This window comes from Sardina pilchardus, chromosome 1 (genome assembly GCF_963854185.1).
Source record: "Sardina pilchardus chromosome 1, fSarPil1.1, whole genome shotgun sequence".
In the NCBI taxonomy this organism is placed as follows: domain Eukaryota; kingdom Metazoa; phylum Chordata; class Actinopteri; order Clupeiformes; family Clupeidae; genus Sardina; species Sardina pilchardus.
In genome coordinates this window covers 50,387,227-50,526,330 of record NC_084994.1, presented here as the reverse complement: position 1 = coordinate 50,526,330, position 139,104 = coordinate 50,387,227, and the positions used below count along the sequence as shown (strand labels likewise).

At 41.6% G+C, this 139,104-nt stretch overlaps 15 protein-coding genes and 5 long non-coding RNA genes across 29 annotated transcripts in view; 12 read left to right on the top strand and 8 right to left on the bottom strand.

Annotated features, from left to right (window-relative positions):
- LOC134095273 (LITAF domain-containing protein-like) overlaps window positions 1-1,565 on the top strand; it is a 23,563-nt gene extending 21,998 nt beyond the window's left edge. Inside the window, exon 5 of the mRNA XM_062548727.1 lies at window positions 1-1,565. This exon is cut by the window's left edge and continues 273 nt beyond it. The gene's annotated coding sequence lies outside the window, so the exon portion shown is untranslated.
- A 1,000-nt stretch (window positions 1,566-2,565) lies between these two features.
- On the bottom strand, window positions 2,566-3,202 carry LOC134080187 (uncharacterized). Its single transcript, XR_009939172.1, has 3 exons — window positions 3,128-3,202; window positions 2,983-3,040; window positions 2,566-2,882 (listed from the first exon to the last, which is right to left on the bottom strand). It is a non-coding gene; the product is annotated as an uncharacterized LOC134080187 (long non-coding RNA).
- Window positions 3,203-3,340: 138 nt separating this feature from the next.
- Window positions 3,341-10,652, bottom strand: LOC134079664 (butyrophilin subfamily 1 member A1-like). The gene is made up of 4 exons (XM_062535759.1): window positions 10,523-10,652; window positions 4,502-4,876; window positions 4,348-4,423; window positions 3,341-3,589 (listed from the first exon to the last, which is right to left on the bottom strand). The coding sequence occupies exons 1-4, from the start codon at window positions 10,650-10,652 to the stop codon at window positions 3,565-3,567; spliced, it is 606 nt and encodes a 201-aa protein (XP_062391743.1). The 3' UTR covers window positions 3,341-3,564.
- A 2,875-nt stretch (window positions 10,653-13,527) lies between these two features.
- On the top strand, window positions 13,528-15,978 carry LOC134080183 (probable G-protein coupled receptor 139). Its single transcript, XM_062536481.1, has 2 exons — window positions 13,528-13,675; window positions 14,933-15,978. Exons 1-2 carry the CDS (start codon window positions 13,528-13,530, stop codon window positions 15,976-15,978), a joined length of 1,194 nt encoding a protein of 397 aa, XP_062392465.1.
- A 20,985-nt stretch (window positions 15,979-36,963) lies between these two features.
- Window positions 36,964-40,440, top strand: gprc5bb (G protein-coupled receptor, class C, group 5, member Bb). Its single transcript, XM_062536467.1, has 4 exons — window positions 36,964-37,235; window positions 38,087-39,175; window positions 39,280-39,392; window positions 40,046-40,440. Exons 2-4 carry the CDS (start codon window positions 38,089-38,091, stop codon window positions 40,088-40,090), a joined length of 1,245 nt encoding a protein of 414 aa, XP_062392451.1. The 5' UTR covers window positions 36,964-37,235; window positions 38,087-38,088; the 3' UTR covers window positions 40,091-40,440.
- A 2,950-nt stretch (window positions 40,441-43,390) lies between these two features.
- knop1 (lysine-rich nucleolar protein 1) lies at window positions 43,391-47,592 on the top strand. Of its 3 annotated transcripts, none has more exons than XM_062548676.1 (5): window positions 43,391-43,600; window positions 44,119-45,546; window positions 46,194-46,256; window positions 46,789-46,842; window positions 46,930-47,592. In XM_062548676.1, the coding sequence occupies exons 2-5, from the start codon at window positions 44,119-44,121 to the stop codon at window positions 47,233-47,235; spliced, it is 1,851 nt and encodes a 616-aa protein (XP_062404660.1). In that variant the 5' UTR covers window positions 43,391-43,600; the 3' UTR covers window positions 47,236-47,592. The 3 variants fall into 3 exon arrangements, with proteins under 3 accessions (XP_062404660.1, XP_062404651.1, XP_062404669.1); XM_062548667.1 differs by having other exon boundaries at window positions 46,194-46,277; XM_062548685.1 differs by lacking the exon at window positions 46,194-46,256.
- A 107-nt stretch (window positions 47,593-47,699) lies between these two features.
- Window positions 47,700-50,567, bottom strand: exosc1 (exosome component 1). 2 transcript variants are annotated; one of them, XM_062548695.1, is made up of 8 exons: window positions 50,450-50,567; window positions 49,677-49,792; window positions 49,395-49,469; window positions 49,179-49,267; window positions 49,018-49,051; window positions 48,846-48,896; window positions 48,575-48,659; window positions 47,700-48,264 (listed from the first exon to the last, which is right to left on the bottom strand). In XM_062548695.1, the coding sequence occupies exons 1-8, from the start codon at window positions 50,475-50,477 to the stop codon at window positions 48,143-48,145; spliced, it is 600 nt and encodes a 199-aa protein (XP_062404679.1). In that variant the 5' UTR covers window positions 50,478-50,567; the 3' UTR covers window positions 47,700-48,142. The 2 variants fall into 2 exon arrangements, with proteins under 2 accessions (XP_062404679.1, XP_062404688.1); XM_062548704.1 differs by having other exon boundaries at window positions 47,700-48,249.
- Window positions 50,568-50,800: 233 nt separating this feature from the next.
- On the bottom strand, window positions 50,801-53,279 carry pgam1b (phosphoglycerate mutase 1b). Its single transcript, XM_062548654.1, has 4 exons — window positions 52,952-53,279; window positions 52,285-52,559; window positions 51,913-52,093; window positions 50,801-51,620 (listed from the first exon to the last, which is right to left on the bottom strand). Exons 1-4 carry the CDS (start codon window positions 53,088-53,090, stop codon window positions 51,451-51,453), a joined length of 765 nt encoding a protein of 254 aa, XP_062404638.1. The 5' UTR covers window positions 53,091-53,279; the 3' UTR covers window positions 50,801-51,450.
- Window positions 53,280-53,452: 173 nt separating this feature from the next.
- cdc25d (cell division cycle 25 homolog d) lies at window positions 53,453-58,273 on the bottom strand. 2 transcript variants are annotated; one of them, XM_062548635.1, is made up of 11 exons: window positions 58,004-58,273; window positions 57,370-57,458; window positions 56,219-56,255; window positions 56,096-56,126; window positions 55,812-55,967; window positions 55,596-55,697; window positions 55,390-55,449; window positions 54,625-54,723; window positions 54,207-54,412; window positions 53,973-54,090; window positions 53,453-53,845 (listed from the first exon to the last, which is right to left on the bottom strand). In XM_062548635.1, exons 1-11 carry the CDS (start codon window positions 58,129-58,131, stop codon window positions 53,711-53,713), a joined length of 1,161 nt encoding a protein of 386 aa, XP_062404619.1. In that variant the 5' UTR covers window positions 58,132-58,273; the 3' UTR covers window positions 53,453-53,710. The 2 variants fall into 2 exon arrangements, with proteins under 2 accessions (XP_062404619.1, XP_062404627.1); XM_062548643.1 differs by having other exon boundaries at window positions 55,818-55,967.
- Window positions 58,274-60,113: 1,840 nt separating this feature from the next.
- pi4k2a (phosphatidylinositol 4-kinase type 2 alpha) lies at window positions 60,114-70,208 on the top strand. The gene is made up of 9 exons (XM_062548602.1): window positions 60,114-60,576; window positions 62,000-62,200; window positions 62,900-63,031; window positions 67,182-67,335; window positions 67,418-67,479; window positions 67,617-67,716; window positions 67,844-67,977; window positions 68,977-69,036; window positions 69,132-70,208. The coding sequence occupies exons 1-9, from the start codon at window positions 60,238-60,240 to the stop codon at window positions 69,291-69,293; spliced, it is 1,344 nt and encodes a 447-aa protein (XP_062404586.1). The 5' UTR covers window positions 60,114-60,237; the 3' UTR covers window positions 69,294-70,208.
- Window positions 70,209-70,223: 15 nt separating this feature from the next.
- avpi1 (arginine vasopressin induced 1) lies at window positions 70,224-72,843 on the bottom strand. Of its 2 annotated transcripts, none has more exons than XM_062548615.1 (3): window positions 72,698-72,843; window positions 71,411-71,858; window positions 70,224-71,195 (listed from the first exon to the last, which is right to left on the bottom strand). In XM_062548615.1, the coding sequence occupies exons 2-3, from the start codon at window positions 71,776-71,778 to the stop codon at window positions 70,994-70,996; spliced, it is 570 nt and encodes a 189-aa protein (XP_062404599.1). In that variant the 5' UTR covers window positions 71,779-71,858; window positions 72,698-72,843; the 3' UTR covers window positions 70,224-70,993. The 2 variants fall into 2 exon arrangements, with proteins under 2 accessions (XP_062404599.1, XP_062404608.1); XM_062548624.1 differs by having other exon boundaries at window positions 71,411-71,855.
- Window positions 72,844-74,817: 1,974 nt separating this feature from the next.
- Window positions 74,818-82,507, top strand: zfyve27 (zinc finger, FYVE domain containing 27). 4 transcript variants are annotated; one of them, XM_062548564.1, is made up of 14 exons: window positions 74,818-74,937; window positions 75,313-75,570; window positions 75,716-75,786; window positions 75,937-76,123; window positions 76,423-76,518; window positions 77,412-77,524; window positions 77,618-77,742; window positions 78,796-78,867; window positions 79,041-79,094; window positions 79,732-79,752; window positions 80,673-80,814; window positions 80,964-81,010; window positions 81,116-81,197; window positions 81,322-82,507. In XM_062548564.1, exons 2-14 carry the CDS (start codon window positions 75,341-75,343, stop codon window positions 81,390-81,392), a joined length of 1,311 nt encoding a protein of 436 aa, XP_062404548.1. In that variant the 5' UTR covers window positions 74,818-74,937; window positions 75,313-75,340; the 3' UTR covers window positions 81,393-82,507. The 4 variants fall into 4 exon arrangements, with proteins under 4 accessions (XP_062404548.1, XP_062404556.1, XP_062404564.1 ...); XM_062548572.1 differs by lacking the exon at window positions 79,732-79,752 and having other exon boundaries at window positions 74,833-74,937; window positions 75,329-75,570; XM_062548580.1 differs by lacking the exons at window positions 79,041-79,094; window positions 79,732-79,752 and having other exon boundaries at window positions 74,833-74,937; window positions 75,329-75,570.
- A 346-nt stretch (window positions 82,508-82,853) lies between these two features.
- Window positions 82,854-89,016, top strand: golga7ba (golgin A7 family, member Ba). 2 transcript variants are annotated; one of them, XM_062536454.1, is made up of 6 exons: window positions 82,854-82,892; window positions 84,894-85,019; window positions 85,216-85,368; window positions 85,840-85,941; window positions 86,669-86,766; window positions 87,966-89,016. In XM_062536454.1, the coding sequence occupies exons 1-5, from the start codon at window positions 82,881-82,883 to the stop codon at window positions 86,750-86,752; spliced, it is 477 nt and encodes a 158-aa protein (XP_062392438.1). In that variant the 5' UTR covers window positions 82,854-82,880; the 3' UTR covers window positions 86,753-86,766; window positions 87,966-89,016. The 2 variants fall into 2 exon arrangements, with proteins under 2 accessions (XP_062392438.1, XP_062392429.1); XM_062536445.1 differs by lacking the exon at window positions 82,854-82,892 and adding an exon at window positions 83,680-83,815.
- Window positions 89,017-89,961: 945 nt separating this feature from the next.
- Window positions 89,962-90,727, top strand: LOC134080158 (uncharacterized). The gene is made up of 4 exons (XR_009939171.1): window positions 89,962-89,983; window positions 90,143-90,200; window positions 90,412-90,465; window positions 90,610-90,727. It is a non-coding gene; the product is annotated as an uncharacterized LOC134080158 (long non-coding RNA).
- Window positions 90,728-90,769: 42 nt separating this feature from the next.
- On the top strand, window positions 90,770-94,138 carry LOC134080149 (B-cell receptor CD22-like). The gene is made up of 8 exons (XM_062536425.1): window positions 90,770-90,956; window positions 91,178-91,423; window positions 91,510-91,782; window positions 91,941-92,210; window positions 92,445-92,684; window positions 92,843-92,921; window positions 93,021-93,075; window positions 93,170-94,138. The coding sequence occupies exons 3-8, from the start codon at window positions 91,650-91,652 to the stop codon at window positions 93,410-93,412; spliced, it is 1,020 nt and encodes a 339-aa protein (XP_062392409.1). The 5' UTR covers window positions 90,770-90,956; window positions 91,178-91,423; window positions 91,510-91,649; the 3' UTR covers window positions 93,413-94,138.
- Window positions 94,139-94,776: 638 nt separating this feature from the next.
- Window positions 94,777-96,125, bottom strand: LOC134080144 (uncharacterized). The gene is made up of 4 exons (XR_009939169.1): window positions 96,023-96,125; window positions 95,708-95,882; window positions 95,409-95,491; window positions 94,777-95,240 (listed from the first exon to the last, which is right to left on the bottom strand). It is a non-coding gene; the product is annotated as an uncharacterized LOC134080144 (long non-coding RNA).
- A 6,495-nt stretch (window positions 96,126-102,620) lies between these two features.
- Window positions 102,621-105,516, top strand: LOC134080136 (sialic acid-binding Ig-like lectin 14). The gene is made up of 7 exons (XM_062536405.1): window positions 102,621-102,725; window positions 102,838-102,911; window positions 103,041-103,421; window positions 104,312-104,566; window positions 104,875-104,977; window positions 105,065-105,122; window positions 105,223-105,516. The coding sequence occupies exons 2-7, from the start codon at window positions 102,857-102,859 to the stop codon at window positions 105,250-105,252; spliced, it is 882 nt and encodes a 293-aa protein (XP_062392389.1). The 5' UTR covers window positions 102,621-102,725; window positions 102,838-102,856; the 3' UTR covers window positions 105,253-105,516.
- Window positions 105,517-113,574: 8,058 nt separating this feature from the next.
- Window positions 113,575-120,969, top strand: LOC134079655 (sialoadhesin-like). The gene is made up of 5 exons (XM_062535749.1): window positions 113,575-113,697; window positions 113,846-114,220; window positions 115,124-115,378; window positions 120,433-120,512; window positions 120,781-120,969. Exons 1-5 carry the CDS (start codon window positions 113,643-113,645, stop codon window positions 120,967-120,969), a joined length of 954 nt encoding a protein of 317 aa, XP_062391733.1. The 5' UTR covers window positions 113,575-113,642.
- Window positions 120,970-130,489: 9,520 nt separating this feature from the next.
- On the bottom strand, window positions 130,490-132,167 carry LOC134080130 (uncharacterized). Its single transcript, XR_009939168.1, has 3 exons — window positions 131,958-132,167; window positions 131,283-131,358; window positions 130,490-130,935 (listed from the first exon to the last, which is right to left on the bottom strand). It is a non-coding gene; the product is annotated as an uncharacterized LOC134080130 (long non-coding RNA).
- Window positions 132,168-136,330: 4,163 nt separating this feature from the next.
- LOC134095164 (uncharacterized) overlaps window positions 136,331-139,104 on the top strand; it is a 3,399-nt gene continuing 625 nt past the window's right edge. Inside the window, exons 1-3 of the long non-coding RNA XR_009940550.1 lie at window positions 136,331-136,553; window positions 137,695-137,764; window positions 137,973-138,011. This is a non-coding gene — a long non-coding RNA (uncharacterized LOC134095164). The remainder of the gene's footprint in view (window positions 136,554-137,694; window positions 137,765-137,972; window positions 138,012-139,104) is intronic.

Here is a 139,104-nt window from a genome sequence, read left to right as displayed (position 1 = left end):
AATTGCAATCAATTCTGACCTGTGGGTTGTGTGCATGTGTGTCAAGCAATCTTTGTAACATGTCTGAGTCTCTGTCTGAACTAGTGGCATAGTCCAAAATTCTGCCATTTGTGGTATAAGATCCTCATTACTCAGTTCACAGAGCACTCTTCAGGGTGAGTGCTTTTGTTCCTTGCTGTCCCAATAAAAAAAAGAAGTAGTTGCCCTGTCATTCTAAACATAATAGACAGAACAGGTATAGCCTGAGAGTGTAATGGCTCCTTCTTTATGGCTCAGGCGTTACAGCTCGGTGTCTCTGAGACTACTGATCGGGCATTTTTGACCCTGAAATAAATGTGTGCACACGCAGTTTGGGGCTACTTCCATATAGAGCGCTGCTATTCTGGGTGTTTGATAAGGATCACTATCACTGAGTTAAGTTGTTGGCTGACTAAGACACTAAAGCACACAGGTTAAGTTGTTGGCGGTGTTCCAGTAATTTGTTGTTTTGCACTCTGTTTTAATCATTCTGTGTTATTTTTATGTATCTTAATTATTACTTTTAACATTAACATTATAACATTATAACATAGTTTTAACATTTGACATTATAACATGTTTAAACAAATACTTACTGTAGACGCATACAGTGCCCTCCAAAAGTATTGGAACACATGCTTTGGGTTAAATATAAAATCATCTTTTGGAAATTGATCTTAATACCTTACATGAAACAATGAGGAAATATTCAACCTTTAAGGACAACAATTTTTTTGTGAATGAACAATGTATTGTAAATAAATAAATGTTTTCCTTAAAATACAGGGGTCATAATTTGGAACGCCCATGTTAAATTCCCAATTCCCATAGAGGATTTTTATTTTCATTTTTAAAGGCCAGTTATTTCATGGATTCAGGACACTATGCACCCTGATAAAGTCCCCTTGGCCTTTGGAATTAAAATAACCCCACATCAACACTATACTCTTAACCGAGTTCGGCATGCTTTATGTTATTAGCTGTTAGCTAATTAGCTGGTTTGAATTGCATTGAGCTCAATGAAATAACTTGGATATACACATACAACTTACAGTAGATCATTTGTTCATTCAACAACAATCACCTGTTCAATATACAACTCAACATCAAAGTACTACTATTTCAAAAGGCAATTCACACACATTTCAAATGAGTGTCTTTTCAATTTCTTATAACTATCAATTGACACAACTGCTCAAAATAATAAGTAACGGTTGCATTACTCTTAATGCATAGTTGTATGTAAACAGACAAACAATCTTCCATGATTACTGCAAATCATGAAAGTTGCAAGATTGTAAAGAGATTCACTGCCACCAATTAGCGTGGAGCATGAACCAATTAGACTACAATATCCATGGATGTAGCCTACTGTAATATTTTACAATGCTTCACCAGGCTGTCTTTTCTTTTCTATTCCATAGCTAATTATATTTACTTTAATACTGTAAACCTATGTTGTGATTACAGTGTTTTGCACCAATACATTACAAACGTTGTTACTGTAAATGATTCCACTGTGTCTGTAGTATGCTCTCTACTACTGCAGTACTTTTACAGAGATGTATTTATTGTACTGTACATGTAGTACCATAATGAAACCTGTATCACTTATTTTGTTCTACAATATTCAATGACACAATGAAACTATCGGTTGCTTGTGCGGGTTACACTGATTTTAGAACAGCTTAGGTGCGTTGTCTTTTTCAGAATTATTCACTTATTAATTTCCCCTGACCTAGTCATACGCCTATTCTCAAAGCTTTGGGATATATTTTAGGAACATATTGGATGTACTGTAACGTACTACTGCATATTCATAAATCTGCTGTGATTATTGCAAGGCCAGTGTTGCCTTAAGCTGCAGTGGTTAACTGAAGCCTGTAGAGGGCGTGCACAGCATTGATAATCAACATCGCCACACTGGCTTCTGAAAGAGCACAACATTGCTGTAACGTTCAATCTCAGAGCAAAGGCAGATTCTGGTTTAGTAGAGAGTGGCTGACAAGGTAGAGGAGCGAAGAAAGACTTGGAGTGACAGATTGAGAGGATTGGGGGCACGTCAGACAGTATTTTAGAGAAAAACAGTGGAATGGTGTTAGCCATGTTGCCAAAGAGAACGATGCTTGAGAATATAGGTTCTACAAAAGTGTAAAAAGCAAATTGTATGACTAACATTGTGAGACCGAATTCTATGGTGTCTATGAAGAGTGATGATTTAACAAATTAATCAGCAATCAAAAGCAATCAAAAGCATCCTTCACAGATGAAGGCCCAATGACTATGAAAAGCCATCATTAATGAAGCCCAGAAATAATCAGTCACCGTGCCAATTGGGTAGAAAACTCCATTTCTTATAGTGTCACTCCATTATAGAAGTTATGAACAAGTCCAGTGCACACATTTTCTAAAATGCAGAATAGTTGCAGAATTAAGTGAAACTGGTGTCATTAGTAATTTTTTTTTTCTATTTTAGTTATTTGACTTAAAAGTAACTTACAGTAAAACCCAAACGGGTCAAATGATTATCATTCTGACAGAGCCATGACAGGATAAAACCGAAGACGGGTTCCACAACTTTGAAGCAAGAAAGTCACATAGACCCATTCTATAAAGTACAAAGTGGGTGTTTGTGAAATGTAAGAATAGCAAAAAGCAGTTGCACTGTAACTAGTTCAGACCAGTTCAGTAGAAGGGACTCTCACAGAGGCATACAGCACCCCTGAGTCGTCTCTCTGAGCTGGCTGGAGGTTGCTGTTGGGCTTGTTGGGATGACGGAACTGAATGCTGGAGTACTGAATATTGTTCTCATCCTCCGAATCTTCTGCTTTTGTTGAAGCACTGCTGCACACAGTAGGGTTTGTCTGGGTGGGAGAGAGAAAAGATGGAGGAAGAGTACAGGATTCATCACAATGAAGGAGAGGCTCAGATGGACACCCTGGGTTCACATTTTCAAGTGATTACCTGGCCATTTCCTCCAGTGGTTTGTGTTTCCTGTGATGAGCTGCAACTTCTCTTCCTCCTTTGTACAAAAGCATGGGACACACTGGTTATGCAACAAAGTGAAAAGGCTCCTGTTATGTGTGCTGGTAAACTAGACATTTCTCACCTAATCCACAGAATACCACAGACCAGTGACACGGCTAGGAGGAGTAAGAGGATTCCAATAGTTGTGTAAACAGCTAGGTGATTCTCTGATTCACTGTGTGCTAAAACACAATTCCAAACATGCCAGCATTATGTTGTTTTTCAGGTAAATGAGCATGACTCTTTTTCTCGGTTTTAGACTGAAGTTACAGTAATGAAAAGAACTTACAGATGCTGAGAGTGACTGCAGAAGAGTTGAGGTGATCATGTCCTTTAACAGCACAGGAGTAATTGCCTCCATCCTCACGGCTGACTGACATCAGGTCCAGCCTGTTGCTCCTGCTTGTGTGTGTGTGAGATACGGGGTTGCCGTTCTTGTACCAGATGTAAGTTGGGTTGTTGCTCAGAGTGCAGGTGGTGCTGCAGGTCAGTGTCACCTTCTGTCCCTCACTCACGTTGTCAGCACTCATCCGCACCTGCAGGCCTGGAACCAAACAAACAAACAGGACGCAGCCATGATGGTGGATTGCAAATATGGAGCATAATGTCACCATCTCACAAGAAGTATTGTCAAATCTCAAGTAATGGCCTACCTGTAACATTGAGGATTACTCCTGGATTACCAGAATAGTTGTATTTGTTTTGAGTTGTAAACCTAAAATGATATTGTCCAGCATCTCTCTCTCTCACATCTTGAATTGTCATGTTGGAATGATCCTGCTTATGGTAGGTTAAAGGATCTTTAAAATCCTCCATTCTGCGCAAATCTATTGGGTCTTCTCCTTTTTCCCATTTGTTATACCAGAGTGCAGATTTGAATGAGTGATCTGTGGGATACGAGTAAGAGCTGAACAGCTGTACAGAGGAGCCTTTTAGAGCACAGATCCTCCTGTCTGAATAGGAAACACCCCAGCATCTATCAGACAGTACACCTGAAAAACATTACAAATAACTGTGTTTGAATAGAAAAGGCAGCATACCCTTAAGCTGATATTAATAAATATAATCGTATAAATCACATAGAAATCTCTTGGGTTTTAATGAAGGCAGATCTAAAAGTGAGCTAACTTACATACTGCAGGTGAAAGGAGATGACTAAGGCCTCTAACAGCACAGGAGTAACTTCCCCCGTCACCTGTACTCAGATGGAGTGTTGGTTTGCTGGGGTCAGTGCAGTTGTTATATTGTCCATTCTTGAATATGTTAAAGTGTAAAACTGTTATGTCTGAGGGAACGTCCAACCTTTTAAACTCCAAACTACACAATGTAGTACAAGAAAGGTCCACTGATTCAGAGCCCACCATTTTCATCTGCAGGTCTGTAGAGAAATTAAATGGCTTTAATTCAATAATATTTCATAAAAGCATAACATGGTCATTTCATTTGGACAAATTACCTGTGACTGTAACATTGACTCCGGTTGAGTCAGAATGTGTCCCTTGATCAGATATGAACAGACAGCGATACACTCCTGAATCACTCAGTCTCAGGTCAGTGATGGTGAGAGTGGAGCTTCTGTCTCCTGTCCTGCTGTACGCCACACGGCCTGCAAACTCTGGCTCTAAGAGAAGGTCCTCAGGCTGCTCCACACTCCACCAGTTCCCACTTAGTTTGGGACTGAACCAGAATGTGGACCAGACTGCCTGGTTCCTGGGTGCTGTGTAGGAGCACGTCAGGACCACAGAGGTCCCCTGCAGCACACACACACTTGGGCTGGAATAAGTCACCTCACCAGGCAGTGGCCGAGCCACCTGAAGACCATCACTATAACCTACAGAGATGATTCATGTAACATTGTACAGATTCCAAATCAGAGTGAATTTAAAAATGGGAATGAGTAAGAAATGAAGCAGACTTAAATAACATGTGTACATTTGAGTATTAACATTTATTGTATGCCATCATACCTGGGATTGTAAGCACCAGTCCTCCAAGTAGTATCCAAAGGATTTTAGGGGACATTTTTAGCATGAGGAGTCAACTGGAAATAAAACCCAAGTTTAATTTAGTTGAAATAAGTTTCATTATTTTGGGCGTTCACAATGCTGTAAAAACATTTTCAAAACATTAAAGAGGATGTAGAGTGTACTTACTGAAAAGATGTCTTGAGTAATCCTCAAAAGTAGGTATACTCTTTTTGTTTCCTGCTGGTGCTCATGCCCAGATATGATGAAGTAAGTTATTTGCAGATGACTTCCTTCCCCATTTGGTTGAACCTGTTGCAGAGCACTTCCTTTCCAAGTAATTACTTAGATAGCACGTCTGTTGTAAGATCATGAGGAGGAGGGGATGTAAAAACATGCAAGAAACGTTTCTTTTGTAGACCTTTGGGGAGGACTGCTGTGATATTTCTCAGAATTCTCTATCTGATTTTCTATATTCATACGGTCACTCAAATTCTTTAAACGACTAATTTAATTGGATTTTCCCTACAGAATCCACATATTTTGTTGTTCTGGTTAATTAGCTTTATCCAATTGCATGCAGAGGTTTCCCCCTGTGTTGTTTGAAATATGGTACATAATCACATCCCAGAGCGTTAACCAACTCAAATTCTGGGTAGAACTGAGTCTGGTTACGTCAGGATGGGTCTTTGGATCTTATAATGGTTTCACTGTCATATAAAAACCTGATAGATTTTGATATGACAGTGAAACCATCCTTGCTAAATCTGTGTAACCTGAAACATATAAAACATTGTAACCGTAAGGTAAGTACAAAATGGGTGTTTGTGAAATGTAAGAATAGCAGAAAGCAGTTGCACTGTAACTAGTTCAGACCAGTTCAGTTGAAGGGACTCTCACAGAGGCATACAGCACCCCTGAGTCAGCTCTCTGAGCTGGCTGGAGGTTGCTGTTGGGCTTGTTTGGATGACGTACAGTAGCTGAATGCTGGAGTCTGGAATAGAGCTTGTCCTCCATATCAACTAATCAGTGCTGCACAGTAGAGTTTGTCTGGGTGGGATTTGTGTGTGTTTTAATGAAGGCAGATCTAAAAGTGAGCTAACTTACATACTGCATGTGAAAGGAGATGCTTAAGGCCTCCAACAGCTAACTTCCCCCCTCACCTCAATGAAGTGTTGGGGTCAGTGTCCTCACATTGTTGTCCATCCTTGTATATCTTAGATTTTAGTGAAGGTGAGGGAACATCCAACCTTTTAAACTCCAAACTACACACTGTAGTACAAGAAAGGTCCAGTGATTCAGAGCCCACCACTTTCATCTGCAGGTCTGTAGAGAAATCAAATGGCTTTAATTCAATAATATTTCATAAAAGCATAACATGGTCATTTCATTTGGACAAATTACCTGTGACTGTAACATTGACTCCGGTTGAGTCAGAATGTGTCCCTTGATCAGATATGAACAGACAGCGATACACTCCTGAATCACTGCTGCACAGTAGAGTTTGTCTGGGTGGGATTTGTTTGTTTTTTAATATGATGCCCTTTATGGGGCAAATAACCATATGTAGTCACTTCCGCACACACTGAAAATTCCCTCCTCCTGCCTCCATTTGGAGTTGTAGAGTCATGTGGTTTTCTCTCAGCCAATTAGGGAAGATCAAGCTATCGCATTTATTTTAATGACTCAATACTGGTTAGTGATAAAACACAATTATGAGCAAATATAAGTGGTAATTTAGCAATTATAGTTGTATTTCGGTTTTTATACACTGGTACATAGGAGTATAGCATTCATTGTACTAGGCACCTGTGTATGCCATTCATGCCATTTACAGTAATTATATTACAAAGATACATGGTACATGATTCCATGTACCAAGTTTGGTTTTGATACATGCAGGGGTTGCTGATTGGTAAAAATGGGCAAAATTGGCTGTTACGGGCGAACGGTCAAAGTTCAGAAGAAAAAACTGAAATGAGTTGGTGAGGCATCAGCTGAGGATGCTCTGTGTCAAGTATGTGTGTTGATCAGAGATTTTTTTTTCAAATTCACCCTCTGTTTTTTTTCCCCCCAGACGGGCAAGGACATATATATGGTAACTTCATTGACCATGATTTGCTATGCCAAGATGAAAAATAATGTTTATTATTTTTTTTTTTAATGTCCTGAAACATCCCCCATTAACTTTCTGAAGTTAAAATTGAGAATTTCCAAAGATTTCAATGAGTGCCCTATAAAGGGTTAATATGATGGACAGAAAGTTATCTGCAGAGCATTTCCTTTACATGTAACACTTCTGTTTTGACATCATCAGGAGGAGGGGGTGTCAAAACATACCAACCTACAGAAACATTTTTAACCTCACAGGTTCTCTTCTAGAACTTTGTGGGGGAGTGCTGTGCTATTTCTCAGAATTCTCTAAAATAGACAAAACATTGACGTTGGATATACGTTTGAGTGTTTGTGTGTGTGTGTGTGTGTGTGTGTGTGTGTGTGTGTGTGTGTGTGTGTGTGTGTGCTTGTAGAATGTAGAAATGTAGTCATCCTCTACCAGCAACCAGGTGAACCAGGTGAAAAGACTTGATGTGGTGTGTTCGTATAAAAACAAACTGTCAATCTATCCAGGTAGCCTTAATGCCAGCTAGTGGCAAATAAAAAAGTTAAATGTGTACACGACAAAGCACAAATGACATGACAAAACAACATTATTCAGTGAGTCTGATACATATTTAGGGCCCGAGCAACGAGGTGCTGCCACTGAAGTGGCTGCACCGTAGGTGCAAGCTATTGTTTTTGCTCAGATTAAATTTCTTCTGGGCCATGTTTTGCCTTTTTGGCAGCTATGTGTGGAATCGGTAACGCTACTCAGCGATAGAGCTCTGGCCTAGGGCGTGGCTCAGGGACTCTAAAGCGCCACCTAGCGCGTTGTCTCTTGTGGTTGACACATACATACATGCATGGAAATGAACCAAATTTGGTAGGCATGCATGTTGTATTAATCTAAACAAGTTTTACATTTAAACTGCATAGTGAATCGTGAATTTGAGTTATGATTATGATTATGAATTTTGTACATCATGTATTTTGAAACACTTCTCCTAGACGGTTTATCAAAATCATTTCATATTAGCAGTAAAATGATCTTGAGGGGTTGCCCAAGAGGAATTGCGAACAGATTTTTGAATTTTCGAAGTATATTGAAATGGCGAAGGTTTGAATTATGGCGTCTTATTAAAGAAACAGGAAGTTGGTGTTATAGGCAGAAAAAAAGTTATCATTTGGATGTAATTTGGAAGCTACATGTGGAATTGGTGCCGCTAGTCAGAGACAGAGCTCCGGCCTAGGGTGTGGCTTAGGGACTCTAAAGCCACTTAGCGTGTTGTCTGTTGTGGTTGACATATACATTCACAACAATTAACCACACTTGATGGGCATGTGTGTTGCTCATGCACATGCCCACCAACACAAAGATGTTGCTTTGTTAGATTCCGAAATGTCACAGGTCCGCACCGCAGGTGCTCGGGCCCGCCATCGCCGCTTGCGGCTATATTTAATGAATGTGTTTTCTTCTCTTGATCTCTTATCAATATCCACAATAGATGACACACCACTCAGTTATAGCACATTTTATTACTATAGAACTAACTTTTGTATATGGTCATTATAAAGTATAGCAAATCAGTATTGAACCCATTCATTGGCCGTCTCTGACATCACTGTATGATAAGGCATCACTAAGAAAAGCCAACTCCATCTTAGAAGACTCTACCTATGTATTATACAGAGTTTTTGAATGGCTGCCCTCTGGCAGGTGTCTGCTCTGTCCTCTTGCTAGGACCAACAGGAGGAAGGCTACTTTTACTTTAGAGGCTATTCGCCTTCTGAACTTAAATATGCTTCCAATTGAATTTAGCAATCAGTGTTATGAAGCAAACTGTTGAAATTACCATTTTTATGTCTTGAAAATACCATTGCTCAAAAATAAATAGTCCAGACATCTTTTTTTCAATATGTCAATATAGTTATCCATTTAATGGAAATAATTGTATTTTTTAGTATAGTGAGAAGCATAAATGATTTTTATAATTTTATGCAACCTTTCAGCACATTTAGATGCTATGATGAGAATATAGGAGGGATGGACAATGGGGATGGAACAATGCAGAGTGAATTGACTAAAAAAAGAGATTACAACCGGTTGAGATAAAAAAAAAAAAAAAAAGAATTGCAATGCCATTTTTGAACAGAACATAGGGCGTAAACTGCCTGGCGTAACCATACTCAGTTCTATTTAGAATGGAATGTGAGTCTGACACTGCTGCATTTGGATGTGATTATGGAGCATGTTTCTACTGACACAGGGGAAATACAGTTTTGGTTTTGTCAAATTTTAATTGGAAAATCATAAGACAGCAGTTTACATTACAGGATATGTTTATTGCTCTCCAGGTTTTTATCATGTAAAAAAACGACACACAAACAAGTGGATAAGAGAAAAAAGGCACCCATGGAGGCCAAAGAAAAGAAAAAAAACAGACAATAACATCAGTACATTCTAATCTACTGACACCATTCTAATCTACTGACATCGCACTCGTGGTCGTGGTGTTGTTGGCCAATATCGCCACGGCTGTAGTTACCTACGCACTCAGCCTTCGGCTTCGTGCCTGCGGCGAACCACAGCTGTGGCGATATTGGCCAACAACACCACTCCCACTCGTGCGATAATGCTTAAAAAAACATGATATCATATTTAATTGTGTATTTCAAGTAACATCAATAAAATTGCAGTTTTGCTGTTTTGATTGAGTAAGGATACTGTAAATCAAATGTAAAAAATGAGGGTATGAGTATTCCCAGGCTAGATTTTGATATGACAGTGAAACCATTGTAAGATCCTTGCTAAAACTGTGTAACCTGAAACATATAAAACATTGTAACCGTAAGGGCTATAAATGACGTATGAGTTTTGTATATAAAACACATGCTGGCAGTATAAGTTTTTTCTATATATTTTCCATATGGGCTACCTTAATACTATCTTTTCCATTCTTGTTTATTTATGGAGTTGTCAGGACTATTCTTTGTCATTGTGGTGGGGAGGGGGTGAAGGGGCTGATAGGTTGTTGCGTGTGTGTTTATTTCCTGCTGTGCAGTGCTAGGTAGTTGGACTGTGCCAAAGGATTTGAAGGCAGCCGTGGTGAGCTGTGGTAGGCTATGCAGTGTTTCAGCCCACAGGATATGAATATGACTTGGCATGTGACAGCCCGTCTGATGAATTTCTGGTTAAGGATCCTCAGAGCCTCTAATAGTTTAAATGTTCTCTGTCTCTCTCTGTGTGTCTGTATGTCTCTCTCTCTCTCTCAGGTCAAATCAGCCATCAAACTGCTCTGCTCCTCAATGAGGGCTTCATCTTGACAATGGCAAAATGTCCTCCTGTAACACTGCGGGTTACAATCTGTCTTCTAAATGCTCAGTGCTAAATTGCTCTTGAAATGCGTTTCTCACACGTTTCTGTGACGTCTTGGCTCTGACCAGGTTTGCCAGGGAGGTGCTGGCTGGCGTGTTGCTGAGTCGACTTGTTGGTGTTTTTTTCTCCCCCTGACTAAACTCAAGCTGCTCTTGGTCCTGCTCCTGCATGCTGATGGGACACACAGAGTGGCATCCTAGCAGAACAACCTCAGTTGCAATCAGCACAAAAGACAAACATTTGATTTTGTTAATCTCCTTGTTCATTTTGCATTATCCTCAAACGAAATTACAACTATCTCTCTCTCTTTTCTCTCTCCCTCTCTTTCTCTCTCACTCTCTCTCTTTCTCAGTCCCCCCTCTCTCTCTCTCTCTGTTCCCCCTCTCCTTCTTTCTCTCTGACACATGCACTCTGTTCATTCGTCAATGTCTTAAATCTCATTTCTGCCCTAATATCCCTTGGTTGGCAGCCTTGGTGAATTATGCATGGCCTTGATAAATTCGTCTGTCACAGCGTGCAGTAAGGCACAAAAAAGAGAAGATGGAAAGGAGAGGCTGGAGGGAGGGAAAGAGAGACAGAGGGAGAAAGAGAGATGGAGAGAGAGAGAACGAGAGAGAGGGAGGGAGAGAGAGAGGGAGAGAGTGAACAATAGCACAGAGTTAGACAGGAGCAGCAATACATCAGGAAGCCCTAAAGAGCAGTTTAGACAGATAGAGAGCCCTCAAGGTGTAAACCCTGGGCCCTCACAGTGGCTTTCCATCACAACTAGCCCATCAAGGCTGCCCATGACAGCCTGCCACGTGTATTTGGAGATCAAATTCTGTTTAGATAATAAAATACAAACAGTTATATCTCCAGAAAAAAATCTGATAGGTGTTAGAAGGCTGAGGATGAGAAATGGCTCCTACGATTGGCTTTATATGAGGTGGCATAGACAGCCTTATATGGATGTGTGGTCATGGGTCCCCTACATATAGCCTAATACTTTATATTGTCCTCGCTGGTACATTGTGTTGCTCACCAGGGAACTAAATGTTCTGAGTTTGCTTGTACCTGCAAAATAGCTGACCAGTATCAACATGATATGACATAATATCAACATGATATGACAAAGCCATTTGACTATCTTGTTCATAAACGATGGTATCAAGACTTCTCCTTTTGATAACACTGCCGTTTCATTGACATGTGGCTTTTGAGGAATGGACTGTCCATTTTGAGCAAGTGACATGCTTTAGCAGGTTATCCACTAGGTTTTGCAGTTTGCACTAATTGCTTCGAGAAATGCACTAACTGCTGTCCAAATATTACTAGTGGTGTGAGAAAAGCACCTACAGTAAGCCTACTGTAAGCAACTGAGAAAAAACTGTATTAGTAGTAGATTATAGAGGGGGGCATTCTAAGACAGTATGTTAACAGCTGAGACTTTTTTGTTGGAATTAATGAATATCCCTTTTGGATATTTTGAACAATATTTTGATAATAGAATAAGTTCTTTAATTGAGCTAAATCAGTAGCCCTATAGTGGTGGAGCCCGTCTGCTGTGTTGTGTAATGTGGAGGTGACGGCGATGAGGAGGAGCGTCAGCTCTGAGTGTGGAGCGTGTCGGCGCTGACTGACTGAGGGTCAGCTGGAGTCCTGCGGGGGAGAGCACTCTGGCTGACATTTGCTCACCAACGTCTGACCCCCAATCATAAATATTTGATTTGACATTTTGAAATATTAATCTAATTGCTGATCTCACTGTCTGCAGGACACAGAGACAGTGCATACTGTATCTCTCTTTTGTGTGCGCTCTCTCTCTCTCTCTCTCTCTCTCTCTCTCTCTCTCTCCATCACGCGCTAGCTCCTTCTGAAGCATGCACGTGCACATGATCATTTTCTCTCTTTTCCTTTGGTGCTCATGCCATCCCAGCTGTGCTGCTTAATTAAGGGAGGAGGAGAGGCGTGGGGTGTGACTGAGGGGAAGGGGAAGGACATGTCTAGACATCTCCTCTTCCTCTTCCTCTCTCCTCTGCTTCCAACTCGTGATGATGTGACCGCTCATGGAGACTTCAGAGCACACAAAACACCTGTCTGGGGGAGGGGCTGAACGTCCATCTATGCTGCAGGGAGCAACAAGTTGACTCATGTCATTGTTGGATTTGTGATTTCAGATATATGAATATGCTTGTTTGTTTGTATGTGTGTGTGTGTGTGTGTGTGTGTGTGTGTTTGTGTATGTGTTGGGGGGTGGGGGGTCGTGCAGACGTAACTCAGAGAGTTCAGTGGGTTCACAATGTATTTGTCTGAACACTCTCAGTGGGAAATGAACCAAGGTGACGATAGTGTGTGTGGACACACACACACGTGGACACACACACACGTACACACACACACACACACACACACACACACGTACTAAGTGACTTTGTCCTCTCCTTCCTTGATGGTTGCCCTCCCTTTTTCATTTCCCTGCAGCCTCCTCTCAGGACCCCCTCCCTCCCTCCCTCCCTCTCTCTATCCCTCCCTCCCTCCCTCTTTTCACTCTGTCTCCCCCTGCCACTCCCCCACCCCTTATTCTCACCCTCCTCTCTCCCTCCCTCCCTCTCTCCCTCCCTCCTTCCCTCCCTCTCCCTGCCCTCCCTCTCTTCCTCCTCTCTCTGTTGCTCATTTCTGTCTCCTCTCAGTGTTTCTCTCCTCGGCTGCAGAGCTGTTGCCTTCACCTCCTCTCTCCCTCTTCACTGCCACTCTCACTCTTCTCTTGTCAGTGTCATTCTGTCTCTCTCACTCTTCGGCTCTTTCATTCTGTCTCTCCCTCTCCCTCTCTTCAGCTCTTTCTTCCTTCATTCCCCCTCTCTCTCTCTCTATCTCTTCATATTGTCTCTCGCCCCATCTCTATCTGCACTATCTACCTCCTCCTCCTCCTCCCCCTGGTTTGTTTCCCTCATTCACATTCTCCCGTGTTCACCTCCTGCAGTAGCCTGAGCTGATGCAGTGAGCAGTGGGAGCAGCGCGGCGTGGACGAGGAAGAGGAAGAGGACGAGGAAGAGGACGAGGAGGACCATGGAGCCCAGTCACATTTTCCCGGCTCTGTCCCCCAACCAGAGCGCGGAGGAGGACGGGGGGGACTGGAGCACGGCGCCCCAGGCGTGCCCCCTCAGACCACTGCCCGTCATCTACTACAGCACCCTGCTCTGCCTCGGCCTGCCAGGTACCAATATGCATCTTTGATTGTGTGTGTGTGTGTGTGTGTGTGTGTGTGCGTGTGTGTGTGTGTGTGTGTGTGTGTGTGTGTGTGTGGGTTTGTGTGTACGCACATGCATGAGAGAGGAAGACGAATTCACAGAGAGAGAGAGAGAGAGAGAGAGAGAGAGAGAGAGAGAGAGAGAATATGCATGCATGGAATTTAAATACACAAGTTGTAATAGTACAGGTTATACAGTAATTGTATGTCAAGTTGCCACCATCACTCTAGATGCTTATTTGTCTGTCTGGCTTGCCTGTTGTCTGAAGTGGCTGACAAGTGTCTGTTGTCTGAATGCCATTCAGTGTGATTAATATGAGTAGTGAAGCATGTGTAAGTGTGTGTGTGTGCGTGCGTGTGTGAGTGCACGCTTCGCCCTTCAAACTGAAAGAGACTGATGGATTATTAATGGTGATCTCTTAGCCCAGATGTGTTACTGTCTGTCTTACTGACACACATTCTCCTGGAGGAAATTCCTCTCTCTCTCTCTCTCTCTCTCTCTTTCTTTCTCTCTCTCTCTCTCTCTCTCTCTCTCTCTCTCTCTCTCTCTCTCTCTCTCTCTCTCTTTAGCACAAACACACACCATGAGTTCAATGTTTAATTCATTGTGAGGGAAAGGTCTTAGATACTGTCTTTCCCTCCGCTCTGTGTCTCTATTGTCTGTGGTCATGGAGAAGATAGATATCTCTCTAAGAATCCTCTCCCCACTCTCTTCTCACTCTGTCTCACCTCTAAGCCATTAACCCCATGAACATGATGCATCAGGTCGTATACAGTACAGTAAAAAGTGCTTTAAGACACCAGCCTCTGTTTAAAGGATGTGGGCACATATTTTAACCTGGTGGGTGATGACTGATAAATATTTAGAAGTAAGTACAAGCACAGAATAAATGTTCTGTAGGTGCGGTAGGCTACCACCATGAAAATGTTATTTGTTCAGTTAGTTTTCATATTACATATTGATGCAATATAGGGCCTACTCCATACTTTACACACCGTAAGCTACTTGAATATACTGTAGTTCCACCTCAATTGGAATAATAGTTTTGCAATGGGCCAAGTACAGATTTTAGATTTTTTTTAACTCAAATCAATATTTGAAAATCAATCAATAATCAATAATCAAAACAATATTTGCATGGTTTCACGTAAAAGTCTGTTGCTTGATTTGTTTTTACTGCAGTGATGATATGTTGACTGTGACCCTGTGCTGTGGTCCCCTAGCTAATCTCCTGACGGTGCTGGTGCTGTCCCAGCTGATGTCGCGGCGTCAGAAGTCCTCCTACATCTACCTGCTGGCGCTGGCGGCGGCCGACATGCTGGTGCTGCTGCTGGTGGTGTTTGTGGACTTCCTGCTGGAGGACTTCCTGCTGCGGGCGCCGTTGCCGTGGGCGCTGCGCGACGTGGTGCAGGTGCTGGAGTTCTGGGCGCTGCACACCTCCGTGTGGGTGGCCGTGCCGCTCACCGTGGACCGCTACGTGGCCGTGTGCCACCCGCTGCGCTACCCGTCCATCTCCTACCCCGCGCGCACACGCCGCGTCATCGCCGCCGTCTACCTGGGCTGCCTGCTCGCCGCCACGCCCTACCTGTGGTGGCCCGACCTGTGGCACGGCCTGTCCGCCGTGGGGCGAGGCAGAGGCGGGGGGACGGCGGGGGCCGGGAACGCGAGCGCGTCGGTGCCGGACGGCGCGCGGGCCCAGTGGACGGTCGGTCAGCACGCGCTGGTGTGGACCCACTGCCTGACGGTGTACGCCGCGCCGTGCTCCGTCTTCTTCGCGCTCAACGCCGCCATCGTGCGGCGCCTGCGCGGACGCGCTCACACCCACGGGCACGGCCACGGGCGCCTGCGTCTGAGGGGCCTGGCCACCGGCCGCACCACCGCCATCCTGCTGGCCGTCACCTCCATGTTCGCCACCCTGTGGGCGCCGCGCACCGCCCTGCTGCTGTACCGGCTGCACGCGCCCGCGCCCCAGAGCCCGCGCGCCGCCCGCCTGCTCCACCTGCTGGCCGACGTGGCCAACATGCTGGCGCTGCTCAACACGGGCGTCAACTTCTTCCTGTACTGCTTCATCAGCAAGCGCTTCCGCGCCGTGGCCGCCAGCGCTCTGAGGGCCCTGCCCCGGTGCCGCCCGCCGCCGCCGCCCTTCTACGCCGGACACGCCATCTCGGCCTCCAGCAGCCCCTGGATCTCCCCCGCCAACTCTCAGCGGGTGCGCATGTTCGTCTACCAGTACGACAAACACGGGCGCCCCGTGTGCATCTCCTCTTGAGCTGAAGCGTAGGATCGGGGACTGGAAACGGGTCCCGGCGCTCTCACTGTAAGAACCTCACTGGTGCTGCTGACTCTTTGTCACATTACACTCTATTCAGTGATACTGAAGAGAACAGAAAAGAAAGCTAATGTGCTAGACATGCCTTAGCATATCTTCCAGGAAATAATCACTGATAGGTCTGCATACTGCTATGGAAGCGGCAATAATATTCAAAATATTTGTTTCAGCACTTTTCCTGCTTAGAGTGAAGCTGAAAGCGGTGGCTATGAACATTACAAAGGTGCTGACTGCTGACTGCACTTGTGACAGCTTTGTCTTAGCAGGTGTTTCCCTCTGAAGTGAAGACCACATTGATGTTCAGGGCTTTCATGTGTTGGCTCATCTTGACCTCATACACTGGAAGTTAAACATGCTCTCTCATGTAGGTGTTACGGATGCATGGGTGACCTTTTAGTGGTTCAGAGAGGCCTTCCTCCTCTGTGAAGAGCAGATTTAGTCAACTTACCTCCAAGAGATCAACTGGTCCCTCAACCCTCTGTAGAGCTCAATGGGGCAAAAAAATCAATTGGCTTCAAAAGACAGCTCTCCAATGGCCAAATGGTGTGTATGAAGGTCAGAGAATGTCATTATCTGTCACCAACAATCCTCTTTTCACCTTTAAGTACAGACATCCCCTCCCGTTTCTCTTAAAAGCATGCTGAGTCACAGTGGCCTATCAGATTGTCACTTGCTCCAGCCCACTGCAAACCAGTCTCCTAAGCAATCTCACCATGGCAACAAAAGAGCTCTCAGGCTGGGATTGTCCATGGTATATATGGAGAGGGGCAAAGGTCAGCTAATTCATTGAAGAAAAATGAAAGAGGGCTTGAACACAGGAGATGAGATCATGTAGTTGAGGCTTTGAAGTAAAGTATTACCGTTACTTAAGGACCTATTTGTGTCAGTATTTATTTATTTATTTGATTGTTTGTTTGTTGCTCATTTAATGATATACTTTTCATTTATTTGTATTTATGTGAGTTTCAAAGCCAAGATTTGTGTGCATTTCTGAAAGTGTTGTGAAGTAAATGCCAGTGCAGTTTGTTGTGTTTACTGATGACATTTGATGTCTCTGCAGTATGTAGGGCTTGTACGAGCTTATCTATAATGTAGGATACTACGTCAGCTGCTAAATATGGATTGGCTCCTCTGATTGACTTTTGTTTTAAATGGCAAAGAAAACTGAGATGAATTTGTGTTGTTTATTTTCAGTATTTGTATCTGATATTTCCATGTTTACTTGTGTTTAGATGTGTATGCCTCAACTCTGGCGCTGTTTCCATGTCTAGCAATAAGGATACTAGAATAATAGAAACATACAGAAAAGCTGTTACAAAGGGGAAACTAGCACTGATTTAAATGTACAACCCCAAATCAGAAAAAATCTGAAAAATGCAAATAAAAGCAGAATGTGAGAATCTGCAAATCTTGTAATCCCATATCTAAATCCAAAAGGACAGAGAGAACATTGTTGAGACAAATTTGATTTCATGGTTATGTGCTTTTTTAATTTGATGGCAGCAACATGTTTCAAAAATGTTTGGAATGGGGCAACAAAATGCTTGAAAAGGTTGTGTAATGATTAAGACAAAACAAAAGGATCAATATTCATCACAGTGAGGCAGAGTCTCTCAGAAGTTGAGATGTAGGGGTATTTATCACTCCATGTAAACCTGTGTGAAATAATGAAACAATATATACTGTATTTTAAAAAGAATAATGCTTCTTGACATGAAGTTCCATGTGTAACATCATTCAAATACTGAGAGAATTCCGAGAAATCGGTGCAAACAAGGGACAGAACTGAAAAACAATATTGGGTGGCCTTGGTCTTTTGGACCTCAGATAAGCAGACCTGTGTCTGTAAAGAATATCACCGTAAGGGTTCAGGAAAACTTTAGATACCCATTGTCTATGAGCACAGCTTGATACTCAATTCACAAAGGCTAGTGTAAACTTTACCATGCAAAATGATAAATTGCATTTAGACATGATACAGAAATGCCATAGTCTTATCAGGGCCTGAGATCATTTAAAATGGATTGAGGTCAACTGGAAAACAGCTCTGTGGTTAGACAACAAAATGTGTAATTATTTTTGGAAATCATGGACTCCTCTGGGCTAAGGACTATCCTATCCAACTTGTTATAGTTCAGAACCCAGCATCTGTGCTGGTGTAGAGGTGCATAAGTGCCTATAGCATGGATCCGGCACAATCAATTCTAAATGATGTACACAGGTTTTGAGCAACATACTGTTATGGCTTGTTTGTAGTCCAGACCTGTGCATCAGGAGGAGTTAGGTGCATCAAGAAATGAAAAGCATGATTAAGAAAAACCTCAGACGGTTGAAATATATCGGAAAAAGACTCATTCTCAAAACTCTAGCAACTCTTTAAAACATATTGCTGACATCAAATTCAAAATTAACATACTGTATATTCCATGAAATAGTCAAATTTATCATTTTAAAAAGATGATATACTGTCTATATCCTTTTTGCAGGAAAAATATGGGTGTATGGAATTTGTAGACTACCACATTCTGCTTTTATTTGCACTTTATACAGCCAAACTTTTTCTGATTTGGAATGGTACACATACTCTGGTGACAATTCCGATAACATTGCACAGGTTACACTAACTCCACCACCCAGGCTGCTTTAATATCTGCAATGTATGATAAACCGCAGGGTTTAATCTCAAAAGAAAAAAACACTGTTGATGAAAATGGCAAAAGTGCCAATATCAGAACTATAGCTTGCTTCAGTATAAATATGGTGGTGGGGTTAATGGGAAAGCAATGCTGTTACAATTGTTGAATGTGGTATAGATCTATACAATGGCACACACGTGTGATTTTGGTATAGAACTGTCTTGATGTCATAATAAAAATACAACAAAAAACATGTTTGTGACTTCATTATGAAGAGCCTCTGTATTCATAATAATAATAATAATAATAATAATAATACATTCTATATAAATTGCCTTTCGTGACACCCAAGGTTACTTTACAAGGTTGTAAAATCATCACATAAAAATAAAAATTCATTCATGGTTGTCTTTGTTCGTGTGGAAACAAGACTAGACAAAATAGACAAAACTTAGACAAAGATTATTTACGAAATAGTTTATATTACAGTATTTTATTTTTGCAAAAATGGATCTGAGCTCTTGCCTTATCAAACCACTAGATGGAGCTCGGTGTGTAAATTACATACCATGTTGATATAGGTCTACTTTCTGTTGCAGTTAGAAGGCCTATGATATTTCATCATCCATTTTATATAAACATGGACAGTAGCCTACATTTGATGCACAGAAAGGAGGAACACATGAGTTTAACATTTAAAAATGTTAGCAGCTAACCCACCTAGGGAATTTACCTGTGCCATTGCTGTTGCTATTTACATCCCACCATCAGCTGATGCCAATGCTGCGTTTGACGTCATCAATACAGTCAAGTTACTCACACAACATCCAAATGCCTTCATGGCGATTTCAGGGGACTTGCTTCTCTCTCTGCAATACTTCCAACATTCCAGCAATAAGTTAACTGTTCTACCAGAGACAAAAAAACATTGGACTTATTGTATGCAAATGTACATGACTCTTATAATGCCACAGCTGCCACAGTCCTCACACCCACTTTACACACCCAGCAGCAGCCAGTGACTACAGGGACAGTAAGGAGGTGGTCACATGAAGCTAATGAGCTACTGCAGGAGTGCTTTAAGGTCACAGACTGGGATGTGCTCTGTGAACCCCATGGAAAAGACATTAACTCAATGACGGATTGTATAACTGAATATATTACCTTCTGCGTTGACAATGTCATACCTACAAGGAAAGTGAGATGCTTTGCAAATAACAAGCCCTGGATCACCAATGATCTAAAGGAGTTATTGAACAAGAAAAAATAGCCTTTAGGGATGGTGACAGAGAGATGCAGAGGAGCGTGCAGAGGGAGCTGAAAGTGAGACTGAGAGAAAACAAGGAGAAATATAGGAGGAAGCTGGAGAACAAGCTCCAGAATATCAATGTAAGAGATGCGTGGATGGGTATGAAAACCATCTCAGGGTTTAAGGTGAAGGAGAATCAGGCTGAGGGGAGTCTGAATAGGGCCAACGAACTGAACACATTTTTCAACAGGTTTAGTACAGGACCCTCCGCTACCTCACCCAGCCACTTAGACCTCTCATCCCCCCTCATGCTAGGGCAGCCTGTGCAAGCCTCCTCAGTGATCATGGCTATGGATCAATGACCTCAGCCTTCAACTTCCACCATGGACACCACCTGGTCTGAAAATTCTGAACCTGCACCATACCCCTCCCCCTCAATCCCTCCCACTTGTTTGTCTATAGGCGCGTTTCCACTATCGGAACTATTGGGACGTTTTTCAGAGACTTTGCCGTGTGCGCGTGTCTCCACTGACCGGGCCGTTCCGACGGGGCCGTTTTCAGGGCCATTTACAGGAACCAACGGAGTACCTGGTGGAGGGTAGGTACTGAAAACGGCCCGGTAGAGTCGCTGGAAGGTACTAGTGGTTACTTTGCGCAGATTGGTTGTCGCAGTGACATCAGCAGATCGCGACAAAAACAACCTCCAAATTTAAAATGAGGACTGGAGTTGCTGAAAGATTTTTTCACAACATGAGAAGCAGAAGACGACACTTGACTCTACTCGACAAAATAACTCTCCTAGTCCTTCAGGTCTCCTAGTCAAAACAGAACTTTTCGCTATTGTCGTTGCTTGTGTGATGCAAATAAAACTCACTTTCGGACACGTAATACATTGTTTCAATTTGCCTGTAAACCGAGCTAGCTAGCACAGTACATAGAGTTAATGGCAAGGGCTAGTAAGGTTTGCTAGCTAGGTAGCCAAGTATGTTGTTACAAACTAACCTCATTGCTTGTGTGTGATACCAATAAAACACACTTTCGGACACAATAAACCCTTTCATTTAGCCTGTTATTACCTTTTGCTGGAATGCTTATGTGCCTCGGTCCTAGTCATTTCCCCCTAATTCCTCCTGTTGCAACTCTCACTGGTAACTTCATTAACTTATCCAACGTAGTTCACGACTGTAAACAAATCAGTCATCCAAACGGCAACTCTCGCTGCAGCCTAGCCAAGTTAACTTCCCACTTCTCAAACTTACTATTATTCAAACTTCATGACTACAGTCGTTTTAAAAATGAATGGGCTTATTTACAAGATGTTGGATAGGCTATATGATAATGCCTGAATGTGCTTTATGTGGTTGATGACTGTAGAAGGACACTGGCTCCGTGAGCTTGGCTTCAATCTCTTCCTAGTTGTCGTGCGAGGTTGGCGCGCGCCCAGTAGTCGAGTTGTTAAAAAATGGCAGGGGGGATGGTGGATTTTAAAATGCACATCTGGGTATTAGTCTTGCGGGGGGTATGGGGGTCCTCCCCCAGAAAATGTTTAATTTTTAAGATGCAATTTCCTGTATTCTAGTCCATTTATAGTGTGACCTGCTGGACATTGGCAAATTCTAAATTTCCTCCAATTCATGTACATTTTATGTGTCACTAACATTTCAGATCATGTCTACATTGAGTTGCTAAAATTTATCCTAGTTCAGAGTAACATTATCACTTAAATATACTAAATATCTATCAGATCTGAATTAGTGAACCAGACATCAATTGTAATCAGTAGTCGAGTTGTTAAAAAATGGCAGGGGGGATGGTGGATTTTAAAATGCACATCTGGGTATTAGTCTTGCGGGGGGTATGGGGGTCCTCCCCCAGAAAATGTTTAATTTTTAAGATGCAATTTCCTGTATTCTAGTCCATTTATAGTGTGACCTGCTGGACATTGGCAAATTCTAAATTTCTTCCAATTCATGTACATTTTATGTGTCACTAACATTTTAGATCATGTCTACATTGAGTTGCTAAAATTTATCCTAGTTCAGAGTAACATTATCACTTAAATATACTAAATATCTATCAGATCTGAATTAGTGAACCAGACATCAATTGTAATGCATTCAACGATGACTTGTTATAATTACCAATCTAGCCAAGTTAAATGGAACCAACGAAAAAAGTTGCTTTTACTCTGGAATTCTACCACCATAGGCTACAGTAGCCTAGCCTAGAACAGAAACTTTAATTGCCACACAACAATGTTGGTGGGATACTTTGTAGCTCAGTCTCAGTCTTTAAAAATGCAAAACAAAAGCGTATTCTTTGTGCCTAGGCTACCTGCACAGCGGAATAATAATTCTAAAGATGAACAGATGCTCAGACGTTTGTCTCTTCAGCCACCTCGTGACATTGTCTATTTGCAGAACCGCACACTACAAAACTTTTCTTTCGTGTGAGTGAGGATGCATTCATACATCACTCTCAATAAGATGACCTAAAAAGTTGGACGTTCGCCATGAGCTGCTACGGTAGCCTATCCTTTCCAATTACATTATGGCAAGTTTGTTCAGAAACAGCTGGAGTGAACACCTAGCTCTCGCTAGCGGGCTAGGAACCTTCACTTTACCAAACAAGGGAGACTGGGCGTTTCAGGTTTGAGTATAAATGTACTCTTTCTAATTCATCAACGTTTTGTCCTCTTAATAAAGCCGACGTCCCTTAGATCAAACTTTGCTTGTCGCTTGGCCATGATGCTGCTGAATGAAATCACCTGTCGTGCGCATAGACAGTAAAAGAAGGCTGCATGCTTCGTTGATTGCCGTGACAATAGGAGGAGCATGCCCCTCGTCCACAGTATTTTAGCCTCGATGTGCGCAAAAGCTAAATGTTGAAAATGAAATAGTGGTGATATTTCCACACTCATTGAAAAATTACAGGGGATGGGGAGGGGGATGGCCGTTTCAGAGGGGGGATGATTTTGACCATATCAATTCCAAAGGGGGATGCCATCCCTCCTCATCCCCCCTCAACTCGACTACTGCGCGCGCCCCTGATATCAAATGTTCGGTGTGCGACACGTCGGCGCGCGGCTGAAATGTGGCTTGCGACACAGGAAATTACGACATTTTGACGTCACATTGTCGCGCGACAGGTCGGGCGCGTCGAGTATACTTCTAGCGTTAGCCTACAAGCTGTTTACAGCTCCTCGAGTCACGGTAAAATGTCATGTTTGGTATTTAGCTAATTTAGATACACTTATGATGTGGGTGCTTGCGTTTCTTTACAAATCTGCAGTCTTAGTTGGAAATTACTATTAAGTAACAGCTGTAGCCTATCGAACCGAGTAAACGGATGCGATTTGATGACGTCGTCGCGAGGTCCATACAGGGCCATTATGTAATGGAGACACAACGCCTGAGAGGACCAGGCCAGTCGCGGCCCGGTCAAAAGTACCTTCCCCCAAAAAAGTCCCAGAACCAGGGTAATGGAAACGCGCCTTATGTCCAGCAGCCAGGTGAAAATGCAGCTGAGGAGACTTCCCATAGTTTCCCCCCTGCCCTCTGGACGTAGATTCAGAATGCCCCTGACAAAAAAAAAACCAAATGTGCCATTAAATCATTTGTGCCGAGGAGCATTCAGTTACTGAACAGATTAGACACAGGCACATAGACATTTCAAATGTGCACTAGTGATTATTTATTTAATTGTATTTATGCATCTTAGTGCATATCACTATTGTTGTTGTTAATGTTCTGTATCCTCTACGTCCTCAATGCTGTTAGATGTTTGGCGTGTCTTTTTTATTATAATTTATTGTTATTAGGGCCCGAGCACCAAGGTGCGGCCGCTGTAGCAGCGCTATTGTTTTTGCTCAGATTATTAGGGCCCGAGCACCGAGGTGCGGCCGCAAGGCCCTATTGTTTTTGCTCAGATTAAGTTTCTTCTGGGCCACGTTTTGCCTTTTTTCACCAACTTGGCATGCTCTAAAACTCTTGAAATGTGGCAGCTATGTGTGGAAATGGTAACGCTACTCAGCAACAGAGCTGGCCTAGGGTGTGGCTCAGGGACTCTATAGCGCCACCTAGTGCGTTGTCTGTTGTGGTTGACACATACATTCACGGAAATGGCCCAGATTTGGTGGACATGTGTGTTCTATTAATCTAAACAATTTTACATTTAAATTATATAGTGAATCTTTGAAGGATTTGAATTATGATTATGATTATGAATTTTGCACATCACGTATTTTGAAACACTTCTCTTAGATGGTTAATCGAAATCATGTCATATAAGCACTAAAATGATCTTGAGGGGTTGCTCAAGAGGAATTACGAACAGATTTTTGAACTTTCGAAGTACATTGAAATGGCGAAGGTTTGAACTATGGCGTCTTATTAAGAAACAGGAAGTTGGTGTTATAGGCAGAAAAAAGGTTATAAATTGGATGTAATTTGGCAGCTATATGTGGAGTTGCTTCTGCTAGTCAGAGACTAGGGTTGGGCATCGAAAACCGGTTCCGTCTTGGAACCGGGTTTAACTTATCAATTCCCATCGACATGGTACGTCTTTTTTGTTATCGATTCCCTTAACGATTCCCTCAGCCTGCATGACGTCGGACTTTTTCCGGTTTTCCTGAAATTTTGTGTTACTTTGCCAAATTGTATAGAAGTAACCCCCTTGGCCCGCTCTCTCTCCCTCTCCCTCTCTCGTGTGCGCTCAATGGACACCCGCCCCTCGACATGCACATTTACAATCGTGAAAGCAATGACGCATAGAAGACAACTAGCAGGCAGGCTAGCGACATTATAATTAATTTCGGTTAGCATCATAGCGTAGGCTACTGCACAAATTTGATTCAAACTCTTGCATTCAAGTTGACTGATCATCTCAATGTTTTCCCACTCTAAGACTCAAAAGGGCCTGTCCCAAGGAGAAAAAGTATTAGCCTACCTTGCACTTAAACACATGTGGGGAAACTGAATAGTCCAACCAGTAGACTATAATAAGCTAGCCAACTATGCTACTTTGTTTACAATTTGAGGCTTCAAGCCGACAGCTGAATTAAAGAGGCAGAGTTGTAATATGAATAGTCAAAAATGTCATGAATATCAGAAATGTCAGTAGTATAGCTTAGAATATATAAAGAATTATATTATATTATATATATATACTGTAGGCTATATATACATCTTTATAATTCTTTATAAAGAATATGTATATTCCTTATGTGTTTTAAATAAAGACAAGCTTTTTCTACGCCTTATTGTTAAAAAATCATTCACATTATATGAAAGGAGAGCGATAAAAGGTGACCTTTTGGCGTTAAAGGCGATGCAATGAAAAATGTGGGTGCACCTACATTTTTTGGGAATCGATAAGAGAATTGATAAGGAATTGGATTGATAGGCAGAATCGATAATGCCATCGATATTGATAAAAACTTATCAATACCCATCCCTATCAGAGACAGAGCTCTGGCCTAAGGTGTGGCTTCGGGACTCTATAGTGCCACCTAGCGCATTGTCTGTTGTGGTTGACACGTACAGTACATTCACGAAAATGAACCAAATTTGGTGGGCATGTGTGTTATTGCTATAGCTATTCAGAGACAGCGCTCTGGCCAAGGGTGTCTTAGGGACTGTATAGCGCCACCTAGCGCATTGTCTGTTGTGGTTGACACACACATTCATGAAAATGAACCAAATTTGGTGGGCTTGTGCATTATTGCTATCAATAGTCAAAGACAGTCAGAGATAGAGCTCTGGCCTAGGGTGTGGCTTAGGGACTCTATAGCGCCACCTAGCGTGTTGTCTGTTGTGGTTGACACATATATTCAGGAAAATTGACCAAATTTGATGGGCATGTGTGTTGCTCATGCACATGCCCACCAACACGCACATGTTGCTTAGTTAGATTCCAAATTGTCACAGGTCTCCGCACCAAAGGTGCTCGGGCCCGCCATCGCCGCTTGCGGCTATATTTATTCATTGTTGTCTGTCCTTAAATGTTCAATGTGGCTCCATTGAGTGCAAGACAAATTCCCCTTAGGCAATAAAGATTTCATTTATTCATTTGCCTAGAGGCATACAGTGGACTTCTGATAAAAGAAACCGTTTGTGAAAGGCCAGATAGAATGCCTTAGAGTTGAATGCCTTTTATTTTCAACTGTTCGCTGGGGGCATAGACATACTGTACTGTGTGAAATAAAAACAAAACACATCTGAATTGAATCACAATTGTTTTCCAATTGCTAACACACTAAAATGATACTCATAACACAATTATTTAAACTGACACACAGAGGGCAAAACATCCTCTCAGGACTCCAAAAGTCTAAACACATTTTCTGCTTTACACACATTTTGCAATTCAAAATGGCACTTTTTGAATGCACTGAACACGGTTCTCTGCATAAGATGCAAAAATCTGACATAAAGCAACATGTTTGCAGTTTAAAAACAATGCAATTCAAAATTACACACATGAGCTCAATGCTTAATTTATACCACTTCAATCAGGAAGTAAGCACTATGGAAATACCACAGGTAAGGCAAGGCAAGACAACTGTATTTACTGTATATAGCACATTTTGTCCAGCAGGGCAACCCAATGTGCTTCACAAAGATAACAAAACGAGCACCAATGGAAGACATGCAGAGAGAAGAAGAGGAAGAGGGCGGGTGAGAATGAGAGGGGAAGGGAGAGTCCAATGTAAATATACTTGTTGTGCATACAGTATGTTGCACTGACTTGTTTGACGAGAAACAAAAGTTTCAACAACATACATCTGTATCTGCAAATATGTACTGTATGTGCAGGTAAAGAACTGGTGAATGAATGAAGTGTGCCATGTGGTGCAAAAGTTTGATTTTGATGATGCTATGTAGTTTTGGTTGCAGTGCTTCATTTTGCTATATATATTGAGATATTTTGTAGTTTGGGTGTGTGGTTTTGTGAATTGTGTGTGAATTTTGAGGAAACCACTTTAGTTTTCAAAATTGTGTTTTAGCAATCTGAAAAAAACTGTAATGTTGCCTTTAAATGGTTCACAGAAAGCTGCTTGTGTTAATATTTCAGATACAGGAGGCGTGTTAAATTCCTTGTTCTGTAGGTAAAGGATTTTATACTTACATTATACATATACTTTGTCATGTTGTCAATATGACAGTTTACTCTGTAAGTAACTCCGTAAGAAACAATGCACAAGGTAGCACTATTTCCTTTGTGGCATAGTCATTTCAAAGCTAGAAAATAGTTGTCAAATAGCTATACATAAGTTATTATTATTGTTATTGTTTTATTATTATTATTTTAATTTCTGTACAAGTTTAAATGTTAATTGGGGCAATAGAGGCACCAAGGTGAACACTGTGAATTTACATCTTAATGATAATAAAATAGCTTTAGACAAATGCAATGCAAAGTAGCTGCAAACAGTCTGAAGAGGATTCATCTAACAATATTGCTCAGTGAATGATTTGACACTATTTGCATAGAGGTGTACAGTGGACTTCTGATATAAGAAACCGTTATTGTAAGGCCAGATAAAATGCTTTAGGGTTGAACGCTTTTGACTTTACACGTTAAACTGTTGGGCATAGGCTACACATACTGTAGGCCTACTGTGTGTGAAATTAATCTATCACATCTCTATGTACAACCCAGTGAAGATAGGGGGGTTTGGGGGCATGCTTCCTATACACACACACACACACACACACACACACACACACACACACACACACACACACACACATATATAGGAACAATATGATTAATACTCAGGATTTTTACTCTCCGGAACCAGGAATGTCCGGTTCTGGTTAAAGGTGCGGCTTATAAGAACCATTCTGAGAGCTGTGAACGCAAATAAAGATGTTTCCATTGCTTATAAAAAGGGTATGAACAATTTTGGACATGACATTTTTCATTTTTAAAAAAAAATTAAAAAGAGATTGTCTTACAACATTTTAGCATGTGTCATTTTCAGCCAAGTGTGTTTGTTTTTTCACCTTCCCTCCGAGATGGGTGAAGCAGTAATGTGAGAGCAGCCTGCAAGAACAGCCCATTGATGCCAAATCAGCCCAACAGGACACACCTCTCATCAAAGAACAGTATAAGATTATGGTGTCCACTATTGGTATTGGCACAGCACTGCAGAACTGTACAACATTCAAAAGTTGTATCACTTATGGTAAGAAACTTTTCTCTTATAGCCTTTGTATGCTAGATGTACACCCACATTACATTCATGTATGACATTTTGTATGCTAGTGTACACCTACTGTACATTATATTAGTTTCTATTCATAGTATAACTTATCAAAATATAAATTCTATGTGAAATTACAACAGTATGAATGATTTTTACTCGATTCATTTCTTACATTTTTTTACAAAATGTGTTCTACCACGATTTCATTACTTTTCTGCATAATGAAGTAAAGTGCATCATTACAGTTCAAAGTTAAGTATATGGACAGGACTGCTGAAACACCCTTTCCTGCCCATGAGTTGAACATCATTTTTTTCAAATGCTGTTGAATATTAAAATTTGACATTTAAAAGAGATGTTCAGGTTCTGGGCAAAGTTTGCATGTTACAGTTTGGTCACCAGTCAGAAATAGCCTAATGAAAGGACTGTATTTCTATTAGACATATGGTATATGTTTATATTTGTTATATTTATATGTGGTACATTTGGGGATTTGTAGATAAAGGGCTCTATTTTGGCCATCGGAAACACGGCGCAAAGTGTTTTTAAGAATTATTAAGGGTCCAAGCACAAGCAGAGAAGCAGAGTGTCTCATTTCGCAAATATCACACATTAAATGTCAATAGGCATACTTTGTCTCTAAAGAATCCATGGTATCTATAATCACAACCATTCAGCTGCCACAGACTTCACTAGCTCACCTGGTCAGTCATGTCTCTTGATGCAGAAGACATGGTTCAGATGGATTCAAGGCTTGCCACGGCCATTTTGATATTTGATTCTTAAACAGAATTCCTTGTGTTTTGCCATTGCTTGGACCCCAATCATTTCTGCTGGCAGCTGTATTTTAATTTAACATCCCTACATTGACCAAGCCATTTATCACAGACTTCTTTGTGAATTTAGCAAAGCCAAGACATGAAGAACAGCTTCATCCGGACAGCCCTTTTTGTTTTACTGCTCGTGTAAGTATGGCAAACGAGGTGCAACGCATATGCATTTACATTCTAGAATAGAATTGTTTGGTTTTTTTGGAAATGTACCTACTGATTAACATTATTAACTTGAGAACACAGTGCATATGAATTTATGTGAAAACGCTTTTTTCTTCATATTGCTGTGCCCCTTTTAGTTGTTTATTGAATGTTTAGAAACTACACCTATGTATAACATCAATTGTTTAATCCTACAGAGCATTTCAGGACTTGAGCTACAGTGACGATGACAGTGACTGTGAATTCATCAAATCATCTAATGATGCAGCGGATCTCCAGCTTCCACCACAATATCTTAACTGGATGGGATCCATTGACGACCGGAAGAAAATCTCTCAAATCACCATCCCTGGCACCCATGACACCATGGCCCTTCACGGTGCCTGGCTGGGTGCAAAATGCCAGGCCTGGTCACTGGAAGATCAGCTCAAAGCAGGCATACGCTATCTAGATCTTAGGGTCAAGCTTAGTAAGCGTAACAAATCGCTCAAACTTGTGCATGGACCGGTTTCACAGAAAGCAAAATTACCTGAAGTACTTCACATTATCAAGACATTTCTGAAGAATCATAACACTGAGACAGTTCTTGTTAGGGTAAAACCGGAAAATGTCTTGAAGAGCGATAAATCAAATGTTAAATTAGGTGTTCAAAAACTCCTTGACGAGGATCCTGAGATCCATGCATGGGTTGAGTCAAGCATACCAACATTGAAAGACGTTAGAGGCAAGGTTGTTTTCATACAGAAAAAGGAGTTTGACCTTGGTATTGAGATTACTGGTACTGATAAGAGCGGTGATTATAAGGTGACTAATTTACAGAGGAAATGTCAGCTAATACAGGAACATTTGGAAGAGGCTAAGGAGAAATGTCGAGATGAAGATCATGAAGAGATAATACTGACTTACTCAAGTGGCACAGGCTGTCCTTGCGGTAGGCCTGATTATAAACCAAGAGTAGTAGCCGAATTTGTGAACCCTTGTTTAAATGATTATCTGACAGATAATTCGAAAGACACATGTTTTGGAGTCATCGCTATGGATTTTCCTAGCTTTGACCTCATACAAAAAGTGATTGATGTCAACAAAGCACCTACAGTAACTGCACTGTAGGAAACCACCAAATCTTCATGCCATCTACAAAACCTCTGCTGTGTTACATTTTGATAATTGTTTTATTGAACAATTAAGCCATTGTCAGACATCCTCTGCTAGGCGAAATGAAGTGTAATCCTGAGTTGAGGGCATTGGTGGAATGGAATAAAAATCTGCATACTTGACTTTGTGTACAGCCTGGATTACATGGCCTTCATTTTCATGTAGGGGACCAATCGAAGAACTGGGGGACAGTAAGACGATGACATCTAAACAACACAGCTATTTTGGTTAAGAAACAAACTAGCTTTTGTTCAAATCTACACACATACCACTACTGAAAAATGTAAGCTTCATTCATCAAATGTTATTTTGAAGTATTAAAATGCTCTATACAGTATGTCTTCTGGTAGGCTATAGACTAATTGATACGACTGGCTAGACATTTGATAGATTTCTGTAGCGCCCAATAAAGGGCTCTGGGCATTCGTAAACCCTGCCTCAAATATGAGAAAAAGAATATTTGGTTCCCAGATCACATCTCATTGAGATTGAGATGTGGCGTTAGCCAGGCTAACTCCATCCCCTACGCTTGCAACTTTTGTGTATGCTTGTATGTGTGTGTGCGCACGTGTGTGTGTGTGTGTGTGTTTTTGTTTTGTTTTGGGGTTTTTTCAAACAAAGATAACCAACATATCCGCCGATAGTCATTTTTATTTTCAGTAACAATGTCAAATATTCTTCCATAGCAAGGTTCTAATCAAAGTTGGGCATTTCGTTTTTGAATAGGCCTAATTATCTACATTCCTAAGGCTCCTCATAATACATATTTGAGTGTATAAAATAGAAAGGTAAAAAATAAAATAGGTCATTGTGCTGTGTGATAACCACATTACCACAAACTACATTGTGAGCAGTTACACTTGAAGACCCTTTATGCAAGCAAAACATTTCACAAGTGTGACGGTTGGGAGTGACGAGAGAATGAACTGAAATGTATTCTCTCTGTATCTGTGCAGTTAGAGGGCAATTGGGGGTTATTACAGTAGTCAGCCTCCTGCTGGTCATATACTGTACTCTAATTGGTTTACAGTTTTTCTTGATTATTCTGATGCAGCAGTCAACTCAAACTCCATATTTTTCAAAACAGTTAACACACAGGCCGAAACACATAAGCTCTTCCAATCAACCATTACACAGCGGAAAACAAAATACAGAATACAGCACTCAGTGTGAATCAGTGCACCATTGCTTGTCATTACTGTATAGCTTTCATACCAGTGGCATTTCAAACTGTAGCTGAAAACTAAAATAGGCTACTGTAAATATTACACAAAATACATGTAAACCAAAATAAAATCTATTAGAGTATGAGAAATGAAAATAAAATCTATCACACTGAAGTATAACAACAGACGCTACACCTTTTAAGGCCTGCTGACTGATTGCTAATTGAAGATTTGTGTGAAGGGGTGTCAAACAGGTGCTTCAGTGAATTCATACTGATGTACTGTAGGTAGTTTCTAATAGTTGGGTAACAGATGGTTTCTGTTTGGTTACCATAGCTATAATAATGGAATTTGGACTGCTTGAATGACATCCGTGTTAACTGTTCTGTAAAAGGGTGGGGAAATGTGTTAATCCAATGAGAAAGGGTCAACACATTTGCAAAAGGTGTCTTCTGCTCTGCTGAGACAGTGATGAGGAAAACCGAGTGAATCCCAGTTTGTTTAAGCAGGTCAAAGCAATCATGAAAAACTGTAATGGCAACATCATGTTTCCAGAAACATTGCTCAAGGGTTCAGGGCAGGTTGTTCAGTGTACAGAACATCAAAGCATATTATAGAAAGTTGACTGGAAGAGGAAAGTGTGGTAGGAAAAGCAACAAGGATGACCGTAGCCTTGAGAGATTTGTCCAGCAAAGCCAAGTTCGGAACTTCATTAGTTGACTGAGGCTGGACTAGGCATCAAGAACCACTACGCACAGATGTCGGAAATAAACTGACATATTCCTAGTATCAAGCTACTCCTGAATCAGAGACAAGGTTAGTGTGTCTTACCTGAGCTAAGGAGAGACAAAACTGGGCCATTGGTCAGTGGTCCTCAACTCCTATTTTCACATGAAAACATTCTCCATTTCATTTGGATATCGGGGTTTAATCAAGGTCCCAAGAATCTGGAAGAACAGTGAAGAGGCAATCCAAGTTTCCACAGTCAGTGATGATTTGGGGTTTCATGTCATCTGCTGGTGTTGATCCATTGTGTTATCAAGTCTAGAGCCAAAGCACCCTCCTGGCAGGACATTTTAGAGCACTTCATGCTTCCATAAAAACAGCCCAACCAAGAGTGTATAAATGAACTATTTCAGCTTAGTCAGAGTAGTTGATTTCATTTAAAAATTTTGACATTTCCTCTTTATTTTAATATTTTGATATACTGATTTTTGGGTTTCATGAGCTGCACGATGCAATCATTAAAACAAAATATTTCACTTTATATCTAATGAATCTAGAGTATATGAAAGATTCACTTTTTGAAGTGAGGGTGCCACAATGGGGTCCCAACTAATGTATCTGTCCTCGATGGTATTTTTTTTATGTCAAAAGTAAAGTTACCTGAGAAGATCTGCCTCAGTTTTCTTTTTTCTTTTTCTTTTTAATGTCAATGTTGTTACTGAGATTCCAAAAGCCCAACATTGAGGAGGTGTAAAAGGGTGATCAAGAATTTACAAACACACTAAGAAGAAGGAGAAGATAAATCCATATAATTTCTCATTTCATTGGTCAACTGAGTTTATTATTGGCCACTGCTGTTTCTAAATAGGCCTAACCTTCAATCTATTTCTAGATAACACTGCATCACCACCTCCACATTGAGGAGGTCAATGTGGAGGTGGTGAACACATACAAGTACCTGGGCGTACATCTGGACGATAAACTGGACTGGTCAGTCAACACTGAAGCAATATACAAGAAAGGGCAGAGCAGGCTGTACTTCCTGAGGAGGCTGCGCTCCTTCAATGTCTGCAGCAAGCTCCTCTGGATGTTTTACCAGTCTGTTGTTGCCAGCGTCCTCTTCTATGCTGTGGCATGCTGGGGAGGAAGCACTAGGAAGAGGGATGCTGGGCGACTAGACAGGCTGGTAAGGAAGGCTGGCTCTGTTGTGGGAGCTGATCTGGAGTGCATCACTTCAGTATCAGACAAAAAGACCCTGAACAAGCTACACAGCATCCTGGACAATGACTGTCATCCACTCTACAGCACTATCATACAGCAGAAGAGCTTGATCAGCTGGAGACTACGCTCCATGACATGCACAACAGACAGACTGAGAATGTCATTTGTACCCAGGGCCATACAACTGTACAATGCTTCACTGAAGGGAAAAGGAGAGTTGGACTTCTATGCATAGTATATCTGCACCTCCACCCTCTTATACACTTACATGGCATGGCTTACATGTCTACCCTCATGTCTAACTCTTATATTATTACTATGTTAAGTTTATTTTAATTGTCCATATATTTATATTAGTACTGTTACTATTATTACTATGCTTACATTTTGTACTGTACATATTTATTACTGGTCACTAGAATTTAATCTTGCACTGTTGCACTGTTGGACTTATTTGCACTACCAACTTGACACACACCTCAGACTGGATCACAGCACCAATCCTCAGTACATTCATGCATACCTTATCTATAGTATTCTACTGCTCCTTTAGTCATGTTGATTGTTGATTTGCTTTTTAATTTTCCTGTTTACATGGTTTACATTGTACTGTATGTTGTGTGTGGTGTCTTAAGCTGCTGGGACCTTGAATTTCCCCTTGGGGATCAATAAAGTATCTATCTATCTATCTATCTATCTATCTATCTATTTAAAACCAGACCTGTTTCTGTAAAGAATGTCATTGGGTTCAGGAAAACTTAAGATACCCATTGTCTATGAGCACAGCTTTATACTCAATTCACAAAAAGCTAGTGAACTTTTTCATGCAAACTTAGAAATTGTATTCAGACATGATACAGAAATGCCATTATCTGGGCCTGAGATCGTTTAAAACGGAGGAGGTAAAGTGGAAAACAGTCATGTGGTAATACCAATTAAAAATGTCAATTATTTTTTTAAATCTCTGGGCTATAGAAGGAAAGAGATTATCCAACTATCCAACTTGTATATTTCAAAACCCAGTATCTGTGATGGTGTGGAGGTGCATACAGCATGGACCTTGCACAATCAATTCTAAATGATGTACACAGGTTTTGAGCAACATATACTGCCATCCAGTCAATGCATTTTTTTCAGGGAAGATGTTATCAGGAAAACAATGGCAAAATTAATTCTGCACATGCATATTTAAACAGTATGGCTCCATATCTCCTGTCCTTGCTAATGTGCTAAAATGGCTTGTCTGCAGTCCAGACCTGTCAAATTGGGTGAATCAAGGAATGAAAAACATGAAAAACCCCAGACGGTTGAGCAGCTGAAAGGACCTGTCCCTAAGTTTTTATAAACGGATTGCTGATATCAAATTCAAAAATAACATATATTTTCCATGAGATAGAATTTAAAATATGATATACTGTGTCCTTTTGCAGTTAAATATGATTTTACGAAATGTGTAGATTATCACATTATGAGTTTATTTGCATTTTACACAAACAAGACTATAGACACAATAGACAAATTCACATTATTTCCGAAATAGTTTATACACTTTGTATAACAGTATTTTATGTTTGCAAAAGTAGATCTCAGCTGTTGTCTTATCAAACCACTAGGTGGAGCTTGGTGTGTAATTTACACACCATGTACTGTAGGTCTACTTTCTGTCGCAGTTAGCTATTATCATATTTCATTATCAATTTTATACAGCCTATGGATCTGATGCACACAAAGAAGGAGCACATGACTTAACCAGTTTAAAAATGTTAAAGATGGTGAGTGAGTGAAGAGGCTGTGCAGGTAACCAATGTTTCTGCTGAAGGCTGAATTTTTCCAGCAGTGTCCAGCTAAACCAATAAGACAGACAGCTAGACCAATCACCCTAAAACTGAAGTGAAGGGTCTTCCTCCTCTCTTCTCCTCTCCACGAAAGTCTTAATGAGTTGATAGGATTGATGTGGATGAACCTCGACTCTGTCAGTTCAGTTTCCGCTTGTTGCATGGTAAGAGCAACAAGTGGCATCAGCTTCAGGTGTGTGTTTCACTCTTATTTAAACAGCTAAGAACTCATTGAGAGGGCTTGGCCTCTCACCTTATGTTGGGATGAGAATTTATTTTGCTGCAAGTTTTGTGTATTGATCTGTGATTGCACATAAAAATGTTTCAGTATGATTTCCTTTCCCAGTTACTGATATAGCTTGTCACCATCACTTTCCTCTATACTATAAAACAGATTATCTGAAGGATTTTGTGATGTCCATAAAGCACTGTTGTTTATGATATCAGTGGGTCATGCTGATGCCAGATGAGGTCAGTTCTAGTCCTCTCTGAGTCCCCTTGAGAGTGGAAGGACAGTTGAAGTGCGGATTATCTGCTCTGGTACTTAACCTCAGAGTATAATCACTGAAGTGAGCAACTCAGCACTTCTTTGGTCTCACTCCCCCCTTCACTCCTGTCTTCTATTTTGTCACTTTCAATCTCTGTCTTTTTAAGGGTTGCTATATTTGTCTAGGCTGTCACCATCATTGCTTGATTGTGTGATAGAGGTAAAAATGTCTGACTTTTCCCACTGCACAGTTTAATCTGAATTATTTTGTGGACAAAAACGACGGTCTTTTAACATAGCATTCAGTTTTGAAGTGCATGGCATAGGCCTGATATATGCATGGATGCCCTCACTAGTTTATGCTATTGCCTATGCAGTTGGGTGAAATGAATTTACCTTTAATTTCAATTTCATCTGTGACAGAATGACTGAATGCTTGTAGGCTTCTGTGCAATTGATTACACTTTGTGTTATCCTGTGTGGAGCTGTTACTATTAGGGTGGCATGGCTAGAACCTAATCTGAGTATTAACTGACACAGGATTAGTCGAGAGAGTCATTATCCACAAAAACTGGTCTGAAGTCAGCCTGAGACATTTCGTACAAGCAAAGTTGAAAGGCATAAGAACACTGTCTACTTCTACAGATTTAGACAGCCTGTGTCTATGTGCGCGCAGTGAGGCTACCAAAAACGAAGACACGCACGAGATTAACTCCTCTCTGAAGTTGCAAGATGGGCATGCGTTAGTCACGGCTTTCAACTATGACATAACATCTTGAAGAAACACGTCTCACGTTGAATCACACCTGTAGGCGTACGCATCAGCGCAAGCCACCGTCTGCAGATAGGCCAGTTTATAGTGAGATGGAGCGGTGCGCTAAATAAAGAACATGATCTCTGCTACTTTTGGGAATCCTTGTCTGCAGATTCTGATCGCTTGGATTATAGCTAACTCAACTATATCTACTATTGTTGTGATTCCCAGTTGTCAGTGAACGGTTTAACGTCTTTATGACGAGCGCCACTGCATTATTGACTTGCTGCAAGTTGCAATCTCGTCCGCAGCGACTCCGCGCTCTCAAGACGCGCAGTAAAGTAAGCTACGCTGTTTGCCAGTGCATGAGACAGAGAGAGAGGGCGGGAGTGGGGGGAAGGGGGGCAGAACACCTACAGCAAGCTCTCAAAGCTGCGCCTAGCGAGATGAATTGAAACGGTAATCTTTACTGCAAGGAAATGTTTTGAATCAGGCCATTATTTTTTTTTATCGAAAATCTTCGCAGCTGATGAGGTCTCGAAAGAAGTTTTCCCGCAAAGAAGTAGCCTACTGCAACGGCAGGGAGAACGGCTCCAAATTTTAGCCTCGAAAAATCACACCCAAGGAATCTGGCTGTGCCTTCAGCCCACGATGGTTCATCCGAGATGAGACATCCGTTTGTGAATTCATAACTTAAATAAAAAAAAAAAGAGAGAGAGAGAGAGACTGTTAAGCCACTGCCTATACGACTTCAGCCTAAGGTAAGTAGACTTGTTGCTTGAGTTTTGGATCCTCTTCACCAGAGACAAATGACTGTAGCATGTGGGCTTTAAAAAAAAAAAAAAATCAAGTGTCACTATAACACTTCACAAAAAATGGCATTCGGGGTTGACTATAGATGTTTTAATTGATGGCTTTCAAATGCGAAAAATGAAATAAATGTTCGATATTATCCAGTCATTTCTGATGGCTCATTAATGGCCATCCAAACCTTTACTGTATCGTTGGTTGTCTTTGAGCTTTCTGCCCAATCAGTGGCAGAGGTCACTACTTAAACTCCGCCCTCTGCATTCCTCCTACATACTTCTGCGGTTCCTCTAAAGGTCTACTGTATGTTGGGGAGTGTTCATGCCATATAGGAATATATAAAAAAAAAAACTCATAAGCAGAGAAACAGAGGAGAGGGGACATACATTGAATGATGTGTTAGTATAGCATGATTCCTCAGTTCATAAAAAGTGTAGGGTAAACATTAAAGCAGACTTCTATGCTGTGATAGTGGAACTTCTTTTTAATACGCAGTCTGCATTTAGTGTATTGTGCTGTGTGTCAGAGATGCTGCCTGCTACTCAGGGATAGCAGCTTATGTAAACCTCATCTCAACCTGCCCACGCTGTGCTGCTGGTTTCCATGGTAACTGCTCAGGGCTGGCACAGGCTTGAGGTGGCACATTTGTGAGAGACTCAACAAAGGCATGACATCATGAAGTTGAAGTTACTGAGCTGTTACAGCGCTGTCTCCAACAAAATGAGTGATGGTGGATGTGACGTGTGCCGATAAGGCGTAATATTCAGTAGCCTATACGCGTTCTTTGTGCTTCTCTTCCCTCCAGCCATGGCCCTCAGCCCTGCCCTCCTCTTCCTCCTGTCCGCGATCAGCTGTGGCTCGAGCGAGGACTCCGACTCCGACCCCGACTCCCACCCTCCGCCCCCGCGGGGCTGCGGCTCGTCGGTGGAGGCCCCGTACCAGGTGCTGTGCGACCTGGAGTCGGTGTGGGGCGTGGTGCTGGAGGCGGTGGCGTGTGGCGGGGCGCTGACGGCGCTGGTGCTGGCGCTGGTGCTGCTGACGCGGCTGCGCTACGTGCCCGAGCCCGAGCGCCGCAGCGGCGTGGCCCCCCTCCTGCTGCTGCTGGCCGGCACCGCGGGCCTCTTCGGCCTCTCCTTCGCCTTCCTGGTGGGGCGCGGCGAGGGCCTGTGCGTGGTGCGGCGCGCCCTCTGGGGGCCGCTCTTCGCCCTGTGCTTCTCCTGCCTGCTGGCGCAGGCGCTGCGGCTGAGGAGGCTGGCGGCGGGGCGGCGCAGCCCGTCGGGGGGGTCGCTGGCCGGCCTGGCGGCGGCGCTGAGCCTGGTGCAGGGCGTGATCGCCGGCGAGTGGCTGCTGCTGACGGTGGTGCGCGAGGGCCACGCCGCCTGCGACTACCTGCCCGTCGACTTCACGCTGGCCTGCAGCTACGCGCTGGGGCTGCTGCTGATGGCCGCCGGCCTGTCCCTGGGCGTGGTGCTGTGTGGAGGCGGCCGCTCGGAGACGCTGCGGCGCAGGTGGAGGTGCAACGGCGTCTGGCTCTTCCTGTCCTGCCTGGCCTCGCTCATCCTCTGGGCGGCCTGGCTCGGCTTCTATCTCTACAACGACCTGGTGGCCACGTCGGCGCTGCACCACGGGCGACCCGACTGGGACGAGCCCGCGCTGGCCGTCGCCCTGGTGACGGAAGGGTGGGCGCTGCTGCTGTTCCACGCCATCCCAGAGGCTCACCTGTGTCTGCGGCAGGAGCCTCAGTTCAGCATGGCGTCGCCGGAATTCTACGACACGACCAACCAGTCGTCCTCCCAGCTGCAGGACCAAGGCTACGAGGAGGACGAGGGACCCCCAGCACAAAGACCTCCATTTGCAGACAACCAGGCCTTCACCATAGAGGAACACAGTGCAGGTATTTGTCAGTTCCTTTGGCTTTTTCTTTTCACCCACTGAAGCATCCTTATGGAATAACACAAATATCATTGCGCTTCATTTGAATCGTGTGTCTGTTCCCAGCTCTTCGGTCCGGTGCATACCATAATGGCCTGGCAGGGCCTCGCCAGGGCCTGCCGTTCCGCAGTCATGTGTACCAGCCCACAGAAATGGCATTACTGATGAACAGTGGAACAGTAAGACCTACTTCCCCTCTGACTCTTACTTATGCTGCGTTCCATTTGCCTCGTCGATGGTAATCGGTGACTGGGAATGACGTCACACCCGAATGTCGAATGCGTTCCACTTGTTGTATAAGTAACAAGAATAAAATGCAAATGTCTGTTAGCAATTGTCTGTTATTAGCGATTGTTATCAGATACAGCAATACTAGTTTGTAACGAATCATTACACAGTATAAACAACAAGCAAACAAAATGACATAACTGATTTAATGAGATACAAATAGAACAGAACAGCTAATAAACATTCATATCTATGACTCATTTAGACTACAGTAAATAGGCTCACCCATCTTGGAAATTCAAATTTGGGGTACTCGGGGTTTGAACAGCTTCTTGCTCGTAACTGGCAAAAACAACTGGAAAGAGCAACTTATGAGTACAAGTGGAATGCACCATTTCTTACCATACCCACAAGAGACATAAAAGTACATTCTAGAAGTTTGCATGTTTTGCTAATTAAACATAGCTGTAACGTTGACAATATTATGTCATATGCATGTGCCATTACATTCACCGTGTAAGACAGGCCACTATGTGTGAGATAAAGTCGTTCTAATCTTCACCTAGTAATCCCTCTCTCCCTTCCCCCCTACACACACTAACAGATGCCTACTGCGCCTCCAAACTTCACTGGAAGGCAGCTATGGTGAGAGGAGAGTGAATGGGCAGGAGAATAACGCCAGATGCTCAGGATTCTACTTTTCAGAAGGACAATCGTTTTCAAAAGGACATTTAAGTAATGTTACTTCAGTGATGTAATGAAATGGTTTTCTCTTTTTTATGGGAAATTTCTTGTCATATTTATTTGAATCTTAAAATATTGTACTAAGCAGCTACATTTTTTTTCTGTGACAGCAATTCCACATTCCTTATTGTAGATGTGTAAAAGTGTTGTTTTTTAATGCTTTGTGATTTTAATGTATTGCACAGATTTTGAAACTTTCCTATGAGGGATGTTGTGACTTGCACTTTATGATGAGACTGAACAACCCCAATCAACTCACAGTGAATGTATGTTTAATTAATGAATGTATTTCTGCAACAGAACATAATGAATATACGAGAGAAGAGACTGATGTCACGTGCATGATTTCTTCCATAACATTATTACAGTAATTCAGGTAACTTTCCCCTACCCTCTGGTACCAACATAGTTTATCAGCATAACCTATGGCTATATGAATTTCCTGCAGTCTAGTATGGACGGTTTCTATGGTGCACAGTTCAAAAGTTCTATAGGCTACTAGTGCCCAGGTCCAACACTTTCTTCCACACAAGCTGACATGACAGACACTCAAGACTCCGGAAGTGCAAACAATATTGGAGGTGCATTGACAGGTGTGGAAAGCTTACCTTGGATATCAGTTGGTATGCACCATTTTATCACTGGGTTTTATATGTCATCTGATTGCATTGTGACCACCAGCCAAGTTCTATTGCAGGCTATAATGTAAATTGAGGCCTTTTGGATTGAAAGATAAATGACAGATTGATAGATGAGTTTTGCTTGATTTGACCATCAGTTTGAAAACAGCACCTTACTTTGGATAGACAATGTCAGTATTTTAGAGTGCAATGTCAAGTCAATCTAGACTGGAGTAACTGAACATTATGGCTCCTCTGATATGTTTAGTATTCTGCTCGTTATAGTTACCAAAATGATAGCCAAGGTGCCAGAAGTGAATACATATAAAGTACATGGATAGCTAAAAAACGGTGCTTTCCTTATACAAATAAACCTAGAAAGAAGAACCAGCTCCTTTCACACCTTTCAATGTGATATCAGTGGTGATGCAGCTTTTGTTTTCACCTCCAACAGCATGGAGTACCTGTTACTGCCCACAAATGCCCGTATGTTTGTGTCTAGTTAGTCTAGACCAGTTGCCTACTGTGGGCTAGGCTACACACTGAACAGTTTGAAATAAATTAACCAGATCAGACCAGATTTTAACCATCGGCTATACTAATTCAGATTGTTGAGATATTAACAGAAATTGACAGAAATTGAGCTACTAAATCCAAATTAGGAGATTACTGTAAAGTTGCAATTTTGTGATATTAACTTTTTTTAAAAAAATAGGCTTACTTTGCATTTCGTGTACTTTTGACATTTTTGACACAATCTCTCTCAAAATGTTGACTTTTCATCTTGAAGTCCTGACTTCTCAAAAGTTTAGTATATAATTTTAACTATAGCCTATAGGCCTATAGGCTACTTTAATAAACCAGCGTGGTTGAAATAGGTTTTCATGATTTGCAGTAAAACCATTAAAGCATATAGGCCTACTGTAGCCTATTTGAGTTTGTTAAGGCTACTCTTACAAAAACAAAATGTTTGTGGCAGATTTGCGGCAAGCTTGTGGGTGATTTGTGAAGCTTGCCAATGTTTGGCCACTAGAGACAAACTTCCAGCAAAGTTATAGCAACAATGAGAAATTTGCCTCTAGTGGCAAATGTGTTCGCCAATTATTTGTCGCCACAGTTAGCCAGTAATGGCAAACTTCTAAGGAACCTCTGGTGACAAATTGGCCAGTAGGTTTGGACAACAACCATGAAACAAAGCAACAAAAGCAGCAACTATCAAAACATTTCAAATGCCAGTCATCACTTTCATCAGCTAATCAGTTTCATACAGTGGTGGTGGGACTCATCTCCAACGACGATGAGACAGCCTTGGTGGTAGGCTTCAGAAGAGGGAAGCAGAGGTTCCATCAGAGAGAGTGGACATCACTTACTGTGTATCAAGTAGGCTACAAATGGCAAAACAGCGCCTAGGCCTATATCACCTCAGAAGGCTGAGCAAATTCAGAAAATACACAGAGCTGCAGAAAGCCTTCTCTGCCACAAATCTGTTATTTTTTGGAACATGACAACTTACAGAAATTGCAACTCTATAAGAAAATAAACATCTTAGGAGGAGTGCTGGGACAGTAGGCCTATAGGGCAGGCCAATGCATTATGGCCTCTAGGCCCATGCCCTATACTGTGTCCCAGCACTCCAGACGTTTATTTCTCTTAAACTATTTTTTTTTTCTGATAGTCCTATTAGGCTACTTATTGATATTTTATTTCTTGCTCCTCTTCTTTCTCTATATTTTGCACAGTGCTGTCACTAATAAGACTGACCTCATTTTGTGTTTCTGTGACAAATCTCTTGAAGGGTGGTGGTTAGTTTACGGATATGGGTCATTCTACAGACACGCTTTTGGCATAGCAGATGTCCAATAAAATATTTCCTTTTATTTTACATTTAAACTTAGACCACATTATTACTTAAGTATTTTGCTGCCAGATTACTCATAAGGGATATCTCAGTATTTTTTTTAAATTGTACATTTATTTAAAGTTTACATGTAGGCCTAGTGAAATCATTCCTTCCTAGTTGCTAGAGGTGTTAGCTAGGCCTACGCCCTCGTCGATGTAAATTGTCACAGAAAATTTTGTGGGCTACCACCGTTTCTGTAGAATGGCTAGCCCAGGCCTACTTGTGAACACAGCATACGTGCTGTTAACCAGAAAAGCATTCAAATAAAGTTCACAAAACTTAAATGAAATGTGTAATTGTGTCTGAATGAATGACATGAAGTAAATTGTGAACCATGAACATCTTTTTTTTTTTTCCTATAGCTTAAGCTACACGTCAGGGGTTTACATAAAACAGAAAACATAAAAAAGGTATACATAAAATAGAAACATTTACAGCATAATCTTGAATTTTGCACACAAATTTACATGTAGTAGTAAAAGAAGGCTTCATTTTCATTACTTTGCATTTATGTGGAATTTAGCTAAAATAATAATTAAATTACAAAGAAAGTAGTTCTCCTCCATAGACTGTAAAAAATAGTTCTCCTCCAGCTCCTTACTTTTCTTCCAATAACTATTTTGAAGCGAAGCGCGTCATTTGTTGTCAAGGGACATAGTACACTTTCATTTCCGGGTTACAGGGTTGTCCATGCGCGAGGAAGACTTTTCACGTGTTGCGAGCTGGTTGCGAGCTGGTTGCGAGCATACACAGTGTTTGCGAGGGTTAGCTGGTGTTGCTTGCCAATTCATGCTGAAGTATAAAACAAATCTTTCATAATATATTTTTTTGCGATAGTTTAACGACTAACGGGTTGGAGAGTCGTCCGTTGGGATCTCTATAAATTAACTTAACGGTAGGTAATGTTAGCCCATTCATGTGAGCACATTTGTGACTGTTTATTAGGCTAATGATGTAAAGCTTTGGACATTAAAAGTCTCACCATACATTAAGATTTGGTGTAAGTAGGTTTCTTACTTGTAAATGCATGAAGTTACAGCATAGTTCTGTAGTGTATTTGGTTGAATACTTTGTTTGAGTTACCCAAAGAAGACCATCCAGTTTTCTGAAATCACTCATGGAAGTGTGTGATTGTGAAGATGGCACACTCAATGTTTTGTTTAGTTTCTTTCCATCTATATTTGTAAAAATAAGTGCAATGTACAAAGTAAAATAATGCAAATGCATACAGATGACCAAATTGTGTTAACGTGGCAAGCCAATGGGTGATGACACATTTCATTCTACATCCTGAAAATGAATGATCTATGTATTGTTTAACTTAAAACTTTTATATAACTTAACTTTTAAGAAATGAATGATGTGAACCAATATAACATATCTTTTGTGTTGTGTTTTGCTGAGATGCTTCAGATGGCAAAAGATAAGACTGCAGTTAAAGACAAAAAACGAGATAAGGGAAAGAAGCGAAGCCCTGAGGAGGTGACCAAGGTGCTGTCCATGGATGAGGAGGTCATGAACAGGGAAGGGGAGCCCAGTTCCGCCAAGAGAAAGAAAAAGAGAAAAGAGGTGGTCGAGGAAGATCATGTGCAAAGTGACGTCATTGAGAGTGAAGTGAAGATAGAAACAGGAGAAAAGAAGAAAAAGAAAAAGAAGAAAAGCTCCAGTGACATCAGTGAAGACACAGAGTCAATCATCATAGTGGACCTCACTGAAATAGAGGAGCAGCCTGCAGATGCTGAGGTGAAGGAGGAGGAGAAGAAGAAGAAAAAGAAAAAGAAGAAAAGCTCCAGTGACATCAGTGAAGACACAGAGTCAATCATCATAGTGGACCTCACTGAAATAGAGGAGCAGCCTGCAGATGCTGAGGTGAAGGAGGAGGAGAAGAAGAAGAAAAAGAAAAAGAAATCGCAAAGTAAAGAGGACATCAATTCTGAAGAGGGTGTACCACCAGACTGTGAAGGTGGAAAGAAGAAAAAGAATGGGGAGGCATTAACAACGGTAAAGGATTGTGACATTTCTGCCTTTGACTCTGCAGAGAAAGACTCGGTGGAAACACCAAAAAAGACGAAGAAAAAGAAAAAAAGATTAGCTGACGAAAATAACGGTGGCATTGAAGGGAATGGGTTTGAGAACGGGGAGGCATTTACAACTGTAAAGGATTGTGACATTTCTGCCTTTGACTCTGCAGAGAAAGCCTCGGTGGAAACACCAAAAAAGACGAAGAAAAAGAAAAAAAGATTAGCTGACGAGAATAACGGTGGCATCGAAGAGAATGGGTCTGAGAACACTAATAGACAGAAGGCAGATATTGAGGGAGAGGTCACTGTTGAAGAACGAAAGAAAGAAAAGAAGAAGAAGAAAAAACAGGAGAGCCTAGAAGAAGATGCATGCATAACAACAGAACACAAGAAAGAGAAAAAGAAAAAGAAAGACAGCAGTCATGTGAAGGATATGGCTAACACTGCCACAGAATCCCAACTAGAAACACTAGAAGAGAAAAACATGGATGGCAAGACAAAAAAGGGCAAAAAGAAAACAGATATCTCTGAAGCGCATGAGCTACAGAACAACATGCAAGGGGAAAAGAAAAAACAGAAAAAGAAAAAGGCTGAAGAAGTGGAACCAACTCAACAGCTTGTTGACGAAGAGAAGGACAAGGGAGACGCCACTGAAGCTGTAAATCAGAAGAAGAGGAAAAAGAGCAAAAATGATTCTTCAAAGACGTGTATAGAAGTGGAGACACCAACACCGAAGAAGAAAAAGAACATATCTGAAGAGAGCACTCCAGCAAAGACGATCAAGGAGGAAAAGAATCAGTCAGTAGAGGAACATCAAGAGGTGAATATGGCCTGACCGATATCTGCAACTGATGTGATGGCGTATGTGACCGTAGATCTTGGATATGCTGAGGTGAAATGCCGATGTACAATATGTAGGCTAATAAAATCTTATAATATAATGTATAGGCTAGTTATACAAAGTAAACACATCATATTATCATTATCTTTGTTGTATTCAATTCAAACAAATAAATGGCACTCACAGCCCTGCAGAAACAGAGCTAATGCTGTCAATATTGTGATATGAAAAAATGCTCTGATACACAAGAATGATCACAATATATAAGCTGCTATGCAATATCATGATATACAGTATGCAATACGATTGCAATGGGGGCACAGCCCTACTCCACACCATCCATATTATTGTTCCATTACAATGGGCTACAGGACTGATCTGAGGAAGGGCTTGTCCTGAAATGTCCGTTAAATGTTGCTCTGGAGCTACTGGTGTGCAAACTTTTGTAGTTACTACAGGACTGACGAAGTTACTGTGGTAACATGACGCTGAATACTGATCTGGAAGTTCATGTCTGTGTTGCAGTTTTTGCATGTTATCACTGAGAAAATAGCAATAACTGAGATTGATGTATAAATGGCACTTTCACTGGGATTCAAATTTAAATATTTTCCCTGTGTTTACAGGTGACTGAAGTGGTCTTTTTGTCAGAGAAGCCTGGTAACTCGGATGAAATTTTGATTGACCAGGTATCTGCTGAGGGACAAAAGGTGTTAGTCTAGCCTTATGTTCATTTGGGCTTGAACAGTTTGAAGTGTTTGTCGTTGTGCAATACTCTAACATCTTAAAGGTCGCAATTGTTTGTGTTTATGTTTATTTCATTTTTTTAGCAGACGCTTTTGTCCAAAACAACATTCCTCATATTTGAAACAAGGATCAATCTAAACACACCAGAGTTAGATCACCCCTACCTTCAGTATTCCTAGAGAAACTCCATGCAAGGTTTTGTTTTTGTTAGGGGGAAAGGCTGTCCCCACTTTGATTATTGACAGTTTTCAGAATGGGTAGCTAGTGGCCGAGATGATTGCTGAATATGACCAGTGTTATAGGCTTAAAATGCTGTGAAATCAGACTGTCCCTTTCATTCCTCTGAACATTAAATGAATGGCTTTAACCACTCCTAATCAATGTAGGATAGAAGCGCAGACAAGTAATTCTATTTGGGGATATACTTGTGTCAACACTTCATCGCATAATGGGGTAAACTGTGTATCATTTCAGGAACGACGGTTGGCCCTTCAAAGAGAAATTGACCAGGAATCACAGCCAAAATCAGTAAGTCCTTCAGTTAACTAGTAACTGTGACACATTTTGATCTATTCTGAATGTCTTTGAAAATACTAAATTTTACTTTTTTGTTAGACTTTTGGACAGTGGGGCAGTGCCACTTTTGACAGTTCAGACAAACAGCAGAAGTTCTTGCGACTGATGGGCGGCTTCAAGAAAGGCAATCAGCCAGCTGCATCGGGTGTTGGACGGCCAAACATGGCATTGGGGAAGGAGGAACAACAGAGCTTGCAACAGAAACTCCTGGGACAGTTTGAGTGTGCGCAAAATCGTAGAATGGACTTCACGAACAAAGGAGCAGGACTTGGATTCACCGCGCCAAGCAATAAGAAGTTTTCCATCGATGTGAATTCCAGCCGCTCAATTAAATTTGATGACTGACTATGCTCAGGTGTCCGTCCATTCGGTTTGATGGGACTGAAATGTAACTCTGGGTCAAGATGACCTGATGTTTTCCTGGCTGACAGAAAACAAGAAAGGTCCTTGCTAAAGAGGAGATATTTGTACTGCACGTCAAGTAATGGGGTCTTGTCAGTCTGGGCTGTTGACACAGTTGTGAAGCAGGCCTTGGCAGGCGTCTCAGGAATCCTTATTAGCTACATGAGCCTAGTTCTTATGGACTCCCGGCTACATCGAGAGGACATTCTTTTGAGTGCAGTGGCAATATGTTGTATGACTGAATTGTAATGAATATTATGAATTGTATGTGTTTGTAATTAATACAGTTCTGTAAAATCAGTGAAATCGTGAGGTTGAGAGATTTTCCAACTACAAATTGTTTCACTAACCATTTCATTTAGTATATCACCAAGTACCAAAACATCATCCTTGGGATTAAACTAAACTTTGCCATGCTGGGACATCAATTTATTTTTTACCAAAGAAGACATGAACTCTTAGCTTATACATAGACATGAATAGCTCTGAAATAGTAAAAAAAAAGAATGAAGAGGAAAAGGTAAGAAATAAAATGATGGAACCCAAGTGTTCCCAATCTCTCGATAGTACTCGAGGTTAAAACAAGAAAACTTTGCCGCCATATTGACCGGTCACTTGAAAATGTCTTTTCCTTGAACCTCTGGTTGCTGTTCTGCCATGGAAGTCTTCATGTTTGTTTCTAATCATTCCAGAAGAACATTGTACTGGTTTTGTTGGAAAACACCAGGTCTGATGCGTGGAACCCTTCGGACTTGTGGCTCATGGTCCACGCTGTCGCTGTCGTTGCATTCGTGTTGTTGATGTGGGAAGCTGTGTGTTCCGGGGGAGCTGGAGGGCATGTCGGCGCTGTTCACGCCTGCAGGTACTCAGGCTGTACCCGCGCCACCTTGCGGAACTCCTTGGCGTGGGTGCGCGGACACTGCATCTCGCACCAGCTGACGGGCACCATCTGAGCACCTGAGAGGATGAGAGCTGTTGTGAAGAGCTTTGTCTTGAGAAAACTATTTGGTGGCAAAAAAAGTTTGTGACAGACAGGACACAAAAGCTTTGGGAGCATGTTACAGTTAATATTGTTTTCAAATGGGTGCCAGGGGTGTTATGCAAGCTAAAATGTTGGGTGGGCACAATAATAATGTATATGTGTTGCACTTCATTTAAGTCACATGCACATGCTCACCTAGCTATATCAGATTGACTTGAAAAAAAGTCAAAAACCAACATGTCTATACCCGTTTTCCAGTTCTTGTCTTTTGCGACAAATAGTTTTGCTGTGTGTTCTCACCTGCTTCACTGTGGGCCACCACAACACCGAGCTCATTTTCTGCTGTTGTCAAGAGATAATTGGACTGCACATCACCAAGGGAGATCTAATACGTTGGTCAAGGTTTAGAACTGCAACAGGTATGATACTCCAATAATGGACAAATGTTACAAATCTTCACCTGTACAGAGAAAACCGACCCGGTCTTCATGGCACTCAGATGATGCACACTGTTACTTACTTATGCTAATCTTCATGTTATATGGAACACTGCAATTTATTGAAAGGATACCACTTTTGCAAGGACGATATCACCAGGTCGAAAGCATTTATAGGTTTCAACCTGAAGCAGAATGAACATGTTATTAAGATTGTCTTGATCAATACAACCAGCCAAATACACCAGGCATCAAAAGGAATATTTAAAGGAATTGTAAGTAGACATTTTGGTGTCTGTCTATCACCTTGTCTTTTTCTGTTGCTCTTACATCTTCTTTCCTTTAAAGAGTCAAAGACAAAAGCCAAACAATAAACTAAATTACAGATTATGAGAAACAAATTGTATTACAGATTAAAACAAATGCAATGAAGTTGGCCATCTTAAACAATGCATGTTCCAAGATACCTTATGGTCCCTCTGAACCTGTCCTTCAGTGGGGTGGAACCAACGTAGAGGATGTGAACCTTAGCAAACCTGGGGTTGATACTGGTCACCTATACGGAGAGCAGGAATGCAGTGTAAACATTATGATGTGCGAATAGTATTAAAATGTAGCTTTTGCAATGCAGTTTGTGAGGACCTACATGTGTGATAAGGCAGTGCAAATTACATTGTTCTCACCTTGCAAGTTACTATAGCGCCAACGTCAGGCAATAACTGAGTCTCTGTCTCCTTTACAACAGAGATTACGGGTAGCTGAAAAGATCAGAGAGTAAATCAGAGTTCCTGCAAGACTCTCATACCTCGCAGGTCACAATCGTGCCACGACCTGGAAACAATGCAATCTTACAACTTTTCGCGAGTGAAAACATAATCCCTGACCTTTCAGCACAACCACTAATCCCTGCAGTTGCGCAATATCTTACACTTTCATTTATGAAGTTCACACACACACACACACACCTCCTCTCCTTCGTTTTTTCTCAGCACGTAGCCCGCAAGAGAGGCGAAGATATATCCATGTCTCAAGTACGTGCCCGTCCCGGGTATGCAATCTTCCGTGCTGCAAAGCCTCTCACCTGAAATATTAAATCAGCATTAGATCGATGAGCGAGATCCGCATGTTCAACATCAGGGCACGCCAGGCAGAAAAAAAGTTTACACAATCTTGTAAATAGCATACACATCTGTTCACGCTGAGTCAGCTGATCCACAGTCAGTGTATAATGTCATACTATAACTACGAATTACGCTGTTTTCCCAGTTGACACTGATATCCGCCTGGAGACATTAGCTGAATTATTGGCCAAGGTGGTGCATCAAAACGTTTCATGAAGGAATGTTAGGAACTAACTGTGTTCACGCCCAAGGCAGTGGGCAGGGCTCGACAAACTAGCTGTTTTGTTAATAAGTAGTAAGCGAGAATGAGCAAACCACTATTTTCCTTGACTAAATGTCAAACTAATATCATACAATTGAACACTCCAGATACATACAATGCCAAATGCCAAATGTGTGTCATCATCACAGCCTACTCAGAACGCTGCTACTGAAGCATGCTCAATCCACGTTCTGACACCAGGCAAGTCCATAGTTAGGATACCCAGAAAATCATTAAACAACACTAAGAATTTGTTTCTCAAACGCAAGTTAGATCACTCGTCGAAACTTACTTGCGTCATATCTGTCAAAATAACGCAAATTGGTTCAAGTTTGAGTATTTTAAACGCACTTACCTGGAACACACAGCTTCATCGGCGACATGTTTTCAAGCAGACACGAGTCATCGCCAATTGGCTGAATACAGAAGGCCTTGCTTTCCTGTAATTGGTTACTCGATCAATGACGTTTTAGCAGTCCCCATACGCCATATTTGTTGAGGCATACTGTGCGTGCACAACTCTTGCCTACACATTAGGTCCTACCAGAGCCCTGGCCCTACTTACAAATTGCAACATATAAAGAATACTTAATATAAATATGACGTCTACATAGAAAATGTGTAAATCTTTGCAGAAAGGTAACTATTTACTGAAACACACATCAGTGAAATGTTGAAAGTAGCCACAGCAAGGACAAAATGAGAATATTTTTTTTTATATAATCAAGATTTACTCTTTCTTTTAATACAGCATTTTGTCTTCTCGTTTATGACATGACACAAGTTAAAGGTGTTTCAAACAATGGAATGCAGCATACAATATAGCGTCCAAAGCACTTTTTTCACATAATCTTCTAAATTCAGTCACAGTTGGGGCTGGAAAACAATATGCTTAAGGAGAGGCTAGTGAATTGTCAAAACATCAGTGCACAAAGACTTGTTTTTACATGAAGCATGTTTGCATTTTTTTAACTGCAATGTCTTGGTATTGCCTGCTTATTGTCACAAAGACATACAAGTATCACATATTTGGAAGCATCAATTTCATTTTATTTTCAATCTTTACGTATGTACTTTTAAAGCACTGTCATTTGTGATACTTTTCTGGCGTACATTTACAATATAGGCCTATTGTTTGAAATCACTAGACATAATTCCATGCACCTCTTATATAAAATGTAGCCTAGGCTATGGCTTGTGTGGTCAATAAGTGACAGTGAAATACAGGCTACGAATTAGGAGGTGAACTAGCAGTGTGTAGACTATGTTTGGATTATCTTCCATGAATGTGTCCAGAAAGATTGTTGTTTCACCATAACACTACTAGCGTTGTGCTACTATCTTTTTTCTTTCCCTCTATTTCTTGGCCTTGCCTTGTGCCGCCACAGCTGCCATGGCTTTCTGCACTGTCTCTTCGTCTCCCAGGAACTGCATGGGACTGACAGGCTTCAGGTTCTTGTCCAGCTCATACAGGATGGGGATACCAGTGGGTAAGTTCAGCTCCATGATGTCTTCATCTGACATCCCTATGGAAAGGCAGAATACAGATGCAAATATAGTCATACATACAGACTTAATTAATGTGATATATCATGTTAAATGAATTTCCCCTTGGGGATCAATAAAGTATCTATCTATCTATCTATCTATCTAAATGGCCTATCTTTTTAGAGTCTAGTTTTTAACTAAATAATGCATGTTCAGTAACTTAATCTTATTCAGATGGAGTGAGTAAATCTGATTATCCATGTAGGCCTAATTTTAGATTACAACTATAGCCTACTAATTGGTGCAATGACAAACTTTCAGGATTCTTACCCTCCAGGTGTTTGACAATGCCTCTCAGACTATTGCCATGAGCAGCAATCAGCACCCTTTTGCCATCTTTGATTTGTGGGACAATTTCGTCGTTCCAGAATGGCAGAGCCCTCGCAATTGTGTCCTTCAGGCTCTCACAGGAAGGTAGTTGGTCATCGGACAGGTCAGCGTAGCGACGGTCCTACAAAACATGAACACTCTGTATAGTAAGGTAAACAACAGGGGTCCAACTAAAGACACATTTCATTTATACATTTTATACCAAATGTGTTATAACACATATTGGAACATATGAGGCTTGCATGTAGCCAATTCATATCTATGGAATAACTTTAACAGTAGAGTTGTAATGCCCTCTGCCATGTGGTTCACCTTGCTGATATTGGTGTAGAAGTCATGATCCTCATCCATGGGTGGAGGAGGAATGTCAAATGACCGTCTCCAGATCTTCACTTGGGCCTCACCATGCTTCTCAGCTGTTTCAGCTTTGTTCAGCCCAGTCAGACCACCGTAGTGCCGCTCATTCAGACGCCAGGTTCGGTGCACTGGTAGCCACATCTGGTCAGTCTGTTCCAGAACCAACCACAGGGTTCTGATTGCGCGCTTCAGAACTGAGGTGTAGCATATGTCAAATTCAAAGCCGGACTCTATGGATACAAAGGATGAAAGGAATGTCAGACGACACAGATCCACCTGCAGAGCTAGTAGGCCCACATGATGTTCCATATTGAAAATGACAGACTATGGGTGTGTCACTATAGGAATGTTATAGACAGGTCCGCTCTTGCCAAGCAGCCTAACAAATCTAATGCCTATCTTGGCAAAACGTGTTTCTTATTCGGCCTATGTTACAACAACACATTTGACATAGACTATACATTTTCTCATGACATCATTGAACCGCTTCAAGAGGCCTATTCCACACCGCAGTTGTTGTACACAGCTACCTGGTTCTTGCGTAACTACATTCTCATCCAGGCTGAGGCGTGCTTAATCCAAAGCCAAATGAGTCACGGATGCAATTTTTAGGAACCATCACCTTTCAAGGCGAGACCACCTCGCTGGGCCTCCTGGACTCCAGTGTCACTTAAGTCGGCATCAAACCAGCCGCAGAAGCGGTTTTCCTGGTTCCAGCAGCTCTCGCCATGACGAATTAACACCAGCTTGTAAGCGGCCATCCTTAAAGGTTTCCTTGCGTCGCAGTATTTCCGGTAACTGAAGAACACGGCGTTCCTCTTAGAATGCTTCGAAAATATGCGCAACAGCTCAGTGCGACACAGTCTGCTGGTCACCCGTGGATCAGAATATAGGATGCTGACGGGTAATTTTGGTTCCCACAGAGATGTCCGAGCGCACGACCGCAGACGTGCTCGTTCGCAATGTCTGTTATGTCGCGAGAAAGCGCTTCCTGACCATCTAAACCAATCAGGATTCTACCACAGGAGCCAGCCAATGCTTATTTCCGTAAATCAGTTGTTCAAGTGCCTGACCTTCGGTGACAGAGGGTTGTCAGCCAATGGCCAAAATGTTGTATTTAAGCATCTTTTATTATCGTTCGGATTTATACATCTTTTTTGTGTAAGAATGGCCCTACGTTTTTTGATGTCCTATACAGACATTTGTCATCTGCTCATGGGTACACCACACGCGCGGGGACGCGCACACACGGGACACACACTACAATAGTTTGTTTAATTAAGATGTAAAAAAAAATGCAGACTATCATCAAGCCTCCATCCTTCAAAACCCAGTCTCTGTTTACATTCAACAACTGTTCAGCAAGATAGAAGTTGTTTCATCAGTTATTTGTTTTAGGTGTTGTAGTAAAGTTTTGACGTCGTCTAGCTGTTTTCTTCTTCTGTCTAAATCCTTTCAGTTGCTCTCTGAAGTCCCGATGACGCATTGGCACATACCCCTTCGGGTCACAAAGGTCCTGTTGAATACAAAACAATAGTCACACTGTGGGTGCAGGTCAAAGAGATCATGTTGGGAAAATGACAGAAAATTGATGACTGACAAAAGAAGTAAGTTAAGTTGTGTGGTTATTCATGCTGTCATACCGGAAAGCATGTGAAAAATTGTTTGTAGCCTCCATGTAAGAGATACACCTCAGGATGGTAGAGATGAGGATATACACATGAGTGCAGATTCCGGTCCAGTTTTCTCAAGTATTTACATCTAAGGCACAAGACATGTGTGTATTACTGTAGTTTTCCCATATCATGTTATAATGCATCAAGGCATTGAGGGCATCTCTGAGGATCTGCAGTGATAGGAGAAAATTATGTTCTCACAGCCGTGGTCCCCTCTTTGAAGACAATTCACAGTGAAATATCAAAAGCTTCCTTTGTGACTTGCTCTGCAAAGGTGATAGAGCTCCTGGCCCTGTCTCTGGAGAGCTGGAGTTCTGCTCCTCAGGTGAACGGGAAAACTGACCAAGGGTGAGGCCATGATGAAAAGCCTTCTGGACCTGAGCTTCTGTGTGAAGGTTCACCGCACCCTACCAGACAGTGACGGGGATTTGTGATGTACATGAAAAAATAACATGTACAACAACTATTAACACACTCAGATCCTTATATGACAAACTACTCTACAATGTATCATAGCACTACTGAACAGCATGGTCATTGCATGATATTAAGAGATTAAATGACGACAAAATGTGCCTGTATCTCTCATTGTCTTTCAAGTGCAATATAGTAATTCTACCTTAATGTGACCTCCTAGATATTCGTAAGGGTAGCGGCAATCAATGATGAGGAAATCCTCCACTGTTGACTCAAACTCTCCATTCAATAGTGAAGCCACCTAGTGGACAGGAAGACTTGAGATGGGGGTTGCACAAATAAATCATTGCATTTCGGAAAGAATGTATTTGTAATACATAATATCACTGATGTTTTGATGTGATAAAAAAATGTAAGGTAGGCTATGAATTTTAAGGCCAAAACACTTGCAAGATTTTTGCAACAGCTGATGCCTGATAATGTCTGAAAACCCAGCTCTTCAGAGAACATCTCACTACTACAGACAATTGCACTCATTGATGCACTTCTTACGCTCATTGATGCACTTATTGTGGTTTTTAATGTTGTTAGAGTTGCTCTTAAAACCTTAAATGTTTTTACCATGTTGTAAGTCGCTTTGGTTAAAGCGTCAGCCAAATGTAATGATGCATGAGAGTGTGGTTTTCAATGTTGTTTTCACAGGCTGAATTAAAGCATGTTTTTGGTGCTCACCTGTCACCATGCTAGCTTGCAACCTTGATTATTACACATAATATTACTTATAGCATATGACTATGTAACTATGCTGTAAAAACAGTGTAGCCAAACACATTGTGTAAGCAAAAGTTACAACAGCTGGTTTGGGCTCAGATGAAGCACGAGGCACAGAGTTATGGGTATGTATAATGTTACACTGCACTTCATGTGTTATTATCAAAAGATAATCCGCATAGGAGATCATTCTTACTGTATTGGCTGATACACAATGAAGATCTTGATCCACTTCTTCAATGGGAAGAACATGCATCTGAGAAAAGCATAGACCATATAGACACACAATCACAGTTTTTACTGAATCTTTGTCAGGAACAGATTATATCACATTGCCTGAATTCCAATAAACTGCTTGACATGAATCCAATTCAAGACCATTTGCAAGTTCGCTTGACCCACCTTGCTGAAGTCTCCTATAAGGTGGTTTCCAATCAGTGATTCTAGAATCTGATTCCGGCTGGGATGGTGTTTGGACCTGACTCGGCCCAAGGAGAGCAATGCCTGCAGAGTTCAAATGAAATGTTTTCACAAACCGGGCTTATGGGGGGAGAGAGCAGAGTAGCTTGGTCCATAAGGAGCACCTTTAACTTCAGCTAATCAATAAAAGTGATGTACTGTAACCATGTCATCCACTGGCGCCACCGTGCCTGCCTCCTCTTGGGAGAGTGTGCCCTCTGCTGGAGATGTATTGTACTGCTCCTTGGCCAAAGAGATGACCTCTTGATTCACTGTTTTTGGAAAACGTGACGACAGCTTCACACGCACACTCCTCTGTTTGGATTGTGCAAAGAGATTCGTTCATTAGCTGTGAGACATTTGTTATCTTTGTTACCACTGACTTTGGTCGGTGTGAAAAGTTTTCAGTGAGGTTGTTTAATAAGTTTAAATCATTTGCTTACCCGTTTTGGAGCTGAGTATTCAGGTGAAAACCTACCAGAGAGAAAGAAATGTATACTAAAACACTGTGGTAATGCTGTTGAAATGCCCTTTGATTTTCAATACAATGTAACTCATGTTCTTACCTCTCTCTGCTTTCAATATCTTCGGTGGAGTTCCTCACTGGAAATAAGAAGGCTTTTAGAAATCAATGATTAATTACAACATAAGACAAGCAACTGTGTTTGAAAAGAGCACAGGATATTTTAATAACATCTAGCATTGTCCATAGCGATACATTCAAATGAATCCTCAATATGAGCGGTCAGTAACTGTTAAAATGGACGTAGGCCTACATAATTCGGTTAGTTTTTGTCAAATTTTGAATATGCCGTTACTTAAAGAAACCTGGTTATTGATATCAATACTATACCAACAATTAAGTTGCATGTAGGTAGCCAGCTGCAGTCCAGGATAAGGTGCAGCCTATAGGCCTACACAGAACAGAGACCCGGTTTATTTCGGCATAGCCTACTCCAGTTCAGATAGCTAGCATAAACCAAATTTCTCAATAACTGGCTCAATAAGATGGGGTTCTTATGTGGCTCTGAAATATATATATTTTTCTGTTTACACAAAATACTACTTCAAAATCCTGCTCATAATCAGGATACTGAAGTGCATGCATGCATATTCAATTCAATTCATTCAATTCAATTCAATTTTCAACATAAGACATGGGGGGGGGGGGGGGGGCATATTTAGTCCCAGGAGAGGGAGGAGGGGGCTGGGGGCATATTTGTATTCAAAAGGCGAATAGCCTCAAAGGTAAAGGTCGCCTTCCTCCTGTTAGTCCTAGCAAGAGGACAGCGCAGACGCCTGCCAGAGGGCAGCCATTCAAAAACTCCATGTAAAACATGAGAGTTGGATTTTTACGGATTATGTGGCTTTAATTTTTTGATTTGCCAGATGTATCTGACTATATAACCATGTAGATAAATTAACCCTTTTGCACCACATATGACAGTTTGCTCTGAATATTTATTACCAGAAAAAAAAGAGATGAGATGAACAAGATGACTGTGCAAAGCATGTGCATCATCCTTTCTGTCATTGAGAGGTGAATAATTGTTTTTGACAACAAAATATCTGGATTGTAAGCATTTCATTTTTTTTTATTACAAAATATCAACATATTTCTGTCAAACTTTCTATCCACCCCTTTTTCGCTGCACTTGTGATGTTTTGATGTGCATTATATGCAAAGATGTGATTTAATCCTTAGACATGCCCAAACCTGTTGGCGTCCCCAACTGTCTCTTGTACAAGGCTCCAGGGGGGGAATGTGAGTCTGGCGTCTGCTGAAGATCTCTCCATGGAATATTCCTGGAAATTACACATATGATATTTCACAGGGTTAGGTTCGCTGTAGGCTGTATGGGTCTATCTTTAATTATCTAGCATGGCTAATAGCCTAGGCTATAAAATGGGTTTGACAACAATAATGATATATCTATGAAAAGTTATGGGTGTATTTGCATAGGCTACATCACCAATGAATGCCCTTGTTATAGGCCTAAGCTTTCTGAAGCATATTGCCCTACTGACATCATAGCCTCTAATTACATTGAAGACTGGACTGGCACACCATGCAAGCTTAACTTGCAGTCAAAATATGAATCAACGTTTACATTATTGACTATAAGGTGTGAATTATAACATGGGCAGTTAAACTTACAATAAGGGGGAGATAAATGCACCATGTAGCCTAGCCTACTGCAATAATGAATTAATTGCATTTAAAATGTATCCATGCTCCTGATGTGAGTGTTGAATCACATTTAAGAAACTTGCAATTGAGACTAACTAGTAACCTGCACAGAGACATGTGAATAAGAGTCATACACCGGCATTGCACAGACTAAACTCACGTATCCTGACAGTGAAGACTGTAGAAAAGAAGAGTCAGATCTGAGACAGGTGAAGAAGAGTTTCCCGCAGGTGAAAGGCTTTGCGGAGACATTCCATCATTCCAAGTATTCAAAGGGCTGACGTCCATCTTGTAGGCCTAGATTATTCTTTTGTGGCCACACGCCTTTTCTGTTTTCATCACCACAGCGTTCACCTCTGTGATCTGATGAAAATCCCTGTCCAAGTCAGGATTTCTGGTCTCATGTTGCTACAACAAACATGCGCTTGCACCCTCCTCCCACTCCCCTGAGGCGATGTCGACCCGCCTCAAACACGACTGTAGCCGCGCTGTCAATTTTGAATTTCAGTGTGACTGTGCGCCGCGCAACTTTCCACAAGCGCTTCCATAAATCCAGAGCAGTGGCGGTTTAAGGTACGGGCGAACCGGGCGGTATCTTGTATGGGGCGGCACGAGCGCTTAACCTTATGAGCCCGACTGACGCAAAGTGCGTCAAAAAACACTCATGGGCGCGCTCGTGGATCTCGCCTGTAGAGTAATTCAGTCTAGAACCGCCACTGATCCAGAGCAAATCCAAAATGCGTAACGTAGAGTAGAATGATTTGGAAGTGAATGGAAAATAAAAAAAACTGGTATGGACATGACTTTTTGAAGTTATTGGCACTATGAAAATGATCCCGTAGCCTATTTCACCTAGGCTATTTCAGGGAATGGGCTAAAGACGATGTTATAATGATTGGATCATATGAAGTGCAAAAAAGATGATAGCGGCGCGCACGTTCGAAAAAAACTTGTCACTGGTAGCCCCCTTAACAGTGTTAGGCCTATTTGGACAGTAGGCTAAAAGGTCTGAACTACATTTTAATTCAGATGGCCACGATAGTCAGAACATTGGAAACTGACAGAATAAACAGCTATTTGCATTGTATGCTCTGATAATATAGCCTATAGGCCTAATGATAGTAGGCTAGCTTAATCAGGTTATAGTCAAGTCAAGTCAAGTCACATTTATTTATAAAGCGCATTTTTGTATAGGCCTACACAAAGTGCATAACCCAGGTTATGATAACAATAATAGCCTAATATAGGCCTACAGCTTATAGTGGTAGTCGTAACTCGTAATATCACATGTTATAGCCTAGCCTTGATAGCCTAGATATATTATTAAAAAAAAGAACATCACTCGGGATTGTCGAAGAGGACCATCAAATAGAGGAATGGCCATGTCAGGCAGGCTTTAAGATGCTTAAGATGCATGTCACCTCCTTATGGCAGGCTACAGCCTTCTTGATGAAGTGTGTCACCGATTTGGTGCCACGTACTTCAAAACTAAAGCTTCCCGCTAGCTTGAGTTGAGCTTAAAGGGATAGTTCGGGTTTTAATGTGGGTTAGTGATATATTTGCACCACAAAAACGTTGTCCAGGAAAAATTCAAACCTCGTTATCACTGGCACTATTTTTCTCGATTCCTATCACTGCGCGCTACTGACAGCTGGACAACGTTTTTGTGGTGCAAATATATCACTCTTTTGAACGCATATGGTTTAAACACTTTACTTTCGTGACCCCAGCAACTTGCCGGACTACTTTCTTCAGCATCAAAAACGATCAAAAACCGGCTGGATCTCGGCTCACAGGACGCTCTCGGGGGGTAAGTCAGTGCTGATGCACAACGTTGCTGACAGGGAACCCATATAACTTCGTATCTTAAAACCCGAACTATCCCTTTAATTCAAAAGCCCAATTTAGGTGCTGAAATTTAGTCTAAACAATCCACCACAAACGTTGAACAACAAAGAGTGAATAGAGGCAATAACCAGATTGTAGGCCCTTGAATTGACCAGAGACGTGGCATTGTCAACATCTCAAATAATAGCTCGGAAGGACTTGCGAATCAAAGATTAACTAGCTCCATCCCCGATGCTTCCGTAGGAAATTATCTCTACCACACTACCAAATAATTTCTGCGACTCAACTGAAGTGTTGTGCCGTATCACGTGTATAGAGTGGGCGTTACGAAAACAGCCAATCAAAACATGTGACAATGCTGATTGGTCTAATCAGTAGTCAATCATTTCAAGTTTCCGGAAGCTGACTGTCATGTGACTTGTTTGTTGAAGATTTGTGCTGTTATACATAAAGAAGCATCATTGTGGGGTTACAGACAGAAATCCCTGGACTGCTTTCCCCTTTTCCCCTTTTGGCTACCATTCCATTTTTCTCCCCTACGCTGGAATGGACGAGACTAGCCCACTAGTGTCCCCTTTACGGGATTCAACTGATTTTAGCTATTGTCCCACTGAGCCTACGAGTCCCCGAGGCGGATTTGGAGGAACACCGGGCTCAGTCGTCCGCATTCCGGCAGGGAGTCCTGGAAGAAGCCGTGAACGGCAGCCACTTTTGGATCGAGACCGAGGAGGGTCTCCACGGGATCCACACAGCAATGAATTCCCCGAAGATCCAGAGTTTCGGGAGATTATTAGGAAAGCAGAGCGTGCTATCGAGGAGGGAATCTACCCGGAGCGCATCTATCAAGGATCTAGTGGAAGTTACTTCGTAAAAGATTCGCATGGGGTAAGACATTTCAGAGAAGGAAACACTTTCGTTATTTATGAAAATCTAGATGTTTCGTATGGCTGGATAGTTCCGTTATCGGCAATGTCCATGGCGCAACACCTAACCTTGTTTGCCAACCAGCTGGCTGCCGCTAACAAGATGACGTAGAAGGAAGTTTTAAGCAAGTCAAACGAAGTTAGCGTTTTCAATAGTACCTGTGGTCAGCATAACAGGTTCAATATTCAACCACATTGTATGGTAAACATCCATATTAACGTGTTACAGTGTTGCAATTTGTCTCTCCCCGCTTTCAATGTAGCAAGCTAACGTAGCAGCTGTGTCATCGCAGGAAAAAAGTCTAATGTTAACATTAGCGAAATCATTTGCTGAACAATAACGTTGACCATCCAAATTGCATTTATTTACGCAACTGGCAAATCAAATGATCTCAAATGATGCGAGTGGCAGGTTAGATAATGTTACAGAAATGAAACCTTGGGTGTTTTTTTGGGGGAGGACTGAAACCCATCCAGACTGTTGTTGTATTTTCATGTTCCTCGTATAAACGAAAACATAAGCACTGATGCTACTTATGTAGCCCACTTTCCCTGTGAAACATCATGGAACGAGCGGCAGCAGGTCGTCTGTGAAGTAGCCTAACGCCACATCTGCCCTGTTTTTTGGTGCAGTAGGCCTATCTCTGACCCAGAGTTTGACCTTTGCCATGAGTTGGCTGAAATTCACTGACTATTGTATCGTGGATGAACAGTCAAGGTGACGAGACTACTTCATGTAAGGCTACAGTTTTATGGACAAACTGTCCCATGATGGTTCTGGTTGGAATGAGTAACTGAACATGAGTGTGTCTGTGCGCGTGTTAATTAAGCAACAGCATACTGCAATACTCATGCTTTCAGGATACATAGTCACTCACACAGTAATATGAAATGGTCATGTGTCCGCTCACTGTTGCAATGGCAGATTCAAGAAGTGGCTGAACTATGAAGCCAGGCCAAAGCTGGCAAACTTGGGCAGAATATATGTTATGCGTCAAGTGGCTGTGTAAAATATTTCTCCCATTCAACACACGCGCACAGTTCAGCTGTGAACAGATGCCCTTTGCCCTTTGCCCATATGTTTTTGAAATGTGCATCCTGGGGTGCCTCTCATGTAAAGTGTATACGTCCTCCCTCGCTCCTCGGGCCTCGATCCTCACTGATCTACATAAAGAAAGATAGACGAAGGGATAGACTATCGTTGTTGCTCAGTGAGGATCGAGGCCCGAGGAGCGAGGGAGGACGTATAAACTTTACATGAGAGGCACCTTAGGAGTCACATACTCTTCGGCTTCTTTTTCTGTCATGTAGGCCTAGCCATTGAAAGCTCTTAAAAGCTGTCATCAAAAAGCTCTTTATCTAATCCACCTCCCTACCCCATGCAGAAAATCATTGGTGTGTTCAAGCCTAAGAATGAGGAACCTTACGGCCAGCTGAACCCCAAATGGACCAAGTGGCTGCAGAAGCTCTGTTGTCCGTGCTGCTTCGGCCGAGACTGCCTGGTGCTCAACCAGGGCTACCTCTCAGAGGCCGGAGCCAGTCTGGTGGACCAGAAGCTGGAGCTCAACATCGTGCCACGGACCAAAGTAAGTAGAACAGGGACGTGGGAGGGTGGCATGAGCATCAAAGGGTTATATGCGGTGAATTCAACTCATTCAAAGGTAGCTATTTGTGGACAGCAAGATGGGCGCTTTGATGGAATGTGGTTTATTTTGACAAATAAGGATTAAATACCTGCTCAGGGCAACGGGTTCTACCCAAAAAAAGCTTCCAGCTAAAATTGAATTATGAAGCTGGCAGGCAAGCTTGTTTGTCAGGGTGGTGTTTTGTTTATGATTCTATCAAGCTGTCTTGTGTTTGCGTTTGTAAATACGTTGACTTGTTGTTTGTATGCTATGAATAAGTGCTGTGTGAAGGGACACCTCTTACTGATTTATTTCATCGGCCGGTCGGGGATCTCTGGAGCACAAGTGGAGCTCTTAGATATAAACTGCTCACTGCATCAAAGCAAATGTCACATTGCAAACTGTAAGATCAATGTGCATTCACTGGCAGACAGTCAGTGATTAGATTAGAATCTCTGTCCCGTAGTGTGTAGTCTTGTATGGATGCTTAAACCACATGACTTCATTTAACATGCATTTACAACAGTTCAATTAGTTTCAGGCTGCACGGTTGCTAGCCCACTTGATTCACGAGTTTCCTGAACCAACAGATTGCTTTAGTTACTCCACAGAAAAGGCTTCAGATCTAAAATGGCAGCGTCACTTTTTTCTCTCTCCTAGGTTGTCTACTTGGCAAGTGAAACATTCAATTATAATGCCATAGACAGAGTGAAGTCTCGAGGAAAGCGCCTGGCTCTGGAGAAAGTTCCCAAAGTGGGACAGCGCTTCCACCGCATTGGCTTGCCTCCAAAGGTAGGCCCCATTGGATGGACATTCACCACATGTCATGTTGCCTTAATTGCCGCTGATGTTTGAATGCCTGTAGGAACCACGTTATGGCACCCAAGACTTAGCCTTTTTTTAGTCCTGTACCAAGTTATGATTAGTTACAGATCTTTATGTTGAATAATGAGGTCATGACTTCTTACCTTCAAAAATTACTTGTAGCTTGTTATTAAGCACTACACTGTACATAAATGCACAGACAACAGTTTGGAAATGAGCTATATGTGTGTTATTCTGTGATTTTATATTTACACAAAACATTGAAAAGAATTATGCGCCTCTAGACAGTTTGAAAGCATTTGTACTTTGTGGATAACTTCGAGCTCTTTTTGAAGACGGGTGTAGTTTTATACCACCAACAACTGTTTGGGGTGTGGAGTGATTTTCTCCTTTAAATGCTCCGTTAAAGTATAAGCATTCCCATTCTCAAGATAAAACACGCAGCTGTACTTAAAACTTTGATCGGGCCATATACAAAGAAAATATGAATTGTACTGACACTGTTTTGTCAAATACGTTTGTGCTTTTTAATGGATTCTAATAGCTGGCTGTTGGGCATATTGTGTAATTGTGGTTTTAGAAGTGGAACCTACCTGTAAAGAAAACAGAACTGTTACTACTGATAGAACCTGTAGACCAATTGCATTTCCATAGAGGGAAATCAGATGGTTAGAGTGGGCAGCCAGTTAATGTAGAGCAGAGAGGAACAAATGCCCTTCACGGTTTCATTTTTGATTTGTATAAAATGTGAGATGAATCAACAGTAGAATTTTGCATTGACAAAACAGAGAGAGATTAACTCAAAAAATCCAAAATCCCCTTGCACAGCCAATTAAATTGGGTCGTTGGGTGCTGGTGACTTGCAGGTTTACGATTACTAAAAAAAAAAAAAAAAGGATCACCGCACACCATTGGACTACACTTTTAAACTTTTATTTCTGAGCAACGCATTCCACCATGCGCTTCCTCAGGCTCTGCAGAAATAAGAGTTTAAAAGTGTAGTCCAATGGTGTGCGGTGATCCTTTATTCCTTTTTATTGAGAGAGATTACATTAGATATTAGAGATTAGAGATATTAGTGATTAATCACGCAAGGTGTATGATAGACGTTCTCATTGTTGACTGTAGTGCAAGTTCTAACAATGCCCTTTTTGAATGTGTATTTTAGGGGGGGGGTTGCTTTTATTCAGAAAGCACAGTGAATAGTGAAAAGTGACTGTGAGTGAGTGTGATGGGGGATAAGATAAGATAAGATAAGATAATCCTTTAATTGTCTCCCAAAGGAGAAATTTGCATTGTTACATCGTCCAGACAGTGACCGGGGGTCAGATTTGAGCTGACTGTTTTTTGCCACATTTCCTCCCAGCAAAGAACATTGTTGACAACAGTGCTTGTGTTAGTTGGCCTCTTAGTCCAGTAGTAATAGGGTCAAACCCGGAACAAATTAGTAACAAGCTGAATTTTTCAGGATATGTTCAGAATACCTTTAGGAATAACATACTAAAAGTCCCCGTGAATCCCCCTTGTGCTCTCTGAGATATTCAAGATGGCGTCCAAAATTGCCGTAATTTGGAGATTTTTCCTTATTTCAGGCTTAAAACCTAATACAAATGCAATTAAAAGGTCAAAATATATGTTTTATAGGGCAAGTAAGTCAATTTCATCATTAGTTTATTGAATGGAGACATTTCATAATAATACAGTTACCTCCATAAGTATTGGAACACATGCTAAAGTTGACTGTATAAAATCGTCTTTTGGAAATTGATCTTAATGCCTTAAATGGAAAAAATGAGGAAATATCCAACCTTTAAGGACATCAATTTTGTTTGTGAATAAGTATATATCATAATGGTTTTTATTTCAGTTAGCCTATTAGCTGGTTTCATTCTCATTGAGCTCAATGCAATTCAAACCAGCTAATAGGCTAACTGAAATAAAACCATGCTAATCACTTGTATGGTGAAAGGTTATATGATGATGTGGGGTTATTTTAATTCCAAAGGCCAAGGGTTCTTTATCAGGGTGCATAGTGTCCTGAATGGATCCATTTATTTAAAATAAATAAATGAATAAAAAATCGTCCTGCCTCTATGGGAATGTTAACACATAGGGTTAACATAGGCGTTCCAATACTTATGACCCCTGTATTTTAAGGAAAACATTTATTTATTTACGATACATTATTCATTCAGAAAGATATTTCCTTTTTTTTTCATTTAAGGCATTAAGATCAATTTTCAAAAGATGATTTTATATAGTCAACTTAGCATGTGTTCCAATACTTATGGTCGGAGGGGACTGTACATCACCAGTCATCATCCTCATCATCAGAAACTGGTCTTGATTCTTCAGTTTCTTCATCATCTAGTCAAGATGACAGAGTTGGTCTTCCTTTGCATCCAACTTGCACATAATCCGTGCATAACTCCTTACAGATAATGCATGTCTCCGTCACTGTCGCTGAATGACTCTGATGTCAAAAATCTAATATCTATAGACTGTGACCGTGACAATTTATGTGTGAACTCCCACTGAGCTCAGGACTTCACAAGTTCACATTTAAGAATGTTCACAGTACTGTAAATGCGTGTAGGTTTCCAAGAAGAAATTACAATCAAGGATTGAAATGACAAAAAAAGTCATTATTTGCATAATGAATACCTCTCGTATACTGTATGTTTATGAAATGGCTTTATTACTTGATGTTTAGGACGTTATGTACAAGTATAATATTATATGCTATATGAGGTCAGCATTATATATGATATTATGTGCTATTATATTACAAAGGTTATAGAGGGAAAATTGTTGTCTGATTGTTTGTCTAACTGTGCGTTCACACCAAGAGCTACCAAAGTTGCAAGATTGCTTTTGTAGCTGTAAAATGCAGCTGCTACATAATAATTATGAAGTTGCTCATGACATGAGAGATTTTAACCTTCAATTTCAATTCTCTTAACTCAATTTTTGTTAGAAAATGTAAGATAATCTGCTATTTTATATAGCTTATAATAATAATAATAATAATAACAATAATGTATAAAATTGTATTGTATCGTGACCTTAATATCGTGTAGCCTATCGTATCGTGGATTGAGTGCATCATTACATCCCTACTTTTAACTTTTTTTTAGTCGCTCTAGTCGCCCAAATTTTGCCGCTGGTCGCTTTTGTTGCTTTAGTCGCTCGTCTCCATTCAAAGTCAATTGCTTGCGGTGATTTCGCAGCTTTGGTCACTCTTGGTGTCAAGGCACGGTTACATTATGTTCCATCTCACAATCATGTCGACTATCAAATTTGTATGTAGCCTACATTTTTGTGTCATTGTCACATTAATGATCTTGTAATCTTGGTTAACTTTAATTTTAGCAGTGTGTCAATGGTGAATTTGGATTCCTTGTATGAGAAAACATATTTCATGGTTCCATCCAGGACACTATGCACCCTGATAAAGTCCCCTTGGCCTTTGGAATAAAAAATAACCCCACATCATCACATAGCCTTCAACATACCAAGAGATTAGCATGGTTTTATTTCAGTTAGCCTATTAGCTGGTTTGAATTGCATTGAGCTCAATGAGAATGAAACCAGCTAATAGCTTAACTGAAATTAAACCATTATGATACTTATTCACAAACAAAATTTATGTCCTTAAAGGTTGGATATATCCTCATTTTTTCCATTTAAGGCATTAAGATCAATTTCCAAAAGACGATTTTATACAGTCAACTTTAGCATGTGTTCCAATACTTATGGAGATAACTGTATTATTATGAAATGTCTCCATTCAAGAAACTAATGATGAACTTGACTTACTTAGCCTAAAAAACACATATTTTGACCTTTTAATTGCATTTGTATTAGGTTTTAAGCCTGAGATGCGGAAAAATCTCCAAATAGCGGCCATTTTGGACGCCATCTTGAATATCTCAGAGAGCACAAGGGGGATTCACGGGGACTTTTAGTATGTTATTCCTAAAGGTATTCTGAACATATCCTGAAAAAATCAGCTTGTTACTAATTTGTTCCGGGTTTGACTCTATTTTGAGCTAATGCTCTTGGACTATCTAGTATGTGAGGAAGAATGCACCTTCACTTTGTCCCTCTTGTGCAGGTTGGCTCTTTCCAGCTCTTCGTGGATGGATATAAGGATGCCGATTTCTGGTTGCGGCGCTTTGAGGCTGAGCCTCTGCCAGAGAACACCAACCGTCAGCTGCAGCTTCAGTTTGAGCGACTGGTGGTTCTCGATTACATCATCAGGAACACTGGTAATGAAGGCAATAATGTGGACACTCTAGTTTTGAGAAATAGGATTTGCTCTCTTTATTCAACTGCTGTGTTTCTTAACAGATAGAGGAAATGACAACTGGCTGATTAAATATGATTGTCCCATGGACACCTCAGGCAACCGGGTAAAGACTTACACTCTAATATGCTGTTTCGTTGTCTCTTGTCAGTAGTTGGGACTCTTACTTCCCTTTTGCGTGTGTTTCTGTTCTTGTATTTCACAACGGTCCTCCTAATATCTTAACCTCTTCTATAATTACAGGACACTGATTGGGTTGTCGTGAAGGATCCGATTATTAAGTTGGCGGCCATAGACAATGGCCTCGCTTTCCCTTTGAAACATCCGGACTCCTGGAGAGCTTGTAAGCTACACACAGTGCTTCAGCCCTTATTCACCAGTCTACAATGTCAACATAGTGTTTCTCCTTACATAAGCCTGTGTCTTTTGCTAATACAAGGGAACTGTTTTTATTTATTTTTTTACCACAGATCCATTTTACTGGGCATGGTTGGCTCAGGCTAAAGTGCCCTTCTCTCAAGAAATTAGAGACCTCGTTCTGCCTAAACTGTCTGACCCAAACTTCATCAAGGACTTGGAAGAGGATCTATATGAGCTATTTAAGGTGAGAGGTGAAATGAAATATCGAGCCAACATTAAAGTATGTACTCAAAGGTGTAATTTCAATTTCAATTTAATGTCGCTTATAGAGCGCCAATACATTACACATGTCTCAAGGCGCTTTACAGAGTGTTAGACATTCAAAGAGAGCCCATGAGTAACAGGGGCAAGGAAAAACTCCCTAGAATTGGAGATACATATAGGAAGAAACCTCAGACAGACCCACGACTCAAGGGCCCAACCCATCTGCCTTGGGTCAGTTACAGTACAGTCATTTGTAGTTTGAAAGTTACAATGAGAATGAACGTTCAAATAGTCCAGTGTAGGGAATAAATTGTCCATTAGTAATCCATTAGTTATTTCGGAAGGTGATGGGTCGCTGAGATCCGAGGGCCAAAGATTCGGGCAGGGAACCACAGCAGGCGATGGTAGGGCAGTCATAGGGATGTGACTTCAGGTGTGATGAGGGACAGGCACAGAGATGGTTGATGGCTGGTAATGGTTTACCTCACAGGTGAGGTATAGGGGAAAGGGAAGAGAAATAGAGTGTGTTAGTATTACTGTAAGTCATATTAAGTATTAATAAGTATATCAATGGTGATATAAATGGTTATACTATAGAGGGTTTACAAAACGCTTTTACACACCTCTTTTGTGGGGACAGGTGCGTAGGAATAGGTTACCCAGTTAAACCCGAAGAGGCATCCCGCACATCGTCCACCACGCATGCAAACATCCACCCATCCACCACGCACGCAACATCCACCCACCCACAATGCCCCCCCCAATGCCTCCCCCCCAGGCGAACCCACACACCACCCCCGAACCGCGCGTCGGAGCAGCATGGCTGAGCATGGCCAGCCAGAGTCCGCCCACAGGCGGCGCCACCCATCCGCAGACAACCCCCCACCACCATCCGCGAGCAGAGAGAACGGGGCCCGCGCCAGCCCCACCTGTCTGTAATGTGTTTCTATTTGATAATGTTTTTGTTTTGCTTCTTCAGAAAGATCCTGGTTTTGACCGAGGACAGTTCCATAAGCAAGTATCTGTTATGAGAGGCCAGGTGAGTGTCAAAAGTAGAGCCAGACTTTGTTTATGTATCAGCATCTGCCGTCCATGTGGACTAGTCTGACCATTGCTCCTCTTGGACTGGTGCAGATTCTGAACCTGAGCCAGGCGCTGAAGGACGCCAAGACTCCTCTGCAGCTGGTCCAGATGCCCCCGGTGATCGTGGAGACGGCCCGCGCCCCGCAGCGCGCCAACAGCGAGTCCTACACACAGAGTTTCCAGAGCAGGCGGCCGTTCTTCACCTGGTGGTGAGGTGCGTATGGTGAGTGTGGGCCAGGAAGCGGGCCAGCACCATATACCTCTGCTAGCACCTTCTCTTGTGACGCGAGGGAGGACTGGAGAGAGTGGACAGCTTAAGTGATGGCGCAAGAGGCGGGTGGAGAGAGGGGGAGGAAGAGAAATGGAGTGAGAGAAAGGTGGCCTGTTTCTGTCTCTCGCTTTTCTTCTGTTTCTTCCTTTTTTGTTGTCTGTCCATCCTGCTGTAAAGGAAGTTTGCCTTGAAAAAAAAAAAAAAGATTACTTTAACCGTCAAGACTGTCAGTCATCTTTGGACTAATCCATACTAAACCTCCAGAGACTGGCATCTGGAGAAACGTAACAGTGAAGGACGTCGATTCTTGTTGTTCTCGGACGAGGTGAAATGGACCCGCATGATTCCTGTGAGTTGTTGATGCTTTATTGATCACTGTATACGTGGAGGTTGATCTGCTGCATTTATTTCCACACCATCTGTCTGAATAGATGCATGCTCATCAAGATGGGTCTCCATAGTTACCTTGGCCTGTTTGCCAAGCGGAACACGGGCTTCTAGGGATACTGCTGATGTGCACACGCGCTCTGTCTTCATGTTTTCTCTTTTCTACTCACATTACACATTTGATTAGGAAGGAACAGACTTACGCTAAAGACTGCTTGCTGCAGGAGGAAATACAGACTTGCCCCAAATGCCATTCCAAATGGTTTTCTGTTGTAGGGTACTGATCTATTTCAAAGGAGATAATGTGACGTTATGGAAGGGCCTTCTGGTAGATTGGTTGTCCCCCTTTTTTTTTTTAATACAATCTGTATTTGCTGTCACCTGAAACTGACCCACATGTATTGTGACAACACACTGTATAATTTGTATGTAATGTATTTAATGTAAAATTATATGACTATAACAAACAATACTTGATTGCTGGCTCGGTTTTGTATTCATTTAATGTTTCATCACAATACGCATTATTAGAACTTCATGAGGTCCAGTACCTAATCATTTGGGTATTTTTGCATGCAGTACGTAGTGCTTAGTGTGAGGGGGCTAGAAGACATAGCACCTTCATTGATTTGGCGGGCAAAGTGCAAAGTCTCTTGTGTGGCATTTGGGAGTATTGAGCTGATCAAGGTTACAGCTTCAATGTTTCGCCCATGATGGTAAAGTAACCAATAGATGTTGTCTAGTTAGTAAATGAGCTTTTGTTAGCCTTAAGACTTTGCATTTTGCTCATCATTCAAATTATGGCCCCCAGTCATGTTAATGTTGACATTGCACATTCATACATTCAGAGCACAGAGCTCCTCGCCTACTCCTCATACTGAGAAACTCGACTGACACACCAGCAAGAGTTTCACAAAGCTTAGATAAGACTTAAGTAAGTGTGTGTGTGTGTGTGTGTGTGTGCGCGTGTTTCAAGTTTAATAGATCAGTTTCAGCACTGAATTGAAGTAAAACCTAGTTAGGCCACATTGGCACCCATAAATGTAAGTTATACGGTGAGGAATGAGGCGAAGTAGTACTGTATGTCTCAGTTCAAGTAAACAGAAACTCGATCCCATTCCTCCAGCGTCGCCAGTGCCTGCATGACTATCAGTCTCTATCAGCATGGCTTTGGTAACAGACGCAGTAGTGTGGGTTGAAGCTGATGGAGAATGGGCTCCAGTGCCACTGTCCCAGTTTCCAGTGTAATCCCGTCTCAGTGGCGGATCCTGTGAAGGTGGCGCTGGGGATCCTTCTCTCTGGCGCCGGTCCGGTTGGAGATCTCGTCCATCTCCGTGTCCCTCAGTGCGATGGCCGGCCCCTCCGCGCTGCTCGCCGGCTCCAGTTCTCCACCGAGTCCTGCCTCAGTGTCGGCGTCTAGAACGTCGACAGGCTGTCTGGCTGAGACATCGCCGCTCCTGGAAACCGATTCATAGGAACCAAAGTGACCGTGAACAAACGTGACCATTTCATACATCAATTAATAACATTTACAGACTACTGGTCATGTGAGATGAGGTAAAACTGTTTTGAACAGAGACGCCTTTCATAGCTCAAATGACCGGGAGAAACGTTGAGGAAACAGAGCAGTTACATTTAAATAAATGAAAAAAGGGCAGAAGAGTTCTCTAACCGGTGTTGTGTTGAAGGTCTAGGCCTTCTGTGTCCATCCCGGTGACCCTCCGCTCTTATGCCACTTTTGGTGCGTGCACGGACACGGAGGCCCACCAGGGCCTGGGCTAAGCCGATTTCCACCTCCGCCCGCACGTCGTCCTCTTCCGGATCTCCTGTGTGGGTCCTGCGGCCTCCTCTCCACACCATCCTGGCCCGCTGCTCGGCGTCCTGCTCCCCTGCAGCCTGGAACAGGCGACGCAGCTGCCGCAGGTTCACTCCTTGGAAGATGTCGTGGGTGCCAGTTTTGCGGATCTGACGCTCCGTGGGCTGCCAGCACGGGACGTGGGATGGTCCTGGTAGGACAGAGGGAGAAGCCAGGTCCTCCATGATATCCGGTGCTCACACAGTCAAAGGTTATTGTGATGGTGTAAGCAACACCAGTGGATCAGACTGCAAGAAAGGCTCTACTGAGTAGAAAAAAAAACAGAAAAAGCCTTGACTAGTCAGATGGCATTATCACTGAACAAAACAGTTTTAATTACTGATAGATTGTTTATTTTGGTATAAAAGGTGGATAACATACCTACATATTCTACTATAAATTCACTCATCTATTGTTAGTGATTGTTTTGAAAATATCATGCTATATAAACTCGCAGATGAATATTTTTCAAGTAGTTCATTTTATGGCATCAAGGACTTCTGAAGAGTTTAACATATTTTTCTTCACTAATTGTTCTACACGAGCAAATAAGAGGATAGGCGTTTATTGAAAGTGAAATGTTTTGCAAGAGGGCTTAACTTTAGGATTTAACCTACTAAGAACAGACGCCCCAATTAATGTTTGTTTCCCCTTTTACTCAGACATTTCTCATGAGAATGGCATGTTATTTCGTAGACAACCAAGGAAGTTGTTCGTGAATCGACAATGACACACTGACACATCTTCAGATAGATTAGGTTTAATCTACTTTGCCTTTACACTAATACACAGATGTAGAACAGGCCTGCATCTCGTGTCAGACTCTTTCTGAGCGCATACAATGACGCACGCAAACTACGTCACTGGTTTTTCTGTGCGCTTTTTTTTTACTCGTTTGCAACACACAAAGAAACTTTGTTTGTTTCGTTTTGGTAGTTTAGAACTTAAACAAAGTCTGCTGTCTTACTGCAGTTCAGCGTTGTACAGACGCAGGCCAAGACAAAGTCTGCGTCTCTGCCATCGCTTTTCGAATGTACAGTAGGCTGGCCTACAAAGAGCAGAGACAGCTCAGTGCTAGGGAACGTAATGTAAGAGGCTACTCACGTATTGCCATTCCATGAAGCAAGCATCAAGGTTTTGGATACGTCGGTGACCAATGTTATCCACCATTGCAACTTCGCATGTTATCTATTCGGACAACCACAAGTACACAGTCTGCAATACATGTTAATGACACATTCAGTAGCCTGAACGGGATAGGCTTTATACTACCAACAGGAGCTCCGCCCATTACACCGAGTGCACAGCTTTGGGCCAATTACAGTCTGCGAAAGGCGACGTCCTCGCAACACAACCTTGGGATGAAGTTTGTTTAGTGGCCCACGGTGTAATCTTGAATTGACGTCAATTGAGATGTCATCATCCAGAAGACCATGCAAATTCTGTAGATCAGTGATGTATGTTTATTGTTTATCCACACATAAACTAGGCCTAAGTAATTGAAATGTACCAAACTGAGAACCAGAGAGAGAGAATATGTTATGTGCAGTGTAATAATGGCAATGCATTGCATAGCCTACCACAGAACAGCTCTCTCATATCATTCTAAATAACCCAGATTAAATGTTTAACTTAATCTTTTGAGGCGTATGTATTTTGTTGTGTATGTTGTGTAATCTCAGCCATGGTGGAGGAGCATAAACATATCTTTCTAGATTCCTGTGATTCCATTTGTAGGTGTTTTGTTTGTTCAGGATCCATCGTGCATAGAGGACTAGCCTACTGGTTCTGCTAGTAACTGGTTGGACTACTTTGTGGTGAAAGCTTTTTTTTGGCTCGACATTTTGCACTTTTGATTCACTGCTAATTTGTTTGTCACCCACACATATTTGTATATTAGCCCACACACTTCAGTGACAGACATGAGAAATTATACCCCGGGACGGAGAAGTGATATCACATTCCAAAATTAATTTGAAATTGTGTGTGTGTGTGTGTGTGTGTGTGTGTGTGTGTGTGTGTGTGTGTGTGTGTGTGTGTGTGTGTGTGTGTGTGTGTGTGTGTGTGTGTGTGTGTGTGTGTGTGTGTGTGTGTGTGTGTGTGCGCGCGCCTCTCACGGAATCAGCACACATACTGTAACTCTCATATTTTCTTGAACTCAACAACTTGTTTTGTTACAATAAATGGGGCTAATCTGAAATAGTATATGTACAGTATAATAAGTATAATACATACATGTATTTTTTTTATCTTATGACAAATAGATCAGAGGATATAATTATATATTATCTATCTATTGTGCGATTTGATTGGCTTTCTGAATCCTGCGATCTTAGTGGTTGTTGCATTCCTGTATTCTGATGAACTGAGATGATCCTGCATTATCACTGGCTGTTGACAGTACCTTAAGTGATGTAACTTCCTATCTACATGGCTCTGCATAGATATTGTGCATGTGCATTCACATTTTGAGACAAACTGAACTTAGTTCCTAGTCCAAATTCTCGTCCAAACTGAACTTAGTTCCTGGTCCAGGGGAGTGTGAACACTAATGGTACTTCTCTCTCCTTTAACTGAATGGCTAATATAATTTATGTCCTGGGTACTTGCAGATGGGTATAGTAAGAATGTAAAATGTAAGGAATTGTGGCAAGCTATTGACTACTAAACACAGTCTGTGTAATGAAGTTTGCAAAGTTGTGTGGAATTAAAATGGGAAGGTAGGAGACATTCCAGTCTTCTTGTAAACCAACACATTTGTTTGGGCATCAAACTTGCATGCATGCCGACATTAGCGGAAGTTTTCTATTTAGTCTTTAGTTAAAACCTGCATGGTTGAATTTGGACAAGAAACTCTGAGCTATTTGTTGGTTGGGACTGCCCTCTCACTTGAAGTGGTGAGGTAGGGATTTAGGTCTACCTCCACTGTCTGCTTCACATTTCAGGACCATGGTCAGCAGCCTTGCTGCAAGCTACACAGATATCTCTGCCAGTTGAGGCTACACCATAAACATAACATGAACACAAAAACTATGTTGCATCTCTTTAGCTCTATAACTCTTCCTATGTGAAAACATTTTGACGACACGATCAATGCTGCATGTGTCCAGCAGGAGGCTCTGGCAGAAACAGCCTGCTTGAATCGTCTCTTTCGGCAATCTGTTGCTGTCCTGTTCTCATCACACGCTCTGAGATATACACGCTGGTCTGAAACAAAGCGTAAGCGGAAGTAATCTCAATTGAGGAAGACAGACTTTAACAGGAAGATATCGCTATAGCTGAAAATCAGACGGACAAGTGTCATTTTTTAAAAAGAAGGCTGCCTTCGAGTATAATACAACTTGGTGAGTAAATCTGCACTACGCACACAGTGTTAATGTGTGTGAGAGGTGTCGCTTTTAATCGGTGCGTGTGGCCAACTGCTTGCTTCGATAACAAAACACAACATTCAGCATACGTCAGCTATTTCACATGAAAAGTCCACATTCAAGACCGATTACATTGTCAAGATCGAAGCAGTAAGACTCTGAAGTGAATATGTAAACTGCATTAGTTTGTTGAAATGGAAATGTGTTTTGTTGTAACGTGAATTGGCTAAATGTAGTTCAGCTAACGTGCTGGCTGGCTTATTGTAAGAGTAGAGCTGGCCTAAAAGTCGACAAGTGGATTGACATGACGCTATTATAGTGCTATGTTACATGTGTCTCTCTCTTTTGCAGTGTGCCCTCCATTCAGTCGTTGGAAAGGATGCAGCCTACCGTGACAGCGGGCCTTCAGGAGTCCCCGCAGGGCCAGGGGGAGAGAGGTGAGCTCTCCCAGGTCTCCTCAAGGGATACAGCCACCGCAGAGACCTCTGAGCCTGGATGTCCGCGGCCAGTCACCTTTGACCTGCTCAATATGGTGGTCTCCTACAAGAGGATTGCAATCTACTTGGAGCCCATCAAAGATGGTGTGGAGGTGGTGCGTTATGTACTCGGGTGAGGAGAGGTTTTATGAGTTTTGGATATATGTGACCAGTTTGGAACATCACGTGTGTACTTGGGGATGACCCCGTTATGAAATGCAGTATGGTGCAAGAAATCTCTTCCGTTGCTACTTGTTAATCAGTGTGTGTGCCTGCAGATGGAAGATGCCTCTCTTCTCCTTGCTCTGCTGTATCCTGCTCAACATCCTCTTCATCACTCTCAGTGAAGGTGAGGGCCAAACTTGTCTACTAACACAATGTGTACAATTCAGCTTGTCTGTACAATATGTTTAATTCTGGACGGTAGAATGGTAGGTCTTATCCAGAGGAGGAACAGACGTGTGCACGTGTTGAGTGTTGTCCCGTTCTCCGTTGTCAGTGGCCTGGTTCTCTCTCTGCCTCATGGGCGTGTCCACCCCTGCTGCGCTGGGCTACATCGGGGAGAGATGTCAGGCCATCACCAGTGACACGGACCTCCAGAGGAAAAAGCAGCACGCTGTCCAGCGCAGGGACCTGCAGACGGTCCACCTCACCAAGCAGGAGGCCATGCTGGAGGTCAAGGGCCTGTGAGTAGTCAATGGGTGCCTCTCATTTGGTGTTTTATGCAGCCTTCCTTCCTCGATCCTCATCCTCACTGATCTAGATAAAGAATGATGGGGTGGCAAAAATGGGATAGTCTATCCAGTGTTAGTTATAGATCGGTGGGGATGAGAGTTTGAGAGCCACACAATGTGCGGGAGGATGGAATGAATGACTAGATGCAGACAGATTCAAACTAGTTCTAATCTCTGCCTCTTGGATGGCAGTATTGATTTCCCCTGGAATACAGTGTCCTTTATAAATGCTCTGTGTTTCTTTGATCAAGGCTGAAGAGTCTAGATGACCTGTTGAGCCAGGCCTGTGTGTCTGCTGAGTCTGTGTACAAAGTGCTGTACTGGGAGAGCCACGCAGTCTCCTCCATGTGAGTAAAGAGGGAGCAACGCACACATGCACACACATCATGGCGTTACACACACTGATATGCACACACTTACACACATCATGGCGTTACACACACTGATATGATATGCACACACTTACACACATCATGGCGTTACACACACTGATTTGCACACACTTACACACATCATGGCGTTACACACACATGCACACGCTTACACACATCATGGCGTTACACACTCTGATATGCACACACGTACACAAATAATGGCGTTACACACTCTGAAACATACTGATACTGTAAGGGCACACGTACACACATCATGGCGTTACACACTCTGAAACACACTGATATGGGCACACGTACACACATCATGGCGTTACACACTCTGAAACACACTGATATGGGCACACGTACACACATCATGGCGTTACACACTCTGAAACACACTGGGCGGGTCATTTTTTACTGGCAGTGTTGGACACTTATTCATGAGTCATGGCTGATGGACATCCATTGTGTAGGGTTCATGTTGATGAGTCATTCTGAACTTTCAAATATTTGAGCAAGCTGTTGTTGTTTTTTGGAGGTAATTAATCATTGACTTCATACTCTGACGTTTCATGTCAATCATAATGCTCACTTGGGCAGAGTTAAAGGCAACTCTACTACAAATAAGGAGGTAACAAGTATGGGAATGCAAATGGGATAGCCCATCTGAGACAAATTGACTTTGGATCCAATTTGATCCTTTATGTATCAAATGACCACCACAGTAGAATACCCATGGGCAACCCATGACTAACATGGGCCCATTAGCAGATAAGCTGGTGGAACAATGTGAAACGTGTGGCTGTTTCTTTAAAATACAGTGTCTACTCTATATCATTTCTCCCTTTCCCCTCAATGTATAGGTTCTACGGTGGCCTCCTGGTGACTGTCTGTCTACTGTACATCATGCCAGTGGGCTGGGTCCTGGCTCTGGTCAACAGCATCCTCTTCCTGTGGAACAGGGAATTCTGCAGAGGTACACTACACACCTCCCTCAGACACCTCACACTCACCATAGACCCACCACCGTGTCTTGTTGTTAACGCTGAACGTTGTCCCACCTCTGCAGTCCTGCTGAATGTGAAGTCGCTGCTGAACCCCAGCCCGAGTCAGTCAGCAGAGAGGGAGGCTGAGGTCAGAGAAGCTGAGCCCACCTCCTTACCAGAGCAAACCCCAACTCCCACCAGCCTGGAGGTAGGGCAGAATGTTGGTTCCCCCTCTGTTCTGCGTGAAGGAACATGGAATGTTATTTCTCGAATCATGGAGAGAGGAACTATTTTTTTCATGTATTTCTGTTTTTCAGTTAGGTATTTTATGGTTCCCGTAGGGAATCTGTTTATTGCTGAGTACAACATACAACATAGCGTCAGTCCACAGTACCCCAGTATTAGGCAGGTGGTATGTTCTCTGTACACGTTTGCGCTCGTTGAGGAAGTGCGGTCAAAATTGTTGGGTGGCACACGACAACCCCGACTGCCACGTTGATGACGCAATTCTCACGCACTCAGGATACAGATGCCGGACTACACTACACTACACCAGGCCTATTACACATTACTCTTTTCTTCTGTTATTGAGGATGAAATGGGAAGCTCTGTTGTAGTCTAATGCATATTTTGAGTGCCCCATTAAAACATAAATACAATATCTACCGTATTTAACTTTTAATGGGGAATACAATATATATATATATATATCAGCAACAGTCAATTAAGAATAATTCAGAAAACATATTGAGAACCACACAGATTTTCCATAATTTGGCCTAAACCTCTTGATTGTTTCTTGTGCTTTGGATTGTGGATAAGTTATTTCTTTCTTTCTGGGAGTGTGAAATCAGTCACTTTTTTCTGTTAACGCCCTTTCACACCAAGAAAAATGATTGTAACAATCACAGCCAAAAAATATCGATCGACCTCTAATAGCTAATATGAATGACGACGTTTACACATAAACTAAAATGATAATGAATTATATTGTTGGGGATCGCTTTCAGAGTGATTTGGAGAGCGATTTAAAGCTGAAATCCGATCAGAATCCATGAAATTGTAGCCATCACATTCATCAACATGAGGAGACAATGTCCTGATCGCTAGTCAGTGTGGACGCTTTTATGGTTACAGTTGTAGTTCCTGGTGTGAACGGCCCCTTTACTCCCACTGCTCCCACAGAAAACACCTCAGTCTCTCCTGGAAGGTGGATAAAAACATAAAAAGGCTAATCTAACTCTCAAAACGTGCTGTTTAGGACCTTTCTCCTGCCAGCATTGAGGAGGCGGAAGAGGCAGAGCCTGATGATGAGTTTAAAGATGCCATTGAGGTATGGCCATACCCCCCCCCCCCCCCCCCCCAGTTCACCTGTCCTCAGTATATCTTGTATCTTTCCTGTCTTTCCACTCAACTCTGCTACACATACAGTGAGTGCCGCCTTCTAACTGACAGACAGACGGCCTCTGCTCCTCTGTAACCTGGCTTTCCTCCTGTCTGATTTAGTCCTCTCTCTTTACCATCTCACTGCCTAAGGAGCATCAAACGTCCCTGCTGCCGGTGAGTAGCTCCCCTTAGTGGGCCAGAGTGATCCTACACCATACCAGGAACATCGCTCCTTTCTACAGAACCAGCTGCCTTGGCCTCCACACGCTCCACGACGCTCTGCTGTTATTTCCAACAGTATTTGAGGCTCAGGCTGTGACGCAGTGCGTAGAGAAGACTGCAGGGGGCGCTCTAGCGGGGAACTGCAGGGGCATCGTAGTGTACGTGGAGCTGCTGGAGGCAGAGCGGCTGGCTCTGCACAGCACAGGAGTCTGACTCTGCACTGCCAGCCCACTGAGGAACACACTGGGTTGCTGTCCCTGTGTTGGACCTCAGCAGGTTGGCAGGCAGTCCTCCTGAGTGGTGTGTGTGTGTGTGTGTGTGGTTGTCACTCTCTCTCACTACAGCAGGCCTTTAATCAGGCCCTGTTTCCTCATAGTAGTTACCATAGTTACCGTACTAATATGCAAACATTAGTAAGTGTCTGTGTATCTGTCGATGTTTGTGGGTCCGTGTGTGTGCTCGTCATGGTTACTGGTGGGCCAGCTGTTAGCATTTGAACTGGTCATTTTCCTGAGTGCAGACAAGGATGGAGACCAACACCAGCCTTTCATTCTGTGTGTCATTCCCTCTTATTGTCACGCACGCTCAGGAGACCCCTCTGGCTCTAGTGGTAAGTGAGGGCATCCTCTGTCCCCTCATAGTCTCTGCCTGTGTGAACCAGTGAATGAGTCCTTCACCACTTTTCACCAAGTCAGAGCTAAACCTTGAGGGCATTTCAAAGACTTGATAGACAAAGTCGGACAAAAGGTTTCATATATAGTATGTTTATATGAACAGTAGAACTCCCTAAAAGAAAACAACACATTTAAGATTGCACACTTAAGCTGTGCACTAAAAGACTATGTTGAGAATGCTGCACTGGATCTTGAATAGTCATGCATAAGTATGCATGAATGACATTAGAGTAATTGTTTGTTTGCATGCAATAACATCTATTGGTAGGTAGATCTGTTAAAACTGTGCAGTAGTAGTACATGTGATGTGTGTTGGCATGGTAGTGCATGTATGGTTGTTGCAGTGGCATGAATGTTAAATAGATTAGCAGTCCTCAGTAGTCCAAATAGTTATACAATACTGTTTTTGCTATATTGCTCATTTATTAGCATGACTTTTCTAGAGCTAATATTTGTATTGTGAATGAAAAGACATTGTTTATCTAAGTTTTTTTTAATATAGAAACGCTTTGTAGTTTGTGGTAAGCTACAAGGTGTTAACAGAGCATCACTCATTTGAAATGACCCATTGTTCGACAAAAGATGTGACGCGTAGGTGAAGTAGCATGCAATGGTTGCTAGTGCTAATGTGTTCCATTGGTGGTCCAATCGGCTGGCTGCCCACAGAGCTGAATGAATGGTCTGATGAGACACCATGATGTCTCATCAAAAGTCTCTTGTCTTTTTTGATCATCTTTCTTATGGCATGTGCTCCCCCTCATTGCCAAAGAATGGATCAGGTCATCTTGTACATCGGCATTATATATGGTTGTTAGTATTCTTATTTCTCTCTCTCTCTTCCCTCTTTCTCAACCAGGATGACGATGAGGTGACAATAGGCACTCCTGACTACGACACCCTCTCAGATAATGGACTGTTGAGCAGAAATGAGCCCATCCGCAGCAAAGTGTCCAAACTGACAGAGAAACTGCGCAAGCGTTATCCTACCCACCCTGCAGGTCAGAGCCGTCTGCTCTCTCGTTCTTACTCTGAGAGTGGCGCACTCCTGTGCCCGTCTCCATTGATTATGACCTTTGGGAAATGGCCTTGACAACATAAGTGATTTTTCTTTCTCATTCTCTTTCCTGCTTTCTGTGGACATCTCTAGGTAATTGCTCATATTGCAATGCCGTGTTTTCGGTTTTGAAAAAACGGGTAAGGTTTTCTATTTTTAACAAATGTTTCGTTTGACCTGAATTTTTAACGTTAACATTTTCTGTGATGTATTGTAAAATTGCCCAATTTTTGTCCATGCGACAGAAAAATTGCAGTAACTGTGGAAATAGCTTCTGTTCACGATGTTGCTCGTACAAGGTGCTCAAATCCAGCATGGGAGCCACAGGTAAGATTTGAAGCCAAGTTACAAAGCTACACAAACAACCACTTCCGACTTGCAATCATTCAGTTCTCTTTGTCCGATTGCTAACCTTTTTCCTTTCTTTTTTTTTATGTTCCATTTGGTGCAGCACCCGAAGCCCAGAGGGAGACCGTGTTTGTTTGTGCTGCATGTAATATGTACCTGAGCAAGAAGGAATGAAACACAGGACCTCTTTTCTGACTTCCTATTAATCCCACCATTTACCTCCTTGTGGAAGCATGGCTTTGGCCTCCCCACTTTTGGATGAGCCTGAGGATCCGTGCCTCGCGCAGAAGACGTCCCCAACAACTTCCTCCTCCACGCTGCTGAGGCCAGAGGGATTTCGTACTGTATCGTGCTCACACTGTTACTCAGACTATGGCTCCATTTCTGCTGCAGCCTCCGTCACTCATCTGAGCTCAAGCAGAGCTCGCACCATCAAAGTAATTGTGAGCAGCGCTGCTACGGCATTTGTAGCTCTGAGAGTGTCCCTACTCCTGACCCTGGTGTGATAAAAATCACCATGAGGGATTGTTACACCCCCCCCCCCCCCCCCCCCCCCCCCCATAATGGAGAAGGTCAAGTTTGCTTGTGTGCTATGGCTAATATACTGAATGTGTCTGAAATACTGGAGGATGGGAAGGGTCAGCTTGTGGTACTGTACTCCTATACCCTATGACTGCTTCTCCAGATGATCTCCACCCAATGTTCTGAAGTTCCACTTGCTAGCCTCACACACTACACATTCACAAAATGGTTAATTTCATCGTGGATGGTTTATTGTTGGGTATGCTGTGTAGGGATGAGCCATTTGAGATGACCTCATCATAGCATTAAATTGCTGACCCTCCATCATGATTCAGGTGCATGGCCTTTTTTCCCAGATTCATCTGCCAAGCATGTCTGGGTGCATTAGCTAGCTTTTGGCACAGATACAAGAAGTGATTTCACATTCTTTTGAAAAATGACAGATTTAATTTATTGGTTGAAACAGGGAAGACATTTGAAAGAGTGTGGACAGCTTTCTTAAACAATATCCTCCACCCAAATTTGCTCAGCAGAGATGTACCCAATCTGATAGATGGATTTGAGGGAATATTGTTAACAAATCCATGAATATGCGAATGTATTTAACTTTTTGCAGTACCTCTGTGGCCCTAGCCTACAATCAAGTCTGTTGAGTAATTTTACTGTATTTGTCTTATTTTATGAAAGGTTTTAGAAATCTCTAATATATAGCAGTGCGGTTTATCTTAAATGCTGTGACATTCCACCAATAAATATACTGTACTCGATATTAACACATTTGTTTGAGTTCTTAAAATGATGTCTGAGTCTGCACTTCAGAGTCCCTGACAGGTGCTCGTGCTCCTTCCTTGATAAAGGGAGGTCAGATTTGGTCAAGTCACTTCACTGAACCAAGATGATGAAAGATTAAATGGAAATCTGCGCGTAGAATCATATGAGTTTATCTCCGTGTGCCATTCAGGAATCTTGTCATAAAATCCCACCCTGCACTAGCCTACGGTCAGATTGCCTATCCACCCCCACGCCAGCCGTCATCTCCACCCAACAAACCTACCCCTCCCTCACGCGAGCTATGCGTGTCCCACTAAAGGGATTTTAGCACCGGGAGATTCTTCGCCGCGGCCGCGCACTGATGGCAACATGGCGACAGAGGTAGGTGCTAATTGCGTGCATGTTGTATTTAATATAGGCCCTGTTGGTTGAGGACTGCTCGATGAACTGTACTTACAAGGCATATCCTAGGCTCCTGTGGTGAAGGTGGGAGCAATTATGACTTGGACATGACAAGGCGAACCATGTGTGTTGGACAGCATTGCAGAAACAAAAGAAGTAAACGTTAACGTTAGCTGTTCAATTCAGGACACTTGTTTAATGGGGCTTCACGGTTAAAACTATAGCCTTACTCTGTAGGCTGCACATCTTCTCAAGAAAAGCCGATATACCTACATGTCGTAGGCTATCTTAATCCACAAGTGTATTAATTGTTCGAACAAACGGACAAGCCATACCTAACCTAATAATTGTGAAGATATGAATTTGCAGGTAATCCTAATTTGCCATTAACTGTAGCCTACGGCACGGGTGTGTTCAAATTCTGATTCTTAGGATTTTAATCATGGATCACAAAATCACATCAAGCTATGCTACGTGAAGACTCAAGAGATGAAGCATACAGCGACAGCGTCAGACTAGAATTTTGTATATAATTTCCTGGAACAAGCCTACACCTTTTCGTTTTTTATTATCAATAATATTATTGCTTTTATTTGCCTGTTTTATTCTCGTAAAATCCCTGCTCACGTGTGGCGGTAGCCTACTCTACAGGCTACTACATTGGCCCGCTTGTCTGCCATGTCGCGGACGGTGACGTAGCAGTGTACACAAGTGGGACATCAGAGAGGATAAAGAGGCAATCCTCGCGCCACTAAGCCCTTTGGTGAAAGCAGTTACCGGCGTATTGTTATTGCCATCGGTCTGGCCGGTAATCCACCAACAACGCCGTACGGAGGTCAGGGATGCTTTCAGGACCGCGGACAGCAGCTGACAGATCAAAACTCCCGTTCTGTCACGAGTCTGTAAGCATTTGCTTGTGATTTAGCTTTTAGGCATATCAACAGCTTTCTTCCTCTTGTACAGTAGCTATAGGTGAATGTGGTTAATTCTCTGGACACAACCATGCATGCACACTTATTAGCCTGTGTAACAAATTTCCCATTTGACTTCATTTTATTTGACAGCTTAGAAAGTGGTTTGCGTTTGGCATTCACTGTTGTCACATTCTCGCTGATCTTTATGCTAGTGTGTGTGTGTGCCCGCACGCCTGTTTGGTGTATCGTCTTTGCGCTATCGATCGGTTGTGCTTTGAGGACATTCACCCACGGCAGCATTGTATTTGGATATCCAAAGGGACATGTCTGTTCTCCACTTCCACAACGGCATTCATTTTTAATGAGCCGATTAGCATCAACAACTCGATTTATTCAGTCACGCTTTGAAACAGGGATCAGTTTGAAACCCACATCATCAGTAGAGGTCAACACAAGCCTTTGTTGGCAAAGACAGCCAGGGACTGCTTTGCCCCTGCATTCTCAGCTGGGGGTTGGGGTGTTGAGTGGTGGGTTACTCATGAAATAGAAACAAGAGACAAGCCATACAAAGCATCAGAAAGAACACAGAGGGAACTATACTGTATTGCTGGATGATTATGGTATGGTCAGTTATGACTAATGTGATGAGGAGGGCTAGATGGATAGGTAAGTGCTTCCCCTATAGCAGAAGGACTAGGACCAAGTGTTGGTTGCGGGTAAAGCTGTGCACCGGAACGCTTGGCAGACATTATTGTTTGTCTTTGTGTCGTCTGTGAGACAGATGGCCAGATGTCCCTCCACTTGCAGGACACACTGCAGGATTAGAGCGCTGGAGTTTCACTCCACCAGCTGTGCGCACATCTGGAACGCGCACACAAAGCTCTAATAACCTCCCGTGTTCTGCTGGAGACTTGAGGACAATATTCCGGGGCATGCAAAGCAATGTGCTCATTATCACGGTTTCCTGAATGTTTGACAGAGTCTTATTCTCTCTCTCTCTCTCTCTCTCTCTCTCTCTCTCTCCCCTCCTGTGCCCCCCCCCCCCATGTTTCTTCTGTCCTTGCAGTTTCATAATCTGCAGGAGCTGAGACACAGCGCCTCGCTGGCCAACAAGGTGTTCATCCAGAGAGACTACACTGAAGGTACCATATGCAAGTTCCAGACCAAGTTCCCATCTGAGCTGGAGAGCAGGGTGAGTGTGTGTGTGTGTGTGTGTGTGTGTGTGTGTGTGTGTGTGTGTGTGTGTGTGTGCGTGTGTGTGTGTCTGTGTCTGTGTCTGTGTCTGTGTCTGTGTCTGTGTGTGTGTGTGTGTGTGTGTGTGTGTGTGTGTGTGTGTGCATAGATCCAATGTTGACTATTGTGTTTGCTTTTGTGGTGTGGACGGCCAGATTGAGAGGACTCTGTTTGAAGACACTGTGAAGACGCTGAACAACTACTATGCGGAAGCAGAGAAGATTGGAGGGCAGTCCTACCTGGAGGGCTGCTTGGCCTGCACCACTGCCTACCTCATCTTTCTGTGCATGGAGACAAGATACGAGAAAGTGAGGCTTTGATCTTAGACAAATCATCACAGAAAGGAGAATGAAAATGCTTTATAAATGACTACATTGTAGTAACATTGAAGTTATCTTTCTCATCAAATCAAATCAAATCAAATCAGGCTTATATCCGTGAATTAGTGATCACACACAGCACACAGTGAACACACTAACCCAGAGCAGTGAGCTGCCTTCATACAGCGGTGCTCGGGGAGCAGTGAGGGGTTAGGTGTCTTGCTCAAGGACACTTCAGCCGTGGACTGGTCGGGGATCGAGCCGGCAACCCTCTGGTTACAAGCTCGAAGCCCTAACCAGTAGGCCTCAGCTGCCCCCCATTATGTAAATAAACATGTATTTGCAGTCTGAATAAGCAGGTGAATAGAATCAAACAGTGACTCAAGCTTCTTCTAAGCCCACAAGTCATGATTGACATGATGCTAATGTGATTTGTTTTGTGATGACGTGCCCATGCAGGTTCTGAAGAAGATCTCCCGCTACATCCAGGAGCAGAATGAGAAGATCTACGCCCCCCGAGGCCTCCTCGTCACAGACCCCATTGAGAGGGGCATGAGAGTTGTATCCTTTGTGCGTTTGTGTCTCCGTGTGTTTTGGAGCAGGTCAAGTTAAAACAAACACATACAAATAAAATTCAAATAATAATCACAATTCTAACAAGATTTATATCTTTATTTTTGTATGGACATATTTGGACCTGCAGTATGTGTACTATTTGTTATTACTATTTGTGTTGACTATTTGTTTACACGCTGCTCTGATTCAGTGTGTTCAGCTCTGGTGTGCTGTTTCCTTTAGATGGTATTTGCCCTGTGCATTATTGGATGTGTGGGAGGTGATCAGGTGTGGCCAAAGACTGAATACGTGTGAATGCATACTAGGCCTTAATTGCCACTCTCTTGCCTGCTGCACAATTCTCTGGTGGGCAGAGAACTATGTCTGTACTGTCCCTGGGGTCACTGTGAGGGAAAGCAACAAGTAGAAACAACAGTGGCAACTGAATTATGCATCTGAACCTATTGTGACCTAATGTGTGTAAATCACAGTTGTACAGCAATTTGACATTTCAGAAAAGAGAGTGCAGATCACTACACCAAACCATGGCCAAAAATGCCTGTAAGCTGTCAGAAAAGTAAATCAACTTAGATTTAGATTGCTTTTATTGTGAAAGCAATCATTTCCTCCATGCTCCATAATTCTGAATGCTATAAAATGTGCTGTGGTGAGGATGTGCTGTGTGTGGCTGTGAGCTGCTGAGCCCTTGATGGTCTTTAACGGCGCGTGTCAGATCGAGATCTCCATCTACGAGGACCGCGGCTCCAGCGGCTCCAGCTCTGGCAGCAGCTCCACCACCTGCAGCAGCGGCCGATGACTGCGGCCTCACAGGTAGGACACTTGGCATGCATTGCGTCGGTGACCACTGTATATCCCTTTTCTCTTTACTGCACCTCAAGAGACCACGTGCAGAGAGCAATGCCAGTTTTATTTAGTTCCTCTTTTCAGTTGAATGATGCAAGCCAAAGAACACAAATACACATGTGAAGGAGAAATGAGCGAAGAATTTGTTGGTTATGTTGTTGGTTGTGATCGGATCGTAAACAGACAAAGAAACAAACAGGAAAGACCAAAGAATTTGCTGGAAGTTTGTCTGAACTTGTTCCATTGAAAACTATGTTGAACCGGAGCAGTTCGAACCGACCGCACCACTTTTATACGATGATAGACAAATGAGCAGCCGTGCCTAGTTGACTTTATTTACCACAAAAAGCCTGACGCTAGCTAGATATTTAAATGTTGCTATTGCTAACATATTGACAGCGCAGTAGCTTAAAAAAAGATCAACAAAACAGTGTTAACCCGTTGCACTTCGCCTCCCATTTTGAGATTTTGCTCAAAATTGCACACTGCCTACCCGCCATGACTTATTGTGTCTTGGAAACACAACTGAGGCCCGCTACCAGGTCATGTGAATCTGTATGTCAAAGTAGATCACTATAGGATGAAGTATGACTATTTGGGACCCATATTTGAGTGGGCATACACAGTGTCCATTTGAAGATTCCAAAAGCGACCTTTCGTTACTCAAAACGCATACTCTACAAAAAACTCTTACTATACAAGAACCCATCTATCTAGAAGCATGATCTTGGTGTCAAATGAAAGGTTACACTCTGTGTCATGCTGCTTGTACCTGGAGTGCTCTGCTGTAGCTGTGCCCTGAATTCAGAGAGGTATATACTGTACAGTAGCATTATGGTAGTTCATGCTGAAAATACATTTGTAGTGTAGTGCATTTATGGGGGATACTGTAACTGTCCTGTATTCAGGACGCCTGACTGTAAGGCTGTATAAGTTGCTTATAAATGTGATTTGTAGACAACTGGACTAACAATTGAAATGGTCTATGACTGGTTTACAAAGTCACCTTACATAAGTCTGAGAAGGTATGCATCTTTAAAGTGTCACCACCCACCTCTGGTGCTATGAAATATGCAGGTTTGATACTGAGATTGAGAATTGTTCTCGATTCACTGAAGACCTCTGCTAATGTAAAATCTAAATGTTTGTGTATGTGATTTTTACAGAACTACTTCATGGGCCCCACCTGAAACACTACCCCTCACCTGCTTACTTTTGTTTTACTTACACACACACACATACACACACACACACACACACACACACACACACACACACACACACACACATACACACACACACACACACACACACACACAACACACACACACACACACACACACACACACACACACACACACACACACACACACACACACACACACACACACACACACACACACACGCATACACATACACATACACACACACACACACATACACGTGCACTCAATACACACACATGCAGCATACACACCTACACCTACACCCACATACTCTCTCATTGGGCCTGCAACCTTTTGTGCCAGACACCACCATATATCATCGATGCAAATGGATGTCAGATCCTGAGGTGGATCTCACCGCACTGCACCACACCACAGCCAAACCAGAAGAGGCTCATCCAGCCAGGCCTTTAACCTGAAGAACCATCCTGAGATGACCAAACTGGACCTTTGATTACACCTAAACTGCCTGAAAATAGAAGTGTTGTAGGGTAGCACAGCCACCCATGTCCACAGAACCAGAACGTCACTAACTATGGGAGCATTAATGGCAGGGCGGAGCTTCAGTTCCCACGCCAGAACAGTGCAACCTCTCGGAAGTTGCCCACTAGTGAAATGAGCCGCTAGACTTAGCACTATGGACCAAGTTTACATAGACCTCTATTGTTCTTTTATGCAAAATAACACATGGCATTGATGTAGCAACGTTTGGAAACTAGAGGAGTTGAAGTAAGTCTTCCACAGGACAATAGATGGTTCCCAATGTTATTCTCCTTTCTGTTCAACTTCTGTGTGTACTCAGTGCTTGTCAGATTTCCAAAGAACCATTCATAACTGCCATGAACCCAGCCTCCTTGGTAGACAGTGTTTTTTAAGCCTTTTTTCATATTATGCAAATGTGTGAATTGTATTTCTTTAAAGTGCTATCACTGAAATAGCGTTTTGCTGCATTGATGATCTAGTAAAGATAACACAAACAGTCACTTGCCAATCTGACTCCGAAATTCTTTATCTTCCTATCTTCCATTCTTTCTTTCCAGTTTACATCCTCATAGATTTTTCGCTTCGCCTAGAAAATCTGAGGTGGGATGTAGATGGGGGATAGTTAAAAAATGTGCTTTTCATAATGGGTGTCTGGGTGGTGGTGGTGGTGGTGGTGGTGGTGGTGGTGGACTGGCAATGAGATGTCGATGGAGCAGCCTGGACAGGTTCAAAATAGCTATGTGCTACTGAAATGTGTGTCTCAAGAGCTTTCACAGGAAATGACAGGGAGAAGGGAAGATAGAAAGTGGAGCAGGGTTATTAAAGCAATTGCCACTCAAAGCCAAAAGTACACTATACCTATCTGTGAGTTCTGACTGCTAGTGTAACTGTGAAGATCAGCTGTAAGGGGCCTGTGTAGTTTTCACAAAGCTCCTGAACAAATGCCAGCTGTGTCGTGGGTGAGTGATTTTGCCTTTCATTGAACTTATGTGAATATTCAAATCACCTCAGTACATCTGGAAGCCTCTTCCTGTTCTGTAAAGTGTTGCATATCTATGAAGAGAAGGAAATATGACAAGTGCAGTACAAACAGGAATAGGTTTCAGATGAATTATCACTATTTTTTGCAGTTACTGATGCAACAGAATATGAATATATGAATAATAATAATAATATGAATTGTTTAACACTCTGTAAAGCGCCATGAGATGTGTAATGTGTTGGCGCTCTATAAGTGAAATTAAATTGAAATTGAATAACCATCACACCAGCAAACATTAAAAAGGAACTTGTAGTGAATAGTCATTACTGTAACTGTCCTGCATACAGTAATACTACAGTAATACTGTAATACACCTATACTCAAAGAGGAAGGAAGTCTGTCATGCACCATTACTAGTGCAGTGCACTGCTGCTTCAACTGTAAGTCCGCTTCTCTCACAAATCAAGGACACGAAGAGAAGGAGCCTTGCCTTGTAAGTCATCTGCATCTGTCCTTCAGTCTTACTCAGGCTTTTAGAGGACTTATCACAAGATTAGGAACTCTTTAGCTACTATTTATCACCAGACAGGAAATGTTTCAAGGGTACCAAGCCATATTTTTGGTAAATGTGTATGACTTTGTGCATCTGCAGAGCACTATGGTCCACCAAAAGGAAGTGATTGTGGCAGCATTATTTTTCTCTCTGTTCGGTATGACATTTCTTTATTATTGTTTTAGTAGATACAATTCAGTATCATTACTGTCATTGGAATGCATATGGAATAAATCAGGGCAGTTTAATTTGTTAGTTTTCATATAACACATTCATATAGAATAATTTGAAACAATAGTATGTATCATTTGATGAATGTATCAGCAAGTTTAGTTGTTGCATGCCTTGTGACTGCTTGTTACTTTCAGGGACTTCAGTTCAGAAAAATGACAGAGCAATGGAATCTTCTTCAGTGAACTGTGGTATAAAGACTGAATTCATATTTAAGTTTGAGCTGACTAGATAAATTGAAAAATATTATATAAATACAGTATATATGCTATATACCAATAGTATTGGTATAATATAGTTTGTACTGACTAAAGATGATATGATTTTTGTTGTAGATCAGCTTGGGAATTGTTGGAGTGTGATCTACAGCCCTCGCTTCATCTGTGCCTTAACAGGCTCATCTGTGGACCTGGGCAGCACATACACTTACCCCTCCTCTGAAACACCCCACAGGCCCACAGCATAGTGTGGCATGTCCGATGGCAGGAAAAGACGGAGCCGGTTAATATTACTAACGAACCATTTTATAGCAACCGAGTGGAATACCATACACACTCACTAGGATCTTCCACTTTGAGGATAAAAGATTTGAAAAAGGGGGACTCGAGAGAGTACCGCTTCAGGTTCTTAACTGATGAGAGTAAGTTTACAGGTGTTCCTGGAATCCACCTCTCTGTCACAGGTAATTGGACACACAACACGGAACAAAATCCAAAAATATCATCATTCACTCAGGAGACACCAACTGCATGCTCTATACAGAACGAATGCACTGTGTCAATATGTCATGACCTCTGCCACAAATACCACAAATGAACTATGACTGTGTATATTGTATTAATACATAACTGTATTCATATTTTAAGATTGACAGATAATATGTTTATGTTGTTTTTCATCAAGGTCTAGAGGTGAAGGTATCAACTGACGTGGTGACTGAGGGTCAGTATGTGACACTGACCTGCAGCACTACCTGCCAGCTGAGTCACAGCCCTCTGTATGTCTGGTACAAGAATGGACAGCCTGCAGCTCACAGACACAAACACTTACATCTCAGCTCAGTCAGCTCAGAAGATTCTGGAAATTATGCCTGCGCTGTGCAAGGACACGAGCAGCAGATCAGCCCTTCATTATCCATAGATGTCAGATGTATGTACACAAATTCACCGCCACTTACAGTAAGTCAAGTGAATAAGACAAAACTGATGTGCATTCTTTTCTCTTGTTTCACACAGATTCTCCAAAGAACACATCAGCATCCATACGTCCTCCTGGTGAGATATCTGAGGGCAGCTCAGTGACGCTGGTGTGCAGAAGCTCTGCTAACCCCCCAGTGCACGAGTACGCCTGGTTTAAGAGGACCGGAGCTGGAGCCATGCGGGTTGGATCAGGAGGACAGAATCACAGCATCGCAAACGTCAGCTCTGATCACAGCGGGGAGTACCACTGCAGTGCTGTAAACGTTATCAACGAGGCTGTTTCTGCTTCAGTCAAGCTAAATGTGAAATGTGAGTCTTGTCATGTCATAAGTGAAAAAAAAAACAATGAATATGGGACAGCCATTGTTGTCGTGTAAACTGGGCCTTGAGATTGGAAATAGCCAACATTTTACAATGCAACAGCAGTCCATGTAAATCAGTGTCTGAAAGTGTCTTGAATTCTCCAGATCCTCCAAGGAGCCCTAAAACGGTTCCCAATCCCTCTGGTGAGGTGGTGGAGGGAAATAGCATGACCTTGACCTGCAGCAGCGAGGCCAACCCCCCAGTGCACACGTACACCTGGTACAAGAGGAGCGGAGCTGCCAGCTCAGAGATGGGAGTAGGGCAGAATTACAGTATATCAAACATGACACGAGGACACAGTGGGGCATACTACTGCCAGGCAGAAAACCTCAGAGGATCAAGGAATTCCACACCCATCTTTGTAGATGTTTTATGTAAGTAACATATCATTTTTGATCATATTTGTGGGCACTTATCATTTTGTGTTTATTTTGTGCAGGTGTCCGGTAAGCGTTAATACATTTCCACAAGGACCTAAATGATTGTGTAGAAATGTGTGTTCCGCTGAGGAAAAGACACCGAGTGAGGAAGTGTACAGTATCACGGCCCAAAAGACAGCTCTAACGCTACAACTGTGTCTGTCTGTGTCACATTATTGCCTGCCACAGATCCCCCCAGGAGCCTGTCTGTGTCTGTCAGCTCCTTTGATGGTTCCATCACTCTGACCTGCAGCGGTGATGCCAACCCGCCAGTGAAACACTACACCTGGCACAAGAGCAGCGGCGCGGGCACCTCTCAGATAGGCACAGGGAGAAACCTAACACTGGAATCTGCAGAGAGTGGTTTGTACTACTGTGAGGCCAAGAATGAGGTTGGAGCTACCCAGTCCATCTCGCTCCCCATAGCAGGTGACTAATTCTATTTTTAGCAGCTGAAAGATCAACACTTAAAACAGACAACCAATCAACCATGTCTATTATGATTTTCACTGTCAAATGAGATGATGATAAGACACATATTGACACAATTATCAAAAATATATATATTTTTTTTTATCTGTGTTCAGAAAGAAGTTCTGCTGGGATATATGCACTAGTTGTAATTGTAGTACTCACAGGAGTTGCTATTCCCAGTATTTTATTGAGGTGAGTACATGGATATACAGTAACTTAGCTACTTACAAGAACGGCTATGATACTGTTGTTGACATGATGATCGTAATGATCAACTGCCGTACACAACAGAAAGAAAATAAAGAGGGTGACTGAGGTTACAGAGGGCCCTACTGACAGTGAACAGGTGAGCAGACGTCCAGGTATTTCCTATCCTAACACATCTGTATCTCACCTATGTCCTGATGAAGATCTCACCATCGTCTTCCTCCATGTGCTAGGATGGCTCAAGTCCAGTGTATGTCAATGTTTCAAGAGCGGCCATGATTGTTGACCCCAAAAAGGACAGCGAGGACACAGAGAATGACATCCATTACACCAGTGTGTATTTCAGACACTGTGACAAACAGGAGATGTCTTTGAGCTCCACACTTCACAAGCCACAGCGCCCTCTACAGGAAGAGGAAGTCCTGTACAGCACAGTGACATCTCATCACTCACCACACACGAGCTCTAGAACATGACCAAAGCAGCGGATGGGATCCATGAAGAAGAGTCTATAGTGTGAATGGAGGTGTAGTATAAAGGCCCCTTCACCAACACTCCTTATCCAAATCATGTCGCTGTCACAGCACTGTGGAAATGAGGACTAAATCCCCATTACAGGGTTGGAAGAATACACTGTATGTACAGTTACTTTTATGAGTGGGGAGCACATAGGTATTAACATACGTACTGTAGTATGGAAAACATCGTTAGTATTCTCACTACAGTTATGGTCAGGGTAGATATAAGCAATGCTTTAGATATTGGGATGTAAATGATACACTCAACTCACAATGCAATGCACAGCTTTCAGGTCACAATAGGATTTTCTCACATTTTTAACAGAATAAGCTGCAGACAAATTATGACTGAACAAATTCCTTAATTTCAATAACCTGAGAAGAACACAAGGTCTGAATGCCACCTAAGTGTCCCAGGTAATGTGTATTCTGTCTTATCCAGCGCTCTGATTAGGTTTTAAATTTCAATAATAAATGACCGATCTGATTCCAATTTTACTATTATCCATCATACTGACGCCTGAAGTCGAACTAGTGACATCAAGAGCAGATTACACCAAGTCTAGCCTGGGAATACTCATACCCTCATTTTTTACATTTGATTTACAGTATCCTTACTCAATCAAAACAGCAAAACTGCAATTTTATTGATGTTACTTGAAATACACAATTAAATATGATATCATGTTTTTTTAAGCATTATCGCACGAGTGGGAGTGGTGTTGTTGGCCAATATCGCCACAGCTGTGGTTCGCCGCAGGCACGAAGCCGAAGGCTGAGTGCGTAGGTAACTACAGCCGTGGCGATATTGGCCAACAACACCACGACCACGAGTGCGATGTCAGTAGATTAGAATGGTGTCAGTAGATTAGAATGTACTGATGTTATTGTCTGTTTTTTTTCTTTTCTTTGGCCTCCATGCACTCTAAGAATTAGAGGAGCCTCGAGGAACCTTTTGGGGTTCCTCACCATTGCCACTGTGGAGGAACCTTTTCAGCTCACAGGGGTTCCTCAGGGATCCTTCATGAAAGGTTCTTCAAGGAACCCTTAAATTATTAGGCCTTATTATTACTACTAGGCCTTTTATCATGCATGTTGTTATCATGCATGTTTATGTTTATTATTATTATTATTATTATTATTATTATTGACAATACTGACAACAAAGGAATGTTTTCCACAGATTTTATTCAATAATTTAACAAGTATTCTCTGGATCCTGGCACATAAATACATAAATGAATGAATAAATAATTGAATGAATGAATGAATAAAGTTAATACATTAATAAATACATAGCCTACAATAATAATGATAATTACAAAATAAACAAACAAAAATAAATAAATAATTAATAATAAACACTACCTACTACCTAAAGGAGACAGCAGAGCAAAGAGTCAAACTCTGAGTGTGTGTGTGTGAGACATTTTTCTGTCACTGGTACTTTTTTTTTTGCATTATATCCTCAAAGATATATATATTTCGACCAATACAAAACAAATTAAGAAAATAAATAATTGGCCATTTTAATTACAGTGGGGCTGATCTTTCCCTCTGGTGTGTTTGACATTAGGTATTTTTGTATGAAACAGAGGGTGTTTTTTACACTCTTATGGTATTCAATATTAAAAACAAAATAAATAGACATTAGGGTGGCCAAAGCCTGGGTGACCTCATCAACTTCTTGGGTAAGGACATCCTGAAAGTCGAGTTGAACAGCAAAAGAAGCCTCCATGAAGGGGTTCCCTGTAATGACCAGTACCGGCGTTGGAACCTCTGGATCCTAGCAACCAAATAAATAAATAAGCAAATAAATAAATACATACATACATACATACATACATAGATAGATAAATGCATACATTAACACATACAAACGACAATGAGATGTTACAAATGGGAAATCAATAACAAGCAACAAACATAATTTTGGCTAATTGACAAACCTTACCTTTCTATTGATCACATAAAGTGCTTTGGGGTTCTCTCTGAACAGGTATGGAAGGAGCAAGGTGCCCAGGATGACTTGCAGACCTTTTGTTTAAAAGAGAAATAGAAATTCAAAATATATTAGAGAAAGAACTTTCCCACATGTACATTCATTCACTAGTGCTTGCATGTAGTGTATTGTTGTATGTTTTACATTTGCAAATGTACGATTGAATTATATTTAAGAATGACTCATAAGATTAACTTAGATGACATGGCACATGCATTTAATATAATAGAGAGGATACCCTGAACTCTCACCTCTGTGACACTCCTCATGTTGCATTGATTTGGCCTCCTCATACATGCAAAAGAGGTCCTGTCCAGTAGCTCGCCGCTGACATTCCTCTATGACCATCTTTGCGATTTGACCCATTCCTGTCATGATGCTGCGGTCTATGTCAACATCTAGCTGGCTTTGTGATTCTGTGAGGAGCTGTAATCACACACACACACACACACACACACACACACACACACACAGAGAGAGAGAGAGAGAGCAAACACATATTAAATACTATGTGAGATACATTTGATTTTAGAGCTGATGAGGGAATAGTTAGTTATAGTACTTACTATAACTGGGAATCTTAGCCCAGGATATTCTTCAAGGGCCTCCATAGTTGAATGAGTTTGCAAGTATTTTCTCCTCTCTTCTCGTGTGCGGATCATTTTGTCTTGCAGGATGGATAGATTGGGATGTTTCTTAAGGCATTCGGCCCACATTTTTTCCTGGTGACACCTGAGGCTGGCTGCATCCTCTCCTTGCACGCTGGCTGCATCCTCTCCTTGCACATTGGCTGTCTGATTACTCGGTCCAGTCTGCAAATGATAAAAAAAGCACGTTTAATGCAAAGTAGTGGCGACAACACTGCGCAACACTACTAGTCCAATGTAACAACATGATAACAATGTTTCCATTTAGCTGCTAACGTTACTTGTAACTGCAGAGGCAGCAGACTGTACGAACTACAGTGGCGACATTGCTAGCAGGTGCTGGCATCCCAAGTATCAAACAAACTGTGGTGTCATTTTCAACGACAGCTTTAAACATATCTTTAGTCAAACGGGAAAAATAGGAGAATATAGTAGCCTAGGCTAAATGTATGTTTGTGTATTATGACTGACGTTAACTAAGCTAGCATTCAGGGAACGATTAGCAGCTAGCTAGCTAGCTATGATAAGTGATAACCAAAACCGATTTAGCAGCTGGACTATGGGAATATAAATGTCGACGCTGACTACCCCGGACATGTTGTCACTAGACATTTCTAGGTCTAAAATTAATTGACAGATATAAAAGTTAATGTTTACCAGTATAGACTCGCTAACGTTACCCACCTTTGAGTTGTTCGTTGAATGGAAAGTCGTTGGAAAGTCCGTCACGGCAGTTCAAAATGTTCCACGCTCGCGGACAAACAATGGCCATGCAGGTTCCTCGAGAGGGCTCTGGATGCAGCCTGCGGGACGGGGCGGGGACATCCACATCCACATCCATGTGCGACGTCACACGTGTTCTGACGTTACGCACCAGCAACTGGTGTATAAAATTCTGGGCAGCAGAAACAGCCAAGTAAAGAGGGTAGCACCGTAAATCGATAAGGACATTGATGGGGCTGGGTGATGTCTAGCATAAGCTAAAACTGCTGTACAAGCCCCCCTCGCTAACCTCTACATAGTAGGCAACACAAACATTTAATGAAATAGATCAGCACGCACGTAGCACAAACGAGCGCAACTATTTTGAGGAGATTTGGACGCTGAATGGGACTGAATGACGTCACGCCTGTAACAAAGCGTGATTACTTAAAAAGCATAGCTGAACAAATGTTATTTTTTACGGCACAAATCAGCACAAACGTAGCACAAACGATTGAGACCATTTTTGGGAGTTTTGGACATTGATGGGGGGCTGGTGACGTCACGCGAGTAATAAATAAACCATAATAACGTAGAAAACATAGTCGCACAAATGTTTCTTTTAACGGCACAAATCAGCACACATGTAGCACAAACGATTGAGACCATTTTCGGACGATTTGGACATTGATGGGGGGCTGGGTGACGTCACGCGTGTAACAAATTAAGTGGAATAGCTTAAAAAACATTGCAACACAAATGTTACTTTTAACGGCACAAACCAGCACAAACGTAGCACAAACGATTGAGACCATTTTGGGGAAATTTGGACATGTATGGGGGGCTGAGTGACGTCACTGGCCAGAAAATGTAAAGTTGAATTAGGCCTACTTAAAAACCTTTAACGGCACAAACGATAATTTTTACGGCACAAACCAGCACAAACGTAGCACAAACGAATAGCAGTATTTTTAATCATTTTTGAATAACATGGGGGGCCAGCTTCACGCAGGTCAACTGTAGCCTACTGTGTTGCTACGGGACCCGACGTCAGCGGATAGGCTACTATGAGCGCGATTGGCAAGAGAACTAGAAATTCTTCTTTTAAACTCTTAAAACGAATGAAAAAAGTAGTCAGTTTGATCGTCGACAACCTTTATTACAACCCACGACACCCAAAACGACCACATTGTGTGATTTGGTGCGTTTTCAACAGCCTCAGAAAATGGTTAGGCCTACAGTTAACCCCAAAGTACCGAATTATCTTTGATGGAATTTCGGTGCTTTCTCTGTTCCCTCAGAAAACTGCATTGAACTGGTGTATTAATCAGTCAGAATTGATCAGTTATTACATTAATTTGCTAAATTATTTGCTATATTGTCTGCTAAATGTAAAAGTAATTCTCTATGGCGATTCAGGTAGCGACAACGTCAATATCTATGAATAGAATCTAAAGAACACTGACACTCTATAGAACACTGACGCTCTATGACGTCGAACATGGATGTGGATGTGGATGTCCCGCAGGCTGCATCCAGTCATTATTGGGTTCCTCAAAGAACCCCAAAGATGGGAAGGTTCCTGGAGAATCCCCAAAGTGCCTCGAAGCACCTCTAATTCTTAGAGTGTGGGTGCCTTTTTTCTCTTATCCACTTGTTTGTGTGTCGTTTTTTTACATGATAAAAACCTGGAGAGCAATAAACATATCCTGTAATGTAAACTGCTGTCTTATGATTTTCCAATTAAACCTATTTGACAAAACCAAAACTGTATTTCCCCAGTATCAGTAGAAACATGCTCCATAATCACATCCAAATGCAGCAGTGTCAGACTCACATTCCATTCTAAATAGAACTGAGTATGGTTACGCCAGGCAGTTTACGCCCTATGTTCTGTTCAAAAATGGCATTGCAATTCTTTTTTTTTATTTTTTTTTATCTCAACCGGTTGTAATCTCTTTTTTTAGTCAATTCACTCTGCATTGTTCCATCCCCATTGTCCATCCCTCCTATATTCTCATCATAGCATCTAAATGTTCTGAAAGGTCGCATAAAATTATAAAAATCATTTATGCTTCTCACTATACTAAAAAATACAATTATTTCCATTAAATGGATAACTATATTGACATATTGAAAAAAAGATGTCTGGACTATTTATTTTTGAGCAATGGTATTTTCAAGACATAAAAATGGTAATTTCAACAGTTTGCTTCATAACACTGATTGCTAAATTCAATTGGAAGCATATTTAAGTTCAGAAGGCGAATAGCCTCTAAAGTAAAAGTAGCCTTCCTCCTGTTGGTCCTAGCAAGAGGACAGAGCAGACACCTGCCAGAGGGCAGCCATTCAAAAACTCTGTATAATACATAGGTAGAGTCTTCTAAGATGGAGTTGGCTTTTCTTAGTGATGCCTTATCATACAGTGATGTCAGAGACGGCCAATGAATGGGTTCAATACTGATTTGCTATACTTTATAATGACCATATACAAAAGTTAGTTCTATAGTAATAAAATGTGCTATAACTGAGTGGTGTGTCATCTATTGTGGATATTGATAAGAGATCAAGAGAAGAAAACACATTCATTAAATATAGCCGCAAGCGGCGATGGCGGGCCCGAGCACCTGCGGTGCGGACCTGTGACATTTCGGAATCTAACAAAGCAACATCTTTGTGTTGGTGGGCATGTGCATGAGCAACACACATGCCCATCAAGTGTGGTTAATTGTTGTGAATGTATATGTCAACCACAACAGACAACACGCTAAGTGGCTTTAGAGTCCCTAAGCCACACCCTAGGCCGGAGCTCTGTCTCTGACTAGCGGCACCAATTCCACATGTAGCTTCCAAATTACATCCAAATGATAACTTTTTTTCTGCCTATAACACCAACTTCCTGTTTCTTTAATAAGACGCCATAATTCAAACCTTCGCCATTTCAATATACTTCGAAAATTCAAAAATCTGTTCGCAATTCCTCTTGGGCAACCCCTCAAGATCATTTTACTGCTAATATGAAATGATTTTGATAAACCGTCTAGGAGAAGTGTTTCAAAATACATGATGTACAAAATTCATAATCATAATCATAACTCAAATTCACGATTCACTATGCAGTTTAAATGTAAAACTTGTTTAGATTAATACAACATGCATGCCTACCAAATTTGGTTCATTTCCATGCATGTATGTATGTGTCAACCACAAGAGACAACGCGCTAGGTGGCGCTTTAGAGTCCCTGAGCCACGCCCTAGGCCAGAGCTCTATCGCTGAGTAGCGTTACCGATTCCACACATAGCTGCCAAAAAGGCAAAACATGGCCCAGAAGAAATTTAATCTGAGCAAAAACAATAGCTTGCACCTACGGTGCAGCCACTTCAGTGGCAGCACCTCGTTGCTCGGGCCCTAAATATGTATCAGACTCACTGAATAATGTTGTTTTGTCATGTCATTTGTGCTTTGTCGTGTACACATTTAACTTTTTTATTTGCCACTAGCTGGCATTATAGGCTACCTGGATAGATTGACAGTTTGTTTTTATACGAACACACCACATCAAGTCTTTTCACCTGGTTCACCTGGTTGCTGGTAGAGGATGACTACATTTCTACATTCTACAAGCACACACACACACACACACACACACACACACACACACACACACACACACACACACACACACACAAACACTCAAACGTATATCCAACGTCAATGTTTTGTCTATTTTAGAGAATTCTGAGAAATAGCACAGCACTCCCCCACAAAGTTCTAGAAGAGAACCTGTGAGGTTAAAAATGTTTCTGTAGGTTGGTATGTTTTGACACCCCCTCCTCCTGATGATGTCAAAACAGAAGTGTTACATGTAAAGGAAATGCTCTGCAGATAACTTTCTGTCCATCATATTAACCCTTTATAGGGCACTCATTGAAATCTTTGGAAATTCTCAATTTTAACTTCAGAAAGTTAATGGGGGATGTTTCAGGACATTAAAAAAAATAATAATAAACATTATTTTTCATCTTGGCATAGCAAATCATGGTCAATGAAGTTACCATATATATGTCCTTGCCCGTCTGGGGGAAAAAAAAAACAGAGGGTGAATTTGAAAAAAAAATCTCTGATCAACACACATACTTGACACAGAGCATCCTCAGCTGATGCCTCACCAACTCATTTCAGTTTTTTCTTCTGAACTTTGACCGTTCGCCCGTAACAGCCAATTTTGCCCATTTTTACCAATCAGCAACCCCTGCATGTATCAAAACCAAACTTGGTACATGGAATCATGTACCATGTATCTTTGTAATATAATTACTGTAAATGGCATGAATGGCATACACAGGTGCCTAGTACAATGAATGCTATACTCCTATGTACCAGTGTATAAAAACCGAAATACAACTATAATTGCTAAATTACCACTTATATTTGCTCATAATTGTGTTTTATCACTAACCAGTATTGAGTTATTAAAATAAATGCGATAGCTTGATCTTCCCTAATTGGCTGAGAGAAAACCACATGACTCTACAACTCCAAATGGAGGCAGGAGGAGGGAATTTTCAGTGTGTGCGGAAGTGACTACATATGGTTATTTGCCCCATAAAGGGCATCATATTAAAAAACACACAAATCCCACCCAGACAAACTCTACTGTGCAGCAGTGATTCAGGAGTGTATCGCTGTCTGTTCATATCTGATCAAGGGACACATTCTGACTCAACCGGAGTCAATGTTACAGTCACAGGTAATTTGTCCAAATGAAATGACCATGTTATGCTTTTATGAAATATTATTGAATTAAAGCCATTTGATTTCTCTACAGACCTGCAGATGAAAGTGGTGGGCTCTGAATCACTGGACCTTTCTTGTACTACAGTGTGTAGTTTGGAGTTTAAAAGGTTGGATGTTCCCTCACCTTCACTAAAATCTAAGATATACAAGGATGGACAACAATGTGAGGACACTGACCCCAACACTTCATTGAGGTGAGGGGGGAAGTTAGCTGTTGGAGGCCTTAAGCATCTCCTTTCACATGCAGTATGTAAGTTAGCTCACTTTTAGATCTGCCTTCATTAAAACACACACAAATCCCACCCAGACAAACTCTACTGTGCAGCACTGATTAGTTGATATGGAGGACAAGCTCTATTCCAGACTCCAGCATTCAGCTACTGTACGTCATCCAAACAAGCCCAACAGCAACCTCCAGCCAGCTCAGAGAGCTGACTCAGGGGTGCTGTATGCCTCTGTGAGAGTCCCTTCAACTGAACTGGTCTGAACTAGTTACAGTGCAACTGCTTTCTGCTATTCTTACATTTCACAAACACCCATTTTGTACTTACCTTACGGTTACAATGTTTTATATGTTTCAGGTTACACAGATTTAGCAAGGATGGTTTCACTGTCATATCAAAATCTATCAGGTTTTTATATGACAGTGAAACCATTATAAGATCCAAAGACCCATCCTGACGTAACCAGACTCAGTTCTACCCAGAATTTGAGTTGGTTAACCTCTGCATGCAATTGGATAAACCTAATTAACCAGAACAACAAAATATGTGGGTTCTGTAGGGAAAATCCAATTAAATTAGTCGTTTAAAGAATTTGAGTGACCGTATGAATATAAAAAATCAGATAGAGAATTCTGAGAAATATCACAGCAGTCCTCCCCAAAGGTCTACAAAAGAAACGTTTCTTGCATGTTTTTACATCCCCTCCTCCTCCTCATGATCTTACAACAGACATGCTATCTAAGTAATTACTTGGAAAGGAAGTGCTCTGCAACAGGTTCAACCAAATGGGGAAGGAAGTCATCTGCAAATAACTTACTTCATCATATCTGGGCATGAGCACCAGCAGGAAACAAAAAGAGTATACCTACTTTTGAGGATTACTCAAGACATCTTTTCAGTAAGTACACTCTACATCCTCTTTAATGTTTTGAAAATGTTTTTACAGCATTGTGAACGCCCAAAATAATTAAGCTTATTTAAACTAAATTAAACTTGGGTTTTATTTCCAGTTGACTCCTTGTGCTAAAAATGTCCCCTAAAATCCTTTGGATACTACTTGGAGGACTGGTGCTTACAATCCCAGGTATGCTGGCATACAATAAATGTAAATACTAAAATGTACACGTGTTATTTAAGTCTGCTTCATTTCTTACTCATACCCATTTTTAAATTCACTCTGATTTGGAATCTGTACAATGTTACATCTCTGTAGGTTCTTGTGTAAGTGATGGTCTTCAGGTGGCTCGGCCACTGCCTGGTGAGGTGACTTATTCCAGCCCAAGTGTGTGTGTGCTGCAGGGGACCTCTGTGGTCCTGACGTGCTCCTACACAGCACCCAGGAACCAGACAGTCTGGTCCACATTCTGGTTCAGTCCCAAACTAAGTGGGAACTGGTGGAGTGTGGAGCAGCCTGAGGACCTTCTCTTAGAGCCAGAGTTTGCAGGCCGTGTGGCGTACAGCAGGACAGGAGACAGAAGCTCCACTCTCACCATCACTGACCTGAGACTGAGTGATTCAGGAGTGTATCGCTGTCTGTTCATATCTGATCAAGGGACACATTCGGACTCAACCGGAGTCAATGTTACAGTCACAGGTAATTTGTCCAAATGAAATGACCATGTTATGCTTTTATGAAATATTATTGAATTAAAGCCATTTAATTTCTCTACAGACCTGCAGATGAAAATGGTGGGCTCTGAATCAGTGGCCCTTTCTTGTACTACATTGTGTAGTTTGGAGTTTAAAAGGTTGGACGTTCCCTCAGACATAACATTTTTACACTTTAACATATTCAAGAATGGACAATATAGCAGCCGCACTGACCCCAGCAAACCAACACTCCATCTGAGTAGAGGTGAGGGGGGAAGTTACTCCTGTGCTGTTGGAGGCCTTGATCATCTCCCTTCACATGCAGTATGTAAGTTAGCTCACTTTTAGATCTGCCTTCATTAAAACACATAAGAGATTTTTATGTGAGTTATACGATTATATTTATTAATATCAGCTTAAGGGTATGCTGCCTTTTCTATTCAAACACAGTTATTTGTAATGTATTACAGGTGTACTGTCTGATAGATGCTGGGGTGTTTCCTATTCAGACAGGAGGATCTGCACTCTAAGAGGCTCCTCTGTACAGCTGTTCAGCTCTTACACGTATCCCACAGATCACTCAGTCACATCTGCATTCTGGTATGAAGGAAAAGCGCCAATAGATTTGCGCAGTATGGAGGAATTTAAGGATCGTGTAACCTACCTTGGAAATATGCAGGTTCATTCCAACATGACAATTCAAGATGTGAGAGAGAGAGATGCTGGACAATATCATTTTAGGTTTACAACTCAGACAGACGCGTATTGGGGTTATCCAGGAGTAATCCTCAATCTTACAGGTATTACTTGAAATCTGTGAGATGGTGACATTATGCTCCATGTTTGCAGTCCACCATCATGGTTGTGTCCTGTTTTCTGTTTGTTTGGTTCCAGGCCTGCAGGTGCGGATGAGTGCTGACAACGTGAGTGAGGGACAGAAGGTGACACTGACCTGCAGCACCACCTGCACTCTGAGCAACAACCCAACTTACATCTGGTACAAGAACGGCAACCCCGTATCTCACACACACACAACCAGGAGCAACAGGCTGGACCTGATGTCAGTCAGCCGTGAGGATGGAGGCAATTACTCCTGTGCTGTTAAAGGACATGATCACCTCAACTCTTCTGCAGTCACTCTCAGCATCTGTAAGTTCTTTTCATTACTGTAACTTCTATTGTACATAATGCAATACCAGGTATTCAAAGCGTGCAACTGCTGTCAGAGATCCCATTGTATTGTAAGTTACCCTCTCATTGAGTTTGAAGCAGCTATTTTAAGGTAAACTAACTGCACTGTGTTGTTTTATTTTTTTGTTGAATGTTTGTTTCTATGTACATCTCATAAAGGCAATGTTGATACTGTATCAATCATTTCAATCAGCTATTCCAGCATTCAGGTATCTGACTATTACATTGTAACATAAAAATGTTGTTTTTGATGTTTGATGTTTTAGCACACAGTGGATCAGAGAATCACCCAGCTGTTTACACGACTATTAGAATCCTACTCTTACTCCTCTTAGTAGCGTCACTGGTCTGTGGTATTCTGTGGATTAGGTGAGAAATGTCTAGCTTACCAGCACACATAACAGGAGGCTTTTAACTTTGTCACATAACCAGCGTGTCCCATGTTTTTGTACAAAGGAGGAAGAGAAGTTGCAGCTCATCACAGGAAACACAAAGCACTGGAGGAAATGTCCAGGTAATCATTTGAAAATGTGAATCCAGGGTGTCCGTCTGAGCCTCTCCTTCATTGTGATGAATCCTGTAATCTTCCTCCATCTTTTCTCTCTTCCACCCAGACAAACCCTACAGTGTGCAGCAGTGATTAGTTGATTTGGAACACTATATTCCAGATTACAGCATTCAGCTCCAGCATCCAAACAAGCACAACAGCAACCTCCAGCCAGCTCAGAGAGACGATTCAGGGGTGCTGTATGCCTCTGTGAGAGTCCCTTCAACTGAACTGGTCTGAACTAGTTACAGTGCAACTGCTTTTTACTATTCTTACATTTCACAAACACCCATTTCGTACTTTATAGAAATGGGTCTGTGACTTTCTTGCTTCAATGTTCACCTGGGCTTTGGTTTTATCCTGTCATAGCTCTGTCAGAATGATATAAATCATTGGACTTGTTACGGTTTGTAGTTACTTTTAAGTCTATATAAATAAATAAATAAATAAAATGATTTACTGATGACACCAGATTCCCTTAATTCTGCTACTATTCTGCACTTTTGAAAGTGTGTGCACTGGACTTGTTTATAACTTGTTTATAACTATAATGGAGTGACATAATGGAGTGGCTTGGGGGTAAACCAAATACTGTAGGCCACATCACAGGATTTCCAATGGTCTCTTTCCTTATGCTTCTACACAAAGGGGTTCTTATTCGATTGTCAGTATTCTAGGGCATTTTAAAAATGCAGAAGGGCTTTAATTGAGACATAGTAAGATTAATCTGACAATGTAAAACACTATAATTTTTTGGGATTTCCAAGAGTCCATGCACTGAAAAACAAAACTCTTTCAGATTTACATTTAAAAATCATGTACATCGGTTGTACAAGTTACTATCATGTTTTCTAAAAAGAAATGTTTCATGTTAGTGAAGCATAATTCTGCTCTGTAGAACAAACATGATTTTTTCATGTAAATCTACAGTACATGGGTTGCACAAATCATGTTTTCTAAAATGAATTTATTCATGTTTTATGTTATTAATTATTTTATGTTTAGTATATATAGTTACTTCATGATAAACCAACATTATTTATTATTTCATAATTATACTGTAGTTTTACATGATCAAACAATTACCTATTAATACTTAGCATTTTAAAGAATGCAAGGGATGGTCAGTTTCGATAATGTTTTTTTTTATTATTATTATCATTATCAGAAGGCAAACATGCCTCGTGTCATCACACTGAGACCTTTTACACCAGTAGTTCACAAATGGTTAGGTTGTCAAACCTAATCAAACCTGATGTATTGTGCCGGTTCTAGTATTCATAATTTAAGCTTTTTATTATATGTTATACTGTAGTAAGCAAACAATGACAAAGGCCTGGATAAAGAGTATACAACATGCAAAGCCTCTCAACTTTAAATCTCAAAACAAATAAAAACACAGGAGGCAGTCCATTGTCCATTCATTGGAACAGCTCATTCAAAGAGTCTGTTTTTGAGAACTTGCACTTTCGAGCACAGTGCCTTCCAGGTCCTTCACAATTTTCTGGAGCATTTCAAATCTGAAGGGTAGTTGAGATTCAGCGCATACATTATGCCAAACAACATGGCAACGCTGTCCAGATCCTGCAGTACCTGCTGGCCTTCCAACACGATCCATAGAGTATATCCTCTGGTTGGCTGGTGGCATTTGACAATGTACTGTAGATTCCAGCTGCAGTCTCCTATGGATGTAGATTTTGTCTTCTGCCTGCAGAGTGCACAGTCAAAAGAAACAGGGTAAGATCAGAGAACAGAACAAAGTAGGAGGTTTTTTTGGAAAGGGAGATTATGTGCAATGTATAGGAAAGCAGTGAGTCCGGAGAAAGACTGTGTGAGTGTAAGTGTGTGTGTCTAGTGTATGTCAGGGTTGTGTCTAGGTGGACAGTGGAGTGGAATGCATTGCGTGGAAAGCAGTACAGTATGTCCGGTCCATGGGGGTAGTGTATGGAGATGTATAGAGTGGGGTGTGCAGTAAAGTGTATAAGCATAAAGCTGTAAGTCAGGCTTGTGTGGCATGGGGTGAGAGGTGTGTAGAGTATGTCAGAGTAGTGTATACTCACCACAAACTCCCTAACTAGGTATACTGGGTCCTCCCACAAACTCGTCCTGCATCTATCACCTTCCTAAATCGATGAGGGAAAGAGGAATATTAAAATACACACAATCAAAAATCTGTAATAGTGGTAATAATGTCCTGTTTTGTTTAACTTGCTTTAGAGATCAGTGGTGTTCCTGAATTGTGTTGTGGTCTAGTTGCTTTCAATGTCAATTTCATTCATGAACAACCATTTTATTTAAAAATAAATAAATAAATAGGCTACAAACTTTAAAGTACATTAACATATGTGGAAGTGTGTCATTTGGTGAAGGATTTACTACAGGATAAACAGCATTTGAACTGCTCCATTTGTGTAGCTGCTATAGAAATTAATTCAGAAACATCACTACATCTATTCATTTTGAAACCCAATATACTCACCTGGTATACAGAGCCTTTTGGGACAAATGCAGAGCAAAGTTCCTCCTCAAAACAAGTATAAACATACAGTTGTTTTAATACTCACAAACAACACACATTTTCCCCCATTAGAGTACTTTTAGTTACGATATAGTAGACTAATGAAAGTGTCAAGCTTTAAGACTGGGCTTCCCTGAAAATTTCATCGAAATCCATCCATAACTTTTGAGCTATCTTGCGAACAGACAAACAAACCCCGATGAAAACATAACCTCCTTAGTGGAGGTAATAAACACATCTCGTCAATCTTGTTTCCCTATAGTCAGGTAGAACCCCAGGATAGGTGTGACATAAGGTACGAATGCAATTTTTTTTTGCATAATCCAATGTAGACTCAGAATCTGACGGGTGCCGCTCCGGCTCCCTTGAGCATTTCTTTTTAATGACATAATCTGCCACGCCCCCTTTTGTTGACCATAAAAAAGTAACTAGATGCACATTACTGTATAAACCCATCATGTAACCAATTAATCAAATAGACAAAGTTACAAGAACTGTAAGTGGTACTTTATCACAGGTTTGAAAGCAACTACATCAAGAACATGTTGCCAGGCTGGCCTTGTACACATCACAAACATCAAATATCTCCTCCAAAGAACATTCATTCAAACAGAAAATTCTCCCGAATTTTTATTTGCACACTGCTCACCACTTTTGCAATGGAACCCTGAAGTAGACAACCACCTTGTGCCCCAAAGAGAGAGCCATTAAGAGACCAGGATGGCCAGTACATCTGCTACACATGTGGAGAGTCCAGTCACGCCAGTCAACAGTGTACCCATGGCCAAGTCACCTGGCAAAGACATGCTCCAGGAGAGGCAGACAGTGCACAGAATACTCCACCAGAGAGCGAACCAAGGCCCCCTGGTTAATCGATGGTCAGGAGTGGTCTGTCAGACTGTGTTGACACTGAATTCGACCAGTTCCTAAAACAAAATGCATTGGTGACTGCTGGACTGTTGACCTGTTGATCTCTGGAGTGAAGACAAGCTGCCTTTGGGACACTGGGTTTGAGGTCACCACCATCAAAGAGTCTCACTGTAGAGAACACTTTGGGGAGGAACAGCTAAAGTTTATCCATTGGGTGGAGCTGACTGCAGTCAATGGACTGAACATGCTGGTCCTTGGTTGTCTTGAAGCAGATGTCGAGTGTTTTGGAACCACTCTTTAGCGGCGGGGCATCTTCATACTGAGAGACACCCATCTAGATGTTGTAAAGATGTAAAGATGGGCTCCCTGGCATTATGGGGATGAACATAATCAAAGACCTAGTGACCTCTCTGCCGGGTGTGGATGCAATGAGGATGAAAAGGCTGCTCCACCAGAGGCAAGTGTCCGTCGTTTGTTGGCTATAAATACAGTAGTGTAAAGCCAATTTAAAACTATTTTACATTGCACATACTGTTTTGCATTGTTCCTTTTTTTTATTTCAAGAAACTCGTTTAAATTTAACAATATATATTTATATAATTTGAAGTGATTATTTTGTCTTCATGAAATAAAAAATCTTGGAGACTCCCAGAGTACCACAACAGAGAATCCGTGTACCACAGTTTGAGAACTGCTGTTCTAAATAAAGTTCGGGAGGAGCCCATAAGGTTGATTGACAGGTGTATTAAACCCTCCTCACTGTCCTTTACGTCACGCTGGAGTTGGAAAGCTCCATTTCACTATTAGCTCTAAATTCTAAATTACCCCTCATCCATAGGGGATGTTGCCGGTCTTCACTCGCATGTGGCATCCCATGACCCCTAACTTGCTGTTCTCTGCACTCACTTTAACCAATCCAATGGGTAATCTATTGAATATTCTGTTAAATTTTGTAAAAGTATTTATAAGGTATGATAGCCATAGCAATTATTCAATATTTTGACATTTACACACATTAATATTCTAGCCTACTTCTGGTCTTTTATTTTTTGATATAATGTGATCATGCAACAGGAAATCAAGATTCGCAAAAACTCTGTCAATAGATAAATGACATTCTGGTTAGCTTCTCACAGTGACTGAAAATGTCTGCTGTCCGATGCGCTGTTCTGTATACAAAAATAAAATGCATCTCACAAGATCATCAAGTAGGAGTTATTTTTATCATTTCATCTAAAAGCTTCCTGTGTCCACTTCCTGTTTCCCCAGTTGTCACTTTGGCTGATGAGTTCACTGATTAACTTTCTTTCTGGTCTGGTCTGAGACATTGCCTTTCCAGCGTCTGTTTAGATTGCTGCTATAGTTGTTTATGTTACTAAGAAAGTTTGTGAATGTATGAGACAGTTTTGCACGTGCAAATACAACTTTCAAATTCACAAAATATGTCTGTATACAGGCACACATTTCATCCCATTCCATTTTCCTGAGTTGGTTACACTGACAATATGCCAAACAGCACTTACAAAAATCTCGAAACTTCTGGAACAAAGTCATTTGGAGTTATTAGACAAAAAATATTTCAATGACCACAATCCTAAATGTTTGGAGAGGAGTCGAAAATGCCTGAAAAGTGCAACATCTAGCATATCTGATGTTTGGGGGGTGTTTGACCTATAAAAGCACAGGAAATATGAATGCATGATATGAATGAAATATGAATGCATGTATGAATGTGATGAATGTCTGTATGTATTGATGAATGTCTGCATGTATGTGATGAATGCATGTATGTATGAATGTGATGTGCACAGCCTACATACATGGTTAAAATTCTGAAGTGCAAAATAGTTTAGGCTACAGCACCAATACTGCCGTACAAAGGCAAAACCCCTTAACATCATATTTTGTCAAAAATGAGTTAATGTCATTTTTGGGGTATTTGAGACCTCCTTTATCATGTGAATGAATATCGTTAGTCAATTTAATCGTTTTAGCGAAAAAATAAAGGGCTCTGACAGCCGTAACTTCCAAAACCGTAAGACAAACCACAATAGAACGCCTTAACAGTTATAATAAGGCTTTTAGCCTTTGTGCGGGCACGCTGAAGTTGAGTTAAGCTGTTCTGGCTTTGGTAAACCAGGCTTCACGACAGATGTTACTGTACCGCCGTGATGTTACGGCTACTCTAGCTTTGACCTACCGTCAAAGTTTGCCGTCACCAAACCACATAAGCTAGTTTGCGAGAACAACACCACTTAGCTAGCCAGACAAACTGCTCAGTATGCAGTAGGAATTAAAGCAAGGTGATCAAGCTATAGATTGTATGTTTTACAGGTTGTCATACATGTTGTGATTTTCGTTCAGGGCGATGGTTCAGATCTGTCGATGTCTGTGACAGCCCGGAGCTAATCTGAATCACGTAGCAGCTAACGTTGAGGCCGACACACCTCCTCATTTAGCGGAGCCTCATCAGACGCCGAAAACCAATTATTAAAACAACATACAGGCATCCTACCTTTCCATGCAATCCGATGTAATCAATGGAAGATATAATCCATAGCAAAGCACGTAATCTGCATCCAAAACAATCCGTACATGTTTGAACCATATTTTCTTCTTGCAGATGTTCATGCCAGATCTTTCACAAATCCATATTGCTAACAAAGTAAGCTAACCCCGATGGTAAAAGTAATTCCAACTTTTTTTCGGTGGACCCTGTCCATGTTAGCCTATCTCTGAATTAAAAAGTAGTAGCCTAATCCAAGTCGAGTTTGCTGACTGTGCATCTTGAGCAGTTTGGTGGCATTTAACCTTTAACCCTTAAATTTGATTGACCACGTTTGTAAACATGGGACATTGTTTTTCTCCTGTATGGGAGAGACTAAACTTCCTTCCTCAGGTGATTTCAGGTCCTTATGCAAAATAGCCTATAGAATTAGTTATGGGCCTGTGGCTCATCAAGGGTCAATCAGTATTCAATATCAATGAGATAGGTATGTATATATATATATATATATATATAGTATATTTTTTTTTTTATTATAATAGAGTAATACAATAATAATCATTATCAATTACTCTAATTATCATCATCACTGAACTGGCTATTTGCAGACTGTGCGGCCCCTACTTATCCAACCTGGGCCTTCCGGGTCTCGTTGCTTGTGAACATGGAGGATGAGGAACGGTCTAATCAAATGTTTAATTAATTATTACTCTAAAATCAATAAATATACTGTACCTTTGTATTCAATTATAATTTAATTATCTGTATTGAGAAAATATCTCTTGTATTTTAGGTAAGTTAGTTAGTGTAAGTTAGTGTTGCTGCGCTATCCTGATCATTATAGCACTTTGTAGGAACAACCAATGGTCTATATAATTTAAAATAAATACCATGATGACTAGACTTGGTTAAGTGTTCTTATATTGGATGTAAGTATGTTGAACAGCAGGCAAATATTTATTTTATGTCAGTTAATGCCTTTTGCCTTTGCACCACTCCTCCATTTTGTGCATATGATACAAAGGGAGGGTACAGTAACAGCCAAACAAGGGTCAAAGGTCAATTTTGAGCTAATTTTTTTTTGTATACAAACATTTCTTCACCTTATCAACAACTTGTCAAATTTTGGGAGTCCTACCTAAAAAACTTTTGTCGGGACAAAAAATAAACTTTAAAGTCATTTTTCTCAGTTTCACACTCTAGCGAGTTAAGGTCTTTTGCCTTTGCAGGGCAGAATATTTCTGTCAAATAATCAATTATTCTGACCACTGAATTTCTTATCAAAGTGTACCTGATTGATCATTTAAATGTTAAAATCTACAAAATGTTCAATGCCCTAAGGGGCCCTCTGCCCCAGTGCAACTCGAGGTCTAGTGACACGCTCTTACACGCTTAGCACCCCTAAAGGTCTGATGCTAGAATGGCCCCTGACGGATACCTTGTCTCTGCTGAATTACTGAGGCTAAGCAGGTGTGGGCTTGCTTAGTTCTTAGGATGGAGACCTGTTCCCTATAGCCAAGAAATTGATCTCGCCCCAGTGTAGTGATGAGGACGCTACAGTAGATGCCGTTCTTCTGATGAGACTTTAAAAACTGAGCTCTTGACTCACTGTGCTCATTAAAGATCCTGTGGCGGTGGCACTCATCACAAAGAGTAGTGGGTTTCCCAGTGCTGGGTGCCCTGACTAAAGTCCCAAGCTGCCTCGTGTAATCTGCCCCCCTAATCATCCCCCAGTGGACCTGACTCATGCACTCCCACACTCTCCACCTCAAGTTGGTGTGTGGTGAGCGTGGTGCAAGATGGCTGATACTGTATGCATCACCCAGATGGGTGCTACATTGGTGGTGGTTAGTGAGGTTCCTCCTTCTCTGTTTGAGTGTATGAAAGGTGCTAAAGAAACAAGCTTATCATTATGCAGTGGCGGTCATATAGGTTTAGTCAGATCTTTTTTTTTTTTGGGGGGGGGGGGGTAACTTTCCATCAAGGATTACTGGGACACTGAAAGACCAGGGTGCACGAAACTTGGTGGACATGTAGCCCCACAAGCATAGCATGGAACCATTGTTTTTCCAATGTGCAGAACTGAGCCACTACATCTAGTCGCTATTGTGATGGTAGATTGTTTTGGTTGGACGTTTCAAACCAAAACCTCATAAGCATTATTTTTTACTGTACAATGTATTTATTACATTTGAAGGTAATGAATACATTGTATTTTAATTCAATAATGCTTCAACACTTCCGGATAGAATGTACGACTCTGTTCTACAACGGGACATGTGGGGTTAGAAACGGAAACTTCAACACTTCTGTCAGCATCACTTCTTTTAACACCCACCCCTCCTTTTTGATGACGTTAAAACAGGATCTAACAAATAAGGAAGGAAATGATCCACATTTTAGCAACAACAGTTGGAAACATACCAGTGTCTCTGCTTGTGTAGATTATTCAAGACATATTTATCTTTTCTCAGTAAGTACAATCTGCATCTTCTTTGATGTTTTATAAATGTTTTTCCAGCATTGTGAGCACACAAAAGAATACTCTAAACTTGTGATGGATTTCTCTTAGTTGTCTCCTCGTGCTGTAAAAATGCCCCCCAAAATCCTTTGGGTACTGTTTGGAGGACTGGTGCTTACAATCCCAGGTATGATGGCATAAAGAATCAAATGTGTACATGTACAGTATACTTTAAGTCTGCTTCATTTCTTACTCATATACATTTTTAAAATCACTCTGAAATGTTGTTGATTTGGAATCTGTACAATGTTACATTTAATGAATCATCTCTGTAGGTTCTTGTGTAAGTGATGGTCTTCAGGTGGCTCGGCCACTGCCTGGTGAGGTGACTTATTCCAGCCCAAGTGTGTGTGTGCTGCAGGGGACCTCTGTGGTCCTGACGTGCTACACACCCAGGAACCAGACAGTCTGGTCCACATTCTGGTTCAGTCCCAAACTAAGTGGGAACTGGTGGAGTGTGGAGCAGCCTGAGGACCTTCTCTTAGAGCCAGAGTTTGCAGGCCGTGTGGCGTACAGCAGGACAGGAGACAGAAGCTCCACTCTCACCATCACTGACCTGAGACTGAGTGATTCAGGAGTGTATCGCTGTCTGTTCATATCTGATCAAGGGACACATTCGGACTCAACCGGAGTCAATGTTACAGTCACAGGTAATTTGTCCAAATGAAATGACCATGCTTTTATGAAATATTATTGAATTAAAGCCATTTCATTTCTCTACAGACCTGCAGATGAAAATGGTGGGCTCTGAATCAGTGGACCTTTCTTGTACTACATTGTGTAGTTTGGAGTTTAAAAGGTTGGACGTTCCCTCAGACATAAGATTTTTACACTTTAACATATTCAAGAATGGACAATATAACAACCGCACTGACCCCAGCAAACCAACATTCCATCTGAGTAGAGGTGAGGGGGGAAGTTACTCCTGTGCTGTTGGAGGCCTTGATCATCTCCCTTCACATGCAGTATGTAAGTTAGCTCACTTTTAGATCTGATTCATTAAAACACATAAGAGATTGTTATGTGATTTATACGATTATATTTATTAATGTCAGCTTAAGGGTATGCTGCCTTTTCTATTTAAGCACACTCATCTGTAATGTTTTTCAGGTGTACTGTCTGATAGATGCTGGAGTGTTTCCTATTCAGACAGGAGGATCTGTGCTCTAAGAGGCTCCTCTGTACAGCTGTTCAGCTCTTACACGTATCCCACAAATCACTCATTCAAATCTGCACTCTGGTATAACAAATGGGAAACAGGAGAAAATCTAATAGATTCGCTCAGAATGGAGGATATTAAAGATCGTGTAACCTACCATAAGCAGGATCATTCCAACATGACAATTCAAGATGTGAGAGAGAGAGATGCTGGAGAATATCGTTTTAGGTTTACAACTCAGACAAACGCCTATTGGGGTAAACCAGGAGTAATCCTCAATGTTACAGGTATTACTTGAGATTTGACAGTACTTATTTTGAGATGGTGACATTATGCTCCATATTTGCAGTCCACCATCATGGCTGCGTCCTGTTTTCTGTTTATTTGGTTCCAGGCCTGCAGGTGCGGATGAGTGCTGACAACGTGAGTGAGGGACAGAAGGTGACACTGACCTGCAGCACCACCTGCACTCTGAGCAACAACCCAACTTACATCTGGTACAAGAGCGGCAACCACATATCTCACACACACACAACCAGGAGCAACAGGCTGGACCTGATGTCAGTCAGCCGTGAGGATGGAGGCAATTACTCCTGTGCTGTTAAAGGACATGATCACCTCCCCTCTTCTGCAGTCACTCTCAGCATCTGTAAGTTCTTTTCATTACTGTAACTTCTGTCTGAAACCGAGAAAAAGGGTCTTGCTCCTATTCCTGCAAAAATAACGCAATGCAATACCAAGTGACCCTTATGTATTATAAATCGTATCGTTGTACCTTTTAAATGAGTTTGAAGCCGCTATTTGAAGGTAAAGAAACGACACAGTGTTTTAATATTTTCATGTGTTTGTCTATTTACCTCTTCATGAAGACAATTTTGATATTCAATAAATCCTTTCAATCATTCAATCATTTTGATACATTTGATGATCATTCAGGTATTAAACTGTAGTAAAGTGGGTTTTCTTAGAAATGTTTTATTGGCCACTAGATGGCGCTAGTTATTGTGTGGGTTAACCTGGCGGCTTTGTTCCAGAATAGAGCGAGTAACTACTAGCTAGAAGCCACCGATGATACTGTTCCTTGTTGCGTGGTCTTACCAATAAAAGCACATATTAAACCTGGACTCGGTTACTACATATGGCGACGAGGATTAATCTGACGGAAGAGACTCTAGCCTGAGAAGAGGTTTTTTTTGTTGTCGTTAGAGCAAAGGAGCCTACACCACAACACTAGCCGGTGGACCTGTCTACTGAAAGGAGCAGCATGGCGAGTTTGGTAGGAAGCACCGTGCCGTTCAATAGCCAGGACCAGACCTGGGAAGAATATTGTGAAGTTCTTGAACATTTTTTTGAAGCAAATGGGATTACGGAAGCAGAAAGGATGAGGGCTATTTTGTTAAGTTCAGTGGGAAGTCAGACATATAGTTTGATCAGAAATCTACTTAGCCCGGTCAAACCGGCCGAGAAAACATATGAGGAACTGGTAAAACTTTTGAAAGACCACTATAATCCAAAACCAAGTGAAATTGTTCAGCGTTTCAAATTCAACTCCCGGACGAGGAAACAAGGGGAAACAGTGCTGGAATATGTGGCTATACTGAGAAAACTGGCGCATGATTGCCAGTATGGAGATAAATTGACTGAGATGCTGAGGGATAGACTGGTTTGTGGGATTGGAGATGACCGTATACAACGCCGATTATTGTCAGAGGCCGAACTGACTTTTGAGAAAGCATTGAAAATCGCGCAGGCGATGGAAGCAGCAAACAAAGACGTGCGAGAACTTCAAGCTCAAGTGTCGGAGTCGACTTTGTCTGCAAGGCATCAGGAAGTGCACAGGATGGCTACTGCGCGATCAGAGGCAAGCGGTGAGCGCCGTAGAGCGTGCTACAGGTGCGGTAATGAGCAGCACAATGCAAATGAGTGTCGATTCATATCAGAAACATGCCATAACTGCGGCAAGAAGGGGCATATTCAAAGGATGTGTAGATCTGCAGTCTCAGTGGGGCCGTCACAGGGAAAAAGTGAAAGGAAAATGAAGACTAGTAGATGGGGGAAAACACAGAAAACTCACCATGTAGGTGAGAGAGAGGAACATGATTCGGAGGATGAGGATGTCATGTATGTCATGAATAGCATACTGGACACTGGAATTCCAAAAGTAGCGCCCCTCACAATGACTTTGACAGTGAATGAAACAAAAATAAATTTTGAGGTGGACACAGGATGTGGGGTGACTGTGATGAAGGATTCTGATTTTCGAAAATTGTGGACTAGTGAGACAATGCCAGAGTTAAAAAGGTGCCCCATAAAACTGAAAACATACACCGGACAGAAAGTGGACATACTAGGTACAGTGACAGTTGCGGTGAAGCACAAGACGATGATGAAAGAATTACCACTAGTGGTGGTACCAGGCACTGGACCGAACTTGCTCGGGAGAGGCTGGATAAAAGAACTAGGAATGGAATGGGGTGCAATTAATCACATGACTGGCACAACAAAGTTAACATTACAGGAGGTCCTTACAAAAAATGAGGAGGTTTTTAAAGAAGAATTAGGTAAGCTGAGGGGACCACCTGCAAAGATATATGTGGATAAAGACGCCACACCCAGATTGTTTAAACCACGACCAGTCCCATATGCCATGCGGGCTAAAGTGGAGGAGGAGTTGGACCGACTCCTGAAAGAGAAGGTAATTGAGCCAGTCAAATATTCAGAATGGGCAGCTCCCATAGTACCAGTACTAAAACCAGATAATTCAGTAAGGCTGTGTGGAGATTATAAATTGACTGTCAACAGAGTGTCAAAAATTTAGCAATACCCTATTCCCAGATTAGAGGACTTGTTTGCAAACCTGTCAGGGGGAGAAAAATTTAGCAAGTTAGACATGAGTCATGCATATCACCAAATTGCTTTGGATGAGGAGTCAAAGAAGTACGTGACTGTGAACACTCACAAGGGGTTATTCACTTATAGAGTTCTAGCTTTCGGAATATCATCCAGTCCAGCGATTTTTCAGCGTACGATTGAGGGGGTTTTGCAGGGCATTCCCCATGTAGCCATTTTTCTGGATGACATTCTCCTGACAGGTCGGAATGACCAGGAGCACCTTGAGACACTACAGTTGGTGTTGCAGCGATTACAGGATGCTGGGCTGCGGCTGAAAAGAAGCAAGTGCTCTTTCATGGCGAGTGAAGTGGTCTTCCTCGGGCACAAGGTGGACGCCACGGGTCTACATCCAGTCTCAGAGAAATTACAAGCCATCGAGAATGCACCCCCACCATCAAACGTGACAGAGCTTAAGGCTTATTTGGGACTGTTAAATTACTATAATAAGTTCCTACCCAACTTAGCCACTATGTTGGCTCCGGTGCACAAGTTGCTGTGTAAAGACGCAAAATGGAAATGGGGAACAGAGCAGCAAGCTGCATTTCAAGGGTCAAAGAGACTGTTGCAGTCTGCTGAGGTCTTAGTTCATTATGACCCAGAAAAAGAGATTGTGCTGTCGTGTGATGCTTCTCCATATGGGGTAGGAGCAGTGCTCTCTCACAAGATGAAGACTGGAGAAGAGAGGCCAATAGGGTTCATGTCCCGCACTCTGACCAAAGCAGAAAAGAATTACTCCCAATTGGACAAAGAGGGCTTAGCAGTAATTTTTGGGGTTCAGAGGTTCCACAAATACATTTATGGCCGGAGGTTTACAATTGTCACTGATCACAAACCTCTGCTGTCACTATTCAATGAATTGAAGGCAGTGCCGCAAATGGCCTCTCCACGAATCCAAAGGTGGGCAGTGACCTTACGGGCATATGAATATGAGATAGTTTACAGACCAGGGAAACTGCATGGAAATGCAGACGGCCTCAGCCGATTGCCATTACCAGAAGGACCGAAAACAGTGGCTCCAGAAGAGAGAGTACTCATGCTGGAGAACTCAGATGTAACACTGGTGTCAGCGGACCAGGTGAGAGCATGGACAAACAGAGATTCAGTGCTGGCGAGAGTGAGAGAAATGGTACAGAGAGGGTGGTCACACGACTTAGAGGGAATGGAGTTTAAACCATATAATGTCAGGAAGCATGAATTGAGTGTGCAGAACGGGTGTGTGCTCTGGGGTGCACGGGTCATTGTACCTAAACCAGGACAGAGAGATGTTTTGAAACAGCTGCACCAATGCCATCCTGGAGTGTCCCGCATGAAGGCATTGGCACGGAGTTATGTGTGGTGGCCCAAGCTGGATCAGGAGGTGGAGAGCATGGTAAAAGGCTGCAGTACATGTCAGGAGCAGAGACACAATCCACCTGCAGCCCCACTACACCCCTGGGACTGGCCAGATAGACCATGGAAAAGGCTGCATGTCGATTATGCGGGACCTTTCATGGGAAAGATGTTTTTTATCCTGATTGATGCCCATTCAAAGTGGATGGATGTATATCCTGTCAATTCTGCCACCTCAGCCACCACCATTGATTGTTTACGCATTAGCTTCAGTAACCATGGGTTACCTGAACTCTTAGTGTCAGATAATGGCACTTGTTTTATGAGTGGAGAGTTTGAGGAGTTTCTCAGTAAAAATGGAATACTGCATGTGACCTCAGCACCCTACCATCCCTCTAGCAATGGCTTAGCGGAACGGGCAGTGCAGATATTTAAGGAGATGATGAAAAAGTGTCCAGAAGGATCAATAACAACAAAAGTGGCAAGAGTTTTATTCAGCTACAGAACAACCCCTCAGACCACCACTGGGGTGTCCCCCGCAGAAATGCTGGTGGGTCGAAAACTGCGTTGCACTCTGGATTTGATACATCCTGACCTGAAACAGAGAGTACAAGGAAAACAACGGAGATTGAAAGAACATCATGATCAGAGGGCAAAAGCACGCAGTTTTGAATATGATGATCCAGTCCTCACTAAGAATTTTGGTCCGGGCCCGAGGTGGGTTCCAGGAAACATCCAGGCAGTGACTGGACCAGTCTCCTACAAGGTGAGACTGGGGGATGGGCGAATAGTTAGAAGGCATGTGGACCAAATTCATTCGCGAACAGAGTCATCTGAAGAGATCCAGGATGCAGACGTTGGCAGCTTTGCCTCTCCTGGTCTAGTCACAGCCCCAGCAGCACCTTCACCTGAGCCCGTCTCACCAGAGAACACAGCAAATCCAGAAGAGGCCTCAGGGACAGAGTCGGTGCCACACGTGGGGATGGAGAGACCTCAGGAGGTGGAGATGGAAACACCTCAGGAGGTGGAAAGACATTCAAACCGCTTGAGAAGACCACCTGCACGTTTGAGAGATTTTGAGATGAACTGAATAGAAAAAAAAAAAAAAAAAAAACATGGACTGTATATATATAGAGAGAATTTGAAATGTAATGCCATTTAATGTTGATCAGTGGGTGGTGGGTTACAGAAGTGTTCTTTTGCCTGGGTAATATGTTTATGCTTAAGAAGGGGGAGATGTAGTAAAGTGGGTTTTCTTAGAAATGTTTTATTGGCCACTAGATGGCGCTAGTTATTGTGTGGGTTAACCTGGCGGCTTTGTTCCAGAATAGAGCGAGTAACTACTAGCTAGAAGCCACCGATGATACTGTTCCTTGTTGCGTGGTCTTACCAATAAAAGCACATATTAAACCTGGACTCGGTTACTACATAAACAAAGCCATTTTAACATAAAAATGTTGTTTTTGATGTTTGATGTTTTAGCACACAGTGGATCCGAGAATCAACCTGCTGTTTATGCATCAGTTGGAATCCTACTCGTACTTCTCCTAGCCGTGTCACTGGTTTGTGGTATTCTGTGGATTAGGTGAGAAATGTCTAGTTTACCAGCACACATAACGGGAGGCTTTTAACTTTGTTGCATAACCAGCGTGTCCCATGCTTTTGTACAAAGGAGGAAGAGAAGTTGCAGCTCATTACAGGAAACAGAAAGCACTGGAGGAAATGTCCAGGTAATCACTTGAAAATGTGAACCCAGGGTGTCCATCTGAGCCTCTCCTTCATTGTGATGAATCCTGTAATCTTCCTCCATCTTTTCTCTCTCCCACCCAGACAAACCCTCCTGTGCGCAGCAGTGCCTCAACAAAAGTAGAAGATTTGGAGGATGAGAACAATATTCAGTACTCCAGCATTCAGTTCCGTCATCCCAACAAGCCCAACAGCAACCTCCAGCCAGCTCAGAGTGATGACTCAGGGGTGCTGTATGCCTCTGTGAGAGTCCCTTCAACTGAACTGGTCTGAACTAGTTACAGTGCAACTGCTTTTGCTATTCTCACATTTCCCAGCGTTCGTTATCTTTTTTCCCTTCAAAGTTGTGGAACCTGGGCTTTGGTATTATCCTGTCACGGCTCTGTCAGAATGTTTAAGGATAACTGGAAGGCTATTTCATTTATCCAATTAGTGGTATATATATTGTTTATTCTCCACATTCACTGTCTCTTTCTCCTATGTGAATAGAAAAAAAAATCTATGTTTTAAATGCTGTATATTTTCTGCTGTATTAAATGCTGTATATTTCCATCTGAAAATAAAGCAATGAAATTATCTGTTCTGTACATACAGTTGTCTATGTTGCTTTGATGCATTTCTCAGATCATTACTGTTTGCACAACAGTGAGTGCATTTCTTTAAACAAATTGCCACTTGTAAACTACACAGTGAATTACCTGCAAAACACCACAATTTGCTGAAAATGCTCAAATGTCTGAAATGAAAATATTTATACCAATGAACGTACCAGTGTCATCAGAATTACTGTGGTTCAAGAAGCATGTTTATCTTCTAGGTAGTTTTTCTCGATTGCTTTGATGCATTTAATGAAACTTGGATCCAATTATCTTGAGCTTCGCCTTTTTAGCAGAGCAGAAGTCATCTCTTGCAAATGATGTAAGACATTTTCATTGGTTTAACTCATGTCTCACATCCTTGGAAAACATGTATTCACAGCTAATAGATTACAAACCAATTAACTTATGTCAATGTGTGAATCTCTTTTGCACAATTTTTCAATTAGCAGTCATTCTTCATTATCCATAACATATGAGATACCATGTCTATTCTCTGTGTTGTATGAATCTTGTATGAGTTTACATGACGACGCAGGGCGTTTTTGTCTTCACCGCTTTCACACCTTTAACGATACCGGTCAAAAAAACATTTGCGTTTACACACAGAGGTGAAAACGCCAAGTTGCCCAGAAGAAGCATGCCAGTGGGTGTTCCCAACAGTAGCTATGCAAATACCTTTCCTCGTCATTCAATGAGCGCGCTCAAAAAAAGCGACTCTAATCGGAGCTGTCAAGTGTCACAAAAGTTTTCGCCGGATGGACTCTCACGCTTGCCATGTTATGAAACTTGGCAGCCCTTTATGTCAAGCACATCGTGGATGTTTGCACAACCATTGAGAGCTAATACACAGGATTGCTTTTCAATTTCTGTCTTGTAATGTTATAGTCGGCAGGCCAACATCAGGAAATGTGCTTAGAAAACACTTTTGATGGCATTTTTTGTTAAAAGTTGGCAACCATGCTAGAAGTTATTAGAGGGCTCTGAGGTTCCAGAATCCAGCAGTTGCCAAAATCATATTCATAATTTAAGGTCAAATTTGTTGGTCAAAAGGTAAAAAACAATGCATTTTATGGTTCGTCTATTTGGGGGGCTCTATTTTCATAGCATTCTTTTTAAAAAGTTGGCAACCATGCTAGAAGTTATCAGTAGGGTCTGAGGTTCCAGAATCCAGTGGTTGCCAAAGTCATATTTAGAATTTAAGGTCAAATTTGAAGGTCAAAAGCTCAAAAATAATAATAAATGTTATGGATTGTCTTTTTGGGGACTTCTTTTTTTCATGGCATTCTTTTTTAAATGTTGGCAACCATGCTAGAAGTTAACAATAGGGTCTGAAGTTCCAGAATCCAGTGGTTGCCAAAATCATATTCAGAATTTAAGGTCAAATTTGAAGGTCAGAACCTCAAAAACAATAAATACATGTTATGGTTTGTCATTTTGGGGACCTCTTTTCTCATGCCATTCTTTTTTTTTTTTTAAATGTTGGCAACCATGCTAGAAGTTAACAGTAGGGTCTGAGGTTCCAGGATCCAGTGGTTGCCAAAATCATATTTAGAATTTAAGGTCAAATTTGAAGGTCAAAAGCTCCAAAACAATACCTTTTATGGTAACACTTTATAATAACTACACAAAATGTATCATTTATTAAGCATTTGTTAATTATTAGTTAATGGTTTGTTCATCATTAGTCATTTATTGTTCATGCATAATTCATCATCAGTAAAGCATTTGTTCACAAAGTAATGAATGGTTTGTTCATAGTAAATAAAACAAATGTTTGTAAATACATGGTTTATGCCTTATAAATAATGAAACAACCATTTATAAATGAAATCATCTCCCTATTATGAACCAGTTACAAACTATTAGTAAATGCTTTGATAATCATTTGTAAAGTATTACTCCTTTGTTAATTCTCATACTGTAATTCATGATTAACTCAGGAGTTACAAGTGGTTAGTTAATGATTTTTGTGAGCTCATCTAAAGTGAGGACTGTATATGCCTTGCTACATATTTACAAATGAGTTATAAAGGTTACAGTTGCATTTATTTAGACACTTTCATCCAAAGAGACTTACACTATCAATGAAATTAAAGAGTAAGGCCACAATGGTGGCACCCGGGGATTGAACCCCCAATATTCTTTGGCTCACAGCATGCTAGCCCAATGCCTTATCCACTACACTACGCCTGCCCATGGCTATTACAGCTATAAATTCAGAAATATAAAACAGATGCGCGTGTTTGCTATGAACAAACATTTATAATTGTGTTTATAGGCATGATTTACAGATGAGAGTTAATTTAGGAATTATGCTTCAAAATTAAGAACACAGCATTTAATAACATACTTAACAGTGTGTAGTAGAAGACACTCTTGCATAGTTTTATGTGTTTTTAACTGAGCGGATGTTATGTTCTTCACTTCACAACAAACAATCAATAAACACCAGAGTAATGTGACAATGTTTTTACTTGGTTAACTTCACTTCAGTATACGTCAGTCAATTATTTACTTGTATGCTTTAAAGAGGAATAATGCAGGATTGGCGATTTCATCTCTGGTTTCGGATTCGTTTTTCGTTTTCGCTCGTTTTATGCTTGCATATTTCTCTGCAGAGCTTCCCCGACAGCTTTAGCGTGTATATTTATACATATATAGGCTATATATAAATATATAAATTGCAAGCGTAGTTCTTCTTGTTCCTTACGCGTCTCTGACTTCCAGATGTAAACAGCAGACGATCGTTCATCAGAAAGTTGCAAGGTTGTAATAGCGGATAGGGACACTAGGGGCGGGAGGAAATGTGACTGTTTTTGATAAAACTGGTCAGTCAAGCAAACGATTTCTAAGCGATTTTATGACTATGAAAAAGTTGCATAGGGTCTCTTTAACTCTCTAACTATTGTATCAATGCGCTGCTTAGTGCTACATCAAATGTAGTCATACGCATAACAGGAAAGTAGTCTTCAGCAGAGGTAGTGTAGTGGTTAAGGAACAGGGCTACCATTCTGTTGCCTGTTCAGTTGAAGGTTCGAATCCTAGCTTCTGCGGTTGTGTTTAATTTAATTGACATTATTGTGTATGTCGCTCTGGATAAAATTGTCAGCTTAATGAATGAATGTGAACGTAGTATTTACAACTTATTTGCAAGTGTGTAAAGGCATAAAAAGTCCTCACTTTAGATGAGCTCACAAAAATCATTAACTAACCACTTGTAACTCCTGAGTTAATCATGAATTGTAGTATTAGGAAGTGGTTTATAAAACATGTATTCACATCCTTACTAATCATTACTGCATATGTAACAACTGTTAAATAATGAATAGTATTTCATTAACAAAATGTTATTGCATGTTATATTAAGTATTAGCAACAATTTATGCATATTTTAGAAATAGGCTTATTCACTATGAACAAACCAATCATAACTTTGTGAACAAATGCTTAAGTGATGATAAATTATGCATGAACAATTAATTACTAATGATTAACAAACCATTAACTAATAGTTAACAAATGCTTAATAGATGATGAATTGTGTGTAGTTATTACAGTGCATGAAAATGCACTGTACTGTTCTTCCTAGACTTTTTATTACAGTGCATGAAAATGCACTGTACTGTTCTTCCTAGGCTTCTTATTATTATTCCACTACTTCTTCTAACGCTCGCAATTCAGCTTGAACCGTTTAACGTAGAAACTTGATTCAAACGTTGCTACGTAGGTCTTACTTAGGAGACCTGTGGAATATATTTTTCAACTTTGTAACTTTTATACTTTTTAAACTATAAATTAAAAACTATTAAAAATGTCCCCATAGACTTAACATTGCTCATTATGACATCACGGCAGCAATTAGAATGTTACGCCAGGTGGCCAGTCCAGGTGCAGCAGCTCTCTCTCTCTCTCTCAGGCTACATACACTGGCTCTCTTGAGACTACATTTTCTGTTCCCCTGTATCAACATAAGTCCTCCTAATTCCATCCAACTTTCTATCCATTCATCTTCTTCAAACCATTCACTCATCCACCCATTCTAAACAGTCTGCCTATCAACATCAATTAGACAATCTACATTAAACTTTTAAACAATCTACTCTGTCTCAGGCTTTAAGCACACACTATGGCTCTCTGAAGATTAGCCAGTTAAATTGATTACACCTGTATCTGTATCCACTACTCTCAGTAGAGAGCTGTGTCTCTCCATTCTACAAGAATATAAGGCACATTCCATCCAACTTTCTATCCATTCATCTTCTTCAGACCATTCACTCATCCACCCATTAAACTGTCTATCAACATCCATTAAACTCTCTGTCTATCAACATTAATTAGACTATCTACATTCAACTTTTAAATGATTTACTCTCTCAGGCTCCCTTAAAGGGATATTCCGCCATTTTTGGAAATACGCTCATTTTCCACCTCCCCTCGAGCAAAACAATCGATATTTACCTTGTTCCCGTTCATCCAGCCATTCTGTGAGTCTGGCGATACAACTTTTAGCTTCAGCCTAGCATAGATCATTGAATCGGATTAGACCATTAGCTTCTCGCCTGCTAGCTTCATGTTTAAAAGTGACTAAGATTTCTGGTAATTTTCCCATTTAAAACGTGTCTCCTCTCAAGTTAGAAAGTGCAATAAGACCAACTGAAAATGAAACCTGCCGTTTTTCTAGGCTGATTTGACATGGAACTACACTCTCATCTGGCGTAATAATCAAGGCAACTTGCAAACGTACCATAGGCGCAGTGATATCTTACGCAGCATCTGAAAATAGTCCCCATAGACAACAAGCAGTAGTAGTGCCAGTAGCTGCAAGTTGCCTTGATTATTACGCCAGATGAGAGTGTAGTTCCCTTTAAGACTAGCCAGTTAAATTGATTACACCTGTATCAACTGTCAGTTTCTCTGGCTATAAGCATACAATCTCTCTGAAGACTACATATCCTGTTAACTGTTTCCTCTGTCCACAACTGTTTCAAAATAAAAGTCCTCACTGCAATACACCATTAAATCATTTAACCATTGAAACTACTCAACTATTTAACTGTTCAACCATTCCAACTGTCAGTTATCATCAACTATGCCTCCAGTCAACTACATGAAACCTCCATGTACCTAGCAACCAACATAGCAACCATTAAAATTAAGCATTTATGACCGATTCCATAGCAACCAACATGATTATACTGCAGTAACTTCTTGTTTCCTGATAGTGGCCACAATGTATACCCTTGCAACAAATGTTTAAAAATAAAAGTCCTCACCAGCTAGTTAGCATGGTTAGCATAGTTAGCATAGTTAACATTTTTAGCATAACTGCTAGAAAAGATTGGCTAAGTTAGCTAATCAACCTGGTTAGCATGTTTAGCATAGTTAGCATTTTTAGCATAACTGCAAAAAATCATCAACTAAGCTAGCTAATCAACCTGGTTAGCATTGTTAGCATTTTTTAACATTGTTAGCATAGTTAGCATTTTTAGCATTATTGCTAGAAATCATCAGTTAAGTTAGCTAATCAACCTGGTTAGCAATGTTAGTTTAAGTTAGCATTGTTACCATAGTTAGCATTGCTAGCATAGTTAGCAATTTTAGCATAACTGCTAGAAATCATTAGCTAAGTTAGCTAATCAACCTGCTTAGAACTGTGAGCATAGTTAGCATAGTTAACATTTTTACCATAACTGCATGAAATCAGTAGCTAAGTTAACCAATCAACTGGTTATCATTGTTACCATAGTTAACATTTTAACATGAATAGAAATCATTAGTTAAGTTAGAACTGGAATGTTTCAGCTTTAAACTGTCTACCTTCACACTATCAACTCTCTATGCAACCACCATGTTTACCCTAGCTACACCTTAGTAACCATATCTACATTATCTATCTATTTTTGCATTTTCATGCACTGGTAATTCCTTGGAATTGCATTTCTAGTTATTCCACTTCTTCTTCTAACGCACGCAATTGAGCTTGAACCATTTAACGTAGAAACTTCATTCAAACTTTGTTACGTAGGTCTTACTTAGGACAGGTGTGCTATGACTTTTCAACTTTGTCACTTTTATACTTTTTGAACTATTAGATAAAAACTATTAACAATTTCCCCATAGACTTAACATTGCTCATTATGACATCACGGCAGCAATTAGAATGTTACCCCAGCTGGTCAGCCACCTGGGGCCGGTTGCACCAACATGTTTACGCCCGGTCTTAAGCTACGCCGGTCCTAACTCAGCGTTCTAAGTCCAACCTGATAGATACGCCAGTTGCACCATCAAGGCTTAGGCCTTCTTTTCGCTAAGACCGGGCGTAAATCTTACGCCTACTCAGTAGTAGGCGTAAGTTCTTAAGACCAACATTTTAGCACTTCTCACAGTCGTTTCTAAAGCGCAAACTACATTGTTATTAATCCCATGCTCGCTTGTTGGCCAGCTAGCACTCGTTTTAGGTTGACACTGCACTACGCCAGCCTGGCAATCATTCAGGGGCTTTCGGTATCATTCACGAATTAAAAACCTTTATTAACAGCTTTGTACATTCCTAATAGCATAACCATACACTTGGAAACATTTCTAAGATGCATATTAGCCCGCTCTACAATTACGTTTAGTGCATAAAAATAAACCGTGTAAGCTAACGTTACATTTGTTAGATAATTGCCTGTTACGGCATTCCTAGCACAACGTGGCTGGTTGGCTGACGTTATTCCGTATTCCAGTGGGTCTAGCTCTTTACATAACATGCAAACTTTTTACCTGCATTTTACAGTGCAGATAACGCTTCTACCAGTTAGTGTTGTTCTGCCACAGCCTATTGGTAGCCTTAATCTCTGAAAAGATAATGCTATAATGCGTCTCCTTTGCTTATTCTATATCAAGACATAATGAGAAGGAACTAGGCTACAGTAATTGTTAAGTTATTTATTTAGCTATTTAAATAGGTGCCACTTCCACGCATTAGGCTACATGTCATTCACTTTAACCGCTGTTTCCTCCGAACGGGGGACGTGATTGACAGAGAATCTTTAAAACAGGCAAGTTGTCATTGTTCCGTAGGCATTCACATGGACGCGCATCGCTAAGACCGGGCGTAGTTAAGACCAGGCGTAAGTTCTGCTGGTGCAACCGACTTTAGTTGAATTCTAAAGACTGGTCCTAACAAAGACCAACTTAGCAGTTAGGACCAGACTTAGTAAAGACCAGTTGGTGCAACCGGCCCCTGGGCACCAACTGTCAGTTTCTCTCAGGCTCCTCTCTGAAGACTACATATTCTGTTCCCCTGTATCCTCTGCGCACAACAGTATCAAAATAAGTCCTCCTAATTCCATCCAACTTTATATCCATTCATCTTCTTCAAACCATTCACTCATCCACCCATTCTAAACAGTCTGCCTATCAACAACATCAATTAGACCAGTGTTTCTTAACTGGTGGGTCGCGACCCAAAAGTGGGTCGCGGAGGTGTCCTGGGTGGGTCGCGAAGGGATGTTGTAAAAAATATAGGCTATGTATATTTTTTCATGCAACCACTTAAGGTTGACCCCAGCCACAGAGATATGCTACCATGGACTAGGTTACAAGTTGATAAACGAATATTTCCTCCGTTTTCAACATTTTAACATTTAACATCGTGCACACTTGTCAGTTTTCAGAAAAGTTTTCGTTGACACCCATGTTCATGCCGCCAAGAGCATGCCAAATCTTAGTGGTGTAACAAGAAGTTTGAGCCGACGTTAGCTATGAGAATCCCGAAAAAATCAATAACATCAACGAATCACTTCCTTGTTTCATATCAACTGTATTTGCAAATGCAAAAAACGAAAAGGGTTCCCAGCAAACAATTAACGTTCTGCTAACTTTCACTAACGTTAGCTTTTGGTTCCCCTATGGTTCGTTTTTCAGCAACCTACTAATAACGTTTAGAGAACGTTATCTCCAGGTTGTCAAAACAAATAACGTTCCCCTAACGTTTTTACAACTAAAGAAAAAAACGTTATATTCTGGTTGAATCCCAGCAAGCAAATAACGTTAGCCGCTGGTTCTCCTGTGGTTAGTTTATCAGTAACCTTCTAATACCCTGGAGAGAACGTTAGCTCCAGGTTATCAAAGTTTCCCGAACGTTATTACAACTAAAGAAAAAAACGTTATATTCTGGTTGCATTTCTCTTTTCACACAACGTTGCTACTTAGTTGTTTTCAGGTATCTTATTTGTATAACCATATCGGTATTCTCTGGTTATGTGCGTGGGGTTGATTGATGAAAATCGCCCCAGAGTTTCTATGAGTTTCCAATTGAACACGGCCTGCAGCCACACTGCAAAGTCGGAATAATTTGTTGCAAAATCGACATATAGCCCTATTCTATTCTTCCCCCCTCTGTTGGATTGATATTCGGCCGACCAAAGCCAGCCCAGCTAAAGGGACCAGCGCGAGAAGCTAGGTTGAGAAACTTTCATCTCCGTGAGTTCTGGGGTGTTGGTGTTTTAGCCCAGACAGCAATTTAGCTCTTGCCGACGTCGGGGCGGTGTGCCTGCGCCGACATAAAATGCCTCGGCGCGATGTCCTATGCAGATCGGTTGCTAATCGGCAAGATGTTGGGAAGATGTCGGCATTAGAATGATTGCCGACCGTGAGCCCACCTAAACCCGATATTATCATGACCTATGCGGCGCGGTCCCACTAGAGTGGCGGAAAGCATTCGGACGCCGCTCTCCCATTGACTTAACACTGGAACAGCTGATCTTCGGCTACGTCTCTCGAAAATCAGCCCTTCCAAAGTTAAGTCATAAGGAGCGAGACGTTTGAATGCTTTCCGCCACTCTACTAGGATCCCACCGTTATATTAGGTCTTATTGATTTGCTTAGGCTAGCTGCTTTCAGATCGTGTTCACACGTTTCCTATTGTGTAGCCTATCAACAACAGTTATGTGATATTCCACTAATAACGTGACACGGCTTCCTTAACAATTTGACGGGAGCTAGTTGAGAAGTAAGCAAAGCCCGTTTAGGCTACTGGCAACCTGGGAATGCCAGTCTAACAGAAAACAAGAATGGATGAGTGACATCAAGTTTGATGGTTGAATGAGAGAAATAACAAAATAGGAGGGCATCTGGAGATGACCTTGGACATTTATTTTACTTGGTCTTTGCAAAATATCAAAACATTTATTTCAATACTCAACTCATTTATTTAATTCAGATTTATTTCAACACTCACCTAATCACATTGACAAATACAACAAAAATAACAAATCCCTTCAAATAGTCTGTCAGTTTAAAATAAAACAGCCAGTCAGTCAGTCAGTCAATCAATAGGTGGATTCGACTTAATGTAGACGACTGCAGACGTGACTATGGACAATTCCATGCTCCCAACTTTGTGGGAAGTTTGGGGATGGCCAGTATAGTGTACATGCAGCTGTTATGTTTGTATTAAACAGAAGCTAGATGTCATTAATTTACATTACATTTAAATCTAGTGTAAAGAAGATTATTAGAAAATAACCAGAATCAGCTATAAAATATGAAATAGGCCTATTGTCAAAATGAAGGTGTATTGTGCATTGTTTTTTGGAGTTGTTTTACATAGTCCATTTTCAGCTGGAGTCCAACCTGCTCAGCCTTTCAACAGCTGGGGAAAGTACAGGAAGAAAATACACAAAATTAGACAACACATAATTAACAAGCAATGCGCATAATACAGTAGTTTACTGACAACAGCAGAGAGAACCTGCCAAAAATACCTGTGCATCCAGCAGGAACTGATCTAGCACTTTCTGATCTTTGACCATAGAGGTTAACAAAAATACATAGTATGAAATGTCTTGTTTTTTAATAGAACTGTGTGTGTGTGTGTGTGTGTGTGTGTGTGTGTGTGACCAAAAGTGACTACCAAGTGCAATCTCCGTCTCAGCCTCTAGCCTACCATAACACAGTATAGACACATGAAAACACATCATATACTAAAATATGTCTTACTTAGAGGGGTCCTGTGTGGAAGGCCTGGATGGGATTGAAGGGTTTCACAACCATGCTGCGTGTGTGTTCACAGACACTTGAAACACAAAGATTAAAACGGTTAAAACAAAGATTGATTCTTTCAGGTAATTAGTATTAGATCATATCAGATTCAGTCAGAATGACTGTATGAATGAGGGCAGCCTTTTTGCACTTTTTGCTCAGCCTAGCCTACATCAAAGAACCGGCAGAGAGAGAGAGAGACAGACACACACACTTTTCTTCCTACCAAAATTAAAAACAAAACAGGCTGCTAGCTACTCTAGTGACTACCAAGTCCCATCTGTGTCAGCCTCTAGCCTACCATAACACAGACTAAAGGCCCATTCACACCAAGAACGATAACTATAAATAAATATCGCTCTCGTTAATATGAATGACAACGTTCACACATAAACTATAACGATAACGACATCAAGAACGATATCGTTGTTGATCACTTTCAGAGCGATTTTGAGAACGATAGAAAACTAACCGCCAATCAGAACCCATAATATTCTAGCCATCACATTCATTAACATGAGTGACTTTTCTTATCGTTGGCCTGTGTGGACGCTTTTATCGTTATCATTATCGTTCTTGGTGTGAACGAAGTATAGACACTTAAAACACATCATACACTAAAATATGTCTTACTTAGAGGAGTCCTGTTTGGAAGGCCTGGACGGGATTGAGGGGTTTCACGACTCTGCTGCATGTTTGTGTTCACAGACACTTGAAACACAAAGATTAAAACGGTTAAAACAAAGATAAATGATTTTCAGGTAATCAGTATCAGATCATATCAGATTCAGTCAGAATGACCGTATGAATGAGGGCAGCCTTTTTGCACTCTGCACAGCCCAGCCTACATCAAAGAACAGACAGAGAGAGAGAGAGAGAGAGAGAGAGAGAGAGAGAGTGAGAGAGAGAGAGAGAGAGAGACTTTTCTTCCAACCCATATTAAAACCGAAACAGGCAGAATACATATTATAGTATTAATTCATTGTAGAAATATTGTCTTTAATCTAAAGAGACCTGCTAACTAGCCACCATGCTCTCAGGTCAAACTAACTTGACTGTATAGTTTTAGACTAAGACAACTAGTCAGATTGCAGAATAGACTAGATGACTAGACTGGACTGGTCATGTAACCGCACTGAGTGTCTGTGTGACAATTTTGTTAATTACCTTGTAGCAGTTGAGCGCATCCCTTCATCACTGGTTGACTCTTGCTGCCAATCATCTTGTGGCACTAGGAAATACAGAAAAAGAGCCTTTACACAAAGCACATCATCATCCAGAGCTAACCCAATGCATCACATATAAAGAAACTTACACGTTTACTTATTAGTCAAGCACTCACAGACATGCAGAGGTGAAAAAGTCCAGCTTCAGAAAATAAAAGTCCTACCAATATCATATCTATGCCAACCATTCACTTAAACCAGCTGATTGTAATTACCACAAGTCTTCAGCTACAGCAGCGAATTAATGAGATCACCTGTGATAAGTGCACAGGTGGAACCAATACATGGCTGGATTTTTACTTTCTGAAGCTGGAGTTTTCCATCTCTGTAGGCGGCGTCCGCTCTACTTCCGGTTATTTCGCTGTGTACGGCCAGCAAAGTGGCAAGATAATTATGCTTGCGCTAACGCTAACGCTAGCGCTAGCTACCTACCTGACGTTTGCTAAAAACACATCCCGTTAAAGCATTTTATAGCCACAACAGACGTCATAGGATACAATATCTGATTTAAAACACTTCTACAATGAGTTTACTTACGTGTTATCCTAAGTTAGCCATATATATACATGTAAGTTAGCAGTTAGCAGCTAACCAGATAGTTTGAGAAACGTCTTGTGTAACCGTTAGCTGCTAACGTTATTATCTTCAAAAGGCTAATCTACACCGTATTATGCATTTTACCAAATATGATATAGGCTATCATAGCTGCTATCATATCATATCATATATTAAATCATCATATCATTTGCGACATACGGATTTTACACAAGCTCAACGTACCTTCGTGCTTACACAGCCAGCTTGATGTGGACCAACGAACGGACTTCTCATACTCGTCGGCACAGCAGGCAGCATTTAAAAAAAAAAAAAAGAAGCGGGATTGGCTAAATGGTTCTTCACGGTTCCTCCGCCGATCTCCAATGTGCGCTGTCGGGTAGACTCGTCCCGCCGATGATTTGCCCACCTAAACTGACACGTTTTATTTTATGTGCATGGGGAAAAAACCCTGCCGATCCTTTGCCGCTGGTGCCCTCCAATTGCCGACGTCGGCAAGACTGAACGTGCTGTCTGGGAGCAGACTCAACCTCGCTAACTTTAAGACATTTGGATAACACAGAGATAAAGTTACTCACGTAGGCTGGCTGTATGGTATCGATCACATTCTTCACATCGTTCTCCATGCACTTGTTCCATTAAGTCCAACAGGCTTTTAAAAAACACTGTACAGGGTAAACCGGGTGGAAGAGCTAGCTAGCCATAGTCCCAGGCAGGCACACAACGATTTCATGCTAACTAATCTGACGAATAGTTTTGGATTAATCCATAATCGATTAGAGTGGCACCTGAAATGCATTCATGTTTTTAAAGCTTTATTTGTTATGAAAATATGATGATGAGGACTCCAATGAATTATTTCTCAAACGTTGAGACTGCATCTTAAACAGCACAATGTTCCCGGGGGAGAATTGTTTTATATTAACACGTAGTCCAAGTTATAGCCTATGTTACTGTGCTGTTCACTCAGCCTATCCCACAATTCCCAGTCCCAATTTAAAACAAAATAAACCAAAATCCATCATAATTCTGAACCGAGGACTTTTAATGGCATACGATGCAATAAAAACAGCCAGTTTTGAATGTTGAAACAGTGTGTTAGGCTAGCGCCTGCTCTGCTTATGTTTTGATCTGACTAATCGTTTATTATAGGAAAAGACACCGTAGACAAGAAAGTATTAGACCTAACCGCATTTAAATACTTAGCTGCCACATTATCATATTAACGGGTCGTATTCGTCGCAGTTCAGCAAGCAGCTAATGGTAAGTGAATTCATATACTAGTCATTGCCTTAGCCATCAAAGACGTTCGCTCTCCCAGTAGGCTGTCGCCGCAGACGGCGAGTGTGCAGCGAGCCATGCAAGGATCTCACGATAATTCTACATATTTTTTCCCCCTTTACACTTTGTTGCTGGGAGGTTAGGGGAACGTTAATGCAACCAAATATAGTAAAGTTCCCTAAAGGGTAGGAGAACGTTCTGCTAACCAAAATAAACAACCAGAAAAAAACGTAGTATTTTCGTCAAGAAAACTTTCCTGGGGAACCTTGTGGCAACTTTCGCAACTTTCAGGCAACGTTTTCCTAACCAGGAAAAAAACGTTCTAAAAACGTTCTCCTAACCAGAAATTGTTAGCTGGGTTGGCACCAACATTAGATTATTTTGCAACTGCTACTCGGAATGTATCCATGATCACCAAAGCCAAATGAAAATGTAAACATTGGCCACACTTTTTGCGCAGATGCAAGTAGCCTACTTAGTTTTTCTCAGTTCACATTCATACGCGAAACGAGTCCACGAATCTCCACTTTTGTCGGAGTTTTCAGAAAGAATTCAGAGGCGAAACCGCCGTTTGTGTGTAGGCTACACGGAAGGCACAAACGAAGGGAAAAGTCTCTGTTTATCAAGATACCAGTGAAAGTGAGAACGGGGCTCGAGTCTCTGATCAGATCTAAAAAAACATCTCCAGTTCTCTCATTAATGCTCCTAAAACGCATATAGGTCTACTTTGCACATTGTTCTCTGGTCTTTTCATCGTAAACCCGGCCTATAGGCCCCTCGTGTTATTTGCTGTGTTCACATCCAGTTACAGTGTGATGTCAGATCTAAATGGATCTAAATGTTGAAATGTTTGTTTTGTAAATCTAAATGTTTGTATTTTGTCGATTGTAATATATTTTGAGAAATAAAATATGTTCTTTATATATTTAAAAAAGTGGGTCGCGGCTAGTAACCATAGGGAATTGTGGGTCCCTTGGCCAAACCAGTTAAGAACCACTGAATTAGACGCTCTACATTGAACTTTTAAACAATCTACTCTGTCTCAGGCTGGCTCTCTTAAGACTAGCCAGTTAAATTGATTAAACCTGTATCTGTATCCACTACTCTCAGTAGAGAGCTGTGTCTCTCCATTCTACAAGAATATAAGGCACATTCCATCCAACATTCTATCCATTCATCTTCTTCCATAGACTGTACTGGACAGTGTGGCTGCATTCAGCAGTGTTCTATGGAATTGAAGCAACCGAGGCGACGCCATCTTGCAGCCAGTCTGAAGTACGCTTGCGCAGTAGGATTAGACGCATGCGCAGTGATGAGGAGGTCGGAGCAGAATTTTTTTTTTACAGGATGGTAGGGGAAGATTCATGAATATTCATTAGGGAACGTGTCTTTGATTGGCCAGTCAGCTCTAAAATTCTAGGTGTAGTCAAAGTCTTTTTAAAGCAAGTCACGTCACTCGGCAGCCATATTGGCCATGGGGTCGGGCAGCGACTTTGACCGGAACAAGACCAGGCTCTATCTAAATGAATGGGGAGAGAGCTGGATGTCCATGTTCCGAGGTGTAAGAGACATAAAAATCACATGTTTGAAATCGCGATGAAAATCTGACTAAAATCGCTGAAAAGGTTTGGTGGTTTTGTATCAAATTAACGCTTAAAAAGCCCTTTTCTTACTGGTAATTTTGGACTGCGCATGCTCTGTTCTTCACGACGCAGCTTTCAAAAAGCGTGACCGCCAAGGATCGGCCAAATGATTGGAGCAACGGCACTGGAAGAGGCGGGACGTGCAAACCATAGCCAACCGGTGTAAACAACCGCCATCTTTCGCGTTACGAAGTTACCCCATGCTTTTCAATGGGCGATTTTTCCAGTGCAGTGTCTCCTCATATATAAGTGTCTCTGGTGTAGTCTGCTCAAAGTAAAGTTCAGTTATGGTGAAAGTAAACACGCTACAGCCACCGGCAGTTGTTATTCGGTCGAAATCATTTAAGTACTGAACATTGAAACACTATTGCCACCATTTCTGTAGCCAGCTGCTGGTTCTTCTGCTGGTAGCACTATCTTCATACCACTATCAACAACAGTTAGCTGCTACGACTTCTCCGATCCCTTGGATAACGGTTTTTTCGCTGATGGAGTGCTGAAACGGCGGTGACTGAGGGCTCACTGTAAGTATGCTTTATTATGCAGTTAGCTCAGCTGCTACCTTGTATATCCATTGAAAACGTACTCCATAACACAAGTTACCTACTTAATTAGGTTTATTTGCTGATATAGGTGCTGTGTCCACCAAACGCAATATTTATTTTAGGTCTATGATAATTACACACCAGCAACGTCTAGCAGCTAGCTTGCGCAAGCTAATTTAGCTCGCGCAAGCTAATTTAGCTCACTAGACAGGGCTAAATCAGAGAGGATTAAAGCGGAGGATCTTTGGCTAAATTTTTAATCAAAGCTACATTTTTAATCAAAGCTAAACTCAAAACTGAGTTAAAATTGAGCGAAGCTTGATTTGGTTGAACGCTAACTTTATGTTTGCCTGTGAACAACAAGATGGTTTGCGTCAGATAGCAGCTAGGTTGTTGGCTAACGATAACTTTACTCTGTCATGAAAACTAGTTTGTGTTAACGTTAATGAAAGATTAGATTTTGGACTCGGGAGTCTTTCAGAAGACTTGGATGTGTTTACATCTCATTTCGTTCTTGGAGGGAGGCTGATATCACATTGTTTACCTGTCCTGGATAAGATAACGTTATTGATTTTAAATTATGAACGACAAAGTTCTAGCAGCTAATGCAAGCTATGCCCCATGTCATGCACATGCTCAGACATATTTGAGACTTTTTGAACTCCTAGATGGCAGCAAGAAATACCCTCGGGATTCGTGCCCTTACCTTACGTACAGGTTAGCGAGAAACCGGCCTACTATTCAATCTAATACGTCTCGTTTTCAGGCGTGTTTCCTGGTGACTTTCTCTAGTAGAGATTACTCGTTAACTTTCATAAAATATAAGGGCACACATCCCGAAGCCATTTGTTTTATGAAGAAATACTGCCGTCAATGAGGTCATGTAATGCTGAAAGTTGTTGACTAGTTGACTTGATGCATATCCTCGCTTTGCTTTGTCACAGACCAGACTCTTTTTAAAGTTTAGAATAAATGGGAAGAGGAGCTAAATTGATCAACACCATATTCTCTGGATCCCAATATAATGCTGTTTTAATGGGGTGTAATACTGGTAATGATAAATATTTGGCTTTTTTCCCTGATGATAAAAGTTATGCATATTTATGTGTATGTATTACAGGTCATTCACAAGTGGGTCCAGTCTGGTTTGGGGGTCTACCCTTTCTCATCATGTCCTGCTACCCAATAAAGTAAGCTATACAGTTTTATATTTGATTTATTTGACTTTTGGTCCACACATTAGTCATATAAGATAACCATATGCCTTTGTAACTGGTGTTACCAGTTCAGGATGAATTGAAGGTAAATGTCAACATACATAAATGCCTTTCTCTGCTGTAATAAAATCCACCTTCTACCTCAAAAGCTCTCTAATGAAAAACATATTTTTTATTTCAGAAGGGAAATAACTAAAGGCCTCTGCAGCTGCTTTTACAGGTAAGGATGAATTGCAGATATATTTCAAGATTAAAAAAAGTTTTTGTCTGCTTTGATAAATTCCTAATTTCCAGTACCTACAAAGCTCTATAATCAGCATCTAAAGGCCTGGACACACCAACCCAACCGGCCGACCGTTGGCAGAAAAGTAGTTGGACTATCAGTCGGGCTCTCGTCTCCCCTGGTCGGTCAAAAAAGTGCCACTGCACACACCGAAGCGATGCCGACACCGATTGTACGTTCTGCGCGTGCGTGAACTCTGCTACCTAGATGTTTCAAAAGGTAGACTCAACCAATCAGATTGGTAATTAAGGCCGACGGACACTGGCCGCTCTACATGTCAAACTGGCCAAAATTAGCCCCGACGCCGACTCCCGACGGCACGGGACACACCAAACCGATTCGAGTACCCGACCGCTCCCGACTACCCAACGGCCGATTATCGGGTTGGTGTGTTCAGTCCTTAACACATTTTTGTTTAATCTGTACATGCAAATATTGTAGTATAACCAAAGATCCTTAATACTGACAAGATAGAGCAACATAATGCATCTCTATGGAAGAAAAATTCGAACAGTTCCTGTCTGCTTAAAGAGCCGTATCGCAAAGACGTCATAGTGGGATATCGATCTCTGTCAGATTGGCAAGCAGTTCAGTTTGAATGTTAACAGGTCTGCTTAAAGGGGGATTTAGCCCCCCTCCCCTTTGCGAAGACAGAACGCGGAAATGATCGAACGTTTGCGGCGCCTCTCGCTCCGCTTTAACCCTCTCTGGTATAACTAACAAGTAGTTGTCTCTGTGAACCGCTTTTCTGTTGCCTTTTTTAATTTTAAAGTAACAGGTCTTTGCCAACATGTCTTTAACCCTCATTATATTTACTGGAAGACTACACGGTGCACATAACGGTGCGGTCACACGCTTACATCCGCCAACGTATGCATCATTTTCATCAACGGCAGCATATTTCCATAAACGCGTACTGATTGGTTTGTCAGTGTTTGAAAATTTGCATAAACTGCATTTCATTGGCTAGTGCTTACGCGATCCGTCAAAAGTTGAACATTTCTCAACTTTTTAACGGAGGCAACATATC

Coding starts and splice junctions, on each gene's coding strand:
- LOC134079664 (XM_062535759.1), bottom strand. CDS start 10,652: ATGCAGGAGCAGGACCAAGAGCAGCTTGAGTTTAGTCAGGGGGAGAAA. Junction 4,877..10,522: donor AGCCAAGACGTCACAGAAAC/GTGTGAGAAACG, acceptor TCATCTCTGTAG/GTTATAGTGATGGTCTTCAG. Junction 3,590..4,347: donor TGTAGTTTGGAGTTTAAAAG/GTTGGACGTTCC, acceptor GTTTGGTTCCAG/GCCTGCAGGTGCGGATGAGT.
- LOC134080183 (XM_062536481.1), top strand. CDS start 13,528: ATGGAGCCCAGTCACATTTTCCCGGCTCTGTCCCCCAACCAGAGCGCG. Junction 13,676..14,932: donor GCTCTGCCTCGGCCTGCCAG/GTACCAATATGC, acceptor GTGGTCCCCTAG/CTAATCTCCTGACGGTGCTG.
- gprc5bb (XM_062536467.1), top strand. CDS start 38,089: ATGGCCCTCAGCCCTGCCCTCCTCTTCCTCCTGTCCGCGATCAGCTGT. Junction 39,176..39,279: donor CATAGAGGAACACAGTGCAG/GTATTTGTCAGT, acceptor GTCTGTTCCCAG/CTCTTCGGTCCGGTGCATAC. Junction 39,393..40,045: donor TACTGATGAACAGTGGAACA/GTAAGACCTACT, acceptor ACACACTAACAG/ATGCCTACTGCGCCTCCAAA.
- knop1 (XM_062548667.1), top strand. CDS start 44,119: ATGGCAAAAGATAAGACTGCAGTTAAAGACAAAAAACGAGATAAGGGA. Junction 45,547..46,193: donor CAGTAGAGGAACATCAAGAG/GTGAATATGGCC, acceptor CTGTGTTTACAG/GTGACTGAAGTGGTCTTTTT. Junction 46,278..46,788: donor TATCTGCTGAGGGACAAAAG/GTGTTAGTCTAG, acceptor GTATCATTTCAG/GAACGACGGTTGGCCCTTCA.
- exosc1 (XM_062548695.1), bottom strand. CDS start 50,477: ATGTCGCCGATGAAGCTGTGTGTTCCAG. Junction 48,897..49,017: donor GAGCAACAGAAAAAGACAAG/GTGATAGACAGA, acceptor ATTCTGCTTCAG/GTTGAAACCTATAAATGCTT. Junction 48,265..48,574: donor GGTGGCCCACAGTGAAGCAG/GTGAGAACACAC, acceptor TCTTCACAACAG/CTCTCATCCTCTCAGGTGCT.
- pgam1b (XM_062548654.1), bottom strand. CDS start 53,090: ATGGCCGCTTACAAGCTGGTGTTAATTCGTCATGGCGAGAGCTGCTGG. Junction 52,094..52,284: donor TCTACACCAATATCAGCAAG/GTGAACCACATG, acceptor CATGTTTTGTAG/GACCGTCGCTACGCTGACCT. Junction 51,621..51,912: donor CATTGTCAAACACCTGGAGG/GTAAGAATCCTG, acceptor GCCTTTCCATAG/GGATGTCAGATGAAGACATC.
- cdc25d (XM_062548635.1), bottom strand. CDS start 58,131: ATGGACGTCAGCCCTTTGAATACTTGGAATGATGGAATGTCTCCGCAA. Junction 56,256..57,369: donor ACAGTTGGGGACGCCAACAG/GTTTGGGCATGT, acceptor TCTTATTTCCAG/TGAGGAACTCCACCGAAGAT. Junction 56,127..56,218: donor GATATTGAAAGCAGAGAGAG/GTAAGAACATGA, acceptor TCTCTCTGGTAG/GTTTTCACCTGAATACTCAG.
- pi4k2a (XM_062548602.1), top strand. CDS start 60,238: ATGGACGAGACTAGCCCACTAGTGTCCCCTTTACGGGATTCAACTGAT. Junction 60,577..61,999: donor TCGTAAAAGATTCGCATGGG/GTAAGACATTTC, acceptor TACCCCATGCAG/AAAATCATTGGTGTGTTCAA. Junction 67,336..67,417: donor TTACATCATCAGGAACACTG/GTAATGAAGGCA, acceptor GTTTCTTAACAG/ATAGAGGAAATGACAACTGG.
- avpi1 (XM_062548615.1), bottom strand. CDS start 71,778: ATGGAGGACCTGGCTTCTCCCTCTGTCCTACCAGGACCATCCCACGTC. Junction 71,196..71,410: donor AGACCTTCAACACAACACCG/GTTAGAGAACTC, acceptor ATCGGTTTCCAG/GAGCGGCGATGTCTCAGCCA.
- zfyve27 (XM_062548564.1), top strand. CDS start 75,341: ATGCAGCCTACCGTGACAGCGGGCCTTCAGGAGTCCCCGCAGGGCCAG. Junction 75,787..75,936: donor CTTCATCACTCTCAGTGAAG/GTGAGGGCCAAA, acceptor CTCCGTTGTCAG/TGGCCTGGTTCTCTCTCTGC. Junction 79,753..80,672: donor AGACCCCTCTGGCTCTAGTG/GTAAGTGAGGGC, acceptor TTTCTCAACCAG/GATGACGATGAGGTGACAAT.
- golga7ba (XM_062536445.1), top strand. CDS start 83,756: ATGCTTTCAGGACCGCGGACAGCAGCTGACAGATCAAAACTCCCGTTC. Junction 83,816..84,893: donor TCCCGTTCTGTCACGAGTCT/GTAAGCATTTGC, acceptor CTGTCCTTGCAG/TTTCATAATCTGCAGGAGCT. Junction 85,020..85,215: donor CATCTGAGCTGGAGAGCAGG/GTGAGTGTGTGT, acceptor GTGGACGGCCAG/ATTGAGAGGACTCTGTTTGA.
- LOC134080149 (XM_062536425.1), top strand. CDS start 91,650: ATGCGGGTTGGATCAGGAGGACAGAATCACAGCATCGCAAACGTCAGC. Junction 92,685..92,842: donor CATCTCGCTCCCCATAGCAG/GTGACTAATTCT, acceptor ATCTGTGTTCAG/AAAGAAGTTCTGCTGGGATA. Junction 93,076..93,169: donor GCCCTACTGACAGTGAACAG/GTGAGCAGACGT, acceptor TCCATGTGCTAG/GATGGCTCAAGTCCAGTGTA.
- LOC134080136 (XM_062536405.1), top strand. CDS start 102,857: ATGTCCCCTAAAATCCTTTGGATACTACTTGGAGGACTGGTGCTTACA. Junction 102,912..103,040: donor ACTGGTGCTTACAATCCCAG/GTATGCTGGCAT, acceptor ACATCTCTGTAG/GTTCTTGTGTAAGTGATGGT. Junction 104,567..104,874: donor TGCAGTCACTCTCAGCATCT/GTAAGTTCTTTT, acceptor TTGATGTTTTAG/CACACAGTGGATCAGAGAAT.
- LOC134079655 (XM_062535749.1), top strand. CDS start 113,643: ATGCCCCCCAAAATCCTTTGGGTACTGTTTGGAGGACTGGTGCTTACA. Junction 113,698..113,845: donor ACTGGTGCTTACAATCCCAG/GTATGATGGCAT, acceptor TCATCTCTGTAG/GTTCTTGTGTAAGTGATGGT. Junction 114,221..115,123: donor AGTCAATGTTACAGTCACAG/GTAATTTGTCCA, acceptor ATTTGGTTCCAG/GCCTGCAGGTGCGGATGAGT.